General features: G+C 36.9%; 4 protein-coding genes and 1 pseudogene across 10 annotated transcripts; 1 reads left to right on the forward strand and 4 right to left on the reverse strand.

Moving 5' to 3' along the window:
• Positions 1–2812: 2812 nt before the first annotated feature.
• On the reverse strand, positions 2813–53214 carry KPNA5 (karyopherin subunit alpha 5). 3 transcript variants are annotated; one of them, XM_053664930.1, is made up of 15 exons: positions 53015–53214; positions 50225–50336; positions 47368–47501; positions 43965–44066; positions 43737–43836; positions 39616–39710; positions 37668–37799; positions 35483–35571; positions 31500–31599; positions 27059–27222; positions 24916–24994; positions 20508–20633; positions 13730–13857; positions 10958–11136; positions 2813–6197 (listed from the first exon to the last, which is right to left on the reverse strand). In XM_053664930.1, exons 3-15 carry the CDS (start codon positions 47494–47496, stop codon positions 6010–6012), a joined length of 1611 nt encoding a protein of 536 aa, XP_053520905.1. In that variant the 5' UTR covers positions 47497–47501; positions 50225–50336; positions 53015–53214; the 3' UTR covers positions 2813–6009. The 3 variants fall into 3 exon arrangements, with proteins under 3 accessions (XP_053520905.1, XP_053520906.1, XP_037014023.2); XM_053664931.1 differs by having other exon boundaries at positions 50225–50356; XM_037158128.2 differs by lacking the exon at positions 50225–50336.
• A 2611-nt stretch (positions 53215–55825) lies between these two features.
• On the forward strand, positions 55826–80851 carry ZUP1 (zinc finger containing ubiquitin peptidase 1). 2 transcript variants are annotated; one of them, XM_053664888.1, is made up of 11 exons: positions 55826–55971; positions 56983–57552; positions 61088–61198; positions 63101–63222; positions 66265–66433; positions 67510–67569; positions 69133–69321; positions 69823–69988; positions 73757–73908; positions 77068–77288; positions 80728–80851. In XM_053664888.1, the coding sequence occupies exons 2-11, from the start codon at positions 56997–56999 to the stop codon at positions 80773–80775; spliced, it is 1794 nt and encodes a 597-aa protein (XP_053520863.1). In that variant the 5' UTR covers positions 55826–55971; positions 56983–56996; the 3' UTR covers positions 80776–80851. The 2 variants fall into 2 exon arrangements, with proteins under 2 accessions (XP_053520863.1, XP_037014017.2); XM_037158122.2 differs by lacking the exon at positions 67510–67569.
• Positions 58669–59619, reverse strand: LOC128627357 (eukaryotic peptide chain release factor subunit 1-like; annotated as a pseudogene).
• A 10-nt stretch (positions 80852–80861) lies between the features above and the next one.
• RSPH4A (radial spoke head component 4A) lies at positions 80862–94913 on the reverse strand. 4 transcript variants are annotated; one of them, XM_037158073.2, is made up of 6 exons: positions 93981–94913; positions 90808–91042; positions 87913–88647; positions 86444–86579; positions 85509–85626; positions 80862–84063 (listed from the first exon to the last, which is right to left on the reverse strand). In XM_037158073.2, the coding sequence occupies exons 1-6, from the start codon at positions 94631–94633 to the stop codon at positions 83835–83837; spliced, it is 2106 nt and encodes a 701-aa protein (XP_037013968.2). In that variant the 5' UTR covers positions 94634–94913; the 3' UTR covers positions 80862–83834. The 4 variants fall into 4 exon arrangements, with proteins under 4 accessions (XP_037013968.2, XP_037013971.2, XP_037013972.2 ...); XM_037158076.2 differs by having other exon boundaries at positions 83945–84040; XM_037158075.2 differs by lacking the exon at positions 80862–84063 and adding an exon at positions 85032–85086.
• Positions 94914–102641: 7728 nt separating this feature from the next.
• RWDD1 (RWD domain containing 1) lies at positions 102642–119990 on the reverse strand. The gene is made up of 7 exons (XM_037158130.2): positions 119757–119990; positions 112286–112351; positions 110051–110181; positions 107452–107595; positions 105747–105879; positions 105200–105262; positions 102642–102935 (listed from the first exon to the last, which is right to left on the reverse strand). The coding sequence occupies exons 1-7, from the start codon at positions 119827–119829 to the stop codon at positions 102814–102816; spliced, it is 732 nt and encodes a 243-aa protein (XP_037014025.1). The 5' UTR covers positions 119830–119990; the 3' UTR covers positions 102642–102813.
• Between the last annotated feature and the right edge of the window lie 2313 nt (positions 119991–122303).

The following is a 122303-nucleotide window of genomic DNA, read 5'->3' on the forward strand; positions in this document are numbered from 1 at the left end:
AGAGAGAGAAGGGAAAAAACAAGACAAACAGGACAGAAGAGCACAGTCAAAATGAATCCAGATGGTCAGAATGATAAACCAAACTCTGGTAATAAATATAAAATACTTGGAATGTATTAAATATAATAATATTCTGCATACAAAATACACAACTAAAACAATAGAGTCACAGAGTTGAAGGTAAAATGGAGAGAAGATGTAGCAGACAATTCTTAAGCAAAATATTGCTACAGTAGCTATATTAGCTGTGGGGGCGACTTTGTCACAAGTCCCCCGTCTGCCACAGATGAAAGTAACACTACCAGGACATGATCTGCTTGGGGAGGAGAGGTGGCCAATCACTCAGAGGAAAAAGGCCAGGAGCCCCTTCGTCAATGGCTTTTTTTAGGTTGTAATACACAGGAATACAGGCGATAAGGATCAAATAGTAGATAACATTTCAAAGAAATTTGAGGGTTTAGTCTGAGTCAGTGTCTGTCAATAAAAGGGGTTGTAGAAACCTTGGGAGACACACACATTTCCTGCTCAGACCCTTAACATATGAATGAAAGCACTCTTAGCAAAGCAGGCTTCACAGGACTTTTAGGAATTCTCTCTTATGCCCGATCACCCCGGACCCCACTCTAGCCAGGCAAGGGGCTGCACTGCCTCCCCCATCACAAGTTTTCAGGCTTAAGTGGATTAGAGCCAGGAAGTGCTTCTCCCAGAGGACATGGGGACTTGGGCTATGTCAAAATAGCCAGGGAGTGTCCATCACTCCCTCTTTGTTGCAGCTCCCAGAGTCCTTCCATGGTGGCCTCCCAAGTGATCGTGTCTGGCTTAGGTTGCCCCTTCTCTGAGGAGTCCTACCTGTCTCTGACTATCCGACCATGCACTGGGGGCAGGGAGATGAAGCAGAAGCAGCGATTGCTACAAGAGACAAGCTTTGTCTCCTTATGGCTCACATTCCCGAGGCTGCTCACTCAGCCTTAGCCATGGGGGTAGTTATAACTCCTGAACCAGGCAGAGCGGTTCCCAATAATTAGCATCAAATGAAATCACCTTTAAGAGAAAAAGAATTACTAGAGATAAAGGATCGCAACATTTTGGTAGAAGATTTAGGACATCAAAGGGTATCACCCTCATGGTAACGAACACCATGACACCCAGCTACAAAATTGGCCTGTGCACCCTCAACAGCAACCTGGCAAATTAGTGGCTAAGAGCTAGACTCAAGGGCTGACTTTCTAGCATCTGAGATGCTAGATGTGAGGGCTGACTTCCACACTTGGATGCACTTTGTTCCCAGCATCACCTATGGTCACCCTGGGGTAGGCCCCGCGAGCAGCTGGCTTTGACACACACACAACAATGTCCAGGCTGTCACAGTGAGTAAAGCCAATGGCTGTATCGGAAAACCACCAATATACCTTTAATCTCAAGGTTGGTGAGAATCCAGGGCTTTGATTAAAGTTGGGGTGTCAAACTCATTTTCACCTGGGGCCACATCAGCCTCATGGTTGCCTTCAAAGGGCCCAATTTAGAGTTCTTGCCCCTAGTTAAGGAGTAGTTATATTTATACAGTCCTGAAATTATATTCGGCCCTTTGAAGGTAACTAGGAGGCTGATGTGGCCCCCAGTGAAAATGAGTTTGACAGCCCTGGATTAAAAGCAGCTGTGACAAAAAATGAAGTTGAGCTTGCCATCAAGTCAGGAACTACAGGTGAGCATTTGGCACCACTGGTTAATCAGATCAGGACAGCCCTAGGTGTAACAGTGGAACCTGGGTTTGGTAGGCACGAATTCACGGAAGACAGGATGCCAAAGGTTCACTGGTTGATGGTGGAGTGGGTACTGACGCTGTCCATAAATGTATCGTCAGGAGGTAATAATGCCTGGCAACACTATTGTGAGGAGTGAAGACATATTCGACATCAACATGTTAAAAAAGTCTGCTCAGAGGCTGATCAGCATGGCTGTTACTAAAAAGTCAATGAGTAAGTGTTGGCGAGCATATGGAAAAAAGGGAATCCTCGGTCACTCAGGAAAACAGTATGGAGGTTCCTCAAAACGACTACGACCCTGCAATTCCAGTTCTGGGCATTGACCCGTGTCCTGGCCAGGCGGCTCAGTTGGAGCGTCATTCTGTATGTACAGCAAACGGTAAACTTCGGGATTTCTGGGAAACTGAACTCCACTGCAAACTGAAGGCTTTTTATTGACCCGTACATTATATTTTTCATGTTTCTAGTAATTCATTTGTCACTAAAATCGCAGACTGCCTTACCAGGTATACTGCACCCTGAAAAGAACTGATCCAATTACTTTCACTACTCTCTGATTAGCAAGTGTCAAATACTGAAGGAAATGAAGCCAGCCAAAGCAAAAAAAAAAAAATAGTGCCGGCAAAAGAAGATAAAAACACTAGATTAGGAAGGCTCAGGCTTGGCCAATGTGTGACCTTATGTTCCAAAGTACGTTAAGAAAGGCAGACCCTCTAATTTCTATTTATTAGGTGTAAAACTCTTCCTTAAATAAATGCACTGTACTGGTTTAAATAGCAGAAAAGAAAAAAATGATCTCAATTAAATAGGTGAATGTCCATAACTGCCAAGGCTTGAGATACATAAATTAGATATTTCCCTATTACAGCAAAATATGTAGATTCTAAAATATAAGCAATATACTGCTTCGAGCAGATATGCTACAGTCTTACTAGTTTTAGAAAGTGGATGGAATTTCAATCAATGCAGGCATTGGTTTTTGCTCTGCTAGGAATATACATATTATCTAAGTGAGAACAAATGAAATAGACACATATATAAATGCAACTGTAAAATAGTATTTTATTATTTTAATAGAGTGCTGTAACATTTCATAACATTGCATACTGTTCAAATGTTGGTTTACTCAGTTAGGCAACAATATCCCCCTATCCTACTCCCCAACCAGAACTTAAAGATGCATTATCCTTTTAGAGCCCTATCATGTTGGCTTCCTATGTCACATTAAATAAAACAGCAATGCTGTGAACTAAAATGAGTAAAGGTTAACAATACTTAGACTTCAGGTTCACAAAGTAGCTGGTAGATTGCTGAATTAGAACAGCAACACAAATCCATTAAGACTTTGTATTATAGTTACTTTTTCCATAACGCTCCTTAAAAGAAGAAAAATATGAAGGCCAAGGTCATGCTGCTTTTAGTCTTTTATCAAACAAATCAAGCTTTAACTGCAAACAGGTTTCACAGTTTCCAAATGATATTTCTGTGCCAGCAAATCTTATTACTTTTTATTTTTTGCTTTCTTGTTCTGATGCTAGCAGTAATGAATAAAACAACACGAAGAATTAAGTCCTAGGAACACCTTTCAAAGTAAAACAGATAAAAAAGTTACTTACAAATATAAAACAAGTAAGCACATTGCATAGATTAACTAGTAAAAAAATTCAAATTCAGAAAAAACTAAATTTATGTAATTAAATGTAAAGGACTCTCAAGTATTTTCTTTATTTCTGCATTAATATTAATGTGTTCCCCTTTACATGTTTTAATTTTTTGGTACAGTTTCTCTCAGATTTAAATATAATGAATATTAGGAAAGCAAGTTAAAAACATTTTTCCCTCACAAGGGTCAGTGAAGATTCATAAAAAAACATTTTGGAGCATTTTAAATAGTACACTTGGAAGTAGTCATATGGGAAAAAATTTAAGAACAAAATATTTGCTAGTCTTTTTTCGATAAAGTTTTGATTTGCTAGTAATCACACCAACAGCTGATCCCAACTATTATTGTATCTTGCATTCAAATCTAATCAAATTATTACCCAAGTAACAGATCCATGAAATTACATATAATTTTATATTTGACTGCTTAAAATATGGTGACATCTGTACTCAGAGATATAATTTTTATTTTATTGGCAAAAATTTAGAAATCCTCCCCTCACAGATCATTCCTTACGTGTGTGTGCACAAACCTATGTATTATTTTTTCTTCTGTAAGAATTATTTGTTCAAAAGACGTGGCTTAGAGATTTGTTAGTGCGACTGCAGGGTCCTCAAAAGCAGGCACGGCTGGCTGGTTTAGGGATGTTGCTGCATTATTACGTTCAAGTGAATACAAAGAGCGGAATACCCTGTCACCTTCTACTTAAAATCATCTATACCGCAAACAAAATGTTTATCTGACAAATTCACTATCAATTTGCTGATCTTTAATATAATCACCCTGTTCTTTTGAACATACATAATGCAAAAGGAACCTTTTATACTAAACTTCATAATTTTTACTACAATAAAAAGAGACACAACAGACACAATCCTCTACTTAATATAAAAGAGGTTTGGCAGATACAGTCAGCATTATGGACACCAGTTAAACCTGTATTTTATAGCTGTAGGTTTTAGTGTCTTGCCAAAAGCTTGGTTTCATGATATATAATTTACAAAGTGTCATACTATTTAAAAGGAGTCATGTATACATTTTCTTCTTGTAACACACCTCTGATTTCCAGTGGAAACATTATAAATGCTATCATAAATGAAATCTTTCTTTACAGAATAGACTATGAATCATATCAAAACTGTTTTAGTTTCCATCTTAAAAGAGTTGTAAACTAATTTTTAAATAAATATTTTAGTTATATAATTGGAATTGTAAATAACCTGAATACAATTATACATGAAAAGACAGAGTTCAACAGTAGTTTCTGCTTAGAAAACTCTACCAAGTATACTACTGTGAGAATAACAGACACATACATATATATGTATTCACAAATAAATAAATATATATGTAATTTTCCTATTGAAACTTTTTTTTAAAGTTTCCATTTGAAGAGGTTTTGCCTTTAATACATAAAACACATACATTATATTGACCAATCTGATACAAATGTAATTTAATGCACTGATTGATAACAAACAGCAGAATGACCTTCTGAGTATTACACAAAAAAAAACCCCTAAAATCCTTTCAACCAAATGAAAGAATTCTTAGCAATTTTCATTAATATCATCTTTTAGTGTCCAAACATTAAGTATATTTAATAAACTTTAGCACATACCAAGGTGACTTCTTTGGGACAATTTTGCCATTCAAGTACCTAAGTTCATTTCTAAAGAAACTTTTCAATTACTGCTCTGAGAAATCAGAGAAAGAATTACAGTATTATTTTTGCTATGCAGCATTACTTTAGATTCATGATGGCATCCCTTAAAATGATGCTTTTTAAAATGAAGAGTGAAAAATTATAAAACACGATTTCAAAAATGGTAGCACATTTGGTCAAATTATAAAATATACTAATAGCATTTATATATGTTAAAAACATAAATATTTAATGTTGTATAATAGTTTTAATGTGTTCAACATGAAGAATGACTTCTTTCTTCACAATTGCCACATCTTAATTGATTATCAGTTCAATATTTCTTCTGTTTCATAAATAAATTTTATAGTTTTTGTTATAATTTTTTTTGCAAAGTATAACCTACAGCACAGTGATTTATAATTTAAGGTAATAGATTATTTTCACACCCTAATTTAGCTTTTCCACTATTCAATGCTTCTGAAGCTTTTCTTTGTTTTCTTTTTGCTTCAAGATAGAGGTAGATTTAGTAGAGATTGGGCCCATCAGACTTATTGCCAAAATACAGTTATAAATATCTGTACTGCTAATATGCAGTTTCCAAGAATGCTAGAAAAAATTCAGAGCCATATGTAATACTTTACCAAAGTTCTCCTTTTCAAGCTTAAGTTAATAAATAATTTCATAATGTATTTAAGTATTCATAAATAGATTAAATAGATATAACAATAAAAGACATAAATACAGGCACATCAAACTAAAAATCAAAACTAGAAAGAGTGCAGCTGAATGGAAACTTTTGCTTTGCTTTTAAAAGTGCATCAACTTCCTTCTTTTCTGTTCTACATAAAAGCACATCAAACATTCCTACTGACATGGTGACAAAGAGGCAATATCTAAAACTACCCTTAACAGCCATCAATTTTTCCCCCACGAAGTCAAAGCTGAAACCCTTCCATGGGTGCTTCCTGCTGCTGAAACACAAACTGTTGTTGGTTCCCATCCACCTGAGGTACAACGCTGGGGTCGTCATCTTCTACACCAAAGTAATGTTCAATCAGGTCAAAAGCCTTTTGGTAAATTTCTTGATTTTCATGGCTTTGCAGAAATTCAATTTTATCTAGACCTATTATTCAAAACATATATTAAAAATTGTTATTCAAGTTTCAACATGTATTTAAATCAAAATAGTGAATTAATAGCATCCATCAGTGCACTGGCAAAGGGACTGTTATTTTTATCTAATTTTTGCACACACTATAGCTAACACTGACATCTTTTACTTCAAAAGTCAACCCGGGGACAGTCCGATAAGAGGAAGTAGCAGCACAGGCCTGGGAGTACAGACTCCACTTAGTGCAGTACAGCCTCCACTAAGAAGATTACAGATGCTACTCTTGCTTAACTGTGTGATTTTACCCAAATAAGTCTGGTTCCTCTACAGGTCTCAATTTTATTTTTTATTACTTTCTGCCCCTACTGATCCAAGCATTTTATTTTTTTAAACACTTTATTTGAATTTAATATTTCATTCTACTGCTATTGATATTTTGCTTTGTTTTTATTTACTTATTTTTATTTTTAAATACGCTTCATCGTATTTGCCGTTAGAGTTGTCCTAGTTCCTCCCCCTCCTCCCATCCCCAGGCAGCAGCCCCTGCCACCCCCAGCAATCCCCACAGCATAAGTGGAGTTTTAGATGAACTCCACGGGTCCTTTCCAGAGTCATTAAAAAGCACAATAAGGGAAAGCAGCAAAACAAAAACGAATGGAAAAAGTGAAATGTGTGTAAACTGACACACATATTCTCTTATAAATGAGCCAGAGAATATCAATATATAATAAGTGAGTACTATTTGCAAGTCCAATACAGCTATTGTGTAATTTACAAAAAGTACAACTTATAAATTAAACTGAAAAAGCCCACTTTGATAGGAGAATCTATAGCTCACAAGAAAAAAAATCTACACCTAAGTCTGGGTGATGCTGAAAATAGTTTTCGTTTAATTAGACATAATCCTCTTTAATTATATTGTTGCAGAATAGAAAGAATTAGCAAAGTAGTCATATCAATATATAATGATAGAACAGCCCAAACTCTACTATAACTTGAAGTTAAAATAATGACTATAGTAAGGAAATATTCTTAAAATTTCATTTAAGGAAAGTGACATTTATGTAGAATAATGACATTATATAATTGTGAAATAAAGACAAAGTAATATCGCAGGCTTGGTTTAAGAGTCATAAATAAAAGCTTGAATCAACCATATAATGGGTTGAATCAACCATATAATGGGTCTATTACATATGCACTTCTAACTTAAGTCGGAAGTGCATATGTAATAGAAATATATCAAAAGGAAAAACCCAATTTAGATTCATGCCTTATCCTAAAATAGATTCATCTGTGTTAAGTTCAATGTTTTAAGAATCCAATCAGAAATATCTAGCCAATAAAACAGAATTCATCAAATCTCTGTAAGGGCTATGACTTCATAAATTTTGAAGGAATAAAAGATTACATTAACTCATTTAATAAACATTAATGAATATGGTTTACCTTATTAAAATAAAAAGGTATAGAAAGGGAGAAAAGTCATATTAAAAAACAAAATCAGTTTAATATTTATAAAATAAGAAATTGAACTAAGTATAATAAACATGCAATTTGAATGAGGAAATACCCTCATACATGGAAAATACACACTACCTTCTACATGAAATAAAACAAGGGATACATAAAAGTAATTTCGTGATACCATATTATATCTGCTGAATCAGCAAAATCAACAAGAGGCTACGGAGTAGATTCATACAATGACAGTGACACTGTCAGGTAGCATGACTTTGGAAAGCAAAATGAGAAAACACACCAAAAGCTTAAAAAGAAGACTGTGCCTAAAATTCAGCAATAGTATTCCTAAAAATTTACACCAAGATATTCTTTCAACAGAAAAAATATATTCCAAAAGATGCTTATTTCAGCATATGTAAAGTGGTAAAGAAAGTGGAAACAAACCAGTGACCAACCACAAAAATATGGCTAAAACTGCACTCAACATAGCTAAAGTGACCTGCAGTCTTCACTCAGCATTATGCGGCTATTAGAAGTTACAAATAGCAGGTAAAAATATAAAATTTCTCCAAAATGTTAAAAAGTAGAGCACAAATCTATTGTGCACTGCAGTTATATCAATATAAAGTATTTGTGCATAAGGACAAAGCAAAAAGGAAGTCAAATAGTGAAAAGCAATTGCTATGGTAATAAAAAATATTTTTAAATATTATACTGCTTTTACACACAAACATTTCTATGGAACTGGAGGGGGCAACTGCCTATAGAAGATGATTAAGCAATGACTAACTCTCAACAAAGTGGCAATGTACTTCAAAATAAGGAAGGTCATCTACGACCAGCCCATAGCTAACATCATCTCAACAGTGGAAAGCTGAAAGCTTTTCCTCAAGAGAAACAGAGAACAAGGGGATAGTGACCAGAGGGGAGAAGGAAGGGAAGTTAAGGGGAAAAAGGGGCAGGGATTTGGAGGAACAAATAGGAAGGACACAGGGACGAGAACTAAGGGGGGTGGAAATGGGAGGGAGGTGGGGAGCAAGGGGCAGGGGAGGCTGGGATGGGAAAAATAGACAAAAAACTGTACTTGAAAAATAACTAAATAAAATTAATTATAAAAAAAAAAAGCAGGAACAAGCCAAGGGTGTCCATTCTTACCACTTTAATTCAACATAGTATTGGAAGTCCTAGCCAGAGCAATTAGGCAATGAAGAGAAATAAAAGGATCCAACTGACAAAAGCAGCAAAATAGTATTTGCAGATTATTGATATTTTACATAGAAAAATCCTAAAGATGCCACCAAAATACTGCTAGAACTAATCAATGAATTCAGTAAAGTTTCAGGATATGAAATCAATATGCAAAAATCTGTTGTGTTTCTGTACACTAATAAACTATGAAAAAAGAAATTATGAATATAATACCTTTTATAATTGCATCCGAAAAAATCTAGGAATAAATTTAAACAACAAAGTAAAAGACTTGTTCACTGAAAGCTACAATAAAAATAACTGAAAGAATGACAAATAAATGGAAAGATATTTTGGGCTCATGGATTGGAAGAATTAATATTGTTAAAATAGCCATAGTACCTAAAGCAACTGACAAATTCAGTGCAGTCCCTATAAAAATTCCAGAGGTACTTTCCGAAGAATAGAACAATCCTAAAATTTGTATGAAACTCCAAAAGATCTTGAATACCAAAGCAATCTTGATAAAAAAGAGCATAGCCCTGATTTCAAACTATATTACAAAGCTATAATAATCAAAACAGTATGGTACCAGCATAAAAACCAACCAATGGACCTGGACAGAGAGCCCCAACATAAACCCACACATATATGGTAAATCGATTTACAACACAATAAGTCAAGAATACACAATGGCGGGGTGGGGAGAATAGTATCTTCAATAAATGGTGCTGGGAAAACTGGACAGCCACATGCAAAAAAATGAAACTGGATCACTACTTTTCACTATACAGAAAAATTAACTCTAAATTGGCTAAAGACTTGAACATAAGACTTGAAACCATAAGAAAACATAGGTGACAACCTTGACATTGGTCTTGGCAATGATTTTTTGTATTTAACACCACAGGCAAATGCAACAAAGGCAAAAATAAACAAGTAGGACTATATCAAACTAAAAAGCTTCTGCAAAACAAAGGAAACCATCAACAAAATAAAAAGGCAACCTACAGAATAGGAAAAAATACTTGCTAATCATATACCTGAGAAGGGGTTAATACCCACAGTATACAAAGAATTCATAAAAATTAACAGCAATAAAAAAAAACAATTGAAAAATGGACAGATGAGCTGAAAAGACATTTATCCAAAGAAAACATACAGGTACATGTCCAACGGGGACATGAAAATGTGCTCAACATCACTAATCATCAGGGAAATACAAATCAAACACAGTGAGATACCACCTCATGCATTAGAATGACTATTATCAAAAAGACAAGAGTTAAGTGTTGGTAAGGACATGAATAAAAGGGGGAACCCTGTTCACCACTGGTAAGAATGCAAATTGATGCAGCCACTATGGCAAACAGTATAAAGTTTCCTCAAAACATGAAAACAGAACTATCATATGATCCAGCAATTCCACTCCAGGGAATTTATCTGAAAAAAACAAAAATACTAACTTAAAAAGATATATCCATCCGCATGTTCAGTACAGCATTATTTACAAAGGCCAAGACATGGAAGCAACTTAAGTGTCCATGAATGGATGAATGAAAAAATGTGATGTATATACACATGGGATATTATTCAGCCATAAAAAAGATCTTGTGATAATATAGGTGGACCATGAGTGTTATGGGAAATGAAATAAATCAGATAAAGATAAATACTTTTTTACCTATGTGGAATCTGAAAAAAACACACACCAAAAACACGAGGTTACAGATACAGAGAACAGACTGGTGGTTGCCAGAGGCAGTGGATGGAGGGTAAATGAAATGGGTGAAAGGGGCCAAAAGGCACAAACTTCCAGTTATAAATGAGTAAGTCATAAGATATAATGTCCAGAATGGGAACTATAGTTAACAACACTGTACATTTTAAAGTTGTTAAGAGAGTGAACCTTAAAAGTTCTCATCACAAGAAAAAACAATTTGTTATAACCATGTATAGTGACAGATGTTAACTAGACTTACTGTGGCAACCATTTCACACTGTATACAAACACTGAGTCATGCTGTACACATCTGAAGCCAGTGTAATGTTGTATGTCAAGTACACCTTAATTTCAAAGACAATTTACTGTAATTATAAGTTTTTAACTGACTGCTTACCATATGCTTCTTCAATGAGAGCACAGTATGGATTAATACCCATCCCATTCTGCTTACATTCTTGTTCTCCAAGACGTAAAATATTTTCAAGTCCATTTAAAGCCACTTGGACTATTTTAGAGTCCATAACAGTCAATAGGTCACAAAGTGGTTTAATGCAGCCTAAGGCCACCAAATACCTTCAGAGTAATTTAAAAAAAAGTGGAGAAAGAAATAACATTGAAAAAGACTTAAATATTGTTTAAAGCGATGACATGAAAATATTCTTCAGTGAAATGCTATACAAGTAATTAAGGAAAGTATTCCTATCTACTTAAACATTAAAAACAATGAAATATTCACTTACATAGAAAACTAAAAACATTTTTACTCTATTGTTCTCATAATTTAACATAATTAGCAATAAATGGTATTACAAAAGTTATAAAAACATACATGCAAGGCATGCAAGCAAATTGGTACTTGGGCCTATTTTTTCATGACGTGTCAATACTAAGTGGGTTGGAAGTCTTTTTGTTTGTTTAAGGGTGAGCCTATGTACACACATAAGGGTCACATGGGGGGTTAACTAGAAATGGGAAGGAAGGAGGGACATCCAAATCAAGCTTCAGAAAATTTCCACAGAAATAATTGGAGCCAATGTCCGAAATATACGTTCTGTTTCAGAAGCACAGAAGGCTTCCAGGAACAAAGGCTCCCGGGCCATGTTGTGAACAATTTTAATAATTAATATTCACTAGAATTAATCATGTTAATAAATGCTACGTTCTTTTCTAATTCTTATTAGCTCTTTTTTCCATTCTCTATAATGTAAATTAAGTCACTGATTTGTTCACTTGGCAAAAAGTCATTAGGCATAAATGTAAAAAAAAAAACCCAAAATGACATATGCTCTGAAGTCAATCTGCATGGCTTCAAATTCCATTTTTACTCCGTATGTGTGACTCTGACTAACTGCTCTGTGCCTCTTTCCCATCTTAAAATGGGGGTAGTAACAGTACCAAACTTAAAACGTTGCTGTGAAAATACAGCAGACATTCGGTAAGTTAGTTTCCATCCCTTAAAAAAAGTGTACATACCTTTACTGGAGCATTCACTTGCCATATATTATAACTCATCAAACTGAGTAACTATCTCATGGAGTTATGAAGTTAAAGGAAATAAAAGACGTGAAAGTACCTGATGCATTACTGGTGCTCAATAACTAAAACGATTTAATACAACTGGCAACATGAGACATGCAACAATATTAGTGGTATGCATGCAATACTTAATCTGAGATCAACAGACCTCGTCCCATATATGTAGACTTCATGAAATGGTGAAAATGGTTAGAAAAATAATAATCTCAGTTTAGATACTTGATTCACACTAATAAACTTAAGGGATAATATATGGAATACACATAACAATGAAAATAAATTGAAAAAAATACAACTGTTTGTAGGTGAACAAACAAACCTTGGGGTCCCAAAGCACATAAAAATAACATCAGCATAAAAACACACACGCTAGAGCAAAGGAAAGAGCTTGTTTTATTACTGCTTGTATTCATGACACAAATGAAATGAAAATATTGGTTAAAGCAAAGAAGTGAAATGGAAAATAAAAAGCAGAGAAAGATATCATTAACATATGGAGATATGAATCTGAAGAGCAAGATAATAGTACAAAGAAAGGCAATAATAAACAATGATCTCACAATAGGTAGATTTCAAAATCCAGTGAATTATAAAATAGCATTGTAGCCTGACTTTTTCTTTTCTAAATTAAGAAACAAATACAATACTCATTAGAAAATACTTTCTAAATAGTCACTTCAAAAGCTTAAAGTCCTGAGTTTCATGGAAGGGTCCTCAGAACAAGAAGATTCTGTAGTAAGTCAGGCTTTTAAAGAAGTGCAAAGTGGAACTTTGCTACAAAGGAGGGGAAAAAAGCAAAAGCACAAGTTGAAAAGAGATTTGGAAAGCAATACTGATGATAAAAATTATGATGATTACAAATAACAATAGCAGCTATCTTAGCATAGAAGTTGTTTAGTCACCATGCTAGGCACTTTAAATGTATGAACTCCATTTAGTTGTCAACATGCTACTATAAAGTACTATTCATTATTGAGTCCATTTAAAAAAGGAATAAACTGTGGATTAGGGAGGTTAAATGACCTTGTCAAGGTCATACAACTTCCACTCAAAGAACAGGCTTGGGAGAGAGACTAATTTCAAAACCCATCTACCCACTATTTGTGTTGTTAGAAAAAAAAAGGCAACAATAAAAGGTCTGGATTCAAAAAGTTATTATAAAAATAACAGTAACAGTCAGTCTACAGGTAAGGATAATGGTGATTAGAAGAGCACTATTAAAAACAACTGTGTATTTCAATTTTATTTTATATAAGTAGATATTCAAACTTATTACTCATTTCTATACAATAAAGTTAAACGTATATGATTTCTATGATCTAAGAAATATTTAATGCCCATAACAGTATTTATTTCAAATTGACATAGACTATTCTCTTTCAGGCTTTAAATTTCTGATTTCATAATCTGCCAAAGAGAATGATGTTAATCATATTTAAATGAAAAAAAAAATAAAGCACTCTACACAAATAATGTAACTGATATAACAAATGCTATCACTTCACATGAAACATGCTTATTAAATGGACAGAAATAACATTTTAGTGTTATCAACAAATAAAAAGTATGTATTATTTCAAGCTTGTAAACGTCCATTTACATTAACATTTTTCTAAAATCTGTATCACACCTTATTTGTTCTGGAGTGCCTCCTGATGTTGCATTAGTTATAGCCCAAGCTGCTTCTTTTCTGGTACGAAACTCTGCTTTCTGAAGAATCTCAATCAAAATGGGAAAAATATTTGCATCTATAACAGCCTGAAGAGGAAAAATGATACAGCAAAATCAATGCAAGTACAGATTTAAGTATATTAGTAAGTAGAAGCATCTTGAAACTTAGTAGCTTTAAAATGTCAGGCTCGCCCTGGCTGGTATGGCTCAGTGGATTGAGTGCTGATCTGTGGATCACAGGGTTGCCAGTTCGATTCCCAGTCAGGGTACATGCCTAGGTTGCAGGCCAGGTCCCCAGTAGGGGGTGTGCATAAGCCAACCACACATTGATGTTTCTCTCCTTCTCTTTCCCTTTTCTCTAAAAATAAATAAATAAAAATAAAACCTTTAAAAAATAAGGCTTTTTTGAAATACTATTTCTCATCTTTCAACATTTGCATACTTCCCTTTTAATACTGGAATATAAATTTTAAAGATAATACATTAAACAGAATATTGATCAAGTAATTATTGACTCAAGAAGCTTGACAGGCCCCTAATGTTTTTAGATTATTGCCTTTTTAAAAAGTAAATCAACCCCTTTTGTTTTTAAGTATTTTTTCCCTTGCCATATTTAGTCCCCTTACACGGCCCTCCCCATAGCAATGACCACACTGCCATCCATGTTCATGAGTCCTTTGTCCTTTTTGCTCCATCCCTCCATCCTCTACCTTTCTCTCTCTACCTTGGCTATCATCTAGCTGTCTCTGTTTTCCTTGTTGGTTCAATCTGTTCATTAGATTCCACATGAGTGAGATCATACGGTATTTTTCTTTCTGACTGGCTTATTTCACTCAGCATAATGTTTTCCAGGTCCATCCATACTGTCACGAAGGTAATTTTTTCCTTTTTTACAGCTGAGTAGTATTCCATTGTGTATACTACTACCATTGTGTATACTATGTCCCATAGTTGTTTTATCCACTCATCTGCTGACGTACTCTTAGGCTGCTTCAATATATTACTGATACGTTATTTACATATCTTATGTAAATAACAGTGCTATGAACATAGGTGTGCTTATGTTCTTTAAAATTAGTGTTCTGGGTTCCTTCAGATATATTCCCACAAGTGGGATTGCTGGGTAAAAAAGCAGATCCATTTTGTTTTTTTGAGTTCTCTCCATACTGCTTTCCAGCGACAACTGTCTGCATTCCCACCAACAATGCAAGAGAATTCCCTTTTCTCCACATCCTCACCAACATTTGCTGTTTGTTGATTTGTTGATAGCCATTCTGACAGGTGTGAGATATCATTGTGGTTTTAATTTGTGTTTCTCTGATAATTAGTGACATTGAACATCTTTTCATATGTCTATTGGCCATATCTATGTCCTCTTTGGAGAAGTGTCAATTCAGGTCCTTTGCCCATTTTTTAATTTGGATGTTTTGGTGTTTAGTTTTGCAAGTTCTTTATAAAATTTTGAACGTTAACCCTTATGAGAGGTATCAGTGAATATGCTCTCCCATTCTGTGGGTTGATTTCTATTTGTTGATGTTCCCCTTTTCTGTGTACAATTTTTAGTTTGATGTAATCTCATTTGTTTTTTTGTTGCTTCTTGTTGTTGCTTCATTTTCCTTGGGGAGATATATCTGTATTGTTATGAGCAATGTGCAAGATTTTGCTGCCTGTTTTCTTCTATAATTTTTATGTTTCAGGCCTAACATTTAAGCCTTTAATCCATTTTGAATTTATTCTTGTGTGATGTAAGCAGGTGGTCCAGTTTCATTTTTCTACATGTATCTGACCAATATTCCCAGCACCGTTTACTAAATAAACTATTTGTAGCCCATTGTATGTGCCTGCTTCCTCTTTTGAATATAAATTGACTACAAAGGCATAGGTTTATTTCTGGGCTCTCTATTCTGTTCCATTGATTTGTGTGTCATTTTTATGCAAGTACCATGCTGTTTTGATCACTATGGCCTTATAGCATAGGTTGATATTAGGTAGCACGATTCCTCCAACCAAATTCTTCTTTCTCAGGACTGCAGTTGCTATACCTGGCCTTTTGTGTTTCCATATAAGTTTCTAATATATTTGTTCTAGTTTTGTGAAATACATCATTAGAATCTTGATTTGAATTCTATGAATCGTATCTATAGATTCTATAGACTGCTTTGGGTAGTATGGACATTTTAACAATTTTAACAATGTTAATTCTTCTTATCCATTTACTTGGTATTTTCTTCCACTTATTTGTGTCTTCCATTTTTTCTTCTTCAGTGCCTTATAATTTCCTGAGTGCAGGTCTTTTACAGCCTTGGTTACATTTATTCCTAGGTATTTTGTTCTTTTTGAAGCAATTGTGAATGGGATTGTTTTCTTAATTTTACTTTATGTTAGTTTCTTATTGGCAAAAACAGATGCAACTAATTTCTAAATATTAATTTTGTATCCTGCTATTTTGCTGAATTCATTTATCAGTTCTAGTAGTTTCTTGGTGGAATTTTTGTGGTTCCCTGTGTACAGTATCACACCATCTGCAAATAAAGAGTTTTACTTCTTCCTTCCCGATTTAGATGCCTTTTATTTCTTCTTCTTGTCTGATTGTTGTAGATAGTACTATGTTGAATAAGACAGGTGAAAGTAGGCATCCCTGTCTTGTTATCAACCTTAAGGGGAACACACGTAGTTTGTTGGTTGAGTCATATATGGCCTTTATTATGGTTAGGTATGTTCCCTCTAATCCCATTTTGCTGAGAGTTTTTATCATAAATGGGTGCTGGCTTTTATCAAATGCTTTTTCTGTATCTATTGATATGATCATGTGTTTTTTATCCTTCATTTATATAGTGAACCACATTTATTGATTTGCAAATGTAACAATCATGAATTCCCAAAATAAATCCCACTTGGTCATGGTGTAAACTCTTTGATGCATTGCTGTATTTGGTTTGCTAATACCTTATTGAAGATAAATTTATTAGCACCTATATTCATCAGAGGTATTGGCCTATAATTTTCCTTCTTTATAGTGTCTTTATCTGGTTTTGGAACTAGGATAATGCTGGCCTCATAAAATGAGCTTGGAAGCCTTCCCTCTCCTTGAATTTTTTGAAGTAGTTTCAGAAGGATGTGCTTCTTTTTCACAAAATGTTTGGTACAGGTTACTTGTAAAGCTATCCATCCCAGAGCTTTTGTTTTGGGGGACTTTTTTGATTACTGCTTCAATTTCACAGGTTGTAATCTGTCTATTCAGATTCTCTGTTCTTCCTGATTATTTTGGAAGTTGTGTCTAGAAATTTATCCATTTTGTCCAGGATGTCCAATTTGTTGACATACAGTTGTTCATATTTTCTTACAATCGTTTCAATTTCTTTGGTTTCACTTTTTATTTCTCCTCTTTCATTTCTGATTTATTTGGGGCCTCTTTTTTATTGATGAGTCTGGTTAAAGGATTGTCGATCTTGTTTATCTTTTCAAAGAACCACCTCTTGGATACATTGATCTTTTGTACCACTTTTTAAGACTCTATTTCTTTTCTTTCTGCTCTATTATTTCCTTCCTTATATTCACTTTGTGCTTTGTTGTTCTTTTTCAAGTTCCTTTAAGTGTAAAGTTAGACGGGTTATTAGCTTTTTCTTGTTTTTTGAGGTAGGCCTGTAATACTCTGAATTTCCCTCTCAGGGTTGCTTTTCCAGTGTCCCACAGATTTTGGATTGTTGTATCCTCATTTCCATTTATTTCAAGGTATCTTTTGATTTCTTCCTTGATATTGTTGTTGACCTGTTCATTATTTAAATGTTATTTAGCTTCCACCTTTGCAGGTTTTTCATTGTTCTTCCTGTGATTGATTCCTAGTTTCATAGTATTGTGGTCAGAGATGTCTGATACAATTTTAATCTTCTTAAATTTGCTGAGACTTGTTTTGTGCCCTAGCATATGCTCTATCCTAGAAAATACTCCATGTACACCTGAAAAGTATGTATATTGTTATTTTGAGGTGAAATGCTCTGAAGATAGCAATTAAATCCATTTGATCTAGAGTATGGAGTAAGACTGCTGTCTCCTTGTTGATTTTGTCTGGCAAATCTATTCATTGAAGTCAATGGGATGTTAAAACTATGTAAATACAGACTATTACTGTATTTTTGTTGATCTCTACCTTTATGCCCATCAAGATTTGTCTCACTTATTTAGGTGCAACTATGTTGGGTGTGTAAATGTTTGTAAGGGTTATGTCCTCTTGTTGGATTGTTCCCTTTATCATCATGCAGTGTCCTTCTTCATCTCTTACTATAACCTTGGTTTTAAAGTCTATTTTGTCAGATATAAGTACTGCTACCCAAGCTTTTTTTTTTACCTTTCCACTTGCATGAAATATCTTTTTCCACCCTTTACTTTTGGTGTGTGTATCTTTTGATCTGAGATGGGTCTCTTGGAGGCAGCATTTATATGGGCCTTGTTCTATTATATATTCAGCTACCCTGTTTTTTGTTTGGAGCATTTATGCCATTTATGTTTAAGGTAATTACTAATAGATATGTGTTTAGTGTCATTTTACTGTTAAGACTGTTTTCCTCTCTCCTCCTCCTTCTTTTAGCACACCCTTTAACATTTGTTGCATTACTGGTTTGGTATTAACAAACTCCTTTAGGTTTTTCTTGTCTAGGAAGGTTATTTTTCCTTCAAATTAAATGATAGCCTTGCTGGGTAAAGTAGCCTTGGTTCTAGGTCCTTTCTTTTCATCACCTTGAATATTTCACAACACTCCCTTTAGGCCTGAAATGTTTCTGTTGAGCAATCAGATAACAATTTACCATAATTGGTGCTCCTTTGTTATGTAACTACCTGCTTTTTCCATAGTAGCTTTTAGGATTCTCTCCTTGTCTTTAAGTCTTGCCAGTTTAATTCTGATATGTCTCAGTGTAGGCTTCTTTGGGTCCAATGAGGCCCACATTGTTTGGGATTCTTTGAGCTTCCTAAACTTATGTGTCTTTTCCTTCATCAGATTAATGAAGGTTTTGGTCATTATTTCTTCAAATAGGTTCTCAATTCCCTGCTTGCTCTCTCTCTCCTGGTATTCACTTGATGTTTATGTTGTTATACTACATGCTATTTCAAAATGTCTCTCATTTTTTAAAATTTTTTTCTGCACTGCTTGGGTGCTTTTTTCTACCTTGTCTTCCAAACCAGCAATTTGATCCTCTGCTTCATCTAACCTAGTGTTCATTCTTTCCAGTATACCATTTATTTCAGATATTGCATTCCTTATTTCTGACTGGTCCTTTTTTAATGGATTCTATGTCTTTTTTCAGACTGTTGACGCTCTGACAAATTGCTTGCCTCCATTTCATGTAGTTCTTCTGGAGAACTGTGTTGTTCTTTCATTAGGGGTCTGTTTCTTTGTCTTCCCATTTTGGCGGCTTCTTTGTATACGTTGTATGTATCAGGTAGATCTGCAAGACTCTGGTGCAGACTTTTGTCAGACATTGCTTGTGTCTGACCCTGGTCAATCTATTTGGAGCTATCAGCTATCCACAGCTTGTGGCTTCCTCTGCTAGGCCTGGGTGTGTACAAAAAGAATCAGGTTGCACACCAAGGCCAGTTTTAACCAGCACCAGAGCCCAGGAAGGATCAGCTGAAGTCTCAGTGTTCCCCACGATCTACCATAGTTGTTAAAGTAATCAGTTATATAGCTTCAAGCTGTACTCAGCAGCCCATCTTAAGCTCCACAGGGTAGCACAGAGTAATTCCTTCAGGTGAGGCTATTGCTTCCCCTCAGGCTGATGCCACTTGGAGGGGAGTACTACGCCTGAGAACAATGGCTCCTGCTCTATGGGAAAAGACTCAGCACAGAGATTCTCTTGGCTGTTCCTTCAGTTCTGTCCCCAGAGCCATCAACTCCAGATTTGCCTCAAGTGTATCCTATTTTGCCTTCTCTCTGTGAGAGCCTAGGGTAAGGAGCTGCAGACAAAATGTTGTGTTTGGCCCTTTAAGATGTTCTCTGTTTCTCCAGCCATCTCTCCCTGGTGGACAGAAACACCACTGATTTTCACAGCTGGATGTTATCTGGGTCCTTTCCAGCTCTGGTGATGTAGGCCCGTGAGCCCAGCTTGGGGTTTAGACTCCAGCTGCTCTGGGGAAACCCCTGGGCAGTGAAATATCTCCGGCATTTCAGCTGCCACCTGTGGAGCCCAGCCAGCCTTCTCACGCCTCCTCAACACTCCTTACCAGTCCCATTGTAGTGATGTGGCTTCCTCCATCTGTCTGTGGTTATAAGGTTTGTCTCCAGCTAGTGTTCAGCTGGTTATTCTGGATGATTTCTCGACAATTTAATTGCTATTTCAGATTGGTCCTGGGAGGGAATTAGTGTAGCTTCCACTTCTCTGCCATCTTGAGTCAGCCAAACTAATCCACCACAGGGCTCAGCAAGAAGCAGCTGATCCAGAAGCATCCGTACTTCACCTTAACCAACCTCTTATTAAAGATTAACAAATGTTTATGTGTCAAGCACTGTGACAGACAATTTTATATACATATTTGTCATTCCAATTATACATGTATATAACTACTATTCCTCATTAGAAATGTATAATTGCTTTAGAAAAAAGGCTATGTTCTTTAAAACACTTTTCAAGAATCTTTTGATCTTTTTCAGTAATTAACTAGAAAACATCACTGATAAAATACTGACTTTTTTCCAAACTAACTTCTGAGATCTTCCTCTTTTCTCAGATCTGAAAGGTATGTACCTGAATCTGAGCTCTATTTCCAGCAGTAATATTAGATATAGTCCAGCAGGCTTCTTTTCTTATGGACTCCTTTGGGCTACTCAGTAAGTGTAAAAGACAGGGTAACGCAGAACAATTCAAAATTACCTAAAACAAAAGTTAGAAATAAAAAGTTTTTTAGCAAAAAAAAAATTTAAAAAAGAGAGAAAGAGAAAAAAAATAAGTGTACTAAAAATTGTTTAGAAATATAAAAACCATTCTGAAAAACTGGAATGAAGACAAGAGCTGGGGGACAGCTTTCTCTAGACAGAAAGGTGGGCAGAGGCCATTTGTACCTCTCTTAGCCCTCCCCTTTCAGAGCCAGAGTCAGGAGGCAGGTGCCATATCTGAGACTCCATCAACCTGGCTAACACTGTCTGCCCACACCAGAGATCCAGAGACTCTGCCCGCCCAACTTATGGGACCACACAAACTGTTAACTGTTACCTTTCATATGAATAGCTGGTCTTGATTCATGCTTCACAACTTCCTAAATCCTATCAAACAAGCAAGAGCTGGCCTCAGTAAGTCTCCAGTCCCCATAACACTTGCCAAGTGGCCCGAGGTCTGGCACTAGGAACAGCCTTCCTAGATTCACAGTTTGGCTTTGCCTGGGAATCTCTAAGCCCAGCAGAAGTAGCAGCTATCTCAGATTGCTTTATACTTTATGCAGGGTGCCGGAAGGCAGAACATAACTGGGGCCTGACATTGGCCTTCATCACCCAGGAAATCCCAGAGCCTATGCACCCAGGGGAGAGCTACAGACCTTGTCAGAGTACCATCACTGTGACCCTGCACACCTGATTCTCCATGGGGGGTGGAGGTTGGTGGAGAGTGGTCACAGTAAGCTCTTGTAACTGACTGGCCTGAGTAAATCCCTCCCATTGACCTGCTAACAGTAATTAGGGCTCAACTACAAGAAGACGGTGTACTCAGCCCACACAAAAGGTGTACCTTGAGTACACAGCTTGGATGATAGGGAAGTCTCTGCCACTGGACCCAACAGGACACCTACATTAGGTCACACTACATAGAAACAAATACAGGGAGGCTGCCAAAATGAGGAGATAAAGACACGTAGCCCAAATGAAATAACAGATCAAAACTCCAGAAAAATAACTAAACAAAAGGGTGATAAGCAATCTATCAGATGCAGAATCAAAACACTGGTTTATAAGGATGCTCAAGGAACTTGGTGAGGACAACAGCATAAAAAAGATCCCATAAGGAACAAAGGATAAAGTAACTGAAATATAGAACAATTTACAGAGAAACGACAGTAGTGTGGATAAGTCAAGGATCAAACTAATGATTTGGGACATAAGGAAGCACAAAACAAGCAATCAGAATAATAATAATAAAAAAGAATCCAAAAAATGGGGATAGTGTAAGCAGCCTTTGGGACAACCTCAAGTATTACAACATTCACACCACTGGGGTGCCAGAAGGAGAAGACAAAGGGCAAGAAGTTGGAAATCTATTTGAAAAATAATGAAAGAAAACTTCCCTAATTTGGTGAAGGAAATAGATATGCAAGTCCAGAAAGCACAGAGAAATCCAAACAAGATGGATGAAAACAAGATGGATCACTCCAAGACACATCATAATTAAAATGCCAAAAGTTAAAAAGAGAATCTTAAAAGTATCAAGAGAAAAGTAGTTAGTTACCTACAGGACAGTTCCCATAAGACTGTCAGCTAATATCTCAAAAGAAACTTTGCAGGCTGAAAGGGATTGACAAGAAATATTCAAAGTCATGAAAAGCAGAGACCTACAGTGAAGATTGCTCCACCCAACAAAGCTATCATTTAGAATCAAAGAGCAGATAAAGAGCTTCCAAGAAAAAAACTAAAGGAGTTTATCATCATCAAACCATATTATATGAAATGTTAAAGGGACTTCTTTAAGAAAAAGATAAAAACTTTGAACAATAAAATGGCAATAAAAAAACTATGGTACATTTACACAATAGAATACTAGATGGCAAAAGAAAGGAGCTCCTACCATTTGCAACAGCATGCATGGAACCGGAGAGCATTATGCTAAGTGAAATAAGCCAGATGGTGAGGGACAAATACCATATGATCTCACCTTTAAGTGGAACCTAATCAACAAAACAAACAAGCAGGCAAAATATAACCAGAGATATTGAAATTAAGAACAAACTGACAGTAACCAAAGGAGAGATGGGAGGGGTTGATGAGGGGAAAAGGGTGAAGGGTTTTCAGGAAAAACTATAAAGGACACATGGACAAAACCAAGTGTGAGGTGGAATGGGGGGGGAGGTGGGGATGGCTGCGATGCTAGGGAGAGGTTGGGGGAAATGTCAGACAACTGTACTTGAACAATAAAAAATATTTAAAATGTTTATATATATCGACAACTGAATCTAGAAAACAAACTAAGCAAACAAGAACAGAGACAAAACCATGGATACGGACAGCATTTTGATGGCTGCCAGATGGAAGGGGGTATGAGAAATGGGTGAAGAGGTGAGGGGATTAAGAAGTAAAAATAGGTAGTTACAGAATAGCCAAGGGGATGTAAAGTACAGTATAGGAAATGGAGAAGCCAAAGTGCTTACATGCATGATCCAGAAAAATGAACACAGGGAAGGGGATTTTCTTGAAGGGGTGGGGGTGCTGGGGAAAGGGGAGCAACTGGGGAAAATTGGGACAACTATAATAGCATAGTCAATGCAATATAATTTGAAAATTTATATATATCAAACTGTTTGAAAATACCTAATTCCATAACTGTTAAGAAATTTGAACATGAAGAGATAAGTCTATTAGTTTCATTTAAAAATTTACTGTTCCACCTTTGTAAAGAGTATATTCTGCTTTGTTCCTTTATGTTTCTTATTCCGTGGCAAGATTATGTACTTATTTTCAAAATACCCACAATGATTTAAATTAAATATATTTGGTAAAGACTGTATGAAGCAGAGTATCAAAATTCTGGAAAAAACACCCTGGCTGGTGTAGCTCAGTGGATTGAGCATGGGCTTGCGAACTAAGGGATCATGGTTGGATTCGCAGTCAGGGCACATGCCTGGGTTGCAAGCCAGTTCCCAGCAGGGGACACACAAGAGGCAACCACACATCGATATTTCTCTCCCTCTCTCCTTTCCTTCCCCTCTAAAGATAAATGAATAAAGTCTTAAAAAAATTCTGTGGAAAACAGTATATGTTTCAGAAGGCATTTTCATTTCAAAAGCTGTGTTTAAAAACCATCAATTACCAAGGATCAACTGTTTAATAATTCAGGCAGGTATCTAAATAGAACTTGTAAAGATTAAAATGGAACAAAATAATGTAGACAAGAATAAAAATTTTACTATATGGTGGCAAACAAAAGAGAATCTAATGTGTCCAGAATCTAAATTTCTAGAGAGACTATTCCAAATCTGACACCAATCCTTACATCATACCTAAAAAGGTCATCTCAAAAATGAGATCTCATACACATAGTTAATTACAAATTCAGGAATGTTTCCTGGCTATCTTTCTTTTCATTCTTACAATCTAGGTCTTCAATCTACTATTAAAGGCCCTTCAATTTCTAACTCTACTACTATCCTAGTTATAATCAATCATCCTCTCACTAACAGTTCCTGTTCCAGTCAAGTTTAATGTCCCTTACACATACCTCACATGTCTGGCATATAAATCTCTTCTAGAATATTTATATTCTCTACTTTTAAGATCTAGATCTAGTTCCAGCTCTTTTAAGGAATCTACAACAATGTCTTAGCACACTGATTTCTTTTTTAAACTTGTATAGTATTTACTGACCAAACAGCTCTCAGAAAACATACACTACAAAGGGTAATTACTTTGTTTTAATATACATTTTCTCTCCTATTGAATTGTAAATCCCTTAAGAGCTGAACTCCTATTCTGTTCAACTTTGTAATGACGCAGGTCTAGGGCAGTGCTTTTACACAGATGTATTTGAATCTGAATATGCTTACATGCCCTGGCCAGTGTGGCTCAGCTGGTTGTAGCACAGTCCCGTAACCAAAGGGCTACGGGTCTGATTACTGGTCAGGGCACATACCTAGGTTGTGGTTTTGATCACAGGTCTGTATATGCACAATCCCCAGTCCAGGCCCATACACTCCTAGTCTGGGAGCTTACGGGAGGCAACCAACTGATGCTTCTCTCTCGCACTGATGCTTTTCTCTCTCTCCCTTCCTCTAGTCTCTCTAAAAAGCAAGCAAAAAATGTCCTCAGGTGAGGATAAAAAAAAAAAGAATATGCTTACATTATAGATACCTATATAATTATATTAATGCTAAAATCTTGACTTAATCAAGTGGTATAAACATAATAAACTTCTTAAAGTCCTTTATGTTAATTTATCACATTAAAATGTCTGAACTCACCTGTGTTTGAATATCATCACCAGTCACAATATTACCAACTGCTCGTAATGCAGGTGATACAACTTTATAATCATTGTGCCTAAAATAATAAAAATATTAACTTACACATTATAGACAAATTTAAAATTTACAGAAAATTTGCAAAAATAGTACCAACAATTCTGTATACTTTTTATCCAAAGAGCCCATTCAAGTTTCACTAATTAGGCCATAATTATCTCCACAATAAAGAACCTCACCCAGGATCATGTGTTGCACCTAGCTGTCATGCCTTTGATTTTCATGGTTTTGACACTTTTGAAGCTCACAAGCCTGTTATCCGGTCTTGACCAATGTTTCCCCATGATTAAGAGCCAATATCCTTTACTTGAAATAATATAAATGCTATAGTCCTTTCATTACACAGAATTGAATGGTATGTGGTATCTGTTTTGCCCTTTTGTCATGGCATTGAATTCTGGTCATTTAATTAAGACTGCTTCTGTCAGATTTCTCCAATTTGATGTTACTATTTTTCTCACTGTAACTCATATTTTGTGATGAAATACTTTTAGATGATGCAAAATCCATCTCTTTCACCAGTAGTTCTAGCATCTCTTGATGTTTCGTGTCTGCATTATTAATAATTATCAGTATTGTTGCCAATGATGATTTTCTAGTACTATCATTCCAACTACATGCTTTTTCTACCTATCAATCTATCTACTTATTTTAGTGTGGACTCATGAAGTCTTATTTTATTCAATGTTATAATATACTATTACTATAATTTATTTCAATGCTCAAATCATCCCCGGTTTGAACAGCCGGAATCCCTTCAAGGGGGCTTCTGTGTTAATATTTATCTATTCTTTTAGCACCTATTACTTTCTATGTTCATCTTATTTTTTATCAGTCTCAGCCCATTAGAATCAGCTATTTCTCCAAGAATCCTGGTTCCTATTAATGAAGAGCAGTATTTCAAAATCAAGCCCTGGGCATTTGTGTGCTCAGCTTATAGTATAAATGTGTCACTGTTCCCAGGTCCTTTAAATGGGAATACTGCTTTAAGGGGGTAAATACACACAAATATACACACATTTTCATTATATATTTGTTTCCGGATATATTTCTTTCATGTAGAGAGCCATGAGTTCACACTGATAAACTCCCACTCTAATTATATGTCACAAGATTTTTCTGGCCTTCCTCCTTCCCATATTTATAAATTCATTCTCTTAAAGTAAGAAGTTGGCTTCTTTACCCAAATCTCTCCCTATAAACAACCAATCTTCTGATCCAGCCGGGCTGCTATGGCACAGTGTGCTAGCTCCCACCCTTGCTACAGCCTGTTGATCTGCTCTGCTGGCACCACTGATCCCCCCCAGGAGGTGTGCCCCCCCCAGGTCAAGTGTGGACCCTGAACCCCCCCAGGACGTGCCTGCCCCCCTCCTCCGATGATGTCCTCATGCTGGAATCACAACCCCTTATCCTACCTCTCGTTTTTGTGCCATCTACCTTGCTTGGGCTTACCTAGTAGGGTTGTTTTGTTTTTTTTTTTGAGAAAAGAAGAAATGAAAATAATACATTTTTTAAAGAAAAGGATGAAGAAATTATAATACCTTTTTAAAATAAGTTTCCTTGTAATTTTTCAACTTCTAACAAAAATCTGTTCTTTATAAAAATAGTAGCAATAGTAGCTCAGCACAGAGAAACATATCTTTAATACAAGTGAAACACTAAATAATTTAGTATTTTTTACTACGTGATACTTTACACAAATTAATTATTGCAATGAACAATTAACTACATTACTCATTCTGTGAGAGCAGGAACTATGTCCCAAATTTCAGTAACAGTAACTTGCACAACAGTCTAACAGGTAACAGGCATTCCATACACACTTCTTGAATTAAGTCCCTCTCATTCATAAATAGCTTAAAACTAATGGAATGTATTAACAAAATGATTAGTCCCAAGTAGAGGATATAAGATATAAGTTTAGGGGTCAACTTTTCAGTAGCACAGCTATTCTGCAAAGTGGGTTAGTTGCTTTTCAACCCTTCCTGTACATAGTGATTCTCAAGATGTTTATGAGACCATTACTATAACTGCTAAACTCACAATCAGATACCAGGAATTATTCATTATAAATTATAGTTACATCAAAAGTTCCACCAATCTTCGACAAACTCCAGAATCGATGACTGCTTGAATTTTATCATTGGGTCCATCAGATAGATAAGAAAGGGCCCAACACACATCTGCTAATACATCTGAGTCACTGCTAAACAACAATCGTGATAGGACATTTAAGCAAGGTGAAACCTGTAAAGGAAGAAAGAGTCAATGTTTAAAATTTTCCTCTATCTAAAACCAAATTCCTTTAGGAAAATATAGAAACTTGTTTTAAAACTAAAATTTAATGCTACAAAAAATACTAGAGAAATTAAACATTCTACTGTTTTAAAATTATGATCAGATATAAACATGACACTAATTATAACTCCTATTAATCCTATACTAAGATGTGATAATTTAATTTTTTTAAAATAAGGAAACATGTATTTGGGATCCTCTATATCTAAACCTCACACACACACACACACACACACACACACACACACACACACAAATACACACCCCAAAATGGCATACCAAACCTGAGAGAAGTAAAAATGTTTCCATTAAGTGTTTAATATGCCATAGGTTTTTGATCTACTCATTCACTAATGGGCACCTTAGGCTGCTTCCAGTGCTTGGCTATTGTAAATTATGCTGCTGTGAACACTGGGGTGCACAGATTCTTTAGAATTAGTGTTTCAGGATTCTTAGGGTATAATACCAGCAGTGGAACTGCCAAGTCAAAAGACAGTTCCATGTTTAGTTTTTTTTTAGGAAATTCCATACTGTTTTCCACAGTGGCTGCACCAGTCTGCATTCCCACCAACAATGTACTAGGGTTCCCTTATCTCTACAACCTCTTCAGCACTTGTTGTTTGTTGATTTGCTAAGTGCCCATCAGTAAATGAGTGGATCAAAAAACTATGGCACATTTACACAATGCAATACTAGGCAGCAGAAAGAAGGAGCTACTGCCCTTCACAATGGCATGTATGGAACTGGAGAGCATTATGCTAAGTGAAGTAAGCCAAGTGGTAAAAGAAAAATACCATATGATCTTACGTAGAAGAAGAACCTAATCAATAAACCAAACAAGCAAGCAAAATACAACCACAGACATGGAAATAAAGAACAAAGTGACAGTAACCAAAGAGGAAGGGGGAGGGGGATAATAAGGAAAGGGCCATCAAGGAACATGAATATCTCTTTTGATACCTCAAATATTAAAGAGCTCTGTAAAAATAAACTCATAGTACTCTTTTCATAAAATTTTTGTTCTGAAAAGTGTTTTTCATAGAAAAATGTTATTTATTTAATATGCAAGGGGTTTATTGTTATTTTAAATAAATTAATACATATTTAAAATTTTGTTTTCATTTCTAAAATAGTAAATATTAGCACATATAAACCACATCAAGTAAAAGCTACTGGGTCCCCATACTCTGTAAGAGTGAAAAGGGGTCCTAAGATTAAGAAATATCTTGTTCTGGATAGAGGGAACAGTGAAAGCAAAGAAATGGGCAAGCTTCATGACTGTGAGAGACAGCAAGCAAGTCAGCTGGCTGGAGTGAACTGAGAAGAAAAACGGTAGGACACGAGTAAGATTGACAACAGAAGAGCCAGATGATGAAAATTCTTATAAAATATTTAACACTTTTCTTTTACTCTGAATAAAATATGGGGAGCAGAGTTCTGAACAGAGATGTAGCATTAACTAACAGTTTAACAGGATCATCCTGGCTACTACCAGGATATATAGAAAACGACGGGTGGGCAGAAAAGAGAGAGAGAGATCGGTTAGGAGACCACTGCAATGACCAAGGCCGGAGACAGACAGCAGCATGGACAGTGGTATCAAGGGACGTGATACACTCATATTCCTTCCTCAGTACATTATTTTGATAAAATCCAAAATTACATAAAATTTACAAAAAAAGTACAATAAACTCATATGCTTCTCATCTATATTCACAAGTTAACATTTTGCTATATTTGCTTTTTTTTCAGGTTCACATATACAAAAAATATGTATTTTAAAAACATTTTACTGGCCTATTTAAGCCAATTGCAGATATTATCATGACACTTCAACCCTAAATACTTTAGCATATGTCTTAAGAAAAATGGCATTATTCTACATTCATCTATCACGGTATAATTATTTTTCCATACTACAATTATTACATGGAGGGAATTTTATACTGGTGTAATAAAGGTAGTAATTTTTTAAAGGAAGCTTAGAAAAATGTGGTTTATACCACAGGTTTTATAGATGATCAATTTTATACATTTCAGTTTGTTCAAAAGGCAAATTCTTCAGGAAAAACATAGCACATCCAATTTAAAAGGTATTACCCAAATGAAAAAAAAAACTTTTTAAAAATAATTTATATAAGGTGCTCATTATTACAAACTTAAAAAAAATCTTTACTGCTTGCCTATAGCTAAGAACTCTGAAAATCCATGTAATATAATTAGAACAAAAAGATCTCAAAATGTAAATACTGCTTTAAAAAAATCCAATACTATTACAAGCAGAAAAAAGAAAAACCAAACATGACATTTTAAACTAATTATATCTTTACAACTGTTATCACATAATTAACTCAAAATACACACATACAGATGCATGACCTTTATTTTAAAATGGAAAAACTCTTAAAATGTATTTAAAAAATTGAGAAAAGCAATGCATAAACCAAAATCCCCTTAGTAAAAATTTAAATATGGGTATTTCATATTATTTTTAGAGGCAAAATTTTTAAAATTTCTAAGATTACTAGAACTATGAATATAAATAGCATACACAGCATTATATGTACAAGTCTAAACATACAAATAGCAGGTACAGGAATCATTGTTATCAGATGCACTGACCCTCATCTCCTCAAAATATGGACATTTTCTTTCCTTACAATTCTACAACAATCATCGCCAAATCACCGGTTTTTAAATGTAACACGTTTTTTAAAAAGCCATTTGAACAATACTTGTGAACCTCATAAAAGTTTTTTTCTTGTATTATAACCAGTCCAAATATACATTCTTTCCCCTTCCATTATTAAACTGAAAATCATACGAAATCCTTTTAAACTGAGTAAGGCATTGCTACAGTATTATTTCATAATGTGTTTCCATAAAGCATAGCTTACTCAAAACTTTTTAAAGGTACACAGTTGACCCTTGAAAAACATAGGTTTTAGCTACACAGATCCACATATATGTGGAATTTTTTCATAAATAACAGTAGTGTTTCCATGCACAATTGAGTCCACAGATATGGAGGGCCAACTATATGTACTGATCTTTGCCAATATTAAAGGGAACTTGAGCATTCACAGATTTTGGTATTCAAGTGGGTTTCTGGAATCAATTCCTAGTGGATACCGAGGGACAACTAAGTTTCGGGGGAGTCAAAAGTTATACGCAGATTTTGTCTGTGAGCAGGGGTTGGTGCCCCAACCAGTGCATCATTCAAGGGTCAATTGTACACCGATTAAACTAAGTTTCTGGTTACAATAATCAATTCGTTATCCCTTTTACTTTTAACATGCTTTACAATGTTTTAAACCAGCTTCTTAGGCATATTATGTATCTGTCAATAAACAGAACGGAATAGGCATGGAAGGTTGTGGAAGAATTTTATGAACTATGATTGAACCCATAATATCTACGGGGTGTGGTAAAAGATCAACAGACAATGAGATTTTTCAGGTCGTGTTGGCAGTTCAGATGAAATGTGATTAAATCACAAACTCTCAGAGCTACAATGATGAAAGTATTTATGAGAAGGCATACTAATTCATGCATCATCTTTTCTGAATTCGATATGTATTACCTTTGCCTCCAGAAACTATCACTACATCTTTACCAGATTTTGAGCTTCTTTTAGTGTGGTAGTCATTGTTCCCTTTAATTCACAAAGACACTGAATACAGAAAGAGTGAAATGGTATCCCCAAAATTTACCCATAGTCTATCTTTCTAACAACATCTCACTGGTAAGACAACTAGTTTGGGAATTTATAAACAATCTATTCTTTTAGCAGCAGAATCTTAGTAGATAGCAAGGAAGTATTATAACAGCTAACAAGTATAATGTGATAGCAGAATCCACTCTGGACTAGCTACTTTTCTAATTTTATAACAGTGGACCTGGATGAACTACCTTAATATTCTATGGGGCTTCAATTTTGTGAATAAGAAGTAGACTAGGAGATTTCCAAAGTCAACTCTAAGATACGTAAACACCTGGCGACAGTGGTCGCCTCTGAAGAAAGACAACTGTGGGGGGAGGAAAGCGCAGAAAGGAAAACTTCCTTTTAACTGTATATCCTTTGATTTTGTATAAGTACAAATATTGTCTAGACAATAAGGAAAATAACTACTAAAATAAGAATAAAGTCCCTTCAATCTCTAAAAATCATTACAAGGAGACTTAAAAGTTTGTGTAGACAGATTCTTTGTGTATTTTACGCATACCTTACTAAAGTTTGGAGGAGGGTTTTTGCCTCTACATAAATTTGAGAGGGCCCATACGGCATTTCTGGTCGTTGTAAGTCTGTTTGAATTCGTTATTAACCTGCCAAGAAAAAAAAAGAAATTGTTACTTTACTTTCATTTTTCCTCTTCAGCTATTTTCTATTATAACATAATTCTTAATATACAGGGTATGGCACAAATAATGCCCCTCTTTTATTATAAAATCTTTTATTACAAAATCATAAGCATATAGTTATGTAACAGAACAATGTACCACACTCAAGCATACCACATGACATTTTAGGTGAAATATTCAAATTAAAACTACAAATTATTACACCCATATTATTACCCTACCAACCACACTCAAGCAGGTGTTACTTCTTCTATACCCTATATTTTATAAGGCCTTTGAAATAAACTGGTAAAATAAGTAAAGGGAATTTTTAAAATTCATTACATTTCCAGAAACAAAAATAAATATAACATGACTTTATTTTTTTAATTTTAAATCTACAATCTGAGTGGATTCTTACAAGACATAAAACATGTTCAAAATAAATGGTGTTATGGGAAACTGACTTACTTATCTCTATATACTTTAAAAGAGTATTAGATTACTTTTACTTTTTTAACCATGAAAATAATACATTATACAAATTCATTAGCAAGGAATGTAGCGTCAAACTGAATAAAGATCAGCTGTTAAAGAGAGATGTTGGGTTTTGTTTTTGTTTTTTGGAATAAATTATCCATCTTAGTATTTCTTAATCTCCAACCTACTAGAAATATAGAAAAAAAAGGTTTTGAAAAAAATCCCTATTCTGCAGTAACATCAGCAAAAACAGTGGAGAAGGGAACTCTGGGGTCTATCCCTCCCCAGAAACAGAAAAAAATTACAAATCCTGTCAGAATCAACTTTATCCAAATTCTCAAAGATAGTCAAAAGTTGATAGTAACCAAGCAAAGTTTTAACCAGGACAGAGTTGAAGTGTAGCGGGAGATCTTTCTGGCAGGGTAATTTACCCTTACCTGATCCCCTCCCCAGTCTGGCAGGACACTTTTACACGAAAGCTGGAGTTCCCACTGTGAGTTCCTGGTTCTGAAATGAGCTAGGGAGACACTGTTTCCAAGGAATTGTGTTTGCTTATTTTGACCACTCGGGGTGCCTCCTGAAGGACTAATGCAAAAAGCTTGCCTTTGTTTTGATGTCTTATTAAGATCAACAGCTGATTTCTCATAAAAAACCATAGAGGTTAGAGACAGTGCAATTATATATTTAAAGTGGCAAAAGAAAAAACTGTCAACCAAAAATTCTATATCCAGCAAAACTATCTTTAAAAATAAAGTAGAAAGTAAAAGATTCTCAGAACAAAGGATGAAGAAATTTGTCATAGCAGTCTGCTTTGCAAGAGTCATTTAGGTTGAAATGAAAGGACAATAACTAAAAAACCGTAAGTAGAAATAAATAACAATGCTAAAAATAACTGCATAGGTAAATATATTCTTGGCTTATAATTTTTCTTTATTTCTATATGAATTAAAAGTAAATACATAAAGCAATAATTATAAATTTATACTAATGGCAGCACAATGTATAATGATGTAATTTGTGACAACAACTCACAGAGCTATACAGGACTTTTTGTACAATATGGAGAGTAAAGTGATATTAATCCCAACAAAGCTGTTATAAGTTTAAAACATTAATTATACTTCCTTAGTTAGCAATTAAGAAAATAACCAAAAAATATACAGAAAAGGAAAAGAGAAGGGAATCAACACAGTATATTTTAAAAAATCAATTAAACCAAAAGAAGGTAATAAGGAATTGAGAAAAAATATGTAAGATATATAGAAAACAACAAAATAGCAGAAATCCTTCCTCATCAGTATTTACATTGAATGTAAATGTAAATGGTTAACTTGCAAATTAAAAGTCACGTTGCCAGAATGCATTGAAATAAACAAACAATCCATGACCCATCTTTAATATACTTGACAAGACTCACTTTAGAGTCAAGGACATAAGTAACTTGGTTGAAAGTGAAAGGATAGAAAAGATATGCCATGCAAATGGTAACCAAAACCCAGGGTAGCTACAGTAGTATCAGATAAATTGAATTTAAGTCAAAAATTGTTGTAAGAAACAAGGAACATTACATATTAATAAAAAGTCAATCCATCATGAAGACAGGACATATACACTTATAAGATCTTATAATGTAGCAAAAGATACAGGCAAAAACTGACAGAATTGAAGGAAGAAATGAAAACAGTATAGTTAGAGACTTCCCTACACTGTTTTCAATAATGGATAGAACACCTAGATGGAAGATCAGTAGGAAAATAGAGGATTTCCATAACACTGTAAATCAACTAATATAACAGACACTATACAAGCCTATAATCAACAGCACCATATGCTTTATTCTTCTCAAGTGCATGTAGAACATTCTCCAAGGTATACCATACGTTAAACAACAAAGCAAATCTGATATATTTTAAATACTAAAATTATACAAATTATATATTTTGTATTATATTTTATATAATACAAATTATATAAAATAATTTATATATATTATATATAATATATATAATTATATATTTTCTCTGACCATGAAAGATTATATATTTTCTCTGACCACAAAAAATGAAACTAAAAATCACTAATAGAAGGAAGACTGGAAAATTCACAAATACGTGGAAATTAAGTAACACACTCTTAACCAATTGGACAAAAAAGTCGCAATTACAAAATACTTTTAAATAAATTAAAATAAAAATGCAACACACTGGATGTAGTGAAAGCAATGCTCAGAGACAAATTTATAGCTATAAATATCTACATTACAAAATAAAATCTCAAATCAATAACCTAAATCTTCATCTTAAGACATGAAAAGAATAGAGCAATAAAATGAAGTATGCCTGTATACTAAAAGCTTGGAAGAGTTAATACTGTTAAGGTAGCAATGCTCCCCAAAGTAATTCAATGCAATCCTTAATCTTGAAAAAGAGAAAGAAAACTGAAGTACTCATACCTGTTTTTTTCTCTGAACATTTAAAAATCAAATATAAAAACATGAAATCTTAAATACACCATTTGTTCATGTATTAAAGACTCCCTGCTTTAGCAACATTTAAATTTTTATTGTGTTAAAGATTGCAACATACCCTTTTTTGTAGAGTAATTATTTTAACACCAAATAAGCATTGACCATTGTGAAATATGGCTTCAGAGCATAAGAGACAGATATGAAACAACAGGAAAATTTTTTTCAAATATTTTCAAGCTACTGCAGACATGGCTAAACATAAGCCAAATGTTTTTCTGTTTTGTTTTATTTTGTATTTTTAAAGATTTTATTTATTTTTAGAGAGGGGAAGGGAGGGAGAAAGAGAGGGAGAGAAATATACATGTATGGTTGACTCTCACATGGCCCCCATGGGCACCTGGCCCACAACCCAGGTGTGCCCTGGGAATCAGACCAGTGACCTGACTGGGAATCAGACTGATGACCCTTTGGTTCACAGCCCAAACTCAATCCACTGAGCTATGCCAGCGAGGGCCATAAGCCAAATGTTAATCAACAAAACAAACAAGTAAGCAAAATATAACCAGAGATACTGAAGTAAAGAACAAACTGACAGTAACCACAGGGGAGGAGGGGGGAATAACAGGGAAAAATAGGGGAAGAAGCCTCTAGGAATATATTTAAAGGACACATGGACAAAGCCAAAGGGGGTAGGATGAGGGTGGGAGGAGGGATATGTCGGGTTGGGAGGAATTGTGGGGGAAAAAATGGAGACAACGTTCTTGAACAACAATTTAAAAAATAATAAAATTTAAAAAATAAAAGTAAAAAGACAGTATTCTTTAAAAAATAAATAAAATATCACTTAAGAACTTAATGATGTATATAGAAATACAGTACAGAGTAGCATTACTTTAACTGTGATGAATTTAAAGTACTTACTCTAAAAGAGGTGGAAGTATTTCACAATTCAAAACGAAATCTCTACATTCTGCATTGTCACCAGCAATATTACCAAGTGCCCAAACAGCCTTAGAAAAGGAAGAAAAAAAAAAAGGATTCCATAATTACAATATTAAATAAGACACTCCCTCTTAAGATGAGATTTTAGAACAGAATGAATAAAGTTCTGAAGATGTTCAAAAAATTCCAGAAAAATAAGAAAGGAAAACTTTAGAAGTGTTATTTAATAATGTTTTTAACCAAATTGAAGGATAGTACATTTTAAAACATTTCCTTACATACTACTGAAATGTTTATTGTGTTCAATAAAGAAATACCAGATCTTCAAGGAGAGACAAAATATATCTATTTACTGAATTTTCCAGTTATCTAGAGGTTTGCTTCTATGATAAGGAAAAGGAATCCATTCATTGGGAAGAAACTGATTTGCAAAAGAAGAAAAAGACAAAGCATAGAAAAGTTAGGTAAAGCTAACGTGAGAATTGGCTTGGATTGATCCTTAAAAATAAGTTTAGGCCCTGACTGGTGTGGCTCAGTGGACTGAGTGCTGGTCTGCGCACTAACGGGTTACTGGTTCAATCCCCAGTCAGGACACATGCCTGGGTTGCAGGCCAGGTTCCCAGTAGAAGGTGTGAGAGAGGGAAGCACACATTGATGCTTCCCTCTCCCTTTCTCCCTCCTTTCCCGCTCTCGAAAAATTAATAAATAAAATCTTTAAAAAGTAAAAAATAAGTAAGCTTAGAATCAGTCCAGGTTCATTATGTTTTTAAATAAATGGCAGCAAAAGATCAAAATATTTACTCATTAAATTTCAATTAGATGAGAAATTATATAAGTGTAAATTATCCTTTTATGATATTCTCACTTCAAATTTTTCATATAAGTACAAAAGTAGATATAAGTTACCCTTTCAGTTGGGAAAACTTTAACTTTTAAATCATGAGTTAACAGTTTAAACATCTACTCTAGACCTACATTTATTTTTATTTAAGAAAATTCTTTTAAAGTAATGATATTTTTCTCCCTGTGAAATCTAATAATCTGTTGGTGGGGATGTTAACTGCTATAACTTTTTTTGGATGTCAACTTTGAAATATATAATTAGAACTTTAGAGCTCTGGCTGATGTAGCTCCGTGGACTGAGTGCAGGCCTGTGAACCACAGGATTGCAGTTCGATTCCCAGTCAGGGCACATGCCTGGGTTGCAGGCCAGTTCCCAGCAGGGGACACCCGAGGGGCAACCACACATTGATATTTCTCTCCCTCTCTCCTTCCCTTCCCCTCTAAAGATAAGTAAATAAAAATTTAAAAATTAGTATTTAAAAAATTTTTTTAAAGGAATATGTAATAAGAACTTTAAAAATTTTTCTTTTGACAGGGCAAAGTCATTTTTCCCTAATGAAATAATCAAGAGATACATAAAAGTTAGTATGTAATGATGGTATCATAATATTAATATTAATAACACTACTAAACTAGAAATAACTTCAATATACACAATTGAGAAATAGATAAATTATGATATATACTTGAACAGATAATGAGTAATCAGTAAAATTTTCTTGAAATATAATTAATGCCATAAGGAAAGATTCCCAATTTTAGTATTAAGTGGGAAAATATAAATAAATATGTTATGTGTATCAGATCGATTTACATTAAAAGGATTCAAAACAAAAATACCGAAACATTTGGTTTTCTTTGAATGGCACAAATTACATGTGCTTAAATTTTTCCCGTTACAACTCTGAGAATCTATTTGTAAAGTTTATTTTAAAATGGTTCTCTCCAAAATCATGTAATATTTTTAAGGGAAACAACAAAATATTAACATGCAAAGAATAACGAGTCAGAACAGCCCAGGTTTAAAATTTGGTTCAGCCATTTACTGTGACTTTGGGTACATTACTAATTTTTCTGGGTCTCAGCATGCTTTTATAAATGGGCATGGTGCTTCCTTATAACCAAGGTCACACAGGATGATGCAGGATGATGCCTGAGACTGTCAGTTCTCCCTTCCAACTGGACATGATAGAAACTACTGTATTTTAACAAATGTAATATACAGGCAATTTATTAAAAAAATTTTAAATCATAATCACAATTGGTACTTTCATGAGAAAATTAAAATCTAGTATATATAACAGTTCAAACAGAAACTTACCTGTTCTTGAACATCTTCATGCTCTGAATTAAGAAGTTTGATAAAAATTGGAACAGCCCCAGTTTCAATCACTACCTTGGTATGTAGAAAAGTTCCAGAAGCTATATTAGTCAATGCCCATGCAGCTTCAAACTAAGGAAAAATAAAAGTAGAATGAAAGCACCAAATAAATGTCAGAAAAAGGAAGAAGGGAAGAAGGGGAGTAAAGACTTAGGTGGACAAGTCAGAAAAAGACTACTTCATATTTAATCAGCTTCAATGTGAAATCGTATTTCACAGATAAAAACCTTAATTGTATTAAAAAAAAAAACCTCTTTGATCTGGACAAAAATAAGAACTGAGAAAAATATCATAACAATTGAAACTCATGAACAGTGAATGAACGCATTTGAATTTATAATTCACAAAACTCTTAGTGTCTACTATTAGAGAGCGAAGTGTGCTAAAGCAAACAGTTTAAAATTAATGACATACTACGTAACAGAACAGTATATTTATAAAACTTAGAATCATAGAAGGTAGTTTTGTTTTCCTAGGGATCATCTAGTCAGAACTTCCTCATTTAAAAAAAGAAAATTAGATGTCCAGGGATTTAGGTGATTTGTTCAAGGTCCAAGAGTTCACAATCAGCAGAGCCACAGACTGGTGTTCTTTCAAACAGGAGAGCCACTGAGAGGTTAGTCATAACAAGTCAATTAGAATTTGAATATATTTACATGTGATGGATTGATAATAGAAGCAATTGAAAAAATTCAACCCATGTCTCCCAAATCAACTACATGACCTGCAAATCCACAGGCAAACAAAGGAGTAACTACAGTTTTAAAAGTATTTGGCACAGAGGACTTTTCACATTAGGGTACATATCATTATGATTAATAAAACAAAAATGCAACTAAAAGCATTACCAAAAGGCATGAAAAGTACAGTTACTACGTTATGTAAGAGTAACAAAAAATTTTAAGAAAGAAATTTATTTTTTTAAAAGGAGAACATAGTCCTAACCAATTACAGATAATGGAATAAACTAAATAACAATTAAAAGGTTACTCCATTAAAATCTCCTAGGTATAGCCGGGGAAATGCCTTAGTGAAGAGTGACGAATTCACAAGTCTATAGAACAGTTAACTAACATGAAGAGTCCTATGAGCAAGTAGGAAACTGTGGCAAACTGGAGAGCATGACTTTTTGAATAGAGAGAGACAGAGCATCTTTTCAGGTCCACTAGATCTTTATTATGTGCTATCAATGCCACCTCTTGCGATTTGTCAAAAGAAGCCAAAAATCTAGATTTCCCTTTGATATTTCCCAATGTTTTTGAAGTCCAATATCTGATTCACATCTTTTAAGACATGTACATACAAAACAAAACTTGTTTGTGGGCCAAACTAACCTGCAGGCCCCCCAGTCTAAGCCCTCTATGTTAGACTGTTTGGAGCTGGCATATTTCATACCAATTTGGGTAATACGGCCCGGCACATAGCTGTCCCAAGACCATACTACTGAATTTCATTGGGTTTTAATTACAGTAATTAAATAAGTGCTCGAGTCCCCATTACTCTTCTTGAATACTCTGCGCTCTCTACACATGCAGTTCTCACAACCTGAAATTAATTTTCCTCTTTTCAGCCTGCCAATCTCTCATTTATCCTCAAGATTAGCTATGTAACACTAGCTTTATGAAGCCTCCCCCAACTTTCCCTAAACAGGTAAGTTATTAGAGGTTGACAACACTACAAAATCTTCTGTTAACATTAGAAATAATTTTATAAACTTTTCCCCAATATTAATAAACTAATAGTTCCTATAAGAAACTAGCATTACAACCATGACCAAAGTATTCACTGAATCTTACAATATATTCAGTATTGCAGAAGCTGCTTTCACTAGAAACTTTAATCATGTCATTTCTGGAAAGCAATAAAGAAAGAAAACTATAGAACTCACTTGTAAAGTACAATTTTCATTTCTTTCAAGAAACTTCACAAATCTCTGTACAACTCCTGGTTTCTGTATAACTTGATCAATTGGTGGATTAGGTTCTAAAAATTTTAAAGATTTAAGTTATTACACAGACAAAAAAAAGACAATGATCTGGTGCCTGCGTCAATAACAGGCACACTGACCAAGTTGAAAACTTAGCTGGATGTAACTGAAGAAAACAAATGTTCTCATAATCGCAATGTTTACTGAAAAACAAATTCTTTTGCAATAGCCACAATAACAAGCAAATTTAGAAGAGAGGTGGAGGGTAGATGGAAGTGAGCACGGGGAGGGCAGGAAGTACTGCTGGGGAAATGGGGATATTTCGTTGAGTTGTATACTTGAAACCTGGTGTAGTTTTGCAAACCAATGTCACCCCAGTAAGTTAAAAATACCAAAATAAATAAATAAAAATAGTAAATATTCACATGTACAAATATTTAAATTTTATAAGTAACAGTCTACTTAGGAGGTCACCTTCACAATATGGGACTTATTTCAGTCCAAAACTCAAAATGCCGCTAAAGAATAATGTTCCCACTACTTTTTTATAACCACACCCCAACTTCCAGGGATGTCTCCTTCACTATCGGCCATGAACTGTCTAATGTCTCTCATTTTGTTAGGGTATCATTTATTATTTACAGCAATGCTATTGAACTATCTAGAATTCTTGATACATTTTCATGAAGTACAGAGGGATTTTGAGAATCATAAACTCTCTTAAGAAATTTCAAAACAAAGACATTCAAAATTTTTTCAAAAGGATATTTCAGCTGCTCTGACCTAAGTACTAAAAAGTCTTTCTTTGCCTTTGGCTTCAGCAAAAAGTATACTCCTGGAGTTCTCCGGGAGCTTTTGTGTCGATGCTCCTTTGGGTTAGTTTTCTGCTTGTTATTTATTCTCTTTCTAGAGAATGTACCTGTTTTGCTAATTCACTTGTCACTCACGGTTATCATTGGTGATAACTCACAAATCTAACCCCTATAACTGAATTAGTCTTAGATTCTAGACCACATTTTAAGTGTCTTTTGGTCACATTTTTTGGTCACAGCTTCTTCAAAATGTAGTGTAACCAAAACCAAACTCATAATATTCCTGTACCTACCACCCACATTTATCTTTTATTTAGTAATCTGTCCACCTACTCAGACAAGAAAAATCTCATGTTCACTTTTCACTCCTCCTTTTCTTCTTAATTTTCTGTTTGATTATGTTATTGGTCATAAATAACTCATATATAAATGTGAACGTACTATGTAATCAATAGAATGAGTAAGTCAGGGGTAACCATGAAAGATCTGTATAATTCCTATCTTTCTGATACAGAAAAACTTTATTATTAAATTTTAAATCAGTTTAAATCTTAGAAATCATGTTCTCAATTGTTAAGAGGTTTATTTAGGAATGGACTTTCTTCCTTTTCTTTTTTCCACAGATTTGCTATCCTTCTAATTTGTTCAAACATTAGGTTATTTGTACAAAGTTAATATAGCCATACACATCAAGTTTTGTCTCTGTGTTCTAAATGAAAAGTCTGAATTCTTCAAAATGTAAACTCTAGACCCCAGCTCGAACTATTGTTACTGCTACAAAACACTAACAGGATAAGACAATACATAATTAATGCCTTTAACCTAATCGTTTAAAAAATTAAAACAAAATTATATGGTTGTAGTTACCACCTTGATTGACTAGGTTTTTTTTTCTTTTCCAAAAAAAAAAAAAAAGAATTCTAAATCCACTCTTCCATTTTTTTCAAAGGGACAAAAATTTTGTTTGGCTCTTTTTATTTGAGGGGAGAGAAAGGAGAGGTTGTGAGAAGAAGAAACTCATAGGGTTTTCTGGTTATACAGGGAGAGAAGCAGATACTGAAACTGTCAACTGTAACTATGTAAATAAATACACAGATATATAGATATACATATTTGATACGTAGATAAGATACATAGATGTTTAAGAACACAATATGGTCTCTTCCTGGAAAATTACTTCATGGTTATTTTGTATAAAACAAAGCAATTGAAGTGCACTTGGATCTTGTGCTAATCTAATAGGTATCACAAACTATTATTAACTCTTACATTGGTATTATATTAATTGATAGAATAATAACCTATGTTATCTTACAAAAGTGATCAACTCTCAGAGAAGACTTTAGCCAACATGGCGATATAAACAAATGTACAATAGAGGTTATCGGCTTCAGTACTTAAAACGAAGAGTCCTCCATGACAAGAACGCTTTGGAGAAAATTCTACAAAACTGGTATTAAGAAAAAAACAACTTGTGATTCACATCTACTAAAGAGGCCATGATAGGAAAGTAAATAGGAGGTTCTAGCAAAATGTCACTATCATGACATAAGTCAGAAGTCTAGTACGAGCTTCTTTCCCACGTTTCCTACAGTGATGGATCAAGTAAAATTACAGTAAATCTACTATTTTTCTAGGCCTGAAAGATCTGACTGGAATTCACAACAATCAGTAAAAGAAGCATCTATAATTTCTGCTATGTACCCAACTTGGGTAAACATAACCTCACTACAAAGAAACAGAAAAAAAGTAATTGGCTCTATGAAAAGATACTAGAGGTTAAAAAAAAACCAAAAAGCCAACAGAATACCATGAGTCATCATAGCAAATGAGGAGAAGATTAAAGAATTTACCCTGGCTGCTGTGGCTCAGTGGATTAAGCACCAGCCTGTGAATCAAAGGGCTGCCAGTTCAATTCTCAGTCTAGGCACATGCCTGGGTTGCAGGCCAGGTCCCTAGTTGGGGGTGCATGAGAGGCAACCACACATTGATGTTTCTCTCCCTCTCTTTCTCCCTCTCTTCCCCTCTGTCTAATAAATAAATAAAATGTTAAAAATAATTTAATGGGGAAATTGTGTTACAAAAACACTGGTGGCATACTTTAACATTCTTTAACAGTATTAAATCTAAATGAATCCTGTTACTTCATTATAATATAATGCATAAATGAAAAAGATATATTGAAGAGAATATGATAATGTAAAAAAAACTTTTAAATAATAACCTGATTCAAAAAATAATCCCAATTTCAAAAACAAAAACTGTGGAGTATGCTGAGGAAGAGGAAGTCATTTCTAAACTATATTAACTTGGCTGAAATGGAAAACGAAAGTTTAATGCATTTATAAACAAGAATACAATAAGAAAGTGTTGTAATCTATGCTGACCTGAACAAAAGATTTCTTTTACTCCTCATTTGTTATTAAATTCTGCCTCTCTTAGGAATATGAGGCAGCTAGCCAAAGGCATTTTAAAAATCTTATCAGTTCATATATGCAACTCAGTATAGTTGAAATTACTAACTCTATAAATTATATATATGAGAAACAAGATAGACCAAGGGTTTAATTTTTACTTAATGAGAATTTTTATAAACTCAATTTAATTTGGACAAATAACACAGATAAATTACAAAAGTCAGTAACTTAAAATATTCAACTTAAGTACTCAATAAATGCCAGACAATGAGCTACTATATCATAAGCATTTTGTCTTTTTTACAGATAGTTGTTCTGTTAAGAATATACAGTAGTAAAATGAATACTTGTAAAATATGAAGATGGCACTATACATTAATATGTTCTTTATTCCCCTTGACCCAGGATTTCACATTATGAATTTGTACTAAGGAAGTCTTACGATGTATAAGGATTTATATAGCTTTGTTTATGACAATCAAAAACTATGAAAAAATTTAAGGTCTAATTGATCGATTAAATTATTTTATATTCATACCTGATGTTATGCTGCCATTTAAAAAATTATATCTGAAAAATATTTCTATACAAATTTAAAAACATGTTTTTTGGCAACAGGAATAATGATTTCTACATTTGCTTCTTTAATTTTTTATATTTGCAAATATTCTATAATCAATACATGTTACTTTGACAATATAAAGTTTAAAAAAATTGGTGTTACTTACTATACTTTAAAGAAAAATTAAGACCGTCTAGCAATGAAAAGTACATCGAAATAAAAAATACCTCATACCAAACACTATTATAGAATGTTGTCATACCAAATAAGCATATTGAAAATAAGTCTTGCCTTTAGAAAGCAGCTTTCTAAATTTCTGTGTTGCTGTTAGTTGTTGATCAACATTATCAGAAAAAATCATCTGAACCATATCTGGGGTAATAACATCTTCCTAAAACACAGAAAAGAAAATATAATTAAGTTATCACTTAAATACTTCCCACGGACAGTATTTGTTGTGTCCACTATTTCTGAAATACTGTTGAGGTGTAATCTGAAACAGATTTTTGTAATAGTTACCTCTGGAATGGGTACAGTGGAACTGATATCCGGATCCTGAATAGGACTTTCTAGCATAGATTCCTCGTTTCTGGGCAAAGAGACATTTCTGCGTTTGAACAGCTGTAATAAAGAGAAATCACTCTTAACATTAAGTTTTCTACGGAACAATGAATTCTCTTGAAATTATATTTTTCACTGAAGTGTCCAAAACACACTAGTAATTTTATCATTAAAAACCTAAATATTTTAGTATTTCCCAATCATTTTACCATGAAGACCTACATTATCTATGAGAAGTTAGAATTTCTGAGCTAGGTTAGCTCTTGTCCTGCAGACTGCTTTGGGCCATTCTTAATCTCACATCTCTTACCAAAGGCCAGTCCCAAAAGAATACACATTCATATTTTACGACATCTGAAAAAGCACATATGCCCATAGTAGATGATGATATGCCTAAGAATTTTTCCAAGAAAATCTTAATTAAAAAGTAAATCTGTTACATGGGAGAGATAAAGTGGTATAGTAACAGAGTTAGTATATCAGATTAACAAGGAATAGAGAAGTCTCAGGAAAGATGGCCCTATGCTTATTAATTGATGAAGGGATAAAAATAAAGAAAAAAAGGAAGGAAGGAAAGAGACATGGTGAGGTAACTAAGGGAGATTTAATGGTGTATTTCATGGGTCACTTCATCATACAAGAACCCCACAAAATAATACAGGCAGTGTTTTATCATTCTCTGCCAGGTAGGTAAATTGAGAGACAGCAAGTTTATTTAGTTTGTTCAACATCACAGATAGAATAAAAGTTGAGCTGAAAGTAAAACGCAGTTATTCAGGCTCCAAAATCTTTGCTCTTTTTACTCCAGCACACCAGCTTCAAAGGTGTGCCATCCCAAATATTATAGTGCCTCATTCGTTGCTCTCCTTTTCATCTACTCTCCTCTCCTTCTCTTCCTGCCCCTTCTTCTTCCTCACTCCATTCTCCATTTCTCATTCTTTGTCTTCCTTTTCATTTGTCCTCTTCCCTCTCCTGCTCTTTTACGTTCTGCTTGAAATTTATAACTAGCCTGACACTGGCTAGCTGAGGAAAGACCTCCTTGATCAAACAGTAGCCGCTTTAGTGGTTTCAATCAGCAGGCCTATCAAAGAAGTATATAGAAAGGATTATATTTATAAACCAAGACGTAGAATATCTGAGCTGGAATGGAACTTCCATCATTTCTGGTTCTACCACTGGGCAGTTCATCTCCCTTAGTCCTAATATTCAAGCCTCTGAGGGGCAGAGGGCTGGCAGCCAAGGTGGCAAGGAAAGGTGTTTTCTCACCTTCCATGAGCAAACAGCAAGGAGAAGTAATATGGATTTTTTTTTTAATGACTGCTCTTGCAAACAGTCCCAATGTTGTTTTCTGTCTGCTCCTGCCCATTTCTGGGAGAGTCAGAGCAAAACAAGACCCACTAGGAACATCTGTGTATGAAGCATAAAAATTACATGTACAAATATGCAACACAGATGATACAAGAATGACTTATTTATTGCTAGTGCTCTGCAATTACTGTCTTGGAAGAATAACTAGGAAGTGGAAGATTGAATAGAAAAGTTATCCTAAGCACAGTATTCCCATTCTTCTTGTCTAAACATGAAATAATGAACCTTCCATTTTCTTTGCCTATTTTGTTAATGCCTCTTTAAAATAAAACACCTGTTAAGATTTGCATTTGAAACTATTTTTGGAAATAACTAAAGCATATAATCACTTGAGTAACACACCAAACATTTAGTCCCCATCTCCCAAGAGCTCTAGAACTGTCCCTTCTGGAATTTGCAATTCATCAATCCATGCATGCATTTGGCCCCCAAAGACCAATGCAAAGCCAAAGAGATAAACAAAAGTCTTCGGGAGTCGTTAGGGTTTTGAACATTAAAACCATTGGATTTGGGGCAGGACAGTTCTGGATTCTGGGTCTAAGATCTGCCTTTAGCACTCTGTGACCTTGGGGAAAAAACATTTGATTTCTCTGCAATTTTCTTATCTGAAAAGTGAAGAGACTGAATTAGGACAAAATCCTATGATTTCATGACACTGTAGGAATAGTCTGTGTTTGCAAAGCCCTGAAATGCCAAAGGAGATGTGGTAAGCCACTTGGTAGATGGAAATCACTTTCTGGTTTACCCTTCATTGATGTTTACAATAACGCTGTAATAGAACAGACGTTTTTGATGTTTAATAAATGATTGATATAAATTGCCATAATATTGCTTCACTGTTTTCATCCTGGTTCATTAACTGTCATTAAACATACTGCACGACTTATAAAAACATAAAATAAAATAAAGGTACACTTCCCAAACTAAAATTGAGAGTAAAAAAAGCTGTTATGTTTTTTTATAGCTAAATAAATACCACTCTTCTTCAATCATTTATTCAACATATTTCTCTCTTTTCAGTACCTATTATAATACAATAGGGAATGTGCTAGATACTATAGATAGGGAGATGGCAAGTCATAATCACATTTCTAAAACAGGCCTTTTCTCTACTTTTTTCATTGCTAGTCCTTTTTACACATTAGTTTTAGTTCATGTATGTGAGGCCTACATCCTCCTTATTATTTATAAGTACTTCTAAATGTAAGTATATCTTGGGGCCCAGTCTGGTGTGGCTCAGTAGATTGACCACTGGACTGGGAACCAAAGGGTCGCTAGTTCAGTTCCTAGTCAGGGCACGTGCCTGAGTTGCAAGCCAAGTCAGGTCTCCAGTAGGAGGTGTGCAAGAGGCAACCACACATATGATGTTTCTTTCTCTCCCTCTTTCTCCTTCCCTTCCCCTCTCTAAAAATAAATAACAAAAATATTTTTTTAAATGTAAGTATATCTTGGAATGAAAAATGTTGAGATGTACTCTTTTAAAAGATTTTTCTATTCCTTATGCCATACAGACAAAGTTCAAACACAGAAGGCTAAAATACCTGGATGATGAGACTAGCAGGATCAGTATGATTGTCTTAGGAGGAAGACTATAATTAACTTAGGGGTAAAAGCTCTGAAAACTACAAAGGAACAAATGAATATAATTAATGTTTTTTAGGAGGCATATTTTATAATGACAAACAGAAGTGATCTAAATAAGCTCAAGAATAAAAATGTCTTAGCACAGGGGTACAAATATGATTAACATAAAACATCTATCAATAAAATAGGAAAGCTATTCCTGTCAGGGATTAAAAATAGCACAGGGTTCTGATTCATAAATTTGCTAATATTATTTTTAAGGTCCAATAAATTAAAGAATAGATGTATCTCTATTCACTTTCCTAAAACACGTTTTCATTTTAAATTATCTAACAATCAACAATAATAATACAACTTCTAAAGTCTGTATATGTTTTTGGGTTAAACAGAATTATTTGAAAACACCTACCTGTTCTTCTCTTTTTTGTTTTCGGAGCTGTATTCCTTCTTCTTCTCTTCGTCTACGCATCTCTTGGGGATTTAGGGCTTTATTCTTATAACTTTTCATTCTATAGTTATCTTTCCCTGGACTAGCCATGGCATCTTAAGATTAGGAGAGAAAAAAATGGATACTGATAACTCTCAAACAACATGAGATGTTTACCCTAGGACAACTAAATTCAGGCTCACAGGTTAAATCGATCAACAAAACCCACTCCGAAAATTATGTACAAAGAACACATTCCCATACTTCCATATCAAATTAGAGCAAAATGACCTAATATTTTAGTACTAAACTATCAAACAAATAATAGATTCCATTCTAAACACAAAGTCACTACCCTAAGTTCATTGCTTCTAAAGTATATGCCCCCATCCCTGGTATTTCAACCTTTCTGAAGTGGTATGCATCTTAAAACCAGTCGGACAGGAAATAATCATGAAATAGTGGGGTAAAAAAACATCTAAATCACAGCTCCTGATCAAGAGCTAGCCAGCAATAAAGTGTCTTACTTTCAATGGAATATGACATTAGGTTTAATAAACACACCTCAAATATTTATTGGGGTCTGGCCTCTTTCACTTCCTTTAGGTACTGCTTAAGAACTAAGGCCACACAGGTCATGACTTGAGTTATGACTGCCATACCAGATCTCATAACTACAGTATAATTAGTTCTTTTTAAATGCTGAAATCTTGTATACTTTATTTTGAAACAGTTTTATTATAAATGTATTTTTAAAACATTAACATTTATGTAAATATTTTATGAGCATATTTAAAAATGTATGTATGAAACTTTATATTTTAAATGTAATAGTTTTACTTTTAGAAAAAGGATTATAAACACTTTTAAAAAATAGTACTATACTGATATTTTGATATCTGAAATGATACTAAATTACTGATATTATAACCTATCCTGGATTTACACATAAAAAATGAGCATAATGCAGGGTTTCAACTTGAACTTAAGAGAGATCATTAATGGCCACTTCAAATGTTATTCTGATAAATTTTGAGAATATACTCATGTCCAACCAGAGAAAATGTCGTGACCAAACACTTATGAAGTAAACACAGAGAAGAGGTTGACATTTATCTGCCACCTATGATGTAAAAGAGACAGACTAATGAACTGGCAAATTATATTGTAAGTGCATTAAAACATATGCATTAAATCTTGTGAAAATATAGAATATATAGCAACAAACTGTGCTTTACAGAGCTCTGAAAGTACTCATGGTTATCCTCTCATAAAGAATGAGCAAGACTTTCCCAGGAAATGGGGTGAAAAAGGAATAAGCATGCCAAGCAGAGAGAACACATGTGAAGGCAGAGTTCTTGAAGAAGCCTGGCATAAACACAAAACAGTAAGAAACTGAGTGTGCCTGAGTAAGGGAACCCCTGGCGGAAGGGGCGAGAGATAAAGCCAGAAAAGTAGGTAAGAGCACGTACAGATCCTGTAATCTGGCAGAGAAATTTGGACTAAATCCTAAGGAACAGAATTTCAAAAACTAAAGAGAAGGCTGTTTCAGACCTTGATGATGAAGAACTGAACTAATAAGTAGTTGTGCTAGAAATATAGAAGACAGGTTGATTCCAAAAACATTCTGAAAAATGACTCAATAATTAGAGGTCACGTGAATGTAAAGAATATGTGCTGAGGAAGAAAAAGGAGTTGAGGATGACCACATGGTCTTTAGCTTGCGCTACTTTAATATAATGACAAAATAACCTATGACAGGGAATATAGGTGGCAGATCAAAGTGATGGTTCTGTTTGCTTGCCTACTTTTTTTGAAAAAAATGCATTTAACTGTTTTATTTTTTAATTTACATATAGTAAAAATCACTTTTGGTATACAGTCCTATAAATCTGACAAATGCACTGGCATGTAACCATCACAATCAAGGTACAAAACAGCTCTATTGCCTCAACAAAAGTTCCTCAAGCTACCCCTATTAGCTCTCTTCCAACCCTTAACACCTGGTAACCACTGCCTGTTGTCCACCTCCACAGTCCTGCCTTTTCCTGGTTTCACATAAATGGAATAATAACAGTATGTACTCTTAAACTGGCTTCTTTCTATTTGCATAGTACATCTGTGGGTCATCCATATCGTGGGCACATACAAATAATCTATTCCTTCTCACTTTGAGTAGTTTTCTAGGTATGGGTAGACCACAGTATATTCATTCACTAGTTGAAGAACATTTAAGTTATTTCTAGTTTAAAGCAGTTATAAATAAATCTGTTATCAAAATTAATGTACAGGTTTTTGTGTGACTATAAGTTTTCATTTTTCTTAAGTAGGACTAGGATTGACAAATGATGATATGGCAAGTATAAGCTTCACATTTTATAACAAACTGCCAAACTGAAAAGTAACTAACTGCTCTGAATTCTCATCAACAATGTATAAAATTTTCTGTTGCTCTGCATCCTGTCTACAGTTGGTATTGTCAGGATTTTTTTGTTGTTGTTAATTGTAGCCATTCAAATAGTTGTACGGTGATGCTCATTTTAAATATGTTAAATTTATAGTACTTAAGGTACATATAGGAGGTTCTGATCTATAGATGATTAAAATATGGTTCAAAACTCAGGAGAACAGTCTTGATTAATCATCCAACACCATGTAGAGCTATAAAAGAAAGATGACCATAGGAGAAATCTTGAGGAAGTTCATATTTTAGCAGAAGAGGGAAGAGCAAAGGAAGCCAAAAAGAAAGAGGTCAGCCCAGATCAGGTGGCTCAGTTGCTTGGAGCGTCATCCTGTACACCAAAGAGCTGCAGGTTCCATTCCTGGTCAGAGCACATACCTAGGTTGTGGCTTCCATCCCCAGCCAGGACGCATATGGGAGGCAACCAATCGATGTTTCTCTCTCACATCAATGTCAATGTCTCTGTCTCTTTCTCTCCTTTCCTGTCTCTCTAAAATCAATAAACATATCCTTGGGTAAAGACAAAATAAAAAAATAAAAGAAATGGGTCGAAAGAATCGGGTAAAGTAAGTCACAAAAGAGAAGGGAATTCAAAAGATAAAGGAATATTTCACTTAAAGTAGCACCAAAAACAGGCCACTCAATTTCACTGATGCATCCAGCACGTGTCTATAATACGCCAAGTATCATCTGAGACATAAGATTTGATAATTGTCACTGCTAAAAACAGTGAGAGAAATTTCATTAAGTGGTGGAGCTAAAGATAGAACAGAATGGGCTGAGGACTTCAGAGTGATTTAAAAGGCACTCTGTGTCATTCAACTTATAGCAATTAAATTATATTTATAATCCATCCAAATCCCTCTAAAATATTTAATGAATTGATTTCAGCAATACTGTGTGAACCAACAAATATCTGTCATTGAAACAGCTGGTCAAGCTTGATTAATTACAATGTTCAGCATTGTTCTCTAATTATCTTACATACAAAAATTCTCTCAATAAGAGCTTAGTCTCTTGGAGGGGAAAAACAGAGATCAGAATTCATAACTAATTTTCAACAAACTGCGCTTCACCATTAGTTGTTGAATTATACAGTGGGGCAAAAGTAGGTTCACAGTTGTCATATGGAAAATAATACAATCGTTAATAAATAATACAAGAATAAACACTTGTGTTTCCCATACAACTGTAAACATACTTTTGCCCCACCCTGTATGCTCAATAAGTATAAAGTATTTTAACAGAATAAAATCTTCAAAGCAATAATGCTCTTAAAAATATTTATCACCTACACATTAGACATCATCTAAGTACTCTAAACTTTTCTCATCACATATCCTCATGTATGCAAAATATATTTGGGTATTAATTCTCAGTATGTTTATTTATACACATGTATTACTAGCCTAGTAAACTACCCATTACAAAATTCACAAATAGAAAACAAATTCAAATTAATAGTTTTAAAAGGTAAACTAGTAGAAGTTCTAATATTTACTCCCCGTGTCTGATTCAATCACTTTGTGTCACCCCAACACATACACGAGACACTATTCCAAAACCATTAAGCTAGGTCAGCTGTTTTCAACCTTTTCATCTCATGGCACATATAATCTAATTCATAAATTTCTGTGGCACACCAAAAAATATATTCAATTATTTTCTATTTGACACACAAAAAAAGTATAATTTTCATTCAGTAACACTGGACAGCTATTGTTGTTTTGGCTGTTATTTTTTTATTTGACAATTTAAGGGAAATGAGGTCAGTGCCCCTGACTAGTAATGTTTTAAAAATTCTTGTTGACACGCCAGTGTGTCTCTTGCAGCACACCAGATGAAATCGCTGATCTAGGTGGCCACGTTAAAATCTTTTTACATAAACACATTAACCAAATAAAATCTAGTCCCAACAACTAATATATCATTCCTTTTTCTTCTACAATACTAACTTTTTGCCTGCCTCCTCACTGCAGTTGCTTTAAAGAGGACATAAATTCTTAGGCAAATGATCTCTAAAGGTTCCTCACCTAACGGGATTGTTTTGTTCTCTGGAAAATAGCTTTGAAGACTATACTTTAAAGGCTGCTGTCCTGTGTAAGTTATTAAAAATATAAAAATATTTTTATATTAAAAATATAAAAATAACGCTATTCAGGCACTCTAAAGTTGGAAAACAGAGGCATTTCCTCAGTCATGCTTATTTTTGACTCAGCTCTTTGAAAACCTGTGTTGAGGATGGGCAAATAACTGGAATCTAAAATTTTTCTAACATCTCGTCGTAATTTCTTGTATCAGTAAAGCCTGAATCTCCATGAGTTTGGGCGCCTACTAGTAAAATTACAGGATTACTACAAAGGAGAAAGTGGACCGACTACAGACCCTACCGCTGAAGGACAGAACCGTTTCTTGTTTATCCAGAAAGTAAGTCACTTTCCTACAGAATGTGAGTCATTCACAGTTGTAACGAAAAGACATCAAATCAGGGTTGTTTTTTAATGTGTTCAAAAAGTTCAAGAGCAAATGACAGTGTCATATTCTTCTGAAGTATCACTCTCCGATTTCACAGCTTCCAGACCCTTTCGCCTCTTAGACATTATCGAGGAAACACTATTCAACTTTCGTTGACAGACTAGCAGAGACGGGCATGTGACCCACACGTGGCGGCATAGGGACCGAGCCCTTCCAGGCACCGGCATCCTAGCGGCGGACCGCAGCTGGCGGGGGCAGAGGGTACGACGCGTAGGCCCCCAGGACAAACCCTGCCTTTCTCTGGACTCTACTCCTAATAAGCCGCCGGACCCAGACGCTGAGTCCCAGCAGGAAGTGGGGACGTTTGCAAGACCGCGTACGGAGAAGAGAAACCACCGAGAACTGCCGCAGAGGCGAGGATGAGATTGGCTGCCTCAAGCTTCTTCCGAGGGCGAGTCTGGCGGTCTAAGAGGATCTGGACTCCCCGCGCCTTCGCGACTGCAGAGAACGGTCCTGCTGCCACACCCCCGCCACCGTGCTTCCCTCGGGGGATCCCGAGAAAACCCGGCTGGCTTGGTTCTGAACCCTTGGCAAGGAAAGGAGTAAATAAAAACTGTGGCCCGAGAAACTAGTAGCTCCCAAAGGGACCAAACCTGAGGTTCATTCAACCTGGCCTGTGTCACTTCCACTTACCCATTAACGTGGCACTACCCGGTGCCCTGACTTCCAGTCCCCAGCTGCGGCGTCTGCTGCGGGTTAGCAGTGGGGTCGCCACTCCGCCCCTAGCGTTCAAGGTAACGACCGGGTTCGCAGCTCAAGATGGCGGCCACGTGCGCCCCTTCCCCGAGACCCCGAAGCTCGGCTCCCAGAAGCCCTTGCTCGTGGCGGCGGCGGCCGCACAGTCCCGCAGAGGGGCGGAGAGGAGGCGCGCCCCTGCCGCGCCCACCGAAGGAGGAGCCGGTCACCGCACTGACTGCAAAATTTTAAACGCGCGCGGTCCAGGCGGTTGTAGCGTGTCCTACAGCCCGGGTCCTCCGGACAAGTTCTCAGTCGATCATTCACTCGTTCCTTCTTCGTTCATGCACCCATCCATCCATTCATTCAACCTCCATCCGTCCTACAACATAGTGTTGATGGAGGCCTAATCGGAGCCAGGCATTGTTTCAGATGTAGGAGCTACAACAGCGTACACAACGGATAAATACACTAACCTCTTGGAGCTTTACGAAGGCTCTGTCTTCAGCTGCATTAACTTTTTTCTACATGTTCCCCTTTGTTTCAAGCATTTCAATTTGCCATTTATTTAAACTTGAATTCTATCACATCTGTGGATTTTTAACAAAAGAGTAGTCACTGCTGTATGAAATAAGAAACTCCAGATAAAGTACCCTGAATTATTATAACACACGTATAGCATTGTAAACCATTCTCAAGTTCAACCGTGTTGAAAACTGCTTTTTCAGATTCAATTCTAGGAATAGAATATATGAAATGAAAAGCACATGATTCCTACCCCTAAGAACCTCCTATTTTCCATCTCTTGTTCTTTCTGTTTCCTGAAAAATTTTTGGTTATCTTCCAGCTCTCTATTGAATATATGTGTGTGTATTACTTTTTTAATCTCAAAAGCTACTTTCTATTTTTGATTCAAGGATTAAATATCTCTTCTTGCCTTTCTGAACATACTGTCATTTCCTTGAAGTATTTTTTTCTCCTTTATGTATTGTCTGTGTTTCTTCAGTTTATTTTTTTCCTTTGTCATTTTGTTTTTTATCTTTCCTTCAATAAGCTGCACTCCAATGCCAGGTGATTCTTGGGTGTCCATTTTTAAGAATGAGGCACTAAAGAAACCGGAAGCCAGTGTGTCAGGGAGGCTTGTTTACTCACGGATTGTAGGCCTCCCCACAGAGAGATAAAATGAGATCTTGGCTGTTTCATTGGAGGATTTTCTAAAAGCCATTATCTGTAGGTCTTTGATCTTGGACAAATGGAGAATTCTCCAGTCCCCTGACTTGGAGGCACGTATGAGACCTCAGAATGTGATGGGAGGAAATTGCTAGGGACCCCATAATCGGTATTTAGCTTTCATTATTCCTCACTTTCAGTCTCTACACCTTGACCCTCACTCTTAGTGGTACATTTCTGACTTCATAGCTTCTCTGGTTCATTTTCTTCATGAACTAAACCTGTAGTGTTCTCTCTGGGAGGACAGACGAGTCACTTGGCAATCTTGTGATGGAGAGAGGACATGTGGAAAGAAGGTTCTAACTGCTCCTTATTCAGAATTTCAGCAAAATTTTCTTCTTTTCAGGCTCAAATTTACCATCTTTCTCAGGAGTATCCGGTCTTTAATTTCTGAACATCCTGAGTTCTGGCATATGTATTGACTTGTTTTTGTGGACTTCTCTACTTACTAATTTTGTTACTACTCAGCCATCCTTTTTCCTCTCTTTTGAATTTTGTTACACTCTAATTAGCACTTATTTTTATTATTTTTTATTTTTCTACTGTCATTTTAGCAATTTTGAGAGATAGGGAATATAAATGTACATGTCAACTTACCATGTTTAACTACTCAGCACCTAGAATAATTTTTAAAATATATATAGTACACCGTCAGATCATGCTACCCTCCTATTTAAATATGCCAATAGTTTTCTACCAAGCCCTACCTTATATGGCCCCTGTCTGCAACTCTGACTTCACGTTTAACCACTTCTAGAATGTTACTCACAGGTCATAAAGTGTTCTTTCTGTTGTAGTCTTAAAGGCTTTGTTCTTTTTATTTTCTGTGCCTGGCATACTCTTCCTCCTGTTGGTGCAAAGTTTGTTTATAAGCACACTCACCACCTCAGAAAGACTTCTGTTAACTACATTTGTCCTTTCTATAAATAGCCCAGTTTTATTTCCTTCATGGTACTTATCATGATCAGTTTATTTGTTCATTTTCTCTCGACCTCAGAGTGTAATTTTGTGTATTTTGGCCTGAGTTCTGTGTATTTTGATTACCGCTGCAGCTCCACTTCCAAGAAGAATGCTTTTCCAATAGACACTCATTAAATATTTGAGTGAAATAAGAGCTGAACCATAGAAATAAGGTACGTATGATCTTGTAACCTTGAGACAAGAAGCTGTCTTAGTCACCCTCCACCTGCAGAGCTCAGTTTGCAGTGTGACACCTAGTAGCAGTAGAATGCCTTAATTGATAATACAATCCGAGTGCTACTCGGGTCCTAGACAGTGGATGCCTTGGGCTCCGGTGACACTCTAGGACCCGCACTTTCATTCAGAGAAACGTCAGATTCTAGTCTCTCCCAGAGGGTTAGGGATCCGAGCCCTGATAGGAGGATGGAAAAATGACTACGACTTCCAGAATGCACTACAACCCCGCGTGGAGGCGGATGCTGGGAGTCCTTCCGTTCCTGGGACTGGAGGAAAAGCGTTTTTGAAGTGATACTGGAGACTCAAGTCTTCTGCTTTTGTAGTCGCTGGTTCTTTTCTCGGTTAACTGCGAAAGCCTTCATCTTTCAAGCCGGGAAGGGTCATCGAGGCCGCAGACTCACTCCCCTTGCAGGCGGCCAGACGGTTTCAGCGGCGGGACCAAAGAAGAAGCCCAGCCCAGGGCCCTGCGGCCGCGTTGGCATCTCTGGGTATGACGTTCTTTCCATTGGAGCTATGGAGGAATTTCCTTCTAAATCCAGCGACTGTTTTCACTTGTCTGAAGGAAAATGAGAAAAATAAAGACAGCGTAGGGAGTTCTTATAAAAACTAAATTTATTTGAAGGATGGGAATAGTTTTCTTATCTTTTTTCTGTTTATTTTAAAACTAACGCTTAGCTGAATGATGGACTGTAGTAGGAAGGTTGTGACGTGACTGCTTTTTTAAAAATTATTTCTTAGCAAAATCACCTTTTGTCTATAGCTAGTACTTTATTAGTCCACAAAGCTCAAAAGTGACTGCTGATTTCTTACAATTCATTTTATAGACCGAACATCAAAGAGGTGAGATGTTTTACCTAAAATTCTGAAACCTGAGATTATAATCCAGTTCTCTGGACTCTGGAGTCAGTGTGCTCTTTTCTCCTGAGCTCACTCAGCTTCTGTTCTTCAGGTTAGAGTACAGACTCTTACTGGGTTAGCTCGTCGGTTAACCATTTTCTAGCTGCAGTGTCACACCTAAGCTAGGATGTACTCCATGTAGAATTAGACCTAAATTAGTTGATATACATAAAGCTCTTCAACTGGTTACTGCTATTGTTAAGATGTATTTATCCTCCTCATTGTTAACAACTTTATAAGTTTCTGTATTTAGATGTATCAGTTGATAAGGCTTCTTTGTTTTCTCTGATTTATCTGGACGATTTTATAAATGCTACTTTTCTCTGCCTCAAATCACACTTTTAGAAGTATTTGAAAAATCATTTTAATTTTCATTATTGCATTTGTTTTATTAAAATCATAAAATTGAAACAGCAGGGCAATTTTGGTTGAGATTTATTAAGTTTGTACATTTCAGGAATAGTTAAGTACATGGAAAATGTATTCATCTAAATAATCACATTTTGGGTGTATTTCATTGTTCCAAGTCATTTTATAAAATGTATTTTCTTTTTCTTCAACTCTTACTTTGTAACTTAAAATAATATTGTGTTCTCTTATAGCTACATGATATACCATGTTGTCTTGTGATATTTGTGGTGAAACAGTAACCTCACACCTGGACATGAAGTCTCATCTCCTGATTGTTCACATGGAAAATGAAGTTATTTGCCCATTTTGCAAGTTGTCAGGTGTAAATTATGATGAAGTGTGTTTTCATATTGAAACTGCTCATTTCGAGCAAAACGAACTAGAAAGAAACTTTGAGAAGATCAATGAAATGCAACATGGGACTTCTGGTAACAGAAAGGATAACACCCAACAGTGCAGAATGGACGTTAATTCAAGTATGCCTTCAGCTTGTGCGTCTAATCCAAAAATTTCAGCTCAAAGCCTGCCTGAGGACGGTACTTTAAAACATAAAACCTTTTATTCAGAGAACTTGACTGAACCTAGAAAACTGAAAAGTAAGGAAAAACAATGTGACCTATCCCAGGTAAAAGGGTCAGTTTATGACACAATGTATAGTCCGCCCGAATGTCCATTCTGTGGGAAAACAGCAGATTGTACTCAAGATATGGAAACTCATGTGAAGACAGAGCATGCCAGTTTTTTGGACACTGCAGTGGAAGGTAAAGTATTCTCATATTATATAATAAGTAACACTAGTCTGTGTTTAACATGTGGTGTCCTAAAAGTTGGTTTATAAATCAGGTTACTACTGTGTTTTAAAAATCAGTGTATATTCTTTGCAGTTTTTGCAATATAAAAATACAATAGTGGAAAAGAATTTGGATGCCAACACTAAATGTTTCAGCTACACCGAGAGTAGTTGTATTAACTTCCTGAGGAGAAATAAAACAGCCCAGTGGCAGCTGGGCAGTCTCGGACTGTGATTTTTTGTTATTGAGTTTATTGAGTTCTAGTTTGATTCTATTATGATGAAAGGACACTATGATTTCATTTCTTGCGAACATCTGCTGTTTTCAGTATTCCAGATTTTGGCCATTCTAATGTGTGTGTTTTAATTTGCAATTTCCTAGTATATATGATAAACATCTTTTCATATGCTTTTTTTCACCTTACCTGTATATCTTTGGTGAGTTGTGTATGGAGGTCCTTGGCCCATATTTTAATCTGGTTGTTGTTTTTCCTATTGATTTTTAAGAGTTCTTCAGATATTTAGTTCTTTTTTTCCTTTTTTTTTTTTTGGTTTCTTTTCTCTTTTCAGTTTGGGAAATACCTCTAGTGATATCCTCAAGTTCAAACTTTCTTTAGCCATATCCAGCCTACTAATGAGCCCATCAAATGCTTTTGTGGGTGTTTTATCTCTAGAAATTCTTTCACTTAATGATTTTAATTGTTAGCATTCAGATTTACAGCACCAAATGTATTTTCACTGGTATGCATGAAGGTTAAAAAATATCTTTTTTCTCCCCATAAAATGCAAGAGTGGCCAATTTTGCCATCAAATAAAAGCAGAAACTGGATTTTTTTTTAAATTAATCCAAAGTGGTGTTTAAGAACTTAGTTGTAGGCTGCTATGCTAACACCACAACAAACCAAAATGTAGGGTTAGGAATGGTTTTGTCTTCTTTTCAGCATCCAATCCTTGCGTATTAAATTCTGGAAATATTCCAGTTGTAAGGCAGGGATCTGTGTGGCTTCCACAAGGGATGTGCTCCCTGGGTTGGATGCTGGAGGGTGAAGCACGTTTTGCAGACCTCGTGAAAACTACCTGGTATTCATCAAAGTAAAAAAAAAATTACGTTTCCTTCTTGGTATTCCATTCCCTGGAAATCTACTTGGTACTGCATGATAACTCAAATTCATATAAAGCCTTTCACACACTGAGATGCTTGTTGTGAAATTTCAGGGCTCCAAATTTTTTTATAGTGGTTAGCAGACCATTCCAACAGTAGCATGTTCTCAGTTAGCTCATATTTCTGTCCTTCCTGTGAAATAAAATGTATACTCGTCTTGTTCTACATTTAGATTAAGAAGTTTCCCCCCTTATGTGCCTTGGCAATGAGAAATGTATCTCTTTTTATCCAGATTTTCATAAACTGTTAGAATCTCTACAGCTTTTACTTCTAAAACCTGTAGCATATCTTCATCTCCAAAACAGTACTTGTCTGTGTCAGAGTTCTTACCAAGGTATTGTTTAATTCATTCTTCTTTTGAATAAATTTCACCTTGGAGAGGATATCAGTGGGTAGCTCACTACCTTATTTTTCATTTTCACCACTGTAGAATATATCAACTCATTTTTAAGACTTGATTGCAACCTCTGATCAAACATATCAGAATGATTTAGTTCAGTTTTAAAGTCAGCTGATCCAGCTAAAATGAGACTAGTCACATTCATTTTGTGTACAGAAATAAACAGCTATGCAGCAGTCTGAACTAATTTCTGAATGTAGTTATTCCACTTCCAAACCAAACCTTAATGTATGTATTACTCAGGCTTTCGCTGTGTGTATCTGAGTTCCTCTTTGGTGCCCAGTCTTGGTACCTCGGTATTGAGAGGTACCCCTGCTTCTGTCCTGGACACACTGTACTACCTACCTTCAGTGCTGGTTGATGGATCCAACTCTTTGATTTCCTGCTCCCAGCTAGGTAGGAGAATCCAAATTCCTAGCTTGATGCCGAATGCTTGAATTCTGTATCTCACCGCTTACTTGGAGAATGATGAGCATTTAGTCCATGAAGTCCATTTTCTAGACTGGCCCCTACATCTTAATTTTCCTTTCTACTTTTCTTGTTTTGGGTATAGATCTTACGTTTGTCGCTGATATTTTTTTTTATTATAGTGGTAAGAAAGGATTGTGATTATGCTCATCTTCCATCTGGACTCTGGAAGTAGAAAAATAGCTTTAAATCCAACTACAAAGAACTTTTATTTGTTTAATGAGGTTAGTGAATAGTAGATGTTGTACATATATACAGTCGAATATTAACCATAAAACTAAGGAAATCCTGCCTTTTGTGTTTATATGGATGGACCTTGATGGCATTGTACTAAGTGAAATAAGTTAGATGTAAAAAAACAAATACCACACAATCTCACTTATATGTGGAATCAAAAAAATAAAAAGACTCAGATAAAAAGATTCAATTTGTGATTACCAGAGGCAAGGGTGAGTGGTGAGGAAATTGAATATAGGTGGCCAAAAGTACAAACTTTCAGTTATAGGATGAGTAAGTTTTGAGGTTGTAATGTACAATGTGCTGACTATAACTAACACTGCTATATGGTATGTTTAAAAGTTGCTAAGAGAGTAAACTCTAAAAGTTCTCATCACAATGGGGAAAAAACATTATTTTTCTTATTTCTATATGATATGATGGACACTAATTGAACTTATTGTAGTAATCATTTCACAATATGTGTAAGTCAAGTCATTATTCTGCACACCTTAAACTTACCGTATTTTTCAGAACATAAGACGCACCTAGGTTTTAGAGGAGGAAAGTAGGGGGAAAATTTTTGAAGCAAAAAATGTGGTAAAAATATTTAATAACATAAATAACATAATATTTCACCAATGTAAATGTAAACAGAACTCAACAGTAGCATTAACAACTGTTATTCCTCCCAAGTTTGGGGGAAGGGTGCGTCTTATAGTCCGAAAAATACAGTATGTACTGACTGCTATGTGTCAATTATATCTCAAAACTAAAAGAAGAATATTTTAGTGTTTTCCCTTATCTGAGTACTCTCTGCAGCTTTATTATTATCATACAGATAATATAACTAAATATTTCCAAGTTCTTTCCTAAATTGAGAATACATGTGCTGCATCCAATTTTTCCTTTTTGTTTTTAAATTTTTAAGTGTCTGAGGAAAATCTTTTCTTTTTTCTTTGTTTTTTAATGGGAAAATAGATATTTTATTTATTTGTATTTAAACTTACAAACCAGAAAAATCTCTTATGTGCTGGTAAAAAATAAAGAAGATGGAAGTAGGCAAAGAGTGTGCTGGAGCGTGTCCGTAAATGTCTGTCACCTAAACTGTGGCTTCAAACCGTCAGACAGGAGGCGCATTGAAACACTCAACTTTTCAGGTTGTAGAAATTTTCTGGCATGAAACCAAAACACTCTTTGACTCGGGGTGAAAATCTAGGCCTCTTAAAAATAAAACCAATTGAATTATCTCTAATACAGACTGTGACCAGCCACTGTATGACTGTCCTATGTGTGGGCTCATCTGTACAAATTACCATATTCTCCAGGAACATGTTGACTTGCATTTGGAAGAAAGCAACTTTAGACAAGGTATGTGTATGTGTTTTAAAATAAGAATGTCATTATTTAATTTCCACTTCCTAGGACACATCTAACTTTTAGATTAGTGATGTAGAGGGGGAAGCACACTGGTTAAAAGTTAATCTGTCCCTTTAAATAATGCGAATATAGTTCCACCTTTTCTTTTTTTAGTTCCACCTTTTTAGAAGAAGTTTTTTTGCAGAGAAATTGTGAAGGATAAACTGTTGTGACCGAAAGATGGAACAGAAGTGTGCATCCCGAGTTTTGCCCTGGAGCAACAATATTCAGAAGGCAAAGAAATAGTGTGCATTTTTTTTTAATCTGTTGGATTTGTGAGTTGAGGTCGTTTTTTGAGCACCTAGAAGTAACCAAATTTAGCATTTTGTCAGCCAGAATTGTTGGTAAACTGGGAAGGAAGCTGCCATGTGGCATTTATAATTTTTAAAAAGAAGGTGAACTGTGTGACGCAAAGGTTTTTCAAGTGCCTTTCCAGCTGCTAGCCCAGTTTCTTACATTACTACTTATTAGTTTTATATGCAACTCTACAAAAAGTTTTCCTCTGTCTCCTATTTTTTAATGTATTTAAATAATCACTACGGTGACTTTGAAGCTGAAAAATCTTATGTGAGTTGCACAGTCCCACTGAAATGAAATATAAAGTAGACCCTCAGAGAAACCAATTGTGTTCTAATGGATTTTAGTTTCTTTTTCTTTTTTAAAGATTTTACTTTATTTATTTTTAAAGAGGGGAAGGGAAGGAGATAGTTTGAGAAACATCAGTGTGTGGTTGCCTCTCACGCACCCCCTACTGGGAACCTGGCCCACAACCCAGGCATGTGCCCTAGACTGGGAATCAAACCTGCTGTCGTGTGGTTCACAGGCCTGCACTCAGTCCACTGAGCCACACCAGCCAGGGCAGATTTCAGTTTCTTAGGTACGTAGATACCACCTGTTAATGCAGGGCCTTTAGTGTCCAGCACCAGTGATCCTAGTACCCACCACTCAGCTGTCTCTGTGGGCAGACGGCATTACCTGCTCACTTAAACTTCACTCAAATGAATCCCAAGATGAGTACTATAGCAAAGGTGGAACAATGTTTTTTAAAGATTTTATTTATATTTCAGAGAAAGGGAGGGAGAAAAAGAAGGGGAGAAACATCACACACTCCCAAACTGAGGACCTGGCCCACAGTGCAGGCATGTGCTCTGACTGGGAATTGAACCAGTGACCTACTGGTTCACAGGCCAGTGCTCAATCCACTGAGCCACACCAGCCAGGGCAGAACAGTTTTCTACTCTGTTGTTCTTTACCAACTACTGTAGAAGAATAACCCTGTGAAGCTTAATATCTTATCATTCATACTTTGTTATGGTAGGTTTTCTCTGGGTACATAAATTATTCTGGGAGCCCATAGTAAATAATGAGACAAAGATACGGTCTGAATATATCACTGCAGGTAGCCTCAGAAGTACACTAAAAATCAGTTGCGAATTGCATATCTCCAACAATAGATGTGGGAACCAAATAGGAAGGTGTAGTGGAAGCTGAGAGATTTGAAAGGAAAGAAGGAATATTCAAATACATAAACCACCACATTGGAAGGTGGAGAAGATAAGATACTGGCCAGAAACCAATGGGATAATTAATGAATCCAAATGAGGTAATTAATGAGAAGTCCTTGTCACAACCTAGACACTCAGTGAATACTAGTGATTTAAATGGAGTTTATACCCCTATAGATTAAGTTCTGCTAGATTTGTACATACTGTTTTTGTGACATCACAGACATGTACAAATGGCAAAGTGATTGCATTTACTCCATTTAAATATATATATAAATATAGGCACCTAATAGATAAGCTTTGACTTCAACTTTGATGAGTTATTCTAAACACTGAAAATGTCAACCAGGCATGGAGAGAGTCCAGTGTTCTAGAGATCTGGAACTGGCTCACCACCTGCAACAAGAAGAAGACCAGAAGAGGAGATCTGAAGAATCAATACAAGAAAGGGACGAATTTCGGAAGCTGCAGGTACGTCGATTGTAGCTGTTATAATACTGGTAGAATTCTTAATTTTCACTTGTGCTGTCAGGACTTCAGCGTATTTTGTCCTAGTTATTATACTAAATATTTTTAACTCATAGTCAATATTTTATATTTCATAACAGGCACCATTTGTAAGTACTCATTCTGGTCATGTACTGGGGTAAGCACTTCATGTTTAAATCCCAAAATCCTTACAACTACTCCATGAAGAAATTATTTTATTTTTTTATTAAGTATTTTATTGTCCTATTACAGTTGTCCCAGTTTTTCCCCCTTTCCTGTCCTCTGCCCAGCCCACCCCCTTCTCCCATTGTCATTCCTCACTCTAATTGTCCACAGGTCATTCATACATGTCCCTTGACTAGTCACTTCCCCTTCTTTCCATTGTTATCCCCCTCCCCTCTGGTTGCAGTCAGTCTGTTCCTTATTTCCATGCCTCTGGATCTATTTTGCTTGTTTGTTTTGTTCATTAGGTTCCTTTTATAGATGAGATCATACAGTATTTGTCTTTCATCACCTGGCTTAGTTCACTTAGCATTAGTTCTCCAGTTCGAGCCATGCAGTCACGAAGGGTAAGAGTTCTTTCTTTTTGCTGCATAGTATTCCATTACGTAAATGTTCCACAGTTTTTTGATCCACCCATTCACTGATGGGCACGTAGGTTTCTCCCAGCACTTGGCTATTGTAAATAACACTACTGTGTTCTTCTTTAAATCTTTGGTAAAATTCACCAGTGAAGCCATCCTGTCCAGGGCTTTTGTGTACCGGGAGTTTTTGAGTACGGCTTCAATTTCACCAGGTGTTACCAGCCTAGGCAGGCTTTCTGCTGCTTCTTGGTTCAGTTTTGGAAGATTGTACGTTTCTAGAAGTTTGTCCATTTTGCCCTGTTTGTCCAATTTCTTGGCACATAGTTGTTCATAGTAATTTTTTATAAACCTTCATACTTCTGTGGCATTGGTTGTAACATGTACTGTTTCATTTCTGACTTTATTTATTTGGGTTCTTCCTTTTTTTTGATGAGTCTAGTTAAAAGTTTATCAATTTTGTTTACTTTTTCAAAGGACCAGCTCCTGGATATATTGATCCTTTACATTGTTTTTGTAGTCTCTATGTCATTTAATTCTGCTCTGATCTTGATTATTTCTTTCCTTCTACTTGCTCTGGGTTCTGTTGGTGGTCATTCCTCTAGTTCTTATAGATGTAGGGTTAGGTTGTTTATTTCAGATTTTTCTTTTTTAATTAATGTAGGCCTGCGTTGCTATGAACTCCCCTCTCAGGACTGCCTTCATTGTGTCCTATAGGTTTGGGGCTGTTGTGTGTTCATTTTCATTTATTTCAAGATACTTTTTGATTTCTTCCTTGATCTCATTGTATACCATTCATTCTTTAATAGCATGTTATTCAATCTCCATGTATTTGAAATTTTTTGAGTTTTAAAATTTGAGATTTGAAATACAAAAATAGTGAAGATCTAGGAATAAAATGGAAGAAATGCAACAACCACCATATCAACAACCAACCAACGAAGACTGATAAAGGTGGAGAGAGAATACTGATATTTTAAAAACAGTGAAGAATGTGAGATAAGTAATGACAGGAAAAATGGTTTTGAGAGGCTGGAGTGGGGAGAAATTGTAAGAGTGTACAATAGAAACAAGTGGTAGCCAGAGAAAAAATAAAATTTAAAATAAAAATAAGAGGAATAAAGAAGGTAAAATGAGTAAGAGAAGGGAGGAGCAAACTATGAGATTTGAAATAAACTAAAATTAAAAAACTAGTTAAATAATAGGCACAAACTTAAAGGAAAAGAAATGAATGTTAAGCTGTGCAGGAGAGAGAATAACGCAAATACTGAAGAAGACCGCAGTGGAATTCATCCCCCTAGAATCCAGTATTTACTGCTCTCTTCTCTGTCTGGATCTGCCCCTGGGAATGTCAGATGATGTCCTAGTCTGGCCCCAGGCATCCTGTTGGAGACTGTGAGTGATCCACAGTTTGTGGCTGTCCCCTGCAGGCTTGGCTGGTCCCTACTGTTCTGTTGTGCTAGCTTTGCATCCACTCACAGCCCAGGAGTGGTTCATTTAATGACCCAAGGGGACTGCCAGTACCTTCTCCACCTGCCCCCAGAGGGGCCTCTGGTGCAATTGGGACAGTGGAAACCCTGGGGCACCTCCTGGAAGCGCTGTTCAGTTTTCAGGGAAGATAGTGGGAATGTATCCTGGCCCCTTGCTACACGACTTGGTCTGTCTAGGCACTGAGGCAGGGCAGAGCCCTGAACATCCCTTGTTCCGCTGTCTCTCTGCTCTGCGGGTTTCAGTGGATCAGGGCCTAAGGAACAGTGTAACTTAATTCTTACTTCGAAATATCTAATTTAAGCTATTCTTCACATTGCTAATTCATTTACTTGCAAAATATTTGGCTTTTACCAAGTCTTCTTGCCTAATGTAATTTTGAACATTATGAATACAAAAAGTTTCCAATATTAAAGTGAATTTAATTTTATTATGTAACTTTGCAAGTTAGTTGTATAGATCTCAGACACTCTTTTGAAGAAGGCTGTTTTATACATATTTGAGATTCTCTGTTCAGTGTGCCAAAACAGTTCATCCATTATGTAGAATGAATGCCTGAATGAATTATGAATTAAGTAGGTTTTTTTAGGCTCACCTGGGAACCCAATATCAAGTACTGACAGGTTTCCTTGAAAAAATCAGCAGTATGTTCAGAATTCATCTGCCTTTTGCAGTTCTAGTAGGAAGACAGGATTGTCTACTTTCCCTACTACAAGAAAAGCAAGTCTCTTGCCATGATAGTTGTTTCTAGAAAAAGGCTGTTACTAACGCAGGGATTGTGTGTGTGTGCGTGACTATTTTTCACAAAAATCTTGAAGTTGACTTTTATAAAAGTCTGTAAACCAGAATGTTTCAAAATGTATTTTCAGATAAATAAAACTGTGATAAGTCTCCTTCCACAAATGTAGACATAAAGGGACATGAAAATTAAGTTATTTGTTTTTATGTTCAATAGAGACAATATGGTTTAGACAATTCTGGAGGGTACAAGCAACAGCAACTCCAAAGTATGGAGAGAGAAGTGAACAGGGGAAGAATGCCCCCATCTGAATTTCACAGGCGGAAAGCCGACATGATGGAATCACTAGCTGTTGGTATTGATGATGGAAAAACAAGAACTTCTGGTGAGTACTTACACACCAAAGCCATGGTTTGAATATTATCTATATTACTGAAATAATAATCGAAGTTACTGGAAGTTTGCCTAATTTTCATAATCCACATTTATATAGTCTTAGGTTTGACTGTGTTCAAATATTTTTTAAGATGCGTTGTTTCAAAACTTCTAAACTTGTTTTTATAGTAATTCACTTTTATATTGTGTAAATTTACTTCGTATTTGAAAATTAACCATTTAAAACAGTTTTTATTAAGTGCTTCTTATGTTCTAGATAAATGCCATCTAATACAAATATAAGTGGGCCACAAATATAATTTTAAGTTTTCAGTAGTTAACATTAGAAAAAGTAAAAAGGACCGAAAAATTAATTTAATACTTTAAGTCCATTCGGTTCCTAATAGTATTTTAATATGTAAGCAACATTAAAAACTGTTAACGAGGTACTTTGCAGTCTTTGTGCATCCGTCAGAATCCAGCGTGTATTTTGTCTTGGGCACAGCACGCCCAGGGCCAGGCTGCGTTTCCAGCGCTCAGTAGCCCCACGTAGGTAATGGCTGCTGCATTGCTCAGCACACTTGGAAGAGCACAGCTGTGCTGAGCAACTGTATCGTTGCATTTCCTTGATTACTCCTGAGGCAGGAGTTGCTTTAGTAAATAACCTATTCCATTCATTTGTCCTTTTTCTATTGGATTGTTTTTCGTATTAATTTGTGGGACTCCTTTTAGTATTCAGGATTCTAAATCTTTGCTGATTTTATGACGTATAAATATTTTCTTCAAGTCTGTAATTTTTTTGTCTTTAAATTTTGTATATGGTATGTATTTTTTCATTTTAACGTTCAATTACAGTTTATAGTCAGTATTACTTTGTATTAGTTTCAAGTGTACAGCATAGTGGTAAGCTAATCATCCTTTACAGAGTGGTCCCCCTGATATTTCCAGTTCCCACCTGGTACCATACACAGTTATTACAATATTATTGACTGTATTCCCTATGCTGTACTTTATATCCCTGTGACTGTTCTGTAACTACCAATTTGGACTTCTTAATCTCTTCCCTTTTTTTCACCCATCCCCCAGCCTCATCAGTCTGTCATCAACCTGGCTGTCATCAGTCTGTTCTCTGTATCTCTGAGTCTGGCAAGTTTATTTGTTAATTTGTTTTGCTCTTTAGATTCCACGTACAAGGGAAATCATATGGTATCTCTCTTTCTCTGACTGATGTACTTCATTGTAACATAGTGCCCTGTAGGCCCATCCATGCTCTAGCAAGTGGTTGGATTCCATTTTTTTATAGGGCCAAGTAATACTCCATTGCATATACATACCACAGCTTTTTTATCTACTTATCCAGTGATGGACACTTGGGTCGCATATATTCTTTTGAATTCGTGTTTTGCATTTCTTCAGATATATATCCAGAAGTAGAATCACTGGCTCATAAGACACCATTTTTAGTATTTTTACATATGATGTCTCATGCAGAGTTTTAAATTTGAACATAAGATTTCTCAATCTTTCCCATTATTTGTATCTCAAGTCTCTTGTTTAAGAAACTCCCCATCTTTTAGATCATAAATATATATTTCTTTTCATTTTCTTTAAATATTCATACTTTTATTTTTCTATTTTGGCTTTAATCCACTTGGAATTTATTTGCACATATGTGTGTGAGACAAAGAGAAGGTATGGATCAAATATTTTCCCCTTATTTGTAGCAATTCTTAAATTTCTTACTGCTCATATTTCTCAGCACCAACTTAGTAAGTATGGAGCACTTTCTCCATGTGCCCTTTGCTAAGGGTCTTCACATAAGAAGTTTCTCTGGGGAAAAGCAGATCCGGGAAAATGGGTAACATGATTCCACTGGGGTGGACAGGGGGGAAATATTCCACCTTCCATTTGTTTTTAATTTGTGTCATTCTTTCATTTCCATTTATGCATATATCTTAAGATTTTATTTACTTACTTTTAGAGACAGGGGAAGGAAGGGAGAAAGAGGGAGAGAAACATCAATGTGTGAGAGATATATCGATCTATTGCCTCTCACACAGCCCCAGCTGGTTACCTAGCCCACAGCATGGGCATGTGCCCTGTCTGGGAATCGAACCAGCAAGCTTTTGGTTCACAGGCTAACACTCATTCCACTGAGCCACACCAGCCAGGGCTGTGCACTTGTTTTAAAGTTACTCTGGAACCACTTTTTTATATATAATTTAAAATAGTATAAAAGTAAAAGATTATAGAACACAGCACTATCATATAATATGCCCTTTTGATGAGCTGCCTTGAAATTTAGAAGTGATTGATTTAATGGCAAAGCAGGACATGAACTGAGGTTCTATCACTAAAAAGATAAAGAAGACCCAGCCAGTGTGGCTCAATTAGTTGGGCATTGTCCTGCAAACCAAAAGGTTGCTGGTTTGATTCCCACTAAGGGCATGTGCTTGGGTTGCAAGTTCAGTTCCCAGTCAGGGTACATATGGAAGATAGCCAATCATTGTTTTCCTCTCACATTGATGTTTCTTTCTCTTTTTTTCTCTTCTCCTCTCTCTAAAATTTACAGGGAAAAAAAAGGACGAGATGGAATTGACAGGGTTTAGGTGTGGTGCTTGAGGGACAGTTTAATATTAGAACTATGTTAGACAGCCATAGGAAGGTAACTAATTCTTCTAAATCTTCCAAATCTCTTTCCTACTTTAGGAATTGTTGAAGCACTTTATAGGTATTATCAGAATGCTGCCCCAGATGTGAGGCGTGTGTGGCTTTCTACAGTGTTGGATCACTTTCATTCATCTTTTGGTGACAAAGGCTGGGGTTGCGGTTACAGGAATTTCCAGATGCTCCTGTCATCATTGTTACAAAATGATGCTTATGATGATTGCCTGAAAGGTATGTGAAGGGCAATACTTTGACGTTGTCATCTGAGGAAGTACATATAATATAGAATGAATTCGTATATATAGTGGGCACAATCAATAACTTTAATAAAGAAGTCTTTGGGGGGATATTGACATTAAAATCCTGAATTCTGATTGGAGGAAGAGAAGCTGGTACAATAGAAGATGTCAGCCCTGGCTGGTGTGGCTCCGTGGATTGAGTGCCGGCCTGCCACTCAAACAACGAACCAAAGGGTCACTGTTTCCATTCCCGGTCAGGGCACATGCCTGGGCTGTGGGCACCCCCACTAGGAGATGCGTGAGAGGCAACCACTTTTTCCTCTCTCTGAAAATGAATAAATAAAGTCTTTTTGAAAAAGAGAAGAAGATGTCGGGCAACAATCATCTTAAAAACTGTTTTGTTGATTCCCCTAGAATAAATGGTATATTGCTAAATGATACTATTCAGCACTTTAGCACCTGTCATGTAACATGTTTGCTTGTATGGTTTTAGGTATGTCAATTCCTTGTATTCCAAAAATTCAGTCTATGATTGAAGATGCGTGGAGGGAAGGTTTCGATCCTCAGGGTGCCTCTCAACTCAATAACAAGTTACAGGGAACGAAGGCCTGGATCGGAGCGTGTGAAATATATACCCTTCTGACCTCCCTAAGGGTAAAGTATGTACCTAAAAAGCCAGGTTACTGTTACTGTCATATCTGGCAGGGTTTATTGCTCCTTTTTGTGTGTTTGTTTTTCTATCAAAGTGGTAGTTACAAAATAAAATTTAAGTAGCACTAAAAAGTTTATAATGAAAACCAGCAATTCATTCCCTATTTCATGTTCCTCTCTCTTATCAAGTCCCGTTTCTTAGAGGCAGCTGTCACTTCCATTGTTTTTAAATAACATGGTTTCATGGCTTTATTTATTTTTTTTGGTTTATCAGTTTTAGACACTGCTGCGTTCCCCTTATATCTCCCTCTTGTTCACTCACAATCCTTCTAACATGGTTGAATCTCAGTGTTCATTGAGTTTACATTATGACTGTTTAAACATTAGTCATCACTGATTTCATTTTCTTTCCTGAAGGTTTTAGCGTTTGTCCCTTGAGTTAAAAATTGCCTTTCCTTTTCCTGTTTACTGTTTCACTACATCGTGGTCTTAAGTTTTTCCGAGCATTCGGCATGCCCACTCCTGGACCCCTCCGTGGAGGGGTGAAGGAGTAGCCATCCGTCCTCTTTGCTCCGGTCTGGGTTATTTCACGCCTAGGTCCTCTCCATGGCCGATATGCAGCACTTCGTTACTTTTTTCTTGAATTGGAGACTGGAGACGGGTTTTTCCTAAATTCCATGTCTTTCTCTTTTAGGATTACTCTCTTTTGCTTAAACACTTCCTTCATCAACTTTCTAAAAAAAAAAGTGCCTAGTCCCTAGTACTTAAATGATATTATATTATTCTAAATTCAAAATTATTTTCAGATCATATTAAGTTTTTACTCTGTTGACTTCTAGCAACTAGTATTATTGAAAAGATAAGCCCTGGCTGATATAGCTCAGTGGATTGAGCACAGGCTGTGAACCAAAGGGTCACTGGTTCAATTCCCAGTCAGGGCACATGCCTGGGTTACAGGCCAGGTCCCCAGTGGGGGCCACGTGAGAAGCAGCCACACATTGATGTTTCTCTCTTTTTTTCCCTCCCTTCCTTTCCCCTCTCTCTAAAAATAAATAAAAGCCTTTAAAAAGAGAAACACGTAAGTTTTTTTGAAAAGAAAAGATGCCACATGATTTTCACTCCTAAATATATAATCTATTTATTTTCTTTGGAAGTTTATTGCATCTTTTTTTTTAGTCCTGCTAATATGACATTTCACTCTGGGGCTTTGATATATTGTGTTGAGCATTTGTTTTTCCTTCCGAGTCTGAAATGGTGAGTTGTAAGATCTCAGTCTAGTGTTTAAAAGCTGGACTTTGGAGTCAGACTGCCTGTAAATGCTACAGGCTTTCCAATCTACCTGCTCTGGGACTTAACCCTTATTTACCTTGTTGACAGAGTATTTCTATCCCAGTCCCACCGCTGACAAAAGAATACATAAAGAGTAACTGCTTCACAGAGTTATAGTGATAATTAAATGAGGCAGTAAAGTGCTTGGAATTATGACTGGAATGGAGTAACAGCTACCAGTTTAACTGTCGTAATTTGATTGGTCGTGTCTCATTTTTATATTTCCTTTCTGTTTTACTCTGTCTAGATTCACTCAGCTCTACCTCCCAGCTACTCTATTGAAATGTTTGCTTTAGCAATCATGTATTTAATTCTAAGGCTCAATTTTATAGCATCACATTTTTTTATGATTGCACAGGTTTTTTCCAACATTTTGCATCTTTCTATTTCTTGCATTTTTCTGTTTCCTCCATGTTAATTTGTTTTCATATCTATTCATTTTAGTCTTTTTCCATTTTGAAGGCATTCTAACTTTTCTAAATCCTTAATTGTCTATTCCTAGAGTGAGGAATGAGGTTCTGAAAAGCTGCTTGGAGGTCCTGTAGGATTGCAGGGAGCTTGCAGATCAGCAGACTTTGTTTAAGGAGTCTTAGGTGGAAACTTGCTGTTTGGTTGGGCAATTCTCAAATACCCGTACAGAGGGAGATCTTTTCTCAGAAGCCATTCAAAGAAGAGTTCTCCACTGTGCTGCGACAGCTCCTGCCTTTGTGTGCGTGGTGGGGGGTAGAAGGAATGAGGGGGGTGAGGAGTGATTTGCCTTCTTTATGCAAATTTACAATTAATCTCCAATTTTTATTCCCATTGCTACTTTCCCCAATATCTTGTGCCTCTAACCTTTCAGCCTCTCTGGGGTTTTAAGACAATTGTCTTTGTGTCTTTACATTCAGTTTAATGCAGTTTTCCATTTTTTAGAATTGTGTGGCAGTTTCTTATCTGTCCTCATTCTCCTTGTCTCTGGGTGTTTAAATCTCTTTTTCCTTCATTATTATGTTGTTGGACTCTCAAGAGGGTGCAAAGATATACACTTGTGGGAGCATCTTGAAAGGAAAGTTTGCCCTAAGCATCCTGAATCTGTATTTTCTTTTATGTTTGTTTCCAGGTAATTTAGCCAGTGTTGTACACCATTTGTACCATATCAATTGATTAGATTTAGAGGTGGAGCTATTTTTAAAATTTTAAATAAAAAAACGAATGTGTATAATAACTTTCTTGAATTACTTAAATTGAAGGAACTATTTTTATGCCCTCTAAATTTCTTTCTTCCTTTTTTTCTCTTTGCCAATAAGTTTACACATTTATATTACATATCCTATATCATGTTTTTAAATAAGTTTTAAGGAAAGGAAAATTTAAATTTCCATCTAAAATATCTGATATATCCAGCTTCTATTCTTGGTACCTGAAATACTTTAGCGTTCCTTTTAAGAAAGCCCTTTTATTACTAAACCCTGAATTTCTTTACTAGTTACTTACATGTCTTCCTTTTGCACTAGTGAATTGGTTACTGTTCGCATTCTAAATATCAGTATGCAGTCAACTGCTAACCCGAGCACTGTCTCTACCTTTTCTTTGTATGGTTGTTTCTACCTTTTAACAGTCATACAAAACTTCATTTCAACATTTAAAACTCAGTAGTAAGCAGTTTGAAAGTTATCAGCAGTAAATTTACTAGTTCAAGATTAACAACCATTCCAGTTTGGGTGTATTTGAAGATTTTGTTGCCAAGAGAGATAAGGACAGGATATATGTGCTATATTTTAAAGTGAAAAAATAAAGGTTTTAATTGCTTTTGTTTGTACCTGACCTTTTTAAAATAGTTGTTGAAGAATATAAACAGTGTTTCTGGTTAAAATGATTTTGTTTATTTGAGGTTGACTTCCTTTCAAGAAAACAATACCACCTCCAGAGTCTGGTGACAAATAGAAGATGATAGACAGACAGACATATAGATAGGGGTACATCCAGGTTTTTCTGTGATTTTTACAGGTATTCTTTTCTCATTTATTATTAGAATTTTGGAGAGCTGACAGGAAAAATATTCAGGATATATTTTGATAGAATGAATGGCTGTTGAATTAAAATTAGAATTCTGCTTCTAATTGATTATCAGGTTCAGAGGCATTAGAGTAAAAGCTATGTCTCAAGTTGTACATTGATGACTTTTAAAGATAAAATATGATTCTTATTTACTACTCATAGAGATTTTATGTCAGAAAATCTTTGTAACTTTTAGATCAGTCATTAACCTTATTAAGTTATTTAAATAATTATTCCCTCATATAAAATGATAGTTCTCTATGTAAATAATAAATTTGTATATTTTTTCTTCTTAGGAAGATAAGATAGAATTAGTTCTAAACTAAAAATTTTTTCCATTTGATAACTCCACTGATGAAAATAATTTAAAAAATATTTTCTAAATAATCTATTTTGTCCTCTTTTTGTAGGTGCCGTATTGTGGATTTTCACAAGTCAACTGGTCCTTTGGGTACACACCCTCGTTTATTTGAATGGATATTGAACTATTATTCTTCAGAGAGGGAAGGGGGTCCAAAAGTAGTTTGTACATCTAAACCTCCTATCTATCTTCAGCATCAAGGTTAGTAAATCTCATAGGTAATAAGTGTAGTTTATAAGACTATCTCTTTATAGGACGAGTTGGCTTTTCCTTTAGGACAGGTTACAATTTTGATAATAAAGGAGAGGGCAGTATTTTGACAATAGTCTGTCTGATTTTCATAGTTATATTTTCATTACAGTTCATTTCTGGGTAATGAAAGATGATATCCCTGTATCTTCAGGGCTGCCTGGTTCACTTCCTTTATTGTTTATTCATCCCCCACCCCCCATCTTCACCCATATGTCACTTCAGTGAGGCCTTCCCTAACCACCTCATTTAAAATCTCATCTCATTATCCTAACCTCCTTCCACTAGTTCTATCGCAGCTTTTTAAAAAATATATATAGCATAATATATACTTATTTATCTTGTTTATCAAGTATTTCTTCCTACTGTAATTTAAGCTCCACGACAGCAGGAATTTGTTTTGTTTGTTCCCGTATCACTTACTGCCCGTAGTAGTGCCTGGCAGGTGCATATGTGATAAAGTTTTTGGAACGGAGGATCTGGATTGACAGGAATAAGGAAAAGTAAATGCTGGGCATTTCATCATTTAGGAACGTATGTTGTAAAGGTTGAGCCCTCCATATTGAAATTCGAGCATTGAGCTGGCAGCACTTGTAGTACCTGTGTAGGTGTGTCCAGTGTGTGTGTCATTACCTGAGACATGCAACAGGATGATACACTCTGGACATAAAGTGATGCTCTTTAATATTCTTTAATTAAGGCAAAAGAGTTAGCCGACTTTCCTAGTCCCTAAAAGGAGAAGTCATGTAGACACTTATAAATGTTCGCTCCAGATGCTTGTATTAGTTTTCTATTGATAACATAACAAATCACCACAAACTTTGTGGCTTAAAACAACACAGATTTATTATCTTACACTTTTTTAGGTTAGAAGTCTGCTTTGGGTCTAACAAGACTAAAACTAAGAGGTCAGCAGGCTGAAATTTCCTCTCAAGGTCTAGGAGATAGTCCCTTCCTGCCTATTCCGTTGTTGGCAGCAGTCTGTTCCTTGTGGCTGTAGGACTGATATCCTTCTTCCTTGCTGACTGTCAGCTGAGGGCTGTTCTCGGGTTCCAGATGCCACCACATTCCTTGTCTCATGGCCCCTTGCTCCATCTTCAAAGCTAGTAATGGCCACTGAGTCTTCACATTTCATTTTTCTGATACAGCCCTAAAAAGCTCTCCACTTTTAAGGGTTCGTGTGATTAGATTTGGCCCATCAGGATAATCCATGAAAATCTCCACATCTCCTGATTCATAGTCTCAACCATATCTGCAGAGTTCCTTTTGCCTGTAAATACTATGTTCACAGGTTTCAGGGATTAAGATGTGGACATCTTTGGGAAACCATTTTCCTGTCTATCATAATGCTGAATGAAATGATCTTAATATATCTCATTTGCCAAAAATCACTGGAGAATTTGGGATTACCAGGAGAATATAAATTTGAGTTAAATTGGGCTAAAGGAGTAAAAACTTAGTTTTATAAGTTCTAAAGCCCAAGTCTTTTGACTTCCAGTAGGTTTTCTACAGAAGCAGGGTATTTAGTGTTATATTCCGTGACATTTTGGGCTGTGTTTAGACACGTGAAGGTGAGGATTGCTTCACAAGGCTGTCTGGTTTTGAATCTCAGTTTTGACTTACTAGCTGAGGAAGTCATGTAACCTTTCTGTGCCTAACATTGATGTGTAAAATATAGTTACTATTCGTATTCATTGCAGGATGTTAAATGTTCATATATTTTTCACCGAAAATTATTTGTGCCTAGCATTACATAAGAGTTATGTCCAATTATTATAGAACTATACATTGCTACTAAGTACCACCAATTCCCTTCGCTTCACAAATCTTTTTCCACATATAACAGCGTGCCCCATACAAAACAGGACCCAAGTACTTTTTAAATCGATGGTTGATTGGGCATTGGGAGTTATGAGAACTTTTTGTTTTAAAGTTGAAAGCATATTTTATATTTCTCAGAAGATTGAATTTATCTAAGAGAGTAGAATGTCCCTTTGTTTTGGGTAAAATTGTCACTGGGCTTTTTATTTCAGCAAAAGTAAAGTCAAAATATTGGGTTGGCCAAGAAATTAATTTAGTTTTTCCATAAAGTAAAAGACACATTTTTTATTTTCTTCAATAACTTTATTGATTGGGATATCTTGAGTATGCCAGCTCTCTCCCTTGTGGTAGAACGTTGAGTGTTCTTAGTTAATGTCTTGATTTGATTGTTATCACCTTCAGCTGTTCTGCCCGACAGTGGAGCATCGTCCAGTGAGAAATCACTACCTTTGACATGTTCAATCAGTCATAGCACCTTCTCCATATACTGCACAAATTTTTGTGTGTTTCTACCTTTCTTGAAATAATAAAGCATAATATGCTGAAAATGTTCCATATTTTGTCCCAGCTTCAATATTAAAATGGCTACACAAAAATTTACCAATTTTGATAAGTTTTTTAAAATGCATGCTGATACGACAGCTGTCACAATACAACCTAACAAAATTGTTTCGAATGGAGTTAGAGACAACTAAGCACTGCTAGAGCCATTGTATAGGAAAAAAAAAACAAACTTTTTGGCCAACCCAATATATACAGGATGGGGCAAATGTACATTTACAGTTGTTCACATGGAAAATAATATAATAATTGATAAATTATAATACGAGAACAAACTGTTTTCACATGCTCACGACTGTACATCTACTTTTTCCCCTCCTTATATAAATTTACTTTTTACCTTTTAGAACCATTAGAGTTTTGTTTTATGACAGGTCAATTTCAAATCCTTTCATTTGAGATACTTGAAAGGATCAAGGAATTAGAAAGGAAAAACTAACATGCATGACATGGTAGAGAATTTTTTGTAATGAAAGCTTTAGAAAACTAAAATTGAGCGAAGGAAAACTGACGATTAGGAAGTAGAACTAAAACTCTTACGTCTGAGGAGCAGGAGAGCTCAGGTGCCTCCATGTCAGTGGGACTCACTGTGTTTATTTTCTAAACACATTTCTGCACACACTGTATACACAGAGAGTATACAGTATGTGTATACATAGTTATTTATCTCTGGATAAATAGTTTCACAGACTTACACATATATATAGCTGTTATTTTACTTTTTGATAGGTCATAGTCGAACAGTTATTGGAATTGAAGAGAGAAAAAACCGGACATTATGTCTACTGATATTTGATCCTGGGTGTCCTTCTCGAGAAATGCAGAAACTACTAAAGCAAGACATGGAGGCTGGCGGTGTCAGGCAACTCCGGAAATTTGTGGGAAATTTAAAGCATAAACAATACCAGATAGTGGCAGTAGAGGGTGTTCTTACTGCAGAGGAGAAAATTGTAAGTATCTAAATATTTATTATGTGAAGCTTAAACAAGCTGAACTCCAGAGTTTAAAATTGTTCGTTAGAATCAACATTATTATCCCTTTGTATCTCCTAGTACATTCTTTATCATTAAGTTGACAAAGATATTTTGTTTTTATGTCATTTAATTTTGCTGATGGATATCTTTAAATTTCAAATGGTACCTAATTATTTTCAAATACTTTTCTCAGAGCTTCATAAAATACTTCATTTTGTAATGAATACTTTAATTTTTCATGTCAGGTGAGTGATGAAAAATGCCAGCATATATAAGATATAGGGTAAGAAAATCTAATGTAATCCAGAAAAACCTAGCTCATGTTGACCTTGCAGTTAATGTGTATTAAGTGTGATTCATGTGATTTCTGAGGCTCTGTGTTATGCACTTGGGCTTAATGAATACACACAGCTCTAGAATTTACCTTCGATACTGTTACCTCTTTATAAGTGTAGTTAAGTGATGAGTGGTACATTACAGAAAAAAATGTAGGGATTGCAAGCCCTCCGCTTCGTATAAAGAAGTTACGTGGTAGCATACCAAATCTAGAAAATGTATAGTTCTCAGAATTTTAAAGAAAAAAACGTCCCCTCAGAGTACTTCACATTGATTTGTTTCTCTTTAAAGAGAGAAGACGACTAAAAAGTAACATTTAGAATAACCAGATCATAAGGGAAAAGATTAAAAATGTTTGTAATAATCTTTTTAGGTTCACAGTGTGAGATATAAAGGCAAGGATTGTTCAATTAAGTTTTTTTACAGTGACCTGAATACCAAAATTACATTCATTTTTTACCCTATTATTAATTTGATTAGGTAAAATTATAGGTTAATTTCAATTATTATACAGTACCAAGATGTTTGTTCACCAGGATATAGAGAACTTTTGAGAGCATAGATGAAGTAGAAACTGAGACCTTGGTAGTGTTAGAATAATAAAAATGTACATGCGGTACTCTTCTTTTTTGGGAGGAGGGGTCATGGAGAGTAGCTGTATCTTCAGCCATAAGAATTAAAACTTGGCTGACAGTGTACAGTGCTGCCAGATAGAGAAGGGATAATACTATGATTATAACTGTAAGACAGCAGGTCCTCGAGTAACATTGTTTTGTTCAATGTTGTTTTATTTATTTTTTTTTTATATTTTATTTATTTATTTTTAGAGAGAGGGGAAGGGAAGGAGAAAGAGTGGGAGAGAAACATCAATGTGTGGTTGCCTCTCGTGAGTCCCCTGCTGGGAACTGGCCTGCAACCCAGGCATGTGCCCTGACTGGGAATCGAACCGCGATACTCTGATTCGCAGGCCCGCGCTCAATCCACTGAGCTACGCCAGCCAGGGCTCAATGTTGTTTTATTATAATAGCATTGATGAGATACCATAGAAACGTAATCCTTGTTTATATCAATTAGCCTATGGTAAAAATTGGTTTTGTTATACATCATTCACTTAAAGTCGCAGAATTCATAGATGATGTTAAGTGAGGACTTACTGTAGTAATAAAAGTAACGTTTGTATAATACTTTTTACTAGGTGCTATCCTAAGCACTTCACATATATTAATTAATTTAATCAACACAACGGCCCTGTAAAGTAGTCACCGTTTTTGTTTTACAGATGAGCATGCCTATTCTCAGAGAAGTTGTTCCATTCCTAAAGCCACACAGCTACTAAGTAACAGAGTCCGGTTCAGGCACTTTATAGAGCCTTGCCCTGTATTACTTCTTCTGTGAGGATACAGAGTCCCATAGTTTTATTTCTTCTAAGCTTTTGTGTGAACAATTTCACAATGTATTGTTGAAAAGATAGGATATTATATTTTGAAAAATGAAGAAAATCTTAACCAACTTAACATTTCTTTTGCATATTGCTTTAAAAGCTGTGTTTTAATTTTTTCTATTTACCACCTGCCTTACAGTTACTCTGTCCTTTATACATTGCAGGAATTTAGCAAATACTGATGTACTGATTTATATCTTCAGCTAGAAATATGCAGCTTTAAAAAGAAGATGCAGCTTCAAATATGGGCAAAATAATGTTCTCACTTTTATCTGTGTTTTTATAGCTCATTTTTAGAACATCTTTTTTCTCTGTAGTAATAATTACAATTTTAAATTGTAGGAATTTCAGAACAAGATTGCTGTTACGGGGCGGGGGGGTGGGGTGGGATGGGAGAAATAGATAAAAAAAAATGTACTTGAAAAGTAACTAAATAAAAAAAAATTAAAAAAAAATAAAGTATCTTAAAATGTAGATGTATGTAACAGCATTTTATGTTTTATCTAAGTCCATATTTGGACTTAGATTTATTATATTTTAATAATCATGTGGGTGTTACTCAAGGAGTAAATTAGTTTTTCCAAAAAATTTTATCCTGGTAACTCTCTTAAAATTACCATATTTTTGCCACACACATGTTTTGTAATAGCAATTCCAAATTCTGTTCTGGATGTTGGAGCAATTATTTTAAAAAGTACCTCCTAATGAAATTCAATCAAATAATACATATAGACCTACTCAATAGCCATATTCTTTCATTCTTTTTCACATTTTGATATGTTCTAGGTAAATTACATCACTGTTTCCTTTTTGGGACCCATCTACTCTTAACTTGATTTAACTTTGTTTTAGTTTGGTATATAATATGCCTTGATTTGTAACTCAAATTGTAGAAATAGCACTGATGTTTAAGTTTTTAAGTGGCACTGTTAAGGCCATAATGTGTGAGATAATTTCTTCAAGTTTCTCTATTCATAGCCCTCTGTTTCCCCTTCTCTCTGTTTTCTTCTGTGAGTGTGAGCCAGCATTTTCACTTTTGACTCATTATTCCGTTTTTAAAATGAGATGTTCTCCTTACTTCTGTTTTGTTTTTCTCTGAAATTTTATTTAACTTTTTTACAGCTTGAAGTCAGACATATTATTCTTGTTAAATTTTGAATTGTGATTTTACTTAAGAAATTTTTATTATCTTGAAAAAATTCCAGATTTCATTTCATATGCTTTACTTTTTTTAAATGAAAGATTGTGATTTTATTTTTCTATTTTTAGCATTTGAAACATGTTTAATAATACAGTATGGAATAATAGCAGCTCTCTGTACTCTTCTCAGTTATGCTATAAACTTAGAACCTTTATTTATTTGTTTGTTTGTTTGTTTATTGTTCAAGTGGTTTTCTGCCTTTTCCCCCACCCCTCCCCACCACCCAAACCCTCCCCACCTCCCTCCTCCATTTCCACCCTCCTTGTTATTGTCCATATGTCCTTGATAATTGATCCTGTAAACCCTTTACCCTTTCCCCTCATTATCCTCTCTCCTCTCCCCTCTGATCACTGCAGATTTTTTTTTTAATATTAGAATGATAATATGTATTCTAATTAATTCATTTCTCGTAACGATTTTTTAAATTTCTTTTCAAGGCCAGGAGACAAGCATCTCAAGTCTTTACAGCTGAGAAGATTCCTTGAAGAATTAAGCATTTCAGTGATTGTGGAATTTTATTTTGCAAATTCAAATATTAAAGTCCTTAATAAAACTTACGAATCTGTGAATTTTCTGAATACTCGACTTTAATTTGTAAAATGTCTAAATTATATTCATCTTAATTTCATTGTGGCTTTTATATTTCCTTTTGTATATTTCCAGTTTCATAAACTGGTTTTTTTTTATTACGTCATAGTAAGATATACTGGGTCCTTACTTGTATTAGGTATTCTTAGTATTTTTTCATGTATTAATTAGTTTAATCTTCAAAGTAGTTCTGTGACACAAGTACTCTTATTAGCTGTCCGAGGAAACTGAGATTCTACAAATTAATAATTTGGCTGGAAAAATTACCATAATCCAGAGTGCCTGTGTCACAGAACACCCAGACAACCAGGCTGTCTCACTTCCAAATTCCTACCAATAAAACACTCTATTCTCTTTTTTTTGTAAAAATTCCCTCCTCACCACTTAAAATAACCTTAATATTTAACAGGTATTTGAAAAGAGGGATTTGCTTTTGTTAAATGTTCACACTCTTACCTATACAGCTGAGATTTAGAGTCTTATATTGAATGTGTCCTGTAGGAAAGAAACTTTCAGATTTGTGTTAGATGTGCCATGTAAAGTTGCAAGAAAGAATTCTACTCTGGCTGATTTAAGCAGAAGGTAATTCGTGGAAAGACTATCAGAGAAGCTCACAGAATCCATAGGAACTAGGCTCTGTGCAGGAACCAAGGCCACTGTGGCCAGACTGGTCTACTTGACAGCAGGAATGGGGTTGGGATCTGGGGTGGAATGGCTCTGCTCGCAACTCAGATTCCAGAGGGCACGTCGGATGCCACGATGCACACCACGCACAGAGGCAGTTCTCAAAAGGGAGTCCGGGTGGATGAGGAAATGGATATGAAACATGAAAAAAGAAAAGCAGCAACTGTCTACCATGAAAAGTGAACAAAACGTACTTGGGTGGAGTTTTATAAATATTAACTGCTCTATCAAATACCTTAAGTTGCACTCCAAAATGAACAGTATTGCCAAGTAGGAAATTCTGGAAATCACCCTTTCTAATATTTTGTCCTTTAGATCAGTAAGCCAGGCTTCTACTCTATCTCCTGTGCAGTAATCCTCTTTGATGCCATTATTACCCTTTACCTAGATAACGAGCTAGCCTACTAACTGGTCTCCCTGTGTCAGTCCTCTGTCAGTCCCTCTTCTACCTTGAAGCTGACACATGCACCGGCCTGCAGTGTACACAGCATTATGGGTGGGATTCAAGACAAATTTGTATGGACTACCAAGTCCTGTGGAGGAGAAGGGAAAGGCTACTCTCGAGGGGAGAGCACACTGACCCTTGCCAGGACAGGCTTTTATCGGGTTCAGTTAGCACAGGAATACAGGTAAAGTTCATTAATCATTGTTAGGCAGTGAGAATCAAGCAAGAGATAATATACAAAGAACTATGAGGGCCTATTCTGAGTCAGGGTCTATTAGCTAAAGGGCTACAAAACTTTAGGAAACAAACTCATTTCCTACTCGGACCTTTATTATTTAACTGAGAGCATTCTTAGCAAAGCAGGTTTCACAGGATTTTACACATCCTTTCTCAGTCCTAATCTGGGGAACCTGCCCTTTCCAGCACAGGGCTGCACCACCCTCTCATTGTTTCAGGCTTAAGTCGGGCAGAGGAAATACAATAGCCAAGAAATTAGGAAACTTCTTACAAAGAGGACTCAGGCTTTGTCAAAGCCAAGAGGCGAGGGCCCATCACCCCCTTCCTCCATAGCCCCCCAAGTCCTTCCCTGGGGCCTCCACGTGATCGTGCCTGTCGTGGGTAATTCCCCCCTGGGAATCTTACTCATTGGCTACCCAAGCATTGGAGGCCAGTTGTGGAAAAAGGAGCAGAAGCTGCGCTGCTGCCAGGGAGATAAGCTTTGTCTCCTTAGTGGCTTATGGTCCAAAGGTTGCTCACTCAGCCTTAGCTATGCGGGGGTGGGGGGAGGGGGGTGGGATTATAGCACCTGAAACCAGGCAGGGCAGTTCCCAACAGAAGCCAAAACATTCATTACAAATTTGATTTTGTCACTTCCTAGTTGAGTCCTCTTCCTTGTCCATGGATAATAAAATCCAGTCACTGCCCACAATCTGGGCCCTGCTTACATATCCCGGCTTGTCTCACCACTCAAAATTCCACTCCAAGCCCAAAGTCCTCCCCAAAATATAGTTAGTGCTGCTTATGACCTTTCTACCTTTAGTTTGCTTGGAAGTGCTTCCTGTACTTCTCAAGTTTGAATAAATGTACCTTTTATGTGTTTGACAAGCAATGTTTGTGGATCAGTGATCTGCAAACTGCTGGTCAGTAGCCTTGGGGCACATGTAGCAGGGCTTAAAAATACTTTTTTAAGTGAAATGAAAAGATAGTTTTAGAGAAGCAGTGGTAGGAAATATTAGTCTGAAGTCTCTGGGTACCCCAGCTAGCCACCTGTGTAACCACTGTTTCCCCAAACAAAGCAAACCAATTTCTGTAGGGTACAGACGTCTTTGAGGAAGTTATTTAAGCAGTAATGGGTAAAAGGTTAAAAATTTAATGTCCCTGAAGTCTTTGAGGAGGTGATAGAATTATAATTTCCTAATCAATATTTTGGCCTCAATATACCTTGATACTCAAAAAAATATTGAAGTCGCCAAGAAGCTCTGTTGGGTTATACAGTTTCGTGTTTGCCACAATAGAAATTAAACCTGAGATTTGAAAAAAAAATACAGGAGTGTGATTTCACTAATTGTAGCTATCAGAATAGTTATGTGGAACATGTCATTTAGCCTCTGGAAAATCCATTGCACATTTTTATAAGCATATTAATAGTTCCAAATATGAAATTCCAAGTTTGCTATTTTCAGAGAATGACGTTTTACACAGGAATAGTTGCTAATTACATATATATATAATTAGGCCCACATAAGGAGTATGTATGTATCTCATAACACTGGGCCAATTTTATTTTACTATGTATGCTGCTGAAGTAAGCACCCAATTTTATTTTTATTAGTCGTAATCATCTTCATCTTCATCAGTGTCTTCATTTTCCTCGGCTGGAAGTGCAGCTGCTTCTTGGGCCGCCCTGAACGCCTGCTCCTCTTCCACACTGGGGTCATCCACTTCTGTGAGCTCTGGCCCACTGGGGTATTCTTGACAAACTGGTGGTGGAACTGGGGGTGTGTAGCTGTCTGGACTGTATTTATGACCCCAGCCTATGTAGAGATTTTCAAACTTCCTATAAGTTTTTTTAAAAAATGTAGACCATTATTGTATTATTTCTTAGTAAGAAAAGTTGACCTTTCTTAATGATAAAGTGCGTGAAGTATCATAGTCCCATAATTTTAAAACAATGCATTTGAAATGAGAGATGAAATATCCTTAAATGATTCTTCTAGCACAGGAAATTTCTATGGTCCAAACCAGCTTAAGCTGGTTAAGAAAACCATGGGGCCAGACCCTGTCACAATGTACCCTATACCCAAACCACAACCTTTAATTATTTAATTAATTTCTGGGGAGAAAAAACTAAATTAAAAAGTTACTATCTTCGTTAGAATTAGAAAAAGTTCAAAAGTTTAACTAGCAAACGCTTGTCTGAGTGACAAGTGGGCTTGTGGTTAAAGACTTACTATGTGTGAATTTTCAGACCCAACCACAGCAATGACTAAGGCGCTTCCCAGCAAGTCTAAAGGAAAAATTGCCCTCTCCACCCCAGGTTTGGTGCATGCTCAGTGCCCTGCAGCCTCTGAGGGGAGTTGCGTCAAGGACTCTGGACCCTCATGCTCTTCACATAGTTCCGCTCCTGGCATGGGTGCCTTCGCTCCTAGGTCTCTAAGACCTTCAGGAGGGGTCTTCTGGGGCCCTCTGCCAAGGCCTCCCTATGGCAGCTGTGGGAGAGGGGAAAACCCTAAAGGCACTTTTTCCCACTCTCAATATCCAGTACTTTTCCCTAGTACTCCTCCTCTTCCCCTGCCTCCTCCCTCACTGCCACCCCCGCCCTGTCCATATGTCAGGGACTTTCTTATCATTGAGATGACCCCCATATCTCTAAGCTGATCCACCAGATCTTCCATTGATACGCCATTTCATGGGGAAAAATGTAAAACAGGGGAGGGGTGGAGGGAATCTGTTTTTTGGGTTTTGTGAGGTTTTTTTTTTTTTTTTTTGGCTTGTTGCTTTAATGGCTACTCTGACATTTAGCAGCTCAGCTCTCTCGCCGGCTCAGCTGATCTTTTGACATTGGGTTATTAGGTAAAAACTGGAAGCATAAGACAGAGAGGGGAGTGAGGGATAAAAGGACAATTAGTATCTTCTTGATCCTAATTCTCTTGAAGGTGACAGCCTACATAACACATATTTTAAATTAGCTTTTATCAAGATGTCCAACAAAAACAATGGAAGATTTAAACTAATTTAAACACTGCTCAGAATTGCTCCATTAAATAAATAAGTCAATTATTGAAATAATTATAGACAGAAAACCATATTTTAGCTTCATCAATTAATTCAGATGAACAGGAGGAAGTCTAAATTACTCTAATATTCTTATCTAATTTGATGCTTTACTGTATGATACAGATGTGTGGATAAATCTTGCTAAAAATGAGTTAAAACAATAGTAAGATTCCAGTGATAACTTATGCTTTCCAAAAATAACTTTGAAAGCTGTCATTTACTTACTTGCCATTGCAAAAGGCATATGCTCCAGGCCAGAGGTTGGATCTGAGAACAGCAATAGCATATTGAGGAATGAGATTTGAAGACAGTCGTGTTGTCCAAGGTGGTATGTTCTGGATCTCTGTAAATCAACGAGAAACTCAAAAGCTCATTTCCTAAATAGACAAGGATATGCAGTATAACAAAGAAGCAATTTTTATAAACCATAAAGCACACACACACTTGACATAGAAAAGTTGAAAACATCAGCAGCTTGCCTAGCTGGTGTGAGTCAGTTGACTGAGCACCAGCCTGAGAACTGAAAGGTTGATGGTTTGATACCTAGTCAAGACACATGCCTGGGTTAAGGCAGGGTCCCCAGTTTGGAGTGTATGAGAGGTAACAATCAATATATCTCTTACACATCGATGTTTCTCTGTCTGTCTTTCTCCCTTCCCCTCTCTCTAAAAATTAATAAATAAATAAAATCTTTAAAATTTTTTTTAAAAAACCAGCAGCTTGACATAAAATTAGGAGGGAATTTTGCAAACATCCTGGAACAATGAAACTTGAATATTTACACACTATATCACAATGTCATGTATTTATGGTCATCTGTCTATGGTCTGCAGAATGCAAGGCAGGAGATACACAAGATCACAATCAGCATTTCAGTGGAAGCTACAGCCCACTCATGTTTCCTCCCTGCCTGGCCCTTCTTTAACTTCTGTCAGAGAAGGCTGGTGGTTCAGCCAGGTATATTCTTTATTCTTCACCATATACTATAGTGTGTGTGTGTGTGTGTGTGTGTGAAATCTATAGATATAGTATATTATATATACATAGACTATACATACCATATATACATATATGCTATATGAAATATAGTATATCATATATACTATGTATACTTAATATATACGTACATAGTATATTACATATAAACTTTGTGAAAATACCTAAATCTTCAGAGATCGGTGTCAAGAGAGGAGGCCCTACTTCCTGTTCTATGTAGTCAAGTTCTTCTTTTTCTTCATCATCATCTTCTTCCTCCTCTTCACTTCTTTGTATGGGGTTGAACCAATTACAGCGGCCCTGAGTATGAATATTACAAGATGAGGACTTTAAAATATCAAAGTATTCATTTACATTGAAGCACTTATCTGCACAGGTTCCACTCTGTGGTAATATAATCTTTCATTTATTCATTCATTCCACATACATTTGCCAAATGGTATTATGATCTAGGTTTTTCAAGCATAAGATTATATTATTTATTTCAAGAATTTGTCAATTTCCTGAAGTTACAGAACATTTATATTTTAAAGTTAGCAATGCCTTAGTAAAATAAAAGTAATAATGCATTTAACTAATTTGTAATAAGTTTGTAAGAAAGAGATAAGGTACTATTATTAATAATAAAAATTAAAATGTGATAAGATTAGGTATGGAGATTTGGGGTTATGATTTCTGATCTAATTAACTTATTTAAAGAGGTGTAAGAATATCTCATATATAGGTCAAAGTATAATGAAGATTTTTCTACCTGCAGACAAGGCACTATAGCAGACTGACTAAGAAGCTGGACTCTTGATCCATTCTGCCTATTCATATGTGACCCTGTTGCTTATTAGCCATGTTACCCTTTTTACATTCCCTAAACTCTGCCTCAGTTTCCCCCCTGTAAACTAAGGCTAATCCTAGTTTTCATACAGTTATGCGTATTAAAAAGGTAATGCATATAAAAGTGCTATTAAGGGCACCTAGCAGAATGTGTGCTATGTAACTACTCTTTAGCACTGTTTGCTTGTTTTTGTTTTTATAATATTTTATTGCTCGGCATAAAATCTCTATGTATTATAGAAATAGAATTTAAAAATATTTCCATAATTGGTGCACCATCTATATTAACATAAAAAAGATAATTTCATAAATTAAAATTTAATTGAAAATCACACATAAATTGAAATCCTTATATGACTTGTCAAAGACTTCATAGAAATAATTATCTTATTTCTGTTTGGAAATAAAAGTCTGCTTGAAGATCCCAGGTTTATAGTACTTGGCAATTATATACTACTCTGTGTTTTTACTTGACTTCTTAAAAAATTATTTATTTATTTTTAGAGAGGGGAAGGGAGGGAAAAAGAGAGGGAGAGAAACATCAATGTGTGGTTGCCTCTCGCATGCTCCCGTACTGGGGACCTGGTCTGCAACCCAGGCATGTGCCCTGACTGGGAATCCAACCTATGACCCTTTGGTTTGCAGCCTGTGCTCAGTCCTTTGAGCTGCACCAGCCAGAGATTTTATTTGACTTTTCTAATGGTCTCTTTCTCTGTCTAGAGTCTGAACATATGTATATATTGTAGACTGAATTTAATAAATATGTGCTGCTTGGCTAACAGATTGAGCATTGCAAAGCCCCTACCTGAGGGAGAATATGTTGTACATGATGGACCCAGTTGGACAGGGATTCCACTAGATCAACCACCTGGATGCCTTCAAAATCAGGGTTTTCTTCAAAACTATCTCGCCCACCTTCTACTTCTTCTTCCTCCTCTCCTTCCTCTTCACTGAACTGATAGAAACCTAGAGGGCTGATGTGGGTCCCTGCTGAAATTCTGGCAATTTGTGCTCGTAAGTAATTACTCTCATTTCCTGGGAAAGGTGGGTAGCTTATGATGGGAGTTCCCAATCGCCCAGTGAAAAACTTCTTGATTTGTCTTGCAATAACAATTTGTGCTGGTGTAACTGATGGTAACTTCACCCATGGTCTTCCTGGCTCGTTGCAAACAAAATAGACATATTTGTTGGCACCTGTTCTGCTTTCTTCTTTTGGTATAGCCTGTGGGGCCTTGTAGAAGGACCTTGGTAATTCATCATCTTCCTCACTTTCACTGTCTCCGTTGTCTCTCTCTTCAGTTACATCTTCCTCTTCCATCTCCTCTTCATCTTCTCCCTCACGAAGTTCCGTTTCAGCTACAATGTAATTCATTTCCAGGCCCAAAATCTTGCCCCAGAAACGGCATCTTTGGATTGGGTGAGTGTCAGTAAGCTGTTTGAGGGCAAGAAATACTCGATAGGTCTCATCTGTGCCCAAGCCAACTCCAGCTTGTTCAAAGTAAAATGCTGACTCCATTATATTGGGAAGAGAGTTTCCTGCCTGCGGATGCAAATACCATGGTTAACACTTTGTGAAAAAAACAGCTTGCTTCCTGTTTCCCCATTAAATGTCTGCATATTAGCTCTGCTTTCTCTCTGTACCACTTCTTCAACATGTCTTCCAAGATTTAGTTCACTCTATTAATTTCCAAATTTCAATTATTTTATTACTTATAAATGTGGTTTCCACCATTGTGTTTTACACTTATCAAATATTATAATAATCAAGTTGTATGTATGCACCTTAGGCAGAAAAAAGTTTAATAATCATTATGAATAATAAAAATTCAACATTCCCTCTTTATATAAAATGTTTAAGTGGCCCGTATACTACCCTGAAATAATAAAATATATCAAAACCTACCTACACACACACACATATTTAGAAAATGAATTATACCTCATTTTATTGTGCTTTGCAAATACCACTTATTTTTTCTTTCTTTATTTTATTTTATTTTATTTATTTATTTTTAGAGAAAGGAGAAAGAGTGGGAGAGAAACATCAATGTGTGGTTGCCTCTCATGTGTCCCCTGCTGGGACCTGGCCCACAACCCAGGCATGTGTCCCGACTGGGAATCAAACTGGTGACCCTTTGCTTCACAGGCCCGTGCTCAATCTACTGAGCTACACTAGCCAGGCCTATTTTTTCCTCTTAACAAATTAAAGGTTTGTGGCAACCCTGAGTCAAATGCATTTATCAGAATTTTTCTGACAGCACTTGCTCCCTTCATGTCTTTGTGTCACATTTGGGTGATTCTAGCAATATGTTGGACTGTTTCATTATTATTGTATCTGTTATCCTGATAAGTGATCAGGGCTTTTTGATGTGATTGTCTTTGTTTGGAGCACCACAAATCACAACGACATAAGACAGTAAACTTAATCCATAAATGCTGCTCTATCTGACTGCTCCACCAACCAGCTGCTCCCTCACCTCTCTCCCTCTCCTTGGGCCTCCGTATTTCCCATGATACAATAATATTGAAATTAGACAAATTAATAATACCACAATGGCCTCAAGAGTTGCACATCTCTCACTCTCAATCAAAAGCTAGTAATGATTAAGCTTAGTGAGGAAGGCATGTTGAAGGCCAAGGTAGGCCCAAAGCTAGGCCTCTTGTGCCAAACAGCCAAACTGTGAATGCAAAGGGAACGTGTTTGAAATATTTAAAAGTGCTATTCTAGTGAACACAGAAATGGTAGGAAAGGGAAATGGATTTACTGCTATTATGAGGAAAGTTCTAGTGCTGTGGATAGAAGATCATACCAGCCAGACCTAATCTAGAGCAAGGCCCTAACTCCTCAATTCTCTGAAGAATGAGGGAGACAAGAAAGTTGCAGAAGTAAAGGTTGAAACTCACAGAGGTTGGTTCATAAAGTTGAAGGAAAGGAGCCATTTCCACAACAGCAAAGTGCAAAGTGAAGCAGCAAGTGTTAATGTAGAAGCTGTAACAAGTTCTTGAGACCTAGCTAAGATAATTAATGCAGGTGGCTACCCTAATCAACAGGTTTTCAGTGTAGATGAAGGGCCTCGTATTGGAAGAAGATGCCATCTAGGACTTTCATAGCTAGAGAGGAGATGTCAATGACTGGCTTCAATGCTCCAAAAGACAGGCTGACTCTTATTAGGGTCTAATGCAGCTGGTGACATTAAGTTGAAGCAAATTCCTTTGTACAATTCCAAAAATCCTAGGGTCCTGGAGAATTATGCTAAATCTACTCTATAAATGGAACAAAGCTTTACAACACAGCACATCTGCTTGCAAAATAGAAAACTGAATATTTTAAATGAATTGTTGGATTTACTGCACAGAAAAAAATATATTCCTTTCAAAATACTCTGGCTCATTGACAATAACCCCTGGTGACTGGAGCCGGGATGAAAATGTACAGTGAGATTATATTGTTCTCATGCCTGCTAACACAACCTCCATTCTCTAGCCAATGAATCGAGGAGTAACTTCAACCTGTACCTATGCCTATAAAATACAAACACAATGTGAAAAAATAAGCTCTAAACAAGGCAATGAGTTATGTGAAATGGGGATGAAAATACCATTTAGAAAGCTATAAAAGACTACTGACATGAATGCAAAACCATACCCACTCACCTCGAATAAAACAAGATTGAACTAATCAAATCTACTAGTGACTTACTATTTCATCTTCCAGTTCTTGGTCAGCTCCTTCCAAATGTTCCTGAAGAAAAAGAGCCTTCTGCTTCTCTGCTATTTCGTATGTTGGAAGCATCTCATACTCATTTTGGAGTGTATCTAATTTTTTACTAAAATGCGCCACCTTCACTTCCTGGCTAATATTTTCAATGATGTCCACAGCATTTTCAGGTCGCTCATCTAAGATTTTGGTCAGCATCTCAGAAAGATGATCATATCTACCCGAAAAGAGAAAATTCCAGATTATGCACATGTCGAAAGCATTAGAAGAAGCATTTCATGCAAACTCAGTTAGCTGGTTTGTAGGAAATGTCCACAGCTCAAAGCCTTCATAAACTTCAAGTGAATAAACACAGTAACTTCTACCACTGTTGGGAAAACCTCTTCTAGAATTTTTCTTAGGGGATATCTCTAATGATATAAATATTTGAGATATTGAAGAAAAGCATATTATGAAAGATACATACTTTACACCAGGAATGCTTTCACATTTTGAGATCAAAATTTCTTAGTTATATATTTTTAAGTGATTAACATTTTTCTTTCTTTACCTTAATTTCTTTTCCATCCCTCTTCCCCACCCTTGCCAAATCCAATTTGATTTCTAAATTCTACTGACTCTCTTAAAAGATATGTTCTCTTGTTTCATTTCCTAGGCCAATAATCTACCTCAGTGTATTTTAAACCTAGAAGAGATACATTTCATACTGCAACCCCTGCCCACGTACAACTGAAAGAAAAATGTCATAAATATTACTCACCTTTATCAAAAATGTAATGAATTTTACTATTTTTGTTCTATTAAAAACACTGTCCTAGCTTTTTATTTTATAACTGAGTAAGTGAAACATCCTCTAACCTCTCATTAATGCATTACATTTTATACATAAGGGCTAAGGTGTGCCTTTTCAAATATCAGACTTACAATGTGAATGGACTATCCAAGAGATAAATTGCCTGTCATAGTGCTCTTAGATTAAATGGAAACTTCTCAGTCCGATATGGAAACTTGTGTAAGTTTCCTCTCTGACAGATAAGCATTGTTTGCCTTCAATTCCATTTCTAACAATTAGTTCAATTGTAATTACTCTCCCAATGGACTAAATCTACTGAAAAATCACTCTTATAAGTTGCTAAATCCTACCTGAGAGACTTTGCTTGCTGTCCCACATGTATAGCATTTCTCTGAAGAAAAAATCTGGAACCACTGTACTCAAGTCATCCCTGAGAACCATTCTTCTTCAGTTTGGAGGGGGCCTTTCTGAGTTCACAAATGCGCTGTTATATATGTGTGTTCATCATATGTTTTCCATTCAGCAACTGCATTAGGTTCTTACGTTGGCAAAACTATGGTTTTGGCTTTTGTTTGTTATCTTAATGTATCTCCTTCCTTATTACAGTGAATCGAAATAGTTGCTCAATAATTGCTTATTTTCTGTTCGTTGACCCTAAGTGTCATTTTTAATTTTTTCATATCTGTGTTTATCCAATGGATATTAAGAATGTCAAAGCAAAATATGTAGATTATATGCACAACCAATTTAAAGGGCAGTTTTTAAAATATTATATGTAAAGAATATATTGTTACTTCTCAGAAAATTGTTATTCTTGTAAGTGAATAGAAATGTTATGACTAGGGATTTGTTTAAATCTTACTCAAGATTTCTAAATATTTGTCCAGTATTAAAAGTCATGGAAATGCCTCCAGACCAAAAATATTGTTGCTTAGTAAGTACTAGCTGGAGTTCTGACTGAAGTCTTTAATTTGCTCAAATACAGGCCATGTATGCTATCAAATGAAGGACTCTAAGTCCAAATTTTTATTTTATTTCTCAGGTTTTAATATAATATCTATATGTGCTTTGTTCATAGTTCTTTGGGCAAGATATTGTTTTTTAAAGAGTCCACACCATTTTGTCAAAGTATCTTTTTTTTGTCAAATTATAAAATATGTTTATTAGATATTAATTCATAATTAAAGTTTTTTCAAATTCAGAAGATTAATATTTTGTTTTAATAGAATGTGAGAAGGCAATTTTTGGAGGCTTCATTTTCAGCAATATAAAAACCAATATCGGATCTTGTATTTTAGTCAAAGATTGTTTTAATTACAATAAAAAGTCATTTTATGGTTGTCAGATAAGATCTGCATATAATAAATTGAGGGTTTTCTTTTTTAGGAAGCAGTTTTTAATTTCAAGTTCTAAAGTATTTAGAAGATAATAGTGAACATTATAGAAAATATTTATTTATTACCTCAGAGATGTAGCATTTGGAAACAAAATAAAACAGTCATTTAAGTAGTGTCACTTATTAATTCAATAAAGAAAATTTTCCCATTTTTGGGTTTTGTGCATTCAGTTTTAAGTAGTGAGATCTCAAGAATTTGTAATGAGCTTTTCTTGAGTTTTAACGAAGTTGGTAAATTCATGCTTGTTATTTAACCTTGGGCATTATAGCAAAAAGCATATACCAGAAATTGGAGTAAAATCCACTACTGAGCAGAAAACCACATCCCTGAAGCTCAAGTAAAGTTTAAAACGGTAATTTACTAATTATATTTTAAATTGTCATTCTTGAGTTTTGTGAAAGATTTCACACATTAAACGTTAACTTCTTTTATTCTGTAGACCTTAAAATTATAGTGGCTAGTTCTCCTGGTTTGCCCAGACCGAGAGGTTTCCCAGGATGCAGAGCTTTTAGTGCTCCCATCAGGATAGATCCCCAAAACCCCAGAGATCTAGTCCCCCTGCACTGGCCTGGGTGAGACTCAAAACCAAGCCGCAGAAGCATTAGAATGCTTAGAGGAGAGTCGCGCGCTCCCTGTCACTAGTAGTAGAAAGTTACTTTTTACAAGCATCTTGAAGAGATGCTTGGACTTCACTATTGTCATGGTCTGTTTCAAACCCAAGATTCCATAATCCCTCGTTTTGTTTCTCAATGCCAAGGATCTTTCAAGTAGAAGAATGCCTATCAATGATCTATGTGCAGTCAGTCCTGTGATGTAAAGATTGTTAAATCACTAGCTCTTACTTACAGGTTTTTCAAATATATTTTCATTCACCCACAGAAACACTCTCACATAGAGATACTCGTACCCTCTTTTCTTAGGCATACTTTGCTTAAAAAAAATTTTTTTTTTTCTCCACGACTTACAGATTTAAGCCCGACTTGCTGCTGGTCTTCAGGAGGTAAGCCTTGGCGTTCTGAACGGCAATCTCCAGCACGCTGGGGGCCGCTTCGGGCTCAGCCTCATCCGGATCATAGCTACTGTTTGAGTCTTCCTCCTGAAAAATGTCAAACCTAAGCTCTTTTTGTTTAGAGTTGCTAAAGCTCACATCCCTTGGTTCATACAAATGACCATTTGTTTGCTGAAACTGTGGAAAGGCGTCCCCCGTTGATGGGCACGTTTGATGAGTTGTTTCTCCATTTTCAGATGATGGTTTCAAATGGTCCGAGTGAGGCCTCTCGGCTTCGGGAATCACACTAGTGGTCTCGCGTGCCTGCCGTGGCGCCTCAAGGCCCTGTCTGGTCAGAGGAGAGGAAGAGGACTCCTCAGGAGGCGAAGGTGCAGACGATGCACCCGGTCCTGTGAGGTCACCGACAGGTGTGCTGTCTCTAGACTGCGGGCTCCCAGGTGCGCTGCTCCGGGACTGGGGTCCAGTCTCAGGCCCCTGCTCCGACTCCAGGGGTGCAGATAACCCAGTAAGATCTTGGGAAGAAGCTGCTGTTATTTCTCCCCATGGCCTCTCTTCTTTCCCCGATTCTTGGTTTTCTTTTTCTTGCTTCTGGGTGGTAGAGTCTTCCATAGAAAGAGTCAAAACAAAATAAGTTCTGTTAGAAAGATGTTGTGCAGAAATGGAAGGACACAACGCAGGACAGTCGCTTTGCTGAGAGATCTGCTAAGCGATTTCTGGGTCCTAGTTGTTGCTTTGCAAGTTGCAGCGTCCTGTCTCCATAGCAACCCCGGGCAAGGTTCCACTAAGGGAAACGGAGGAGCACATTGGTTGCCTGGATTCTAGGGAGGAGACCAAGAAAGAGGAGAATCCTAGATTTGTGATTTGGTGAGCTTCTGCTCCTCTTCCTAGGTCAGCCAATCCAACCTGCAGTCGACCAGCTTGGTTGGAAACCCGAGCAAGGGTAGGACACCGGAGCTCAAAGGAGGAGGAGCCACGACCCAGCCCCGGAGGATTTTTCAAGATGTTGATTCCAGTCGAGCAGTGAGGGGCGAGCTGTTCCTGTGAGAGAGAGAGAGAGGGAGAGGGAGGGGGAGGGGGAGGGGGAGGGGGGGGAGGGGGAGGGGAGGGGGAGGGGGGAGATTGAGAAGGAAACCAGACCAGAAGATCCTAAGACTTAGACGACAAAGATGTCTCACCGTTTAAACCAAACCGGGGACATTTATGGAGAATAAACAAGGAAGTCCTCCTTTTGCCTTTCCCCCTCATGTAGAATCTGCCAGATGAGTAGGCAGAGTACTATCTTCAAGGCGAAAGTAATGCAAAAGGTTACCCCACATAAATAAGAGAGTTCGTGGTTTACTTGTTTTGCAATAATTGAAATTCCAATTAACCCTAAAACTATATTTGCATGGTATAACCTGTATTTGATAATATAAATGTGAATTCATAATTTTGCACTATTTAAAGTCATGACTATGACTATTAACTCTTATTATATGACAAAGGTACATAGGATGGGACTCTATCTAACCTTACTATAAACTATAAGTTAATTAAAGCCTTTACCTTGTACTGTGTTTCTTTTTTAACAAACAAATTAATGCTTTGTATTTGAGACTTTACCTTGATAGGGTTTCCAATTAGCAACATGTTGGTCAAAAATTCTTTCTTCATGTAGGAATATACTACTTCCCTCCCCCCACGCTCAGCTGGGTGGGAGAAGCACAGAACCCTTCAGTGACCTGATAAAAGCTGTGGACCTTCACTCTTCCCCAAACTCACATGGGTGTGCACACGCAAAATGTTGCAGGTAATTTCTGCTGGTTCAGGGACACCTTGCTGTGCCTTCACCACCACATCTGAAGAAGTGAGCACCTTTCTATTTAGGGAGGGCTGTTTACTTTTATTCTGACAGTTCACAGGTTTACCAACTTCTAATTTCTTTCTTTTTCTTTTTTACAAGGTTTTGGTTACTCTCACTGGACCCGACTTGCTGCTAAGGATGGAAACACAGCTGAAAAGCCTGGCAGGAGAGGAAAACTGGGCAGAGGTGCGGGGTCCCACCTGGGCTCGGTGTGCCCACCGGCCAGTGGAGGGATCCTACATGAGGTCAGTGGGAGGACTTTTTGCTGAAATTCCAAGGCAGACAGCAGAAAACATATCCCTTCCCTTCCCTTCCCCCTTCCCTTTTCCCTTCCCCTTCTCCTTCCCTTCCCTTCACGTGGAGTTCCTGCCCCCGTAAATACAGGTGCTGCTGAAGAGCAACAGGTCCCTCCAGGTGCAGCCTGAGCAGCTCCGCAAACTTCCATTTACCTCTTTCACTCCCCAACTCCTCCGCTAGAGGAGCTGCTGCTGCTGCCGCCGCCGTCGCCGCCACTGCCTCCACGACTGCCTCGGCACTGTCGTAGCCTCCTCCAGCATCCTGCCCGCTGGCTTTCAGATGCACAAATAGATTGATCTCTCAGCTGTCCTGGTGGTGTGCCGTGCAGAGACACTGGTTTGTTGATGGTTGCCCGACTAGTTACAAATCAGTGAAGGGCAGAGGAACAACTTATGCCACCAAGATGCTAGTGTCACTCTCAATTTCTCTCATGTTAATGGGGGTAATTGAAAGACTGAAAAATAAGGAATCTCTTTTCTCTGGCATTTTGTCTCCGAGGTGACTGAGATGCAGTCTAAACTCAGGACAATTGTTTCCTGGAAAAACCAGGGATGCAAGAAAAGTTAAGCAGGGAACTTAAGACCAGGTTCTAAGGAACAACAAGAGGTCCCTATTTTTTCTGTACAAAAATACTATTTATACTAGAAGAGAGGGAGACTCCTACCTGGGAGGTCAGGATTTTTGTCTGGATCCATTTAGTCTAGAGGAGTTTATGGAGCCTTGTGTTGTCCAAAGCTCCCATAAAACCTTACAATCAAAACTCTGTCCCTGAGATTCTGGGTCCAGCAGGCAGTGTTGGCCCCTTCAGCCCCTTTTTGAAACATCTATAGTGTGGATAAACACCAAAAAACTAAATAAATCCACAGAAACAAACCCACAACTGATACCAAGAGTAAAACAAGGCAGGCATTTTGTGAAGGGGAGACAAAACTTGAAGAAGTGGCCAAAATGGGGCAGAGGGTAAGTTTTTCTGTTTTCTTGTTTTGTTTTTTTCCCCTCTTGTCCCTGGAACCAGGCTCAACAGCAGAACAGTACCGGCAGCTAAAAAATGCAATCAATTCTTTAACCACTAGATGGCACTCGTGAACACACCATTTTCAAGATGGTGCTTGGGTCCTTTTCATGATCAAAGAGGTATGGACATTTAATACTGTTTATAAATTCATTAGAAAAAAAAGTCTGAGAAGCACACCCTGTCCTCTGCAAAAGGTACTCACTCTATATGAACCAAAAAATCTTATTAAATGGGGAAATGTATTTATATCATATGATAATTCAGAATAAAATTCACATAAATCTTGTTTCTCCTATTCACAACCACAACACAAACTTGGACATGTGCTTATTTTTGCTTATTTTTTCATCATAAAACATGGAACAATAAAAGGAAACATCTTACTTGCTCCAACACAATGCTGTATTTTTTACATAACTATCACTTAACATTCTCAAAGCCCAACTGCAGGACCGACAGGACGTCCATCGTCACGGGAATCTTTCATGGGGCATTCTCTATGCTTTCTCACTCTCTGAGAAGTTGGTTTCCTGGAAGCCTCCTCCTAGCACTGATTCGATTTCAAGCCAAGGTTTTAATTACATTTTCTTAATTTTCCTACAACCCAGGAAAAGGGTTACATTCTTTGGCTCAGCAGTTTGTGGGGGGAAACGATTATTTTCTATTTTCTATCATCAGTCTCATCTTATCCTCAAATCCTCCTTTCCACTATTACAAGAAAATTAAACCTACAGATTAGAGATCCCATATCTCTTTCAGTGTTCAACAGTGAAGAGTAAATTGAATGATTTAAACACATCTTCCCTCCTATTTCCCCTTTATTAAAGGGCATATGACAGGGAAGAAGCTTCGTGTCCACGCGCTGGTGGAGGCAGGCTGTTGTGAACTGGCTGATGTTCTCTATTCTTCAGCTTTGCAGACCTTCGCTGAGGTGTCTCGCATTCCCCCTGGACACCCAGCCCAGAGGTCTGTGGCACGAAACTGGCAACTACTGCTGGGACGTGGGCCCTGCTTCTCCTAATGTCTCAAGTTCTTCCTGCTCAGGGCCCTCCTTGGCCCAAACCCAGGTCTCTTCTTCTCAACAGATCTGAGTACTTCACCTGTTCCTTTAATGGGATTTGAGTCTAGAAAAGCCATCCTAAAACTTTTCATCTCCCACCTTTTTTTCCATTTGCTGACGAGTTACATGGGTTTTTCTTTTTTGAAGAGATTTTTCTCTTTTTTTTAAATCTTTTTTTAAATTTAGTTATTTTTCAAGTACTTTTTTGTCTATTTCTCCCATCCCAGCCCCCCCCCCCCGTGCTCCCCACCTCCATCCCATTTCCTCCCCCCTCAGTCCTCATCCCTGTGTCTTTCATACTTGTTCCTCAAAATCCCTCCCCTTTTTCCCCCTTAAATTCCCTCCCCTCTCCCCTCTGGTCATTGTCCTCCTGTTTTCTATTTCAGTGTATTTGCCCTTATTTTGCTTGCTTGTTTGTTTTGTTGTTTAGCTTCCTGTTAAAGGTGAGATCATATGGTATTTGTCTTTCAACGCCTGGCCTATTTCACTCAGCATAATGCTTTCCAGTTCCATCCATGTTGTTGCAAAGGGTAGTAGCTCCTTCTTTCTCTCTGCTGCATAGAATTCCATTGTGTATATGTACCACAATTTTTGATCCATTCATTTACTGCAATGACATGGGTTTTTCATAGCTATGAATGTCCAGAGGAACATTAGAAATGTATGCAGAATTCAGAAGTTTCTCACGTTGTGGAACTGTCCTCACACCAGAAAATGCCTAGCATCTGTTTTCTACACACCCTGATATACTGTGCCAACCAAAAGTGGTCCCACACATTTCCAACCAGCATCCAGAACCACTTCCCTAGCACCATTTGGACCCTGTGGGGAGCCAGGGGCACCAGTGAAGACCTGTCCCACAGAACTCTGCCCTCAGCTGGTTCTGCACCATTGCAGTTTTGCCATTGGGTCCTCATGCTGCTACAATTTAAATCATTTTGTGAGACAGTTTAGGTTAGGTCTCCCAGGAAACAGGCTGAGGTTTGTATGCAGGCATGGAAAGTGCTCTCAGGAGCAATACCTGTGACGGAGTGAAGGATGAGAAGTTAGGCCTTGCAACAAAAACCACAGCTGATCAAGCAGGCAGCTGAGGAGCTGAGATGGAGCAGGTTTACTGCTACAGATGCAGGTGCAGGGCAACACGGGTGCAACTGTAGCTGCAGGAAGTGCTTTCTTCACTGCTAAGTCATCTTTTGTTTTTTCAATTAGACTTGATGGAATAATGGCAGAAGGAAGATGGAGTATTTGTCCTAGTCTATTCAGGCTGCTATGAACAATACCATGGATTGGGTAGCTTATGAACATTCATTTCTCACCTTTCTGAAGGCTGGGACATCTAAGATTATGACACCAGCAGGTTCATGTCTGATGAGAACCTACTGCCTTTGCTGTCTTCTCACCATAACCTTGCTTGGCAGAGGGGCAGGTGAGCTTTCAAAGCCTCTGATAAGGATACTAATCTTATTCATCACCTCCCGAAGGCCCCACTGCCTAATAGCACCACCTTGGGGGTAAGGATTTCAAAATGAATTATGGGAGGGCACAAATATTAGTCCATAACAGTATAAAACTTCACCATAATTTGATTGTGTAGGGCAGGTGCAATACGGTGAACTGCAGGTGTGAAATTTGTGGACTAAGTGCTATGAAGAACTTGCCTGGTGAGTGATCAATTTTGAACATGTTTATTAATTTTATTTTTTAAAATTTTGCATATTAAGTGCCACGACCACTGCAGTTAGATTGGTCAGGTTCTGAGGGAAGGCGACACGGGATTGAGAAGTAAAGAGACAGAGTCAAAGCCAGGTCAGGTGGAGTCCCCTCTCCGGGATGCAGAGAACGGACTGCTTATTGGTGAAATCAGGCTGTATATATTGAGCCAGCTTTGAAGCAGAGTGTGAGAAAGACAAACTGCAAGGCTAAGTACATTGTATTTTTTAAGAACATTTGCTGCTCCCTCTTGGTACAGTGATACAGCAAGCAGCCAAGTCATTCTTTTCTTACAACAATCTATCAGGCAGTCTTCCGTGGCCCAGGACGGCTGTGCTGAACCCGAGGTCTACTTTCAACTCCCTCCACACGCATTATCCTCCTTGGCCCCCCACATTGAAGATTATAGTCACCTTACAGGGGAAATTGAGGATCAGAGATTGAGTATTCTGCAAGCTTCCACAGTTAGTAGAACAGCCTATTATTCCAATTGTCGTTTTTTTGTTTTACCAGAACCATCTATATTTTCATACTATGGGTTAAATTCAGTAGTGAACTAAAATACTAGTAAATATTAATCTTCACACTTTCTCCTGGTGTTTAAACTCCCTGGGGCAGGATCAGCCAATGTGTACTAACTAGTTCATCACCAACTGAGCACCAATATCAGAAACAGAAATCCCAGCCTTCCCAGGTAACGATACCCATGCAGGGACATCTCCTATCTCACGTGTATGGAGTCCTGGGAGATTAGCTGATAATAGCAAGGAAAGAGACATCAAATTCGTACCTTTGAGAATGTCCCTCTCTCTCTCAATGTCATTTTCAAGGGCCTTAGCACCAATGTTTAACTTTTAAAACAAACATTTTCAGTAACAGATCCTAATGTCTTGGTGATCTTTAGAGATGGATCTGCTATTTTTTTAAATTAAATGTCAGAAGATACATCCAAATTAAGGCAATGTTTTTCTTTAAAAAAACACCTAAAAGTACAGGTAAAAAATATTCCGATTCATATTTTCAAAAGTCTTAAGTTCCACGAGAATCAATCTATTTTTTAACAGCAAATCTGGAGTATAATTTAACTTAATGACATATCCCATTTAGATGTTTGAACCAATATGGTCAAAACCAAGAACCTACTTTTACATCTTGGGTTCTGCAGCAGTAGCCTGCACTCCAGTATTTCCAGGTCTTTGATTGTTTTAGCTTAACTATCTGCTTGGGGTTGACAATAATATGGCTTCACTTTGCTTGTCCACTGAGCACTTTTATGCAAAGACCCCCTTACCTTCAAGTTCCACGTGGTTCTACCTCCAGATCTTTCTAATGGTCTTGGGGATGGAGGCCAGGGAACCTGGATGCCTTTCTGAGCTGCCAGGGACTAGGCTGAGGAGAGAGTGAGGCACTTACCTTGGGACAGATGTATGCTCAGTCAAGTTATTTAGTCTGCATGAAAATACCTGGAAATATCATTAGAACCAGACTGTCTTCATTTCCATATCATTAGGTTCTGCCTAATTCTGAAAATTGCATTCTGTAGTGACAAACGTGGTGATCCACTTCAATACCTACAGAAAATATATAAAATTTATACTTTAAAAAATTATGGGTGAGGGTGGAGGAATGGAATTATTTCTGACACTTGAAAGTCACGTCTTCATTGACCTCATTGCTTTTCTCATTCTTTTATATTCTTAAGTATGTGCTTATCAGCTTCAAAAAGGATCTTTCCTTTGGAAAAGTAAATCTCACATTAACACAAACTGTTGGACTTCTCTGTGCACAGAAATGCTGATCATGACCACCATTCCCTTGTGTCGGTCAGGATTCGGGCAGGGGACGAGTATTCCTTAATGACAGCTGTCTTATTTGGTGTCAGTCATGCTAACTCCCAACACAAACGTGGGATTGACCCTGTTGTGCTTGTGGGCATGTGGTGTATGTACTTTTGAATGGAGGCAGCTATTCGCAATAGCCGAGTGGTTTCTCTCAGCGGCTTAGAATCAATACTTCAAATCAGCAGTGACTGGAAAACCTGCAGGAAGCCCAACTCTCCTACCTGGAACCCTCAAGTCAACCACTCCAAGTTGTTCCGAAGGTCTCGCATGTCCAGGATGTGGAGTGGGTTCTCTCGCACACAGACCCCTCAAATTAATGAAGAACGTAGGGACCATGACAGCACGCAGACTTCACAGCTACAGGACATGGTTCTGATCAGTGTGCACCACACTCAGCTGAGTCACTGGCATGAGACTTCACTAATGTCCAGACTGAGTCTCAGTGCTTATTACCCTAAACTGAGAAGGGCCCAGTACACACTTTAGTAACTCCCACAGACTGTTCTGATTCAAATACTACTACAGGATTAAAGGCCATTTTATTTCTATTACATGAACTTCTGGTTTTGTTACAACTTAAATTTGTCATGCTCAAAGGCTAGAATTCGGAAGGCTTAATGTTCTATTCACCCCCATCTTATAACATTTTATATGAATGACAACACCTAGAATCCAAAAGCTGCCACTGTCTCCAGCGGAGAAATTCCGAGTCGTGCCGATTCCTTGCACGCACCTGCGCCGGAGCACAGCAGCCACCTACCTCCCAGTCTGAAGTTACAGGCAGCTCTCTCTCCAACACTAAATCATTTTAAATGTGTGACCTCCTTCCCACCAATAAGAGGAACGGAACATTTTGTATTTGAAATTTAAGGTCAGTTTTATTAAGTTCATTGATGAAAGCTTTCAGAAGAATATTCTCCTGAAAATTATTTTTTCTTAGAAAAAAAGAAAGGAAAATCAACACCCTCTCAGCATAGCCACAGATGCTGTGGCAGTCACGCCTCTGCAGATGGGGATGGTCCGTCAGTCGGTGGAGTCACTCTCTGGGTCAGCGGGATTGTAGTCTGGATCATCCTCATCATCCTCCAGCTCCAAGTCATCCATCTCCTGGAACAAAGACTCATCTACCTCCACATTGTTTCCAGCTGAAAAAGACCCAGGATTTCACCTTCAGTCTTATACTTGGGAATAAAAGATACAGCTCACTGACAGTAGCAAACAGAAATTCCTCCATGTGCATGGGAGGTGATGAAATCCTAAACTGCTGCTGCAAATCACACCAACAATGGTCTGTAATGGTTGGACATTTTTTAAGAAAAATGTCATGCTTCCAGTCATATAAAAGGTTTTTTCAAATAAATTACCAATGATGTGGCAAGTTGAAGATGACAACTGGTCCTGGTTATACAGAGCAGATCCCTGACTGTGGGCCTCGAACCAGTAGTTTATCTCTTCCAGCAGTGGAAGATAGGTATATCATTATAGCTCGACTAGCTATTCAATTGATAGCTTTAACTTGATCATCTCTGTCACCCAGTTCCCCTTGAAACCAATGGTATGACTTCCCAAGATTCCAAATATCTAAGCCCTTTTGAATGGAAGCAATACTCAGGTTTTGCATTAAATATCTACACTCTTCAGTTCTTCTGAAGTACACACAGATAGGATATTATAGTACTCTTAAATCACCCCAAACTGTTCATCTTCCTCCCCACTCAGATCCCACAGCCCACTGAATTCAACTCCATAAAAGTCTTGCTTCAAGCATATGAGCACGTCAGTAAGCAAATACAATTTGCTAAGTCCCAGACAACAAATGACTGACTGACTGACTGAGGGGAACAATAAAGGCTTCACAGAGCAGATGACCTCTGAAATATCTTCACGATAAACTTGAATCCATCAAGAAGGAAAGGGGCCAAAATGAAGCAATTCTAGGCAGTAGTATATGTGAAGGCCGAGAAAAAAGCTAAGACACCGAATGCTTCTAACTAGAGCATAAGACTCTTGAGGAAGAAAATCGGGCGATAATAGATAAAGAAAGACTAGACTAAAGAATTGTGTAGGTACCTTCTCTAAGCAGAAGAGAACCATCAGATGATTTTAAGGAGAGAAATATCATGCGGTTTTAGAAACATCACCTCAGAGCCAGTGACAGCAGGATAGGTAAGGTCACCAGGAGGAGGAAGGGACTAGCGCAGGGAGATAATTTAAGAAGCTGCCACAAAGTCCTGGTAAAAAAGTGATAAACCTCCAACGTAAAAACAAAAGCGAGGAGAAAGTAGTAAAATCAACAGACAATCTTCACTAAGTTACTGGATATGAGGAGATACTTGATCCATTAGACAGGGAAAAAAGTCAAGAATGAATGAAGAGAGTACTACTTTTAAAGTGCAAGGGAGAATGAGACAAAGCTTTTTGGATCTAGAAATACTCAACAAAATAGGAGGTAAAAGCAGCCCTTCAAGTGAAAAAGAGATAGATGAGGATGTCCTTGCAAGCTGTTTATTTTGAGACAATGAACATCTTGAAGCAAGAATATATAAAATGTAACTTTAAAATGTGAAACGTTAGTAAGGGCACAGAGCTCAGGTTAAGAAGCATGACTGAACAGTGAGCCACGTCTATACTGCTTCTTAATCTTCTGCAGCAGACAGTCCAGGAACGAGGCTGGAAGGCCAGATGACAGAGGAGCCCCAACCGGCAAGATGGGCACGACAGGAGGCCAAGGAAGTGCAGAACGGTCTGGGGCGCCATCGCAGGTGTGGCAGCACAGAGCGCAGTTTAATAAACACACGTGGGCCATAAGCCCCACGAGGGCAGGGAATTTTTCTATGCTGTGTCCTCGGCACCAGGACAGTGCTTAGTTTATAGGTGGGGTACAATAAATACCTGTGTATGGACGGATAATGGATAGATGGAGGACTGAAAGAAGGTAAGAATTAGGATAAAAAGAAGGAAAGAGTAAGGGGCCAGATGCTCCGAAGACAGTAAGAGTGGTACAAAATGGGAAATTTCTGGTTACAGGAGAGGAGTTCCAGATTTGAGGTTTTTATAAAGCTCCATGACCGACCATGGAATACGGTTTCCATACATTTATGATGCTCGAACTCTGAGAAAAACAGGTCCCCTAAGTCACAGTGGCCGGGTTGACACGTTATTAGAGGCACGATGGTTATAACTGTTCATCTACTGCTATCTTAGATTTTGCTTATCAGAAAACTTTAAAGAATACACTGCTGTTTTTAATGTATAAACTTATCAAACATTACAATTTGTTCTTCAAAATGTATTTCTTTACATGCTTAGGAGAATTACATTGTTGTCACTGTGATTATTATAGTTTAATATTAATAATTAATATAAAAACTATACAACATGTACATGTGGAATTCCATTATCATCTTACCATCCTCCAAGAACTGGATATCAGATGTGTCGAGATTATGATCAGTTTCAAACAGCTGTTTCCCTAAAAGAAATGTGTTTAATTTGAACAGCAAAGTTTTTCCTCGTCCTCTCTACAACCCTTTAAAAAATGTAATAACCCATGAAAACAAATCTAAAAACCTGTTTTTCTGTGAATTTCACTAAATTTATGAACTTAGTTAAGAGATGTAGGAAATGTCTTTGCACGAAAATGGAGCAAGTGATGACTCCAGCCTGCCTCAGAGCCCAGAGAACCCGAGGGCCTGACCCCACCGCTGCTGGTACTCCCGAAAGTCACGGCCGCCGTTTCTCAAAACCCACCCACCACGGTGCTCCTATCAGAGACAGGCCATAAGTATTAAATGTAATTACGTGTGAAGATGCATCACCATGCAGAGAAAATGCTCTTTCTGTCCCAGACGCCTAAGTACAATAATTTCTTACAGAAATCGGTCCAAATGATTCTCTTGCTAAATAGAAGTAATGCAGGAAGGTTTGTGGGGAATAGAAATAGGGGTGAATCATACCACTTAATTTATTTTTCCCTGCTTGTTCTTCTTCTTTCATTCGTTTCTTTTTAATTTCCAAGAGTTCTGCATCAAACTTGGCTTTCCAATTTAAGAAATTCTCAATTGTAACAGGAGTGCCATGAAATAATTGCTTGGGGGAAAGAAAAACATGTCACCAGAGTAGTGAGACGACTTTTAAAAATAAAGCCTAATGATCTTCTAGACATACGAATATAGTCACAGGAAAAACACAGAAAAACTGTTTCAAGTTTTGAAGTACTTAATATGATTTCTGCCTACACTGGCTACTCTCATTGGTTTTGGTGGCTTATTCTGGAGAAGTCTTTGTATAGTTTTTATTACAAAAAAACCCCAAGATAATATGCAATGTATCTCCACTGATATTCACTATTCAGAAAAAAGTTGTTGCTGTCAGCATTAATGTTGTGAATACACATCAATTTACAACATTAGCATCACAGCTTATCTTTTTACTTCATTCTATCTACTTCATGCGAGGTTTTCTTCCGTAAACACACCATGAAAGCATTTCCAGTCGACAATGGACCACCTATAAGACAATGGTCCTACTAAGATAACGCAGGAGAAAAATCCCTCTCACCTAGTGATGTCAAAGCTGCCCAAACATCACAGGGCAATGCATTGTTTGTTTGTGCTGATGCTGATGTGAGCAAACCTACCGTGCTACTAGTTATGTAACAATAGAGCACGTACAATTATATACATTTCCTACTTGATGACGATAATAGGCAAATGTTCCTGGTTTATGTATTTAACCATACTATACTCACTACTGTTAGTCTACTCACTCTTTCTGCTTACATAGTTTGCTGTAAAATGGTATGCCATGTTATACCAGCAGCAGCCTCCTACATCTTGTGTTTACCAAGTGTCTCAACTGCATTATTTTCTCTTGTGCTTGACTTAATCTCATGCTGTTCTATAAATTTAGTATAGCCTATGTGTACAGTGTTTATGAATTCTACAGGAGTGTGCAGTAATGTCCTATGTCTTCATAGGCACTTGCCACTCACTTGATGACACACAGCACAACTTCCAGTCCTGCAAGCTCCATTAACAGTGTACCGTGTCTCATCTTCTATACCACGTTTTTATTGTACCTTTCTACATTTAGATACACAAATACCTATCTGTTGTACACACAATATCTATTGTGTTGTAGCTGCCTACAATATTCAGTACAGTGACGTACAGGTTTGTAGCCTAGGAGCAACAGACTCTGCCTATGGCTTAGATGTGTAACAGGCTACACCATCTAGGTTTGTGTAGGTGCATGCTACGATGTTTGCACAATGAAGAAATTGCCTAACAATGAATTTCTCAAAACATATATCCATGTTAAGCAGTGCATGACTATATTTAAAACACTCTGGTGGTGGCTTTATCAGTTCTCAACTCGATATTGTAAGTGAAATTAATTTCTATTTCTTGATCTTATCTGCATGAGCTTTACTGAACTTTTCTGATTATTAGTCATTGTGTTACACCACCAACTAAATGAGGGACTTCTAAGGTTTTATTTTACTTAGTCAAGTTTTATTAAAATTTACTTTCATTTATTTTTGTGATTTCAAAAAAAAACTTATTCAAATTTCCAAAAACAAAAATAAGAAACAAAAACCCCAAACAACTAAAAAAAAACACCCAGATTTAGAGAAAGAAAACATGGCTTTTAATATACCTTTTCAGCTTCTTCTGCTTCTTTTTCTTTTTGTTTCTTTTCTTCTTCTCTTCTAGTTTTTATTAGATCCACAATTTCATTTAATTTTTCTTGCACAGCTGTCACTAAAGTAAAGATCATCACCATACCAAGGTTTTCTTCTGCCTACAGAACCAAAAACCAAAACAAAACAAACAAAAATCCAACAACAAAAAACTGAGATTGTAGTGAGAGGCATACTTCTCAGACAAATAAGAGCGACTCATCAATAAAAAAGAGTTTCAGCGTAGTAACCAAATTTCATACATTCATAATATGATTACTAATTCAATTACACACCAGTTCAGACACTTGGATAAATGATTATTTAAAAATCAAACATATATGTTAATAATATCTTAAATTTTAAGAAGCCACGTAATGTGCTATATCCAACCTAAAGCAGGTATGTCAGAAAATTCTGTTTAATAGTCGTAAATGTGATGTAGGTAGAATTCAGAAAATCTTTCCTACAGTAGCAAGTAACATCAATTCTCAAGCATGTTTTCATTATTTCAGTTCCTTTCATGAATTTTAAGAGCTGTGACAATGACCTGAACTTTGAGGCCAGAGCAATTTTCCAACATAACACAATTTATAATGAATGTAGGGATTTCTGTGATTTACCTTTTGATACTTTTTTCCTTTTGACTTGAAATGGTTCAAAGGCAGATAGAAAAGCATCTCTGACTCATGAAAGGGTTATAACTCAAAAGCTATTTGGAAGTTGAGCATCTGAAGGCAGAATAAAAAAAAATCTTGTCTACCCATAGATATAAGATGGGGTTCAAACCTATCTTATTTCTGTAAATACACAAAACAAAAAATAAAAATAAAAATCCAAAATTTACAAGCCAGAATCTCCACCTGAGAAGTTGAGGAGATTTCCAAGCACTCCTTTGACCGGACTGGCTTCAGAAGCATTTGAATGGGTATTTCATCTCCTGCGCCCTCTGTGAAGACTAGCCTTCGAGCTAGTGCCTACAATCCTCCGCAGCGGAGCTTCTCCGTGTGTTTCCAGGCTAACCATTCCAAATCTGACTCTAAAAAAGCCTCTCCCCTGCGTGCCACACCTGTATGAAAACTGACCACTGCCAGTGACTTGGATGTCCCATAGGCATGTGTCCCATCGACACAGAAACTATCTCCACAAAACCTATTTCTAAGTTCTCCATCTCAGAGAATCATACCACCGTCTACCCAACCCGAACACTCCCATCCCACCCTAAGCTCTGTCACTGTCTCTTACCTATTCGTACGTACTACTTAAATTTGCCTACTGTTCTCTATCAACCTTTTTTTTAAAAGAAAAGAGTATGAATACAATATAAATGAAAGAAAATAAATCATTCAGATCAAATAATTTAATTATTAATACATGACTGCCTGAATATAGCATATTGTCTCAGGTTCTCTACAATGTTTTAAAATGAAGTATGTTATACCAAATGGTATTAGAATTAGTATAATTTCATGCTGGGTAACAAGGCTCAGGATCAGCATAAATTCCTGTTTAATATATGTTCTTTCACTCTTCATTCGCTAGTAGCTCAATATATAAGTGTTTTTAAAATATCAGCATTAAACCCTGGCCAGTGTGGCTCAGTTGGTTGGAGCTTCATCCCATGACCAAAAGGTTGCAGGTTCAATTCTTGGTTGGGTCACATGCCTGAGGCTGAGGGTGCGATTCCCTGTCCAGGTGCATATGATCCCAGTCTAGGCATGGGGGGGGCAACTAATCAATGTTTCTCTTTCACATCAATTTTTTCTTTCCAACCCTCCTTTCTTTATAAAAGCAATAAAAAATATCTTCAGGTGAGGAAGATAAAGTATAAAATATTAGCATCAAGAAGACCAAGAGTCCTTGAAATATGCAAGTCACACTTAAGATGGAGACATGTTTTCTGCTAATTCTTCTTAGAAAAACAAACAAAAAACTGTAACTTCTGATTTTAAGATGGTAAAGATTCTGCTTGCCTTCTCTATTCCCTACTCTGAAGAACACATGAAAACTCTCTATTCAAGCAAGAGACAACTTTAAATACATGCCATGCTTGGCATTCCATCCTGCCACAGACTAGCCAAATAAAAGCTTTCCAATTGCCATTTTTTCCTTCCCCTCTTAGAGGAGTCATAAACCCGTGCTGCTGTTTATAAGCTTAGGGAGAAGGAGACATAAGGAAAAAAAACCCAAAACAACCACCAGTCCCCTTCCCAGAATGTAGGCAATTAGCCTGCAATAGGTCAGAAGGGTTGGAAATTTTAATTCTTTTCTGTTGGATTTTTAACTGCCCACAGGACTGGGTATTCTGAGAATGAAACTCAAACTGTGCTTATACCTATCAGACTTTTTATTACCTAAAAGTCATGGGTGATGATAGAGTTTTAAACAGGGGCAGAAGGACAACTACTCTTACCCAAAGTTTAAAGGTGTTTGCTTGTACGTAAACACACACAGACACACTGAATTCTGCATGTTTAATGTACTAATTATACATATTTAGCATTTTTGACTTGCAACTGACATATAATATTTAAGGCCAGAAAATCCCCACTTTTACAAAATCCGTTATTTCCTTACCTGTAATGCTAACAATTTTAAAATACTTGAAACATCATTATCTTCTAGATTTTCCTGGGAGAATATTTCATAAAGAGGGACTTCATCTGGGTATTTCTCACTGTATGTAAACTTGAGGGTAGTCTGGACAGCTAGAGATATAAAAGTTTGATAAGAATATCTTAAAATGTAAGGAACTCAACATCTTTGTTGTAATTACCATATTTTGCCATGTATAATGTGCACTTTTTAACCCAAATTTTTGAAGGAAAAATTATAATGTGCATGACACATGGGTATAATGATTACATACCATGGCTTTAATAATCCTGTGCATAATGCACACGAAACATGGGCGCGTATTATACATGAGAGCACATCATATGTGGCAAAATAAGGAAATTTACAATGTGTAAATTAAAAAAAGTAAGGAGCACAACAGATTTTCCTGCAAAGAAAAACAAGGTTATAAAAAAAACAGGTTAGACTCTTTAAAATCCTCTGTTAGATGAAAAAAGGCACTAAATATAACACACAAAAAAGTACTATCTTAGGCTCATTTTCAGACCTCTACTAAAGTCAGTTTCCAGGGCAGAATATCTGGCTTTAGCAGAGGGGAGCAGGGAGCATGGACAACATCTGTATCTCTATCTGTACAGTGCCAGCAAAGGACTGCTGAGGGGTTACTGGATGACATGTTCTGAAGTGGACAGCCTGAGAGGTTGTGTGAGAAACTTTTAACCTGACTCACCTACATATTCCCACTCACTCTTTTGGCTTGTGCTAGTTCATAGACCTCCCACTAGTACGGGAATAAGACTCTTACATGTGTATCATTGCAAGGTATCCATCTCTTGGCAACCTAGCCTGGTGAATTCTCAAGCAATTTGCAATAAAGCAGATGTACTAAACATTTTCTGTCAAAACTTATTCGCCATAATAATCTTTTGTCTAGAGTTTGCCTTTCTTGTAACTCACATTTTAATTATTAAAACCTCCTGATTTTGATGATTTTAACTCAAATCTAAATATCTCTCTGGGGGGGACACCTTAATATATGTTGGTTTGATATTTTTGTTTCAATGTTTGTGTATGGATGTCAATAAAGAATTTTATGAGTAAATGGATATAAAAAATTATGGTGTTTTTTGCATTTTCCATTTTTTATTAACCTTCATAATCTCATTGCTAAAAAGTTTCTTTAAAAAATGACTGGTTCTACTATGTGATGTAACAGACATTCATTATAAAAAAACTGAAAAATACACTAAGATAAAAATAAAATCAATAATCATCCCATCATCAGGAAGAGATCATTATTACCATTTTGGTATATTTAATGATCATAAGAGTACTTTTTAAATGATACTTTAAAGTATCTTTCTATGTATATATTTAAATTTTAAACAGAATATAAAATTGCTCGTATTGTATTTGAGACTTCATACATATAAATACATAAATAGTAAATATCCAACATCATTTACAATTGTACAAAACAGATTTGAAGTTATCAAGTATTACCACTAAAATTGGTATTACATGGCTGAATTTTAGTTGAATAGTTTAATAGAAAAAAATAATCCCCAGAGTTAATATCAACTTACATTATATTTTTATCAAACTGAACTAGACTAAAGGTAGAAATGAACTTCAGATACCTCCTGTGCCCCCCAACATCTGCCCAAATTTAAATTACTTTATTTAATTTTAACTTAATAGTTTTATAACTGCTTCATTTCAATTTGTGTATCTGTCTTATTTTTATAGTCATATAACAGTGGTTTTACCTGGTTTTATAAATATATATTTAAGTAACAGAATATCCATCCTCAACAGAGGGAGAAAAACATGCAGATAGGTGTTTATACAGACTAATTTATAACAGCAAAAATTCAGTAATCTGAATATCCAAAGATGAAAAACAGTCATAGAAAAATAATAGTCACTCAATGAAATCTATAACCACTGTAATATGTATGCATGGAAAGTCTTGCTTTGGCTAAAAAAAAAATCTCTTCTCCATCTGCCATACTGTTAACATTTCTGTTTCGCTTTTAAGAGCTAACTAAGCTTATTGTGTCAGAATATTTTTCTAGAAGTCATATTTATACAGTATACTAGCTAGAAACACACAACGTTCACATCACCTTAGCACCTCTTACACCTGCAATGCCCAGCACAGAACTACTGTAGGAAAAGTAAAATTCCTGAGGGAGAGGCTTAGAAAAACCACAGTATTTTTACTAGACTTACTTTCATCATTTTCTCCAGCCTCAGATGTCACAGTAATGGTGAAGCTGGGAGGATTTTCTGATAATACTGCAAGAAAATATACACATAGGTTAAGTTATTAAGATGTTTTCTAAGGCAGATGTTTTCCCCATTAGCCAAATATTACTACCCAGTCCAGGAAACTGATCCCTAGGCCTGAATTTCCATGTCCACAAACACAGACTAAACAGGGCATTCAAATAATAAAACACATCCATGAATTTTCTATTTAAATCTCAGGTTGCCTTAAATCTGTAAAGAACTACCCATAATAGATATCCTCCTGGATTTTTACCAAATCAATTATAATAATTACATAAGTTACCTTTAATTCAGAATTTCCACCCATATATGGAAAATTACATAATAAAAAATTCCCAAATGGAATGACAAAAAGTTTGATGTTTCTTGTTAAAAACTATCCACTGATAAATATTCAGTATTATCACTAATGTTTATACTTCAGTATTCTGAAATACAATTCAGAATCTCCATGACACACAGTTAATATTAATTTGTTAGAGTTTGTGTCTTCTAGGCATCTCTGGAACCAAACTTTAATCTTTTTACAAATTATTGAGCCTCTACCATCTTTCAAGGAATTATAAAATTAGCCGTAAATCTTAACATCAAATTGCTTACAATTTGTTAAGCAAGACAAGTCACCTGAAACCTATATAATTTTATTAACCAATGCCACCTCAATAAATACATTTTTAAAAAAGACACATAAATCCATATTTACATAAATAAAAAAGCTTTACGCACCATTTTACACCCTAATGTCTGCTATTACACATCTGTTTATTATCTATTTCCCCATAAGCATACTGTAAAGACTGGGTGAGCTCCCAGATCAGTGCCCAGCAGCATCTAGAAACTCAATAAATCTTGGCTCAATGAAAGAGCTAAACTAAGGGGATGAAAGAAGACAAAAACATAGAAAACTTGCATTGAGAAGCCTCAGAAGAATAAACAAGGAAGACTCGAGCCACCATGAGAGCGGCGGAGCCGGGAGGGAAGCCTGAGGCTCGCTGCAGGCCTGGCAGGCACTGGCCCTGTCCAGGGTGGCGGCAGGGCAGCAGCCTCTTTCCAAAACGCAAGAGCTGGGGGATCCCTATGCAAGTCACTATGGAAACTACTCAGCTTTTCCTACTTCGGAACTTCTGAGGCCTTCATAAATATTCATCATCAATAAAAGTTTCAAGACATATGACTTCATTTTAATTGAGGTGTAAAAGTACTGGAAACAACGATGAACATCTGTGAGTACTTGAAAGGTGTTTGTCAGAAAGATAAAAGACTCATTGGACTTGTATTTTAATAGGCCTCAGGCAGGCCAGCCTCTGCTGAAAAAGTCCCTGAAAGAAAATTGTAATAAAGCTTTTATGATTGGCCCTACTTTTTAAAAAACAAATGTGGTTAAAATATATTTCATTCCTGTTTCTTTTCATGATCAACAGCATTTATATGTCATTAAATATAAACACTGCAACTGTAGAAGTTAAGGGTTCAACCCAATGACATTCCAACTTATTACCATTTTGTAGGACTTCATGAGGCTGTAAGTTAGGGATTACTTAAAAGCCAATAGCGACAGCTAACATTTACTGTGAATTGCTTTGTGCCTGTGCAGTGCTTTGCACTGACATAACGACCTGTTAGTTCTCACACCAAGACCATGATTTTATACTGTTACCATATTTCACCACACTTAAAAGGCCATCGAGTATGAGATGCACCCTCCTTTATGTAACACTAAGAAAAAAAGCTGATTTGAAGACAAATTCAGATTGCACAGATGTTAAAATGTAAAAATATCTTAGAAACAATATGATACAGTACCATGCCAATTTTATAGATGTGAAAACTGAGATAAGAGATTTTAAATAGTTTTCTCGAGGCTATACAAGTAGTAACTAGCGGAACTGACTAATCTGTAAAGAGTTTCATTAAAAAATAAATTTTTTTCCAGCGGAGAAATTGCAGGGAAAGCACTTGAGCTGGTCTGTGAGTTAAGGCATAGTGGTAGGTACAGATGGAGAAAAGAAAGGTAGGAGAGTAACAAAGCAGCCAGGGTATGATATTTTCTTTTTTTTAAAGCAGCAGTAATACAGTCAGAATTATATTCTAAACACAGGAAGATAAATTTAGCAAGAGTGCATAGAATGGGAGAGAAACGAGGCTAGAGACAGGCTGAACTAGACAGCTCCTGAACTGCCCAGCCAGGATAACGAGGTTCTGAACGAGGGTGGCAGCAATGGGAATAGCAGGGTACACAGTGATGGATGCCATTTTAAATGTGCAGAGAGAAGATGGTGGAGCCAGTAACAGAAACAAGAAATAAAAAAGAAAAATCAAATATATTTATAGGACACAGGACAGTTTCAGTTGGATGTATGGAGTATGCAATCAGAAAGTAGCAAATAGAACTAAAGAGAACTGGGCTTGAATTTAGCTTTGGGATCACCCACAGAGAGGTGAGAGCTAAAGCTGTTGGAGTAGACGAGGTCCCTTAGAGAAAAGGGAGAGAGAAATAAGGATCGACACCAGCTTTGTAAAGAATCCTAAATTTAGGGGGGAAAGTACAAGAGCAGGAAAAAGTGTCACAGATTAAAAGAAAAGCAGCAGCCATGAGAGATGAAAACAAACTCAAGGAAAGGCTATCTTATTTGTGAACCACCCCAACTGTCAAGATCCAAGACTGACAAGGCAGTGTTTACAAGCAAGGGCTTCCAACCCTCGGTCCACGGGCCACATGGGGCCCAGGATGGTTATGAATGCAGCCCAACACAAAATTGTAAATTCACTTAAAAGCTTTTTTTTGTGCTCATCAGTTTTTGTTAGTGTTCGTGTACTTAATGTGTGGCCCAAGACAACACTTCTTCCAGTGTGGTCCAGAGACACCAAAAGGTTGGGCACCCCCAGTACAGTGCCTGCGCAGCTCAGCAGGGACAAAATGGGCAAAGCACCCTTGGTCTGTAAGATCAGTCTAAATTCCTAACAAGGCCCGTTGTGATCTGGACCCTGCTTACTTGTCAGGTCTCATTTTCCATAAGTCTCACTTCTCACTTTATACTCCAGCAACACTAAGCCATTTGCCCATTGGTCACATTTTGCTCCCTCACAGTCTTGCATTTTGCACATGCCGTGCTCCTTCCCCACATCTCATTCATTTGTTAACTGCTCATCATCCTTCAGTTTTCCAAAACAACTCAGACCCTTACCTCTCCCTATGCTCCAGCTTCACCCAATACATACCTCCATGGAAGAGTCACGACACTGCTGTAAATGACTTATCTCATGTCTTTTCCCAATAGACCTGGGCTTCTAACAATCGCATTTGGTAAGTATTTAAAGTAAATAAGAACATGGGGACGGTAGCAAGAACACCTTTCACTGCCTGACCTTGGGAGCCAGACAGAATAAGGAGGCAAGATGAACAAGAAAGAGGTTGATAAGCCATTAATTCATAAGAAATCATGATGAAAGGCATGTTCTGGAAAAGCACTGTAGGGCTCCAAAATTAATGGATACAAAGAGGAATTTCGGAGGCCAAAATTTTGAAGACGGCATCTCCAAGGTGTGGCTACGCAGCCATCAGTTGAAGAAAACAAAATCAAGACTGTTCGTTGATAAAGACAAGGAAATATTAAGCAATGTTAGAAGAATCAGAAACTAATGTAGTAAATCTCTGTGAAAGAGTATCTTACACATAACAAGTTATCAAGTATTTACATCATTCTTCATTAAACAGACATGGAAACTGAGGATTGGAGAAGTCTTACGATTTGCGTAAGGGTGCTGGGATAATAATATCACCTACACCAAGCAGCTATTACAGAGAAAAAACTGTGAACCAGGAACAACAGAAAAAGGATGCTGGAAAACACTGCTAATACCTCCCCAAATCCACTCTTCTTTATTCCAGTGACACCATTTTTAACTGCGTGCACTGACCACCCAGAGTAAAACTACATTTCCCAGCCCCACTTCAAATTATATCTCACCAGGTAAATAAGTTACACCTAATGGGTTGGAAACAAGTTAAGTCCTTTGACAATTTCCAGGAAATTTCCTTGAGAACTGCTGTCGTTTACTTTTTTTCCCCGTTAACCATTCCACTGTCTGAAAAAGGAGCGCTGCCATCTTGACCATGAGACTGAGACTAAATCTTGGGGGTGACAGAGAACTGAGATGTCTGGGTCCCTGAGGAATTTTTGTACAAGAGCTACACAATTATCCTTTATGTGCAAGAGCAATAAACTTTTATTTTTTCAAAAGCATTGTTATTTGAGTCTTTCTGTCACAGGTGAACTTAATTTTAAAGCAGGTATTTAAAAACCATAGAAAAGGATAATATTCCCAAGCTTGGAGGTGACTAAACTAGGGATGGGAATGGTACCTAACTAGACTTGCAAGGACGAATGATGAAGGGATAATCCCAGTTCCAATGCATTACTGTTGGGGTAAGTAGAGGAAAGATTAGCTTTCCTAAAGATGCCAGTCCCCCACCATTGTAAGTGGATCAAATGCTTCCGAGAAAAAGCAGAAGGTTGCTGGGCACAGTGGAATGAGCCAGTGGAGGGGTAGAAGTGTTAGGTGAAGAGGGCAGATGGGTGGAATTAAGGATTTTGTCAAGGATGGAGATAAAATATACACTAAAGGGACACACAAATGACACTAAGATGTTCACAAAGAACCAGACAGCCCATAAAATAGTCCACTTACTTCTTAGGCAGTGTCTGTCTTAGAAAAACTGCTTTCATAAGATGACTTCTGCCCATGTGTAAGATGCAATTATAAATGTTTAAAGCTCATGGCTGCTACTTAGAGGTGCTGACACAGCAAAAACAAGATTATGCACCCCTCTTTACCAAAGAGAATTAAGGGAACTTGACTTTTGGTTAGGGCAAAGCCAACCAATTTGTTCCAACAAAATTCCCTGTAGCCAGAGACTTGGATCCAGAAATGGCTACTACCTTAGGAGCACTACTGAAGGAGAATGCGCTATCAGCAGAGTCTGTTTGTACTTTGGAAAACTAGTTCTTAGAAGGATTAGATCAATATGCAGTCGAGCTACAGAATAAGCAAAAAGACGAAAATGTATTATGATTTGTTATAATTTACAACAAATGCAACACCGGACTAAAAGCTGTTTGCAAATAGTTAAGCAAACAATTTTGAAGTAAGCTAGGTCTATGTGGCTAGGGCTCCGGGCTGGCCAAATTGTGCCTCTTCAGCATTCACAGCTTCACTGTCAAGCACTCAGCCATCTATTTAAAAAAAAGCATATCTACTTCCTTCATCAACAGCACTGAGCATTTACCAATCTAATATTAAAAAACTACTATTTGTGATTCAAAATGCAGTTAGAAAACTACAAATTCATGTTCCTTGGAAAACTGACACAAGCAATCTCTTTCTTAAATGTGGTAGAAAACATGGAAATATAAAATCATCAATACAAAAGAAGGCTATAAAATAGTAAACCTTGTAAATCCTGAACATTTCAAAAGATTAAACACAGAAACATTTTATTTCAAAGTCCTCTGCCTTTCCCAAGAGGTTTCATAAAGAACATGATTAACAAGGCAGGCCGAGTTCTTGATGAACTGTAAATCAAGACATCTCAATTTAATTTATTTATTGCAAAGCCTGTAGGAATGCTGACAGGAACCAGAAACTAAGCAGCTCAGCTGATACTGCAGAATACTTGCATGTGTCAAAACTCCACAAATCATCTTTTATTACCCTGACTCAAGAATCCTCAAGCACTTTTGCCTCTGACAAGAATTGCATACACTGAATTATATCAGGACCTCGTACAAAAGAACCACCAGACTGTTGGAGGGTTAAAAACATGTAACTTTTATAAATGCTTATTACATGGGCAGTGTTTAATGAGGGATACTTCATGTGCAAAGAAATGAAAAGAATAGCACATCTTATGCTTTCTTAACTCTGCCTACGCACTGTTCATGCCTGTGATATTTCCAACGGACTAGGAATACCTGTATCTCACAATTAAAAATATATCCAACAATTAACCCTATATTCTATTTTATTTAGACATTGACATATAAGCAAGGATAGAGAAGGGAGCCAGACTCCATACACACTCACCCAGTTAACGACACTCTCAAACCCCTCTTCACTCATCCCCTTAACATCCTCACAGCACAACTGTACTACCGGTTAAAGAGAACATGAACAGGACTGCAGCTATACAGGGGTAGCTGAGAGACAGCTGCCTGTTGGCAAAGCAGAATAAAATGTGCTACCATTCCAAGCAGTGGTCAAAGATGGAGCTAAGAAAACTACGCTAAACAATGAAAGGGAGAGGGATTGGAGTTTATAAGTTAAAATAACACACCTTACACTCTGAATCCTCACAGTGACAGACGACACTCAAAGAATGGTATGGGGTACAGAAATCCCAAAAACCTAGGTTCTACTCCCTCTTATTGGTTGTATTTGATCACTCCTCAAAAACTAAGTGTAATGTGGGAGTGGCCCCATGGACACGGCTATTTTGCGGCATTTTAGAATCATCTGAAGCACTGCTTAATACAGAAGAGTTATCTTCCTTTACGTAATGAACTTCTCAATATTTTACATTAGCTGAACCTGCCAAGTAATCTCCACCTCACGCGAGCTAGAGCTAGATCCCACGTCCCACATGGCTGAAGGTGAAAGAACAGGAAAATTGTTTCAGACCTGTCAAACTCTTAGTACCAGTCCTGCCGCTAACTTGCTGGCTGACCCCAAGCAAGCCACCTCTTTCCTGAGCCTTCATGACCTTGCCTGCAACAAGAGGAGTCCAGGCTGGATGACATCTAATATACCTTCCTGCCTGACAACCTGTGAATCTACAGCGGAACTGAACTCTGGGCCACATCATTCACTGGGCATTCTGCAGAATGCCAGGAAATAAAAAATAAATTAAAGAGAAAAACGACAAACTTCAGGGATGATGCTACTCTCTGATTCTGGGTAAACACCACTCTGAATCCCATAAACTTTAAAAGTCACCATCCTAGGAAAAACAGTTTCTACTCGAATAAAGGTGGAAACTGACACCTTTGAGGCTCTGGAAAGGTTACTCCCACGCGGAATATGTTCTCGTGTTATTTCACTCAACCTCCAGTTGCTGTAAATTACACAGAAACCAAAGTGCCCCCGACTCAATTCCAGGCCTGACACTCTCCAGGGACCTCGCCGCCTCGCTCAGACTTTTAGATTTCAGGGAAGAGGTGGAACAACAGCCGTGGAGTTGTTCACAAATGCTTCGACACTTGGGGAGAGAACCTGAGGAGAGAGTGGCGGGCCGGGTGGCCACGCGACCTCACTGTCCCCTTCTCCATCGAGGCCCGGGAGGCCCAGGGCAACGGCAGCTCTGGCCCATCCCACTCCATCCCTGGACGGCTGCAGGGCTGCCAGCGGAAGTCACCTGTGAAGGAGTCGGGGTAGATAGACTCCAGAGCCTCCAGCTCGTTGCGCTGCTCCTCGCTGTAATCTGTCATCGTGGCCCTGGCTGCTGCCCATGGATCGCCCAAACACCCAGGCGGCGCGTGGCAGCCGGGACCACTGCCGCACCAGAGGAGCGGACCGCAGCCTGGCGGGCGCAGGCGCAGAGTCCCCGGCTCGGAGGCCAGCGGCCCAGAGCCCGGCCGGGCCTGCAGCGCAACAGCCCCGCGCCGGCCTCCGCCAGCTCCTTGGTTCCGCGTTCGACTGTTGGGCCTGGCCGGCGAGGCACTGAGTAGCCGCCTGTCCCACGCCCACTCAAGATTTGCAGAGATGGTGAACAGTCTCGGTCTGGCATTTGTCTCAGACACCTAGGACCGGTCTCTGGGCTTTGCAGCGCGGCATCCGCGCTCGATACGTCAGGGCTGAAAGGCGGCTTGGGGTTGTGGTGGCCAGAGGGGGCTTGGGGAGCGTGTGCGAAATCAGTCGTTTCCGGTTTCCGGATGGGGACCCTCTGGCCTGGTGTAGGGGGCCGGAGCTCCTAGTAGGGTGGGCTGATGGTGGGGCCTGGGTGATTTCCACGGTTCTCCAACCTGTGAGGTCCTTGGTGTCCCGCGGGAGTTGGGCAGGAGGCCGAGAGCTGTGTACAGCCCCATAAGCAGAGTGGCAGAAGCTCTGCAGGTGGGTCCCGAGGGTCCGGAAGGCTCGGTCCAACTCCCGACTAGCCACTTTCCAAGGGACTCGGGGGAGAAATCGACTGCGAGTCTGGAAATCTGGGTTCTACGTTCGGGTCCCTAGGCTTCTGTAAAACGAATGCAGCTGGACGCGGATTTAAAGATATCTGTGCGTATTTTTATGAATTGATGAAGGGGTTGTGTAGGTTTCAGTAAGTTTCGATAAGCAAGGTAAAAGTATCAGGACTCTGAAAATGTTCAGAACCTTTGACTTGGGAGAATGAAACTGAGATCTGTATTTAAAATATCTGTCATCTCCAAGTTCATCTCATCAGTTACAAAGAAAATTTTCGAATTATAATGGCGAAATCTAAGCAAATGGCTAAATGTTTCTTTTATGAGGAAGTTATTAAAGAATTGTTTATGTGTATAATGTGTTCGACTTAACATGGTTAAGTAAAAATAAATGGGAAATGTAACAAAATACTCCCAACATTAGGAGATTTTTTTACACTTACAATATTTTCCTTTGTTTTGTTTTCTGTGTTAAAGCTGGTTTCACCTGTGTATAGGGGGAAACAATTTTAATAAGAAGGTCCCTAGTGATGCTCTGAAGTGTTTCTGTCATCAGTCTAAAATGATAATGTCCCATGGACCAGAAAGCATCTTGATCCTGTATAAGTATTGCTCACTTATAACAGGAATATGTTAAGACATACTCAGGTACATTTCTATGCCTTAAAGTATTATGGGTTGATTGGGACATTCTTTTAAACTTTCAGGAAGAAAAGCAGAGATTCTGAAGATAGAATCAAATAAAATACATGAAGTAACTTACTTGCAAATACAAGAGGCTTATTTATCTGGATTTCCTCAGATCAGATTTGTTACTGGGTAAAGGGCTTCTGGGCAGAGGGAACAATGCAAAATTCCTAAACTGCGAGGCCACTCAATACTTTGGAAGCTGGTATGGCTGGTGCACAGTGAACTGGTTGCTGGTTGCATGGGGTCATTGGAGGGTTTAGCTGAAAGAACGACAGTCTGCCTATATTACTTTAGCCACTAAGTGTAAGTATGTGTAATGGGGACAAAGCCTGAAAGTATGGAGACCAATTAGGAGTCTATGGTAATAATCCAAGCAAAAGACAATGATGACTTGGACTAGAGCTTTATGAGCCAAGGTGGTGAGATACTGACCAAATACTGGATATTCTTGGAAGATAGAGCTATGTCAGGGTTCCATGTGGGTTGTAAGAGAGGTGGCAAAGATGGTTTGGGGCCAAAGTGACAGATGAGGATAATAGAATGAATTTGGCAAGTAAGTTGGTAACATCTTTAAATATATTTTTAAAATAAGCATTTTTTTAAATTTTTCTAACTGATAATAAGGACCTATCAAAATGGATGCAATGTAAGTCAGGTCACATTGATCCTTTCTCATAACCGCTCCGCCCATCTCATATTAAAATCACTACTTTACAATATAGGTTCATTGCATCTGGCTCCCTGACCCTCGCCCAGCTCTTGTTATCTCTGTGACCTTACCTCCTATTGCCCTGCCACCTATTCTCTGCTCCAGCACATCAGCCTCCTTGCTGTTGCCCAGACACACAAAACAGTTCTCCTAAGGACTTTGCACTTTCTGTTCCCTCTGCCTGCAGTGCTCTTCCTCTCATACCAGCATTGCTTCCTTTCCCCTCTTTCAAGTCTTTCCTCAAATGTAACTGTTGAGGCTACTCCGATATTCTACTTAAAATTACAACCACCTTTTCTCACTCATACGCAGCCCTTTATTTTCCTTTGGCACTTACAATGGCACTAGAATTATTTATGTTTATTCCCATTCATTCTCTCTCTGT

This window comes from Artibeus jamaicensis, unplaced genomic scaffold (assembly GCF_021234435.1).
Source record: "Artibeus jamaicensis isolate MK-2021 breed Jamaican fruit bat unplaced genomic scaffold, CSHL_Jam_final contig_387, whole genome shotgun sequence".
NCBI classification, from domain to species: Eukaryota; Metazoa; Chordata; class Mammalia; order Chiroptera; family Phyllostomidae; genus Artibeus; species Artibeus jamaicensis.

Excerpts from the sequence above, each read along its gene's own strand:
- ZUP1 (XM_053664888.1), top strand. The coding sequence starts at position 56,997 with ATGTTGTCTTGTGATATTTGTGGTGAAACAGTAACCTCACACCTGGAC. Across the intron at positions 61,199-63,100 it reads AGAAAGCAACTTTAGACAAG|GCATGGAGAGAGTCCAGTGT; the intron begins GTATGTGTATGT and ends AATGTCAACCAG. Across the intron at positions 69,989-73,756 it reads CTGACCTCCCTAAGGGTAAA|GTGCCGTATTGTGGATTTTC; the intron begins GTATGTACCTAA and ends CTCTTTTTGTAG.
- RSPH4A (XM_037158073.2), bottom strand. The coding sequence starts at position 94,633 with ATGGAAGACTCTACCACCCAGAAGCAAGAAAAAGAAAACCAAGAATCG. Across the intron at positions 86,580-87,912 it reads TACAACATATTCTCCCTCAG|GGCCGCTGTAATTGGTTCAA; the intron begins GTAGGGGCTTTG and ends ATTCATACTCAG. Across the intron at positions 85,627-86,443 it reads ACCGATCTCTGAAGATTTAG|AGATCCAGAACATACCACCT; the intron begins GTATTTTCACAA and ends GTTGATTTACAG.
- RWDD1 (XM_037158130.2), bottom strand. The coding sequence starts at position 119,829 with ATGACAGATTACAGCGAGGAGCAGCGCAACGAGCTGGAGGCTCTGGAG. Across the intron at positions 107,596-110,050 it reads TAAAATTGTTAGCATTACAG|GCAGAAGAAAACCTTGGTAT; the intron begins GTAAGGAAATAA and ends TTGGTTCTGTAG. Across the intron at positions 102,936-105,199 it reads TATCCAGTTCTTGGAGGATG|CTGGAAACAATGTGGAGGTA; the intron begins GTAAGATGATAA and ends GGTCTTTTTCAG.
- KPNA5 (XM_037158128.2), bottom strand. Across the intron at positions 44,067-47,367 it reads AACAAAAAAGAGAAGAACAG|CTGTTCAAACGCAGAAATGT; the intron begins GTAGGTGTTTTC and ends TCTTTATTACAG. Across the intron at positions 39,711-43,736 it reads TAGAAAGCTGCTTTCTAAAG|AACCTAATCCACCAATTGAT; the intron begins GCAAGACTTATT and ends TAAAATTTTTAG.